This window comes from Mytilus galloprovincialis, chromosome 7 (assembly GCF_965363235.1).
Source record: "Mytilus galloprovincialis chromosome 7, xbMytGall1.hap1.1, whole genome shotgun sequence".
NCBI classification, from domain to species: domain Eukaryota; kingdom Metazoa; phylum Mollusca; class Bivalvia; order Mytilida; family Mytilidae; genus Mytilus; species Mytilus galloprovincialis.
In genome coordinates this window covers 51,880,600-51,986,496 of record NC_134844.1, presented here as the reverse complement: position 1 = coordinate 51,986,496, position 105,897 = coordinate 51,880,600, and the positions used below count along the sequence as shown (strand labels likewise).

Sequence of the window (105,897 nt, the reverse complement as noted above, 5' to 3'; positions counted from 1 at the left end):
GACTACCATTATGGAAGGGGAATGGTGAATAGTGGCAGAGTAATGCCTTTCCATATGCCAAATGGAGTCTCAAAGAATTATTAGAGAAACAGTTATATATAGCGTACAGACGAAATACGACAAAATGGAATTGATGTCTGCATTCTGCTGTTGTTTTTTTTCTTTGGTCGGGTTGTTGTCTCTTTGACACATTCCCCATTTCCATTCTCAATTTTATTCCAACTTGTCAAATCTATGTAAATTCGTCAAAGCCAATCCGACAGCCATATCTAACGGGGTTTTGCTACTGGCCGTCTGGGGTGGGTCCATTTTTGTTGTTGCTTACTGTTGAGATTATCGCGGGAACATAACGTTCCCACTATTGTACGTTTATTGTCGACGTCGTATTGTCAGTGACGTCGCCTTGGGCGGAAATACGAACTTCTAGATAAAATGTAATGGCTGAATAGTTGTTGTTATCGTTGCCTATCATCTATATTTATGGTGCCTTGACCAATGGATCTCGTAAAATTGAAATCAGTCCGATCGGGGAACAGAAGCGCTGTTACCATATTATTCCGAAGATTAGATGAAGCAAAGGAGAATTCGAATTTCGACGAAGAAGAAGTTATTGCAACTCTCGGAAAACTAGTGCAAAAACAAACATTGTTTGAGGACTTAAACGAACAAATTCTAAAGTTAACAGAACCGGAAGATGTGGAAAATGAGATAGTGGATTCAGATGAATATTCAGTGGACATGGAAACAAAGATTCGCCACATACGTAAGTTCATAAAAAATGTCCAAACACCACAGTCCCGTCATATTGATTCACATACAACAACCCACACTTTAAATCCAGAAACTATACCGTTTGTACCAACGCACAACATAGCCAACCCACACAACGCACAGTCGTTTGAGAACCCGTCTGTACAAGCCAGTCATACGTTCAACACACAGCAAAGCACATTTTCGTCAGCTAGTAGTCACCGCCTACCCAAACTTTCGCTTCCAATATTCTCAGGCAACATCTTAGAATGGCAAACTTTCTGGGACTCATATGAGTCGGCCGTACACCTTAACTTGTCACTTACAAATGTACAAAAATTCAATTACTTGAAAGCACAGCTAGAACATGAAGCACTAGATTCTATAGCGGGGTTCGCACTTACAAATGTAAACTACGATGAAGCCGTAAATTTATTAAAAGAGAGGTTCGGTCAACAAGACAAAATCATAAATGCATACATGCAGGCATTATTAGAAATCCCTTCGCCCAGAAATAATCTAACAAGCTTACGAAGTTTTTACGATAAAATGGAAAGTTACGTCAGGGGATTAGAAGCTTAGGTCAGACACAAGAAACATACGGCACTCTACTTGTTCCGATTATTATGAAGAAATTACCCGGGGAAGTCAGACAACATCTCGCGCGAGAACATAGAATACAAACTTGGGTATTACGGGACCTCCGTAAAAGCATTTTAGATGAGATCAATATAATGGACGCAGGACAAGAAATAGAGTCGTCACACCTTTTGCCCACAACATCAGCTTTCTTTGCAGGAGCGAAATCGGCAAAGTCCAAACCTTACAAGAATATTGAGACAAGACCTTGCGTTTTCTGTCATGAAATACACGCACCTACTTATTGCAGTAATATGACCGACACGGAATCCCACATGGACGTAGTAAAACGAGATAAGTTATGCTTTAACTGCCTTGGTAACCACAGACTTAACGAATGTAAATCTGAGAATACATGTAGATATTGTAACAGAAAACACCATACAAGCTTATGTAATGCCCACAAATCAAACGACATAAAACCAGGTAATGAAGAAAGCGATAGAAATGGAGGTAATACTTCATCGCATACGAATTTCCGCGCAAATGATAACCAGAGTAGCAGCCCGCTAAATCCGCCAAACCCACCATCTTTGAATTCGACAAACGTTCACCTGGTAAAAGATAGTCATACAACGGAACACGATACTACCATTTTGTATTCAAAATCGAATGAATCACGATCAAATGTACTGTTGAAAACAGCCGTAGCACAAGTTGGAGCGAACCAACACTTTATGGATACGAACATTCTCCTTGACGAAGGAGCACAAAGATCGTTTTTAACGCAGGAAGTAGCGAATAAACTTCACTTACAGTTAGAGGGAACAGAAATTACACAGTTATCGGCATTTGAAGGTAAAGAGAAAACCGCGAGACACTTAGAAAAGACAACAATCTATCTGAAAACCGATGCCGGACACGTATTGCCAATCAAAGTACTGATAGTACCGATGATCGCCACGCCTCTACAGAATCACATACGTAATATTGATACACAGAACGGTTATTTACGTGGTTTGAAGTTAGCGCACACGATGACACAGCAAGATTCGTTCGATATATCCTTGCTTGTAGGTGCAGATCACTACTGGGACATTGTAGAAGACCATATTGTACGGGGAAACGGTCCGACCGCCGTGAAATCCAAGATCGGATATTTGCTTTCGGGACCTACATACAGTAAGAAAACTAACACATCGAAAACTAACATGTTTAATGTTTTAATATCACACAAAGATGAAGAATACAATTTAGAGAGATTTTGGAATTTAGAATCAATAGGTATAAATAGTAAGGAGTTAGACGAAGACGACGAGACCACCTACATAACAGCATATCAGGACAGATCAATTGAATTCAGAGAAAATAAGTATTTCGCTAGGTTACCATGGACCAAACAGGACCATGATGAATTGCCTACAAATTTAGCAGTCACGAAGAGAAGGACAGAAAACGTCATTAAAAGACTTACCCAAAACCATGATATGTTAAAGAAGTACGGGAACATTATACAAGAACAGGAACGAAGGGGGTTCATAGAGAGAGTGGATGAAACAGCTGAAACTCAAGGAATAATACACTATATTCCTCATCATCCAGTACAGAAGGAATCAAGCACTACGCCTATCCGAATCGTTTATGACTGCAGTTGCCGCCAGTCGCCTAATTGGCCTAGTTTGAATGACTGCCTCTTGGACACACCGCCGAAACTAAACGACCTGACAAAATTTCTGATGAGATTTAGAGCCAACCCTGTCGCCATAACAACGGATATTGAAAAGGCCTTTTTACATGTTGGCTTAAACGAAGATGACCGAGACGCTACACGTTTCTTGTGGCTCAGTAACCCATCAGACCCTACAAGTAATCTACAGACTTACAGGTTCAAATCCGTCCTTTTCGGAGCAACTTGTTCGCCGTTTATGCTTAACGCCACGATACTGAAACATTTACATCGTTACAACAGTACAACAGCTACATTGATGGAAAGAGACTTGTACGTGGACAACATTCTGACAAGTTTACAGAACGAGGATGACGCTAATACGTATTATAAGGAAGCGAGAACAATGATGAAGGAAGCCGGATTCAACCTACGATCGTGGACATCGAACAGTGAAAATATACGCACGCTAGCAAAGACGGAAAATGTACTAGATAAGGACATCAACACAAAAGTACTTGGTATGTTATGGAATAGCAAATCCGATGATCTGATGTACCAGAAATGTGAGATTCAACTACGAGACATTGTAACAAAAAGGGAGATTTTGAAACATTCTTCCAAAATATACGATCCACTTGGAATACTCAGCCCCGTCACAATACGAGCAAAGATGCTCATACAGGATCTATGGAAAAGTAAACTTGATTGGGATGAACCAGTTCCGGAAAACTTTAAGGCTACTTGGATTAATGTAGCAAGCGACTTAAAGAAAGCGACACAAATCGTATTTCCCAGATATTATTTCTCCAGTAATTCTACTTCGACACAATTTGAACTACACGTATTTTGCGATGCGAGTCCAAAAGCGTATGGAGCGACTGCATATCTGAACAACGGTACCGAAACTACGTTAGTGATGGCGAAAAGCAGAGTAGCGCCAGTGAAAAACCTAACATTACCGCAATTAGAACTTATGGCCGCAGTTATTGGAACCAGACTAGCGTCACATGTAAAATCGACTTTTGAATGTAAATACGTGGTTTTCTGGTCGGATAGCTGCATAGTATTACACTGGATAAAATCATCGAAACCGTTAAAACGATTTATTGCAAATCGAGTGCGAGAAATTACAGAGTCTACAAATCAACATGAATGGATATACTGTCCTACAGAATACAATCCAGCAGATCTCTTAACACGAGGAATTGACGCCGATCAATACATCAATAGTGTCATTTGGAAAAAAGGACCAAATTGGTTAACGACTCGAACAAAATGGCCAGAATTAACTCCTACAAGTAAAACAGTATTGACAATTACAGGAGAAAACGACGACGAGGAATTTCAAAACAATGACGTTCATACTGACTACTATGGTATTAGTAACACTATAGACATTTCGAAATATGGGACTTTCAGGAAATTGATTCGAGTAACCGCTTACGTTCAGCGGTTCATATCTAATTGTCGATATACCAAACATCTGAGAAAAAGTGGAGTCTTAACGACAAATGATATTAATATCGCGGTGCGTTCATGGATATTAGATTGCCAAAAATCTTCATATTCCGCCGAAATAAAAAGTCTACAGGACACACGAAATAAAAACACAATGAAATATCCAAGAATAAGACAACTAGGACTCTTCATAGATGACGATGGCCTTGTGAGATGCAACGGTAGGATTCACAATGCACCGATTCCAGAGAATACTAAATTTTCATATCTTATACCTGCAAATCAACCACTTACCAAACTGATAGTGATAGACGGACACGAACGTTCACTCCATTCTGGACTAAATGCTACGCTAACTTATGTACGACAATCGTATTGGGTACCGACACTCCGACAATTTGTTAAGAAGTTATTAAACAAATGTGTAACTTGCCGCAAAGTTATGGGAAAATCTTACAACAAACCGGATCCGCCACCCCTACCGAAAATAAGAGTACAGGAAGCTTCGCCATTTACCGTCACAGGAGTCGATTATACAGGTGCTTTATACGTAAAAGACTCAGAAAAAACTTTAAAGAAAGCGTATATATGTTTATTTACATGCGCATCGACAAGAGCAGTTCACCTAGAAGTAGTTCCAAACTTGAGCGAACATTCATTTATTCAGGCATTTCGGCGCTTTGTTAGCCGTAAATCTTTGCCTAAAATTCTAGTATCTGACAATGCAACTACATTCATTGCAGGATCTGCAGAAATAAAAAGATTATGTGAATCGGATATAGTAAAAAATACTTTATCAACACACGGTGTCGAGTGGAGATTTATACCGAAACGTGCACCTTGGTATGGTGGATTTTGGGAGCGCTTGATTGCTCTGACGAAGACAAGTTTGAAGAAAGTGCTTGGACGATCCAAAGTAAACATGAAAACATTACAAACAGTTGTTACGGAAATAGAAACTATCTTAAATGACAGACCGCTAACATATCCATCATCCGATATCAAAGACTGTGAAGCTTTAACGCCGTCTCATCTATTATACGGAAGGCGGATTTCAACATTACCGTACCCGCAATCAGAAATTGATAATTTCCTAGACCCGACTTACATGGGACATAAAGATCTTAATAAAAGTGTACACAGACAAACGCAATTGATCCAACATTTCTGGAAAAGATGGAAATCCGAATAGCTTACATCTTTACGTGAATTTCATAGGACAATCGGAAAAAATGAACAATTAATAAATACAGGAGACATCGTACAAATTCACAACGAATGTCCGAGGATAAACTGGAAAATTGGGATCGTAACCGAACTTGCGAGAGGTAATGATGGACTTGTAAGATCAGCACGAATAAGGACCAGCACGGGAGAAACTACAAGACCGATCGCCAAATTATATCCGTTGGAAGTAACACAAACGATGACAAACAATTCTAAAAGTAACGTTCATATTGATGAGCAGGAACATATGGAGAACAGACCGAAACGAAAAGCTAGCCTAAAAGCCCGAGAGACGATACAGAAGTGGATTCACCAGTGATGTAATCGATGAACATAAACAATTACACGTTTAGTGCAAAGTTGAATTGATACAGAAGTGGATTCACCAGTGATGTAATCGATGAACATAAACAATTACACGTTTAGTGCAAAGTTGAATTTTATTTTATTTCATGAGAGACTTTAATTGAATTTAATCGCTAAATATAATTTCCGTTTTATATGATTTGCTCAGTATTACAAAGAAAAACACAACGCGAGAGACAATTTCAAAGTGATATTATTTATTGATGGACAGTTATTTATCAGTGAAACGATTTATCAATGGACAATTGAGAATTTTAGAAAATTGTGATAATTTTTACTTTTTCGCGGCCCCAGTATGTTGAGATTATCGCGGGAACATAACGTTCCCACTATTGTACGTTTATTGTCGACGTCGTATTGTCAGTGACGTCGCCTTGGGCGGAAATACGAACTTCTAGATAAAATGTAATGGCTGAATAGTTGTTGTTATCGTTGCCTATCATCTATACTTACAATGAATTATCAGATAAGAGTAAACAACTAACCATTATGACTTTGATCAATGACACACCATGACCTGCAGTAGATTTCAGCTGGATTTCTTAGTAACCCATATCGAAAGTATAAAAATCTGACTTTTAAAACTTGTATAATTTTACTCGAAAGACATAAAATACAAGTTCAGGAGTTAATATTGAGAAACTGTGCGTATTCGGGCCAAAGAGCAGAAAAAAACGCGAATGAACAAATGAAGTAAAATTAAAAGTCATACAGGAATAACAAAGGCAAGAGGCCGCTGAATTTGGACAGACGGCGAGGTTAAACATATTAAGTGAGATATCAACCCTCCCCTTTACCTCTAGCCAATGTTTATACAACCACACGTCACCGCAATATCTAAAGTAAAACTCAGTTAAAAAGAAGTCCGTGTAACTCAGTTTAAAAGGATCCGTGTACCTCAGTTTGAAAAGGAATCTTATTTGGTCGTTTTCACTGTGATATGAAGAGTTCACAAAGTCAAATGAAAGTATGACTATTATTTATATCTGATACGACGATAAATGCACAAGCACAAATCGAGGATGCCACCAACGTTCATCAAGCACTAATAAGTCAATTACAAAACGCAGGCGCCACTGGACATTCAGCAAGCATCTATAAATCAGTCAATCACAAAACACTGGTGCTTCATATACAAATATATCCCATATGAATTGAAAGTCTTTAAAATGTCTAGGAATGTGAAACATATCATGCCATTGTGCATCTTGACATGGCAAACTATCTTTCTAGTGATAATAAATAATAAGAAACTATGAGATGTTGTATGATTGACATTGAGACAAATATCTGGTAAAGACAAAACAAGTAAAAATGATTGGAACAACTGCAAGTCAAAGAAAACAAAATTTTAATGTTAAAGAGATTATCTAGATTTTTATTATCTTTATAATCGTATATATTCTTACGATCTTCAACAATGAGAAACGACAAGATTCCCAACTCACAGTATAGTTATACAAACATTTCTGAAATTATGATATCCGGAACTTAATCGTTCTTTATGAAATTTATGCATGGGAGGAGACCCTGCTAACTCGTTTCAGGACTCCTTTTATTTATAACTTCTATAGCATGAAAACGTATGTAGAGATATCTAAAATTTGCATATAAACATAATTCAGATATTTATTTTTACAATTATCAACCATATGTTAAATATTTTCATTTTCTTGTCCAGTTTCCTCATCTTATGATTTTAAACTATAACTTTATATTATGTAGAATGGTTTTAAAGATGTGGCAATTACAACGGTTTTATTTGTCAATGTATTTTTGCAAAAATGATAGCGTTATTGACTTTTTAATATTTTGTCAAAGTGCATGCTGGGTATGTAATTTGTCTCACTATGTCCCCGGAGTTTTTTTTTTTTAAGAAAGACTGTTTTTGCTTGTCAGAACATTTGTACATTAGGTCATATTTGAGAAACAACCATTAAAAGATTTCCTTCATCATCAATTTTATTAAAAATATTGTTGCTGCACTCAATTTAATTCTGAGGAGGAACATTCTCTTTGTTTCTAAATCACACAGAGTGAAAATTAGAAATGACATAACTACTTATGCATAAACATGAATAGGAACAGACATAATTTTGTTTATATCTACGATGATTTGAAATCCATATGTTCACTTCATACATATTGTTGTCATAATTTCAACAAAAACGTAGGGATGAACACGTCAATTTTTAAGAACTTTACCTTCAATGATTTAGAAATTTTACACGCTTTTTAAAAAATATAAATTTATACCCATCCATACATTATTTTTTTGCTATGCAAGACATTTGACTTAACTCGATCTAGAACTGGTGCTTCAAACGGTATAAATAAATTCAGGGCGCATAATCCCTATAACCACACCTAACAACAGAATTATTACTTTTTAAAATCACTGTTTGCAATTATTGTAACGTCACATTGCAGTTTCAATACGGATTTGTTTTTAGTAATCGTGGTGGACTTTATGTGCATTGAATGAATGAATCAATAATTTATTTGCAAAAAGCATATTAATGTACATGTTATGGCAAACGAAAATATATACAATATATAACAAATAAAAGACAGCAGAGAATAGTAGCTACAGAGTATACAGTATTATCTTACCTCCTAAACATTTCTAGGAACATTCTTGGTAAAAAGCGTTCACAATAAAAATAAATAACGATACAGATAGAAAAAAAATTACAAAAATGTTCGAGTGCATCAAACAAATCCTGAGATTTCTGATTCTCGATATAATAAAAAAAAATAGCACTTCAGATTGCATGAATCATAACAGACATTTCGTTACAAATATTTACTTTACTTAGTAATTTATGATTGGTTTCAGAGCCTCGGAATATATAGAAATGAACCATGAACTTTCACAAAGCATATATGTTTTCATTCGTCCTACCTTATTGATTAATGCTTTTGAAAAACAAAGATCCTTATGAATTTTCTGTACAAAACTTTGGCATTAAATTTATACAGTTATGGTCAATAAACTTTCTAGCCAAATGCAATATTAAAGAAATAAGCTTAGCTCATATAGTATATAACTCAAGATAACGCCCCCATTTAAAGCGGACATGTGTTTTGTGTTTGTTATCGCAATTACTTTAATTATATTTACATATAAGTTCTTTGATAGCATAGGAAATGTATTTCCGAATCAAGGACATATATTATGGGTTAGTTATAGGTCCTTGGTTTAGATAAAATAAAACTAGTAGTTCATTGTTAGTAAAATAGATAGATGTGAAGCAAGTATAAAATATAAACATTAACTAAAAAAAACCATCCAAACCATTGTCATTGAGCTCTGTATAATAAAAATGACTTCAAATGAACTCCTCAGTTCAGTTCAGGAGAGAAAAATAAGTAAATTTAAAACACAGAAAATGGAGCAAATAAATTGAAACTAATGATTCAAAATGCACTAAATGATGTAATTGAAGTAAAACTTAAAATATGGTTTAGACACTTCTAAATTGTGTTGTTAGGTTGCTGACTAATCACGGTCACCTTTTTTTTATCCATACATATGATCTCAACACTTGATATAAGTTTCTTAGTCTATGGTTTTCGGTTTTGGAACTACAGTAACATGACTGTATTCCGACGAAGCGTCAACAAAGCACTGCCTTTCCCTCTCAGTTTCATTTGTATGGCTGTAATCATTTTCCTCTACGATTCCTACTTTGGACATCGTATCGTAATTACTTTCCTCTTTGGGTGGCACCTGATTCAAACAGCGATGATCCATGTGATCATAGGTATCTTCTACTGGAGATTGTCCTGTTGTTTGATTGGTGGTTCTGTCTTGATTGACTGACCGATCAACTTGCGCATAAACTACATTTTTACCATCAACAACGATTTGATTTTGGGAAGAGTTTGATTGTAGTCTTTTCATTCTGCAAGTTAATGACAAATAATTAAAAAAAAAACATAATTTACGTAAAACGGTAAGTTGCGTGAAACGATTTCAAAGTTACGAAATATAAAACTCGTACTTTTAGCTTGTGATATAAGAGAAACATATGAATTGAAATTGAGAAATTATCACATTTTCCCGACAAAAAAATCTAGTATTTTAATTACATATTCATGATATCAATTCGTACAACACGTGTTTTAATGTAATATGTCATTCCACTTTTACTGCCAACATTTGGTATATCACTTCATTTGAACTTTGGTGTATAGTTGTGTCAGTGGCAATCATACCACATCATCTCCTTATCTTTATATTAAAACATTCAAGGGAAATTGATATCTCTATATATATAGCTACTGAATGCATACTAATTGAGTTGCTGACCTGTTTAGTAAAAGAAAGGAGATGTTTACTTCATATTTTAACTGATTTCCAGTGACAACATGCCACCACTCATGAAATTATGATTTTTTTTTCATTCTTTGATGAAGGCTCCTTTTATATTATTTGAAGATAGCAGTTTTTTTCATATATTTATTATTTATTATAAAAAACAAAATAAAGGCACAAAATAACAAACCTGATACAGAAGATAAGTATTACAACTGCTACTATAATGATCAAACTTGTTGCAGCAATCACGGTAATAAGAAGGACCTCTACAAAATAATTTAAGATTAGTTCAAATGATCCTCTCAAGAATAAACATGCGTATGACTGTTTGTCTGTGTGTGTGTTTGTGTTTGTGTGATCGTGAGAGATTAATCAAGTGCAATAATACACGAGTCTGAAATGAATTACATTATGAGTTCATCAATTTCTTGATATTGCATGTACAATGTTTAATGTTTGAACTGTTTACAAAACTATATACCTAAATGTGTGATTTATTGTGTTAATTTCCAAATAGAATATTAAAGTGATGCAAGATAAAAATTAGTAAGTTCGAAGCAATGACTATATTTTTCAAAATTACATATTGACACAGTTTCGCGGATAATGTTTTTGTCGATAAATTGCATTTCATTGTTTTATTACGCTTTTATAAATCATTACACATGATAAGATTTAAAAAATAAATATATTAACTATTAATCGGTGGTTGGTTATCTGATGACGTCATTTTATTTCCATCTGTTTCATGGTCAGGTATTTCAGGACTTGCACACAGACCAAATAGTGTTCTATCACATCTTATTGGAAATCGTTCAAGTTGTCCATCTTCTGTAACTCTAGCAGCGATACAGAATTCAGGATTTTCAACTAATTGAAAACAAAAATTAAAAATGAAATATTGATATTAACATTTCTATTCAAACGAAAGGTACAAAAGGCAAACATGTAATTCGTGGAATATTGCACTTTTAAACTAGCTCTTAACAGATGCACACTGTTGATACAAGTACCCACACCCTATACCAAGTCAGGAATATGACAGCTGTTATCAATTCCTTTGATGTGTTTGAGCTTTCAACAATGAGACAACTATCCACTAAAATTCAAATGAAAATAGAATAAACAGGAAAAGAAATTATATTCATAAAGACAAAAAAAAAAGAACAAAAAAGAATACTATAACAAGTTCTCAAGATGATAAACAACTTCAGTACCCAAAATTCATACTTCAAGACCAACGTGTATTATTGTATAAGTTGATATGGAATAGTTTCATCAAGGTATTGGTACCTTCCCGTGAACTTTTTTCTTCTTTGACATACCCCTGGTTCATCAACTTTCTGCTCAGACACTGGTGACGTTTTTCAGAGTCTGGGTCGAAACTGCAAGTTTCGGAATACCGATTAAATTGGAAAATGTATATCTCATATGTAGGTGAAGTCGGTATATTGCTCCTAAGGTGGTGAAAATTGATAATTCAAAATTCAAAATCGTCTTGTTTGAGGCATAAGTCTAAACACGAGACTGAGAGAGCCGTGTCTATTTGTTCTTTAATTCAAATTTTTGGGGGATATACTAAAATAACCCAATCAGAAAAGATTGGATTGATTATGAAAATAATCATCAATATATCTGAATGTGAAATGATATGAAAATAATCATCAATATATCTGAATGTGAAATGATATGAAAATAATCATCAATATATATGAATGTGAAATGATATGAAAATAATCATCAATATATCTGAATGTGAAATGATATGAAAATAATCATCAATATATCTGAATGTGAAATGATATGAAAATAATCATCAATATATCTGAATGTGAAATGATATGAAAATAATCATCAATATATCTGAATGTGAAATGATATGAAAATGATCATCAATATATCTGAATGTGAAATGATATGAAAATGATCATCAATATATCTGAATGTGAAATGATATGAAAATGATCATCAATATATCTGAATGTGAAATGATATGAAAATGATCATCAATATATCTGAATGTGAAATGATATGAAAATGATCATCAATATATCTGAATGTGAAATGATATGAAAATAATCATCAATATATCTGAATGTGAAATGATATGAAAATAATCATCAATATATCTGAATGTGAAATGATATGAAAATAATCATCAATATATCTGAATGTGAAATGATATGAAAATAATCATCAATATATCTGAATGTGAAATATTATGAAAATAATCATCAATATATCTGAATGTGAAATGATATGAAAATAATCATCAATATATCTGAATGTGAAATGATATGAAAATAATCATCAATATATCTGAATGTGAAATGATATGAAAATAATCATCAAATTGAATATATCTGAATGTGAAATGGTATGAAAATAATCATCAATATATCTGAATGTGAAATGATATGAAAATAATCATCAATATATCTGAATATAAAATGATATGAAAATAATCATCAATATATCTGAATGTGAACTGATATGAAAATGAGAAGAGGTCAGAAAAGAGAGGGCACACATCGTTCCCAGAGGACTGTCGACAATTTGTTTAAAATACTACCTCCAAATTCAACGTTACAAATATTTTAACAAATAAGAAGCTTCAGCATACCGATCACGCCGTATGGTATCCAAAAGTATTAAATGTATAGCGTGTGCTTACAATTTATGTTGAAAAGCATTGTGGGTTTTTTCATTAGACGATTTTTCAATTTTATACAGAGATTGGTGGTATACAGGGAAGAAAAATCAAAAGTTTAGATAGAGCTAGTTGCAGAAAAAACCAACCTCGTACCTTATAGTCGTCTATATATGGCTCCGACAAGAAACATATGATACGGTTCAATTTAGAAAACTAACGGCAAAATTAATAAAAAAACATTTTACGAAAAACAAATATGACTGACATTAAAGTTGTTTTTATTTGGATGGGTAGTCGATATTATGACTTACATGTGCCTTGAATCCATCGTCGAGTATTAGATAACCAGTATGTTCCCATTCTTGGAAAACGGGTTTTATTATATACCAAACTGTAACGTGACAACATGTGAGTTGGTGGTGCGCATATATCAAAAGAATCGATCCATGTTCTCTTCTTGATATTTTGCTGATGTTCAGCATCTGCAAAGAATTATATGTTTGCATTTTCTATAAAGAAATTTATAAAACATATGCATGCATGCAATGTTCGGAATAATGACATCATTCTCTCGTTTGCATGACAACATATTTCAAATTTTAAACGTTCTTATATATTAAGATAAAACGCATATTTTGTTAAAAAAAAATCGAAAAACAACGGTTTACACAACGCTACACGAACCAATAAACATTAAAAACACGATTCCTTCCAAAAATCAATAGATGTACCGAAAGGTAAGTAGGTACGGGAGGGTTTGTACTTGAATTCATATATGAAGACATTATCTTTCAATCAGTTTAAGTGGGGTCTTGAGCTAGTATATCAGTAACTGGTAGTAGTCCTTTGTAAATGTATTGATCATTGTCATATTTAGTTTCTTTTGTAACCTATCCTGACATCGGACTGGGACTTCTTGTTTAAATTGATTTTAATTGTGCGTATTGATATGAGTTTCTTTATTCTACATCCTTTTGCAGCTGTCTCAAGTTAGAAGCTGACCTTTAATGCTTTATAGGTCTTGTATCTTTTTTCAATTTTAGTTTATTGATATGTTTTGGCGTTAAGTGTGACGTCCATTTTCACTGAACTAAGACACAATTTCATGTCGGGGCCAGCCGATGACCACCTATGGTAGCGGGATTTTCTCGCTGCGTTGAAGACCCATTGGTGGCCTTCGGCTGTTGTCTGCTCTTTGATCGGGTTGTTGTCTCTTTAACATATTCCGCATTTCAATTCTAAATTTTATTGCTCTGTTCTTCTGGTACCTGGCATGTACATATCTGGTAATAAGTAGCATTCCTGTTGATGCTAAAATGACATTGAAGATACGATCATTAACACTATATCCACTATCCATTGTGATCTGTGACATACTGTATTCATCCAATCAAAGTAGATGTGATCATTTCACATTTACCAGGAGACAGCAAATCTCGACCGAGGAAATCCCGACAGAAAGCACTAGCCCAGAAATAATAGATACTACATGTAATCGGAAAAAATAAAAAATATTATGTAGGAATAAAATAAAATTATCGCTCCTTCCATACTTGTTTGTGTCAGCATGGTAAGTCTATTACTGCATTATGCCAGCCTATTACTGCATTATGTCAGCCTATAACTGCATTATGTCAGACTATTACTGTATTGTGTCAGCCTATTACTGCATTATGTCAGCCTACAACTGCATTATGTGAGCCTATTACAGCCTATTAAGTCAGCCTATTTCTGCATAATGTCAGCCTAGTACTGCATTATGTCAACCTATTACTGCATTACGTCAGTCTATTACTGCATTAAGTCAGCCTATTATTGCATTATTGACTCTATTACTGCATTATGTCAGCCTATTACTGCATTATGTCAGCCTAGTACTGCATTAAGTCAGTCTATTACTGCATTGTGTCAGCCTATATCTGCATTATGTCAGCATATTACTGCATTATGTCAGCCTATTACTGCATTATGTCAGCCTATTACTGCATTAAGTCAGCCTATTACTGCATTATATCAGCCTTTCACTGCTTAAAGTCTGTTTATTTATACTATAGTTGTTATGGTATTCCAAAGCTTGCACAACCTACTGTGAGTTGCTTGATAAAGGACGGTTGTTAACCAAGAAGATATTAAATCAAAAGATCCATGTGTAAAAGTTCAAATATTACCTTCGAAATATTAACGGGCGCCATCGCTAGTTGTTTGAATATTTGTTTCATATATGACGAAACATATGCTCAAATTGCCGATTTGTACTTACATGAGCAACACAACCTGGTGTATATATTTTACAAATTGGGATTTTTTTATGAAACTAACATGGTTAACAGCGTTTTCCTCAGTTTTGGTTTGTTGCCCCGATTTTGTTTTTTGTCCATGGATTTATGAGTTTTGAACAGCGGTATACTACTGTTGCCTTTATTTATGGACCTTTTTTCCTCACGGTTTATAGTTTTATAATGATTGATTAACCATGTGAACGAGAAAAAAATCAAATGTTTTGTTTGGGTTGTTCGAACTCGACAACTTAGTGTATATTCACTTTCAAATTGAAATTTGTAAGTTTTCCTTACTAAGATCTAATTTATGTGTTTGTCTCTTTGCTTAGCAAGCAATTGCGATGTCAGTTTATTTTCGATTTATGAGTTTGAATGTCCCTCTAGTATCTTTTCCCCCTCTTTTAAAGTATATTAAAAAGGTGTTTTGGACAGACGTCATCATTTTGAGAATTTTTTTTCAGTTTTTTGTTCATAATTTTTGACAACATTGATTGCTATGCCTCTTCTTGTCTATCACAACGGATAAAATTACGTCACTTGAGTTTGGTTTGAAAGCTTGACTTATAAAGGGGTGTATGTATCCGTGAGTTAAATCTACTAAACTAATGATCTTTGCTAGCCAAATGTTACGGTCAACTTTCCTCCTCTCCACCCTTGGCAGATTAAGCCATCATTTGCCTGAACAATATTTGGCAATCTAACGGTTGATTAGAGTCACACCCAATCCGAATACATAATTTTTGACAAATGGTAGCACTTGCAATCTCTTCAGTGTGGTGTTAAACACGGTGGCGACTAGAGTTCATAATCTTGATGAAGCAGGAAACAAAAATACACGTTGAAATTCCAAAATTTATGCAAAAAACTTACACAGGAAATTCCATAAGTACATTGAGAACACTTAAATTGTCACTTAATGTCGTCTCATGTTTAAGGGATAAAAATTATTGCACAATCGTTACGTGGCAATTGTGTACTTACATTTTCTACATTTACACTTGATTATGTTATAGACACATTTTGATTGGATGCAGCCAGCATCGACTTCGACCAAAGAAAATCACTACATTGGTAGTTCCAAAAGTATCTTATTATCCAACAAGGGAGGAGAAGAGGGAAACGGATCGTCACCATTGGCCGGAGAAGATGTATTCTAATGCAATTTGGATGTAACAATTTTTTTCATTGGCTAAAAGTTGCCGTCAAATCCACAGTTGACCAGGCGTAACTAAGGAGGGGTCCGCCATTTTGAATTGATGAATCAAAAAATGTTCGATTTCTACTATTTAATCGAAAATAAAAAAATACCTACCTCGAATTCACCGATTTAATGTAATTTTATCCGAATTTGAAGCGTACAGGTAACGTCATAACCTCCAGTTTGTAAGTTTTCAGTTGTATGACGTCACGTTTAGACATAAAGTCTTTGTGCCAAAATCATTTATGAAGTTTCGCGGATTTTTTTTTATTTGACAAATTTTTTCAAGTTTTATCGGATTTTTTCTTTTTGTAATGCATTAGAATCGGAATAACAGTACTGTAGTTGAAGAGTTGCCACCGTCAATTTTGATTTGACGGTCGCAAATCTCCGTTTTACTGTCTCCGCTACGCGTCGCCAGTAAAACTGCATTTGCGACCGTCAAATCTACAATTGACGGTGGCAACTCTTCAACTACAGTACTGTTATTCCTTAAATATTATCAATGAGCAAAATGATGAGTGTATGTTTTCAACTTACCATTCAAGCAAATCTGAAAATATTCCGTTGAACAGTTGCGGGCTACGTAGGACAAAGAATTATTTTGTCTGTCAACAGCTAAGCAATTTCCATTATCAAGTCTTTCGCTGACATTAACTGTTCCAATAAGAAACATAATATAACAACATGATTGAAAATAGTTGTATTTAAATGCTTTTCTTGAAAATAAAGGAGTAGGGGCATTAAGGCCTAGTTTTAGCCCAAGAAAATAAAATGTTTGATAGCCATTTCAAATTGGCACATAATGTTAAGAAATGCATAGGGTCAGGAAATATAAATGAAAAACATAAAGATTTTTATCTGATGACGTCACAATTACGTCATAGTATGTGCTGTTTTAACAAAAACAATGAAAAATACAGAATTTATGCACTTTCGGTCTTTAATTCCGTTTTGAAAACATCCTGCGCAGCCGAGAAACAACAAAATGATTTAACAGAAGCTTTATTATAACTATTGGCATATTCTGACGAAATACAAAGTTGTTTCTTGGGTGCGCACATACTTTTTCAATCTAAAATATACTTAAAATTTGATGAAAAAACAAGGAAAATCACGAAATTTAACAAAATATGCAAATTAGGTTATGATTTGTTGCCATGGTAACTTGTTCGATGTCAAATTTGTTTTGTTTTTCTTAGTACCTTATACTTAAGTCAAGTTTTTAGTAATTGAAGAGTATGTGTGATAACTTTTAAATTTGCAGTAATTATAAATGTTGGGCCAAATAAGGGCCTTATTGCCCCTACTCCTTTGATATTTGGAACAAGTATCTTTATTATATTATTATTCAAATATTCAAGATACTTACACACTTTATGACAAAATTTCAAACCATTTGTCGTGAATGAATCAGAAGTTTGTAAGACAATTGGTCATGTTGGTTCAAACTCATACAAAATTAACACTAACTGATTTGTTTCCAATTCAAATCATCTTTATTGCAGGAATAAAACAAAACAGTGTGCCAGCTAGGCCGACCCGTTTCAGCTCACCTGGTCCAAAAGGGACAAGTCAGATTTTTCTCCTTTGAAACTACCGAGCCAAAACTAGACAAACTTGTCCACAATTAACTAGAGTATTGTGATAAAAAAATGTGTCAAAACGGTTGTGATGGCTAAAAAAAGATTATAGGGATAAAATCCAGTTTTGGCTGCTTATATCTCTAAATACGCAAAAGTATAACAGTTGCATTATTTCACGCATCAATTGTGACCAAAAATAACAGGTCAGCGACACATGCTCCGTGGATCCTCAAGTAATTGTGACGCACTAGCTGAGCTTATATTACAGTTTTCACTGCGACATACATCTGCTTGAACAATTTGCATAACATCTGTTTAATTCCTACTTTAACTAGGCTCATTAGCTGACCTTGAGTTTTTGTTTTATACCTTTTTGATATAGTGAAAATGCATCCGAAATATAACCACTGTTTCCCGATCCGCAAAAAGCAGTCGTATCTCCTTGGCATTTTGCTGGGTATCCCTTTGTGTTACAGGGTTGTACAACGTAAACACCTGTCAATTCTAAATAGTGCAGGCACACACAGTTTGATTGCTAAAAAATGTTAGAATATTATACATAAAATGATAGTAGATACGATCAAAATGATGCAACAAGTACTAGTACAATATGGTACTATAAAAATATACTGAGGATATTTTATTGATATACTTCTTGATTGATGTTTTAAGATATTTGTTTTTCTGTATAAGTTTGTTATATTATTTTGATGTAACTACATTAGATATTATAAATGCAGCATCTCCAGAATAATTGTTGCATTGGTTGTTTGTGAGGTATGTGTTGCTCATTCTTTTGTTTTCTTTGTTGTGAATTGTTTTCCAAATATTTTCGGTCGTTTTTCGTTTTTTGCCATAACTTTTTCGACTGATGAGTTTAAATGACCATTTGATCTTTCATTCTCTGTTTTACTATACCATGACACTATTAGGAATTTACTTACAAACTTATAAATCGGAAAATCTGTTATTTTCATTATTTTATGATAATTAGTCTTCTTAATAATTGAAGTAATGTCACCAAAGTTGTTTTATTCCGCATATAACTAATAAGTGTCCGGTGCACTATTACAGTGATCTGAGAAAGAAATCTAATCACTGTGTATATGTGAAAGTATTATAATACCATGGGTAGATGATATTAGACCAGCTTTAACTTTAGAGACAATGACAAATAAACATCTTGGGATCTTTGGGTACAGAAACAATGGAACATTCATTAATTGCTAATGTATTTTTAAGCCCCTTCGTCGCTTATCTAACAATCAATGGTATTGGAGGTTTTTCATAATTAATTAGATACATTTACAGTAATATAAGTCATTCGAAATGGTAATCTTCATACTTGCCTGAAGATATTGGTACAAAAAGACGATGATGTCGTAGCAGAATTTAAATCAAATATAAAGGTTTGAAAAATTGAAAAAAAAACCCGATTCATTGTGGTCGTTTCTTCATGTAACAATTTCGGACTCTGGAGTCTGGATTTCAACGACCAGTGCTGTATGTAAAGATGGCAAAGCATACTCTGTCGACTTATTTGGTCTCACTGCGTTTTTCAATTCAATACGAATATGTTTTGTGGTTAAAAGGCAAATCCGAATTATTTGGAAAAGATAGTCAATACTATTACGCTACATATAAGCCTGCGAGACCGTGAAAATTAAGCCAAAAAAATAACTTGCTAGGTGTTAGAAAAGTATGCCAAAATTCAATCCCATGTTGTACCGTACGGTATTTGAATCCCATAGCGAGAAAGATTTTATTTGTACTTTTGTGACATTTAGATGTTTAGTTATTTTAAACATGCTGACTGAAAGCCGAATTTTATTTTGTGTATGCAAAGTTAAAATAATGCAAAGGGTATCTATTTTAGAAATTGACCAATTATTGCCCGTATCACGTTTGTTTATCGATATTCAATCTGGTTGTAATGATTGCTTGATTATTTTGTAAGATTCAGTGTTTTGTTTATGCAAGTAAATAAATGTAGTTTTTTTTTTTAAGAAATCAAAGAATACAAATACAAACAAGATCAGTGTTATGAGCATTATCATTCATGTTAGGTGATGCAATATTTACCTGCAGGCCAATAAAATCGTATTGTTTGCAATGCACCAAACATTCTTTCAGTTGTGTTCCTGGTTTCACATTTCTTTTATCTACTATTAAATCATCACTTTCCAATCCGTAGCATCCTTACGAAGACAAATGTAGTTTTTGTTAAACTTTATGATTTTACTGTTCTTCAATTGCCATAATTAATAAAGGAATTACATTATCGCGTTATACCCAATCCAAGAAGATAAGAGAAAAAGAAAAAAAAAAAACAAACAGATTAGTTAGCACTATAATAATTGTTCAATAATAGGATATATTTAGAAATCAGATTTTATAAACTGGCAGATATTCAGCCGTTGTAAGCTTAACTCAATTGAAAGCTGCTTGTCAACACCACAATGTTGCCACCATGAATTATTGGTATCACAAACAAGAAAGCCGGTAGATGTATACGATATTTTATTTTACATCTACATACAGAAAATGGTATATTAAATGTTTCGGCTCTTTAAATATATATACAATATTAGGTCAATATTAACTTTTTTATACGAGTCTGAGTATATGTGAACAACTCCTTGGGTAAGATTGGGTGATTCCTAACTGTTAGCTAGGCTGTCTTCGTTGATAGTTATAAATTTTCTACCTTTATACTACATTATCCTGATTAAAGAGTGTCCTATTTGACAAAATGTTCTTTGATTAATCTAAGTATAAATCTATATGGTGCAGTCGTTGCAATCATTTTTCATTTACACAACTGTGTAAATTTTGCATGCAAAGAAATGACAACATAATTAGTTTTTTGCCTGCTAATATGTACATGATGTATATTTGTTTTAAAGATAATGTTAACCGGTAACTATTTTATATTAAAATTAAACATTCCCTGTTCTGGATTTTGCAGATTCATTTTGTTAATAATACGAATCTGAATAAGACGTTTTGTATACAGTATTTAAAAAACATCCTTTATTTTAATTTTCAAAATCCGCCTGAACTAAATTTTCTTAAACCAAACATCACGAGTGACAGGTATCCTATTATTAACATAACATGATAACATCCGTTCTTAAATATTTGAAAAAAAGTATTTCCATGTTTTCTAATTGTTAATTTGTCCTTCTTTAGTGGTTTTTCAATTGATCAATCTGTCTTTTTTCATGATTAATATGAAAATGTGCTTTCAAAACACATTTGGAAAGGAGTAACACGACAGTTGTCACAGCATACCCTTCCGGAACACTTGAGTTCCCCAATATGTTTTTTAGGTTCATTTTTTTTTACCAATTTGTTGTCTTCGCCTTAGTTTTTTTTCCTGAGAAACAAAGTAATGCTCACACGCATTTCGTGATAATTTTTTTTTGTACCAAATGTTATTGGTGAAGGTAAAGCACGAATTTAAATATTCCACAAAATACAAATTAAATAGTCCTGTATGCCGACAGGTTTTATGGTTTTAAGGGAAAATAAATCAAATTACAAATTATTACATTTCTTTAATCCTAACAGTGTCCTTTTTTTCTTGCACAATACAATAATTCTATACTTAGCACGAATTTACCTAAATATTCTACCCATGGTAGATATCTGGCATTTTCACCAGTCCACATTAGTTCAGAGTCAAAAGTTTGAAAAGTTAAATGTGTATGTTCAATTCCTATCAGTGAACATTTATTCCTGGCTTGAGACCATGTATGTTTTTTCCTCGTTAAGGAAATTCGAACATTTTCATCTACAATTAAAATCAATAAAACAGTTCATTTATTAAAAAACAGTATAGAAGTAATTTGAAATACGTTAAATGCTCTCGGAAATACTAAAAACTAATATATAAGTCTTTTGTAAAAGTGCATACTAATCTACATTTTATGATGAACATAAAATTCGTAAATGTCTGCTTATGCACTACACCAGATTCGATTTGTCGGACTAGTCCTCTTACAACTGGTTAAAAGACCTCGTAATGTTAAGAACTCGTTTTTTGTACTTGAGTATGTTTTGCCCTTTTTGTCGGCAGTTAATCTCTCTTTAAATTTTAGATTTTGTATTCTGTTTACTACAATTCAAACAATCTTACCAAACAGAAAGATTCCTATTTGATGAAATAATATTCAGATCTTTAAGTAACTATTTATGATGCCAACGGTATTGTTTCTGTTTTCGGTATCAAGATTTATAAACATAAACGAATTTGACATGCCAAGAAATCGTGAGTATTCTTTACTGTTCGTATTTGTGTTTTTGCTATTCATTGTAAAGTTATTTATGATTTTTTCTTATATTACTCTATTTTGATTTGAGTTCTTCTATGCCCGTTTAAAGTCGACTGATCTAGATATAAAACAAGAGCGTGTAGATTTTCTAAAATTTAACATATTCATATTTTTTTCCAAAGCAACTTAGAAAGTGCTTATATTTTATCGATATTGTAATGGTATTTGGTGCAATAAAGTGATCCTTTATTGGAGCCACTGCTGTAGTTTTGAGCTTTTACGTATCAAACATTACTTATTAAGGTTGGTACTCTCTTAAAATGGAAGATTTTGTTTTTCCTCATGAATAGTATATATTGTATCAAAAAGCAAGTGACATGTCTTTAAATCTATTGGGCATTTCAAAGCAATTGCATAGCAAATAATGTAATCGGACAGAAAAGGTTTTGATTGAAAAGAATGAACATAGTTCACCAATGATCAAGTTACAAACAAGAAAAGGAACATTACTGTTTTCGTCTAAAAAAAGATGCCTTAAGTATTGAGCTATACTCAAGGTGTTTTCTGGCATTACTTTTGGAATTGTTTTTATGTCAATCACACACACTAAATGTTTGGCTATATCATCCAATTATTTAGTATCATATCTAGTGGAACGATCGTACAAATACTGTCGAGTCTGACTACTATTTATGTTTAGACATTACATTCAACTTTAAGATTAAACATCTGAAATGATACACTCGCATATGAAGGAAGTGTAAATGTCACAAATTAAATTGTATAAATATTATTTTCCAATATATGCACTTATATGACACTTGTTACATGTCCTTCCAGTTTAATTAAACATAAATGAACCAGATTTCTTTTTGAGAAACGGGAATGCATTTCAAACTGAATATGTTTGTGTTCACCAATTTTAGATATACTATTTCTTAACTCATTAGATATTTTGAAATTAGTCAGGTTTCCCGGGTTCGAGCCCAGCTATATAGTACTAGTTTAAGGAATGTCATGATCTTTAGATCTCTTTGGCCAAGTATTTTTTGGTGCTTAGGCTTAGGAACGTCTAGCATAACATGTAAGTTTGGATTCAACCTTGAACAGTCCAATTTTCCGGAATCAAGATATATGCGTACAGAAGGATGAACAATGTTAAGACTATCGACTTCAATGATTAATAGTTTAATAGAGAAAAATTGTTCATGTAAAACATTGCTAACACTAGCCTAACTGCTAATAACTGTTTGAAGAATAAACCATTTTTCTTTCATTAGTTGCTTAGTGTAATAGTGAACACATTAAGTATAATCTTTTACATGTGGGAATTTTTACAAGTGAATATTGCATGCTGTACCTCCATAAGTAAGAAATGAAAGCAACTCACTTACCTTTGGAATTATTTACTGGATCAAAAATAAAAATTAAGACGAACAAAGGTAAACACAGTAAATTATTCATATCTCCAATTATTTTTTGTATCCACGAATGACTTTTCTGTACTGTTTCAATCACATTCAAACTTAATTTGAACTTGAATGAGGAAGTCGTAGAACGTACATATAAATTACAAGTGATAAAAATATCCAAAAAAATCACGTGTTTCCTTACAATAAATATACAAAGTGGGAAATATACAACATATTATCTATATATGTATAGGAAAACAAATCATACGTACTATTTATTACGAATGTCAAGGTTATTTTAAACGTGTTAATCAAGTAGCTGTTTATTACTCAAGATTTCTTCACATCTGGTTTTCTTTTGCTTCATTGTTTGTTTTTTTTAAATTTCAACCAAATTCCCTTATTTATCATTATGTATGTATTTGGTCGAGTTAATTGAGATAAAGCTACTTTAATTATCACATGACTTTTCATTTAAATCATGTTAGTATTTATTTTATGCAATGAATTACATGTTAAAAAAATGTATCAAAACACTTCTTATCAAAAAGAAAAAATGTGTAGGTTGTCGTGATGCTGGAAAAACGAATACGACAAGGATATTTCATTATAATTGAATTAAGTTATTTGGATAATTTATTTTCTGTTGTAAAGTGTTAATGTAAGAGTCTCTTAAGAATGATAACAATCATGTGTTATTTGTCATTCCGAGAAAAGAACATGTATCATATTTTTATTTGACACACCTAAGAAAAGATTTTTTCTCAATATAAACTTGTCATACTGCTTATATATCATTAATATTGTAATGTGGGCATTTCAGAAATGTAAGTGGTGTTGTTCAATACCATCTATATTTTGAATTTTCTTAGAAAGTTGTCTTATATTGTTTTTTTTTTTGCTAATTGCTAATTTTCAATTCTTACCCCCTCATTTGAAGAAAACAGATGCAGGGTAAACGACAAAGAGGAAGACGAAAATTATACGTCTAACCACCTAAAAATTCCCCAAAAAACGTCTTTCCATATCAATTTTCAAAGTAATTGAAAAATTATTCCAAAAATGGATTGGAAAAAAAATATATGTTTAACATATGACATTTACATAACTTTCTGTTGATGCGAGTTTATATTTCAGATGTTTAATCTTATATATAATGTCTAAACATAAAAAGTAATCAGACACAAAACAATATATGTAAGATATTTCAACTAGATATATCATTCAGTGGCGTAGCCAGGGTTGAAACGATGTGGATGCGAAATTGTCGCCAAGCGAGGCGAAAAAATTTTGGGACCATATTATGCAGAAAATTATATTTTTTTGGACATTTTCCCATTTATGCATGAGTATTCCCCTAGAATCCGACACTAGTTAGATTTTTGTTTAATTTCAAAATACCAACCAATATATATTCATTTTCCAACAGAATTTTATTGTTTTCTCGAAAGTACCTTCATTCAATTCAAAAATATTTAATGTTAAAGTTTCACACTTGACATCACAAAAATATAACAAGTACAGCGGCACCTCTGTTCATGGAACTTTGGAATATAGGAACCGAAGTGATCCCCTTTCTCGGAATATAAGCCTCACAATGGGTTTTTTGATTAATTGTCTTAAAGCGTTGCAGTGGACATGAAAATACTGGGCGGCCTGCGTCCGTCTGGTCTTGTTAGCACTGTCATGTATACAATTCCTGCCAGCTTTTTGTGAAACTTGTATCATCAGCAATGTCTTTGACGATTGCGAAAATAAGTCCTGATCATCTATTTTGAACCCATTGGAAATATAAATTATAACTGAAATCCAATTGCATTTGTTTTGAAGCTGTTATTTCAGATTCTCTCCAGATATTTTGTATCTTCAATAAATAAAATAAGTGTAAAGCTGGGACATAGGTACTCTTTTCTTGAAAATAAAATTAAAATATTTGTAACTAGATGGAGAAGGTATTTATTAGCAAAGAAATGATAACACTCCATTATACAAATACCGTTTTTATCACGTTGTCTTTCGCGTCATAGGAAACGTTATCAGGATATGATGGTTTAATTGTCAACTTGCTCAATTTCAGACTAAACATGCGGACTTGTTATAACCACCCTCTATGCTTGTCGCAGCCGACGTCTTGTTTACATACACTAAATGATCCTATAGGACAGACAACGCATACTGTTTCGTAAATGATTGGACGATATTTTCAAATCCTCACCCTTGTAACATTCGGATACCACCGTTTGTATCTGCTGTAAACACATGCAATCATATATTTTTTTTTTTTTGCCAAAATGATGTGGATGCTTGATCATCTGAGCATACATGCAAGCTACGCCACTGTCATTCGAAAATTTGTTGGTATATGTTCGTTTTTGTTTCCTGAGCTATTGGAATAGCTTGTGTTTTTTTTCTCAATCAAACTGTTTCTGTCCGCTAACATTTTGTGCTATTCACTTGATTTAAAATCCCAAACGGATCTAAAGACCTGCACTGTGCCTCATAATATAAAGAAATTCTATATAAATGTATGTAGAAAATATTACCGTCAAATTTCAAAGAAGACTTTTACCGAACTTCTAAACTGCAATTTTAAAAATGTAAAATCTTAAAGATACAGCAGTTGCGTCAAGATAGACCAGCTTATTGCATTATCAAACATTTGCAAAAACGATAAGCTTGAGTATTAACGGTTAATTGTGGGCACATCGATACAACTTTAATACAATTTCCTTTAGTAGATAAATTATAGAATTTGTCTGATAGAAATGATAAAAAATTGTATCACTTATTACACAAGAAAAAATGGTTACATCAAATTTAAGTTGTAGAGTGTTTCAATTGGTTTTGTACTTGTGCATTACATAACATTATAGAGTGTGGATCCTCCTTATATGTCGGCGCTGTGTATACGGAATAGAAATCAAAAGCCTTACTACTAAATGAAATCTACATCCTTTCTATATAAATGAGGATTGCCCAGACATTTAATATTTTGTTATGATTCCTTGATGTCGTATGATTGGCCAAATCCAAAAAAAAGATAGATGTGTGGTGTCTCACTTTGATCATTCACTATCAAATTTGACAGAAATGTTTTTTCATAGCAGGTTTGGGTTGAGGCTTCGGTGCCAATATGTGGTTGGTCACCATGTGGTTTTCATGTTCACTGACACATAACTAAACATGGTAAACACTGTTACCTAACCAAAATTGGGACATGGAAATGAAATATATATGTTCTGTTTTGGTCTTCTTTCATTCGACAAGTTTACTCTTGCAGAAGTGCACGTTATGAACTCTGACAGAAATATTACAGGGTCTGTAGGTGGTCTATAACAAGAAAATATTTCTACTTTTTTTTCACATATACTCCATTTTTCAGTGAAATAGTGTTTGATAATGGTCACTAAAAAGATAGGCTGCTGAAACAAAAGGACATTAAAATCCAATAAAAATTCAAATACTGAACTATAAATATTCAAGCTAATCGATTCGTTACAAATTATATATTTAGGAGCGGCATTTAAATTCCCAAGTTGTTTTCTTATCACTTGATTATTTACAAACTCATATCAAGATTATATAGAAGAGGGGCGAAAGATACCAGAGGGACAGTCAAACTTACAGATCGGAAACAAACTGACAACGGCGTGGCTAAAAAAGAACAAGACAAACAGACAAACAAAAGTATTTCAGACAAACCATAGAAAAATAAAGACTAACGAACTCCACCAAACACTTGGTCAAAAACAACTCAGCAGTTAATACTTATACACGATCACAAACCTCGTTACAATAATGAAACTAGCTATGTATCACTCTTAACTCCTCTACGCATTTATTCAGATGAAAATCCTCCCATAAACTGTTGTAGTTTTATTCGTTCAGCGTTTCGGCCATGCTCATTATTGATGGGGAGGGTCGGAGTGGTCCTGATTCCGAGATCCCGGGCTTTAAGTTCATCGGAGTAAGTTTTTTTTGTGATTTTACTTTTTATTTTATTTTTTAAATAAATTTTGTACTGTTGAATGATAAATTGTATAAAGAATTATATCACTTACTACACAAGGAAAAATAAGTAATTGAAATTTAGATTTTGAAGTGTTTCAATTGGTTTTGTACTTGTGCATTACATAACATTATAGAGTGGAATTCATCCTTATATTTCCGCGTTCTGTGTAAACGGGATAGAAAACAAAAGCTTAACTATGTAGTTAAACCTTGACTTGACTTAATCCACTTCGTCCCAAGGAGGACATAGTCGCCGGAGACTTCAGTTTCTCTCGATTTCTTCCTGTCTATGGCTGTTCGTTTTGTTTCTTTCCAGGTCATCTCAATTTTACTCAGCTTGGTTGTTAGTTCCCTGTGCCAGATGTTTTTTGGCCTTCCCCTTTTTCGATGTCCTTGGGGGTTCCATTCTAGGGATTGCTTGGTAATGTGTGTGTCATTTTTTTCTTAGGGTATACCCGATCCACTTCCACTTTCTTGCTATTATTGTCTGGGTTGTTGGCTGTTGTTTGGTTCTTCTCAATAACTCATTGCTGGATAATTTGTTTGGCCATCTGATGTTGAGGATGTTTCTCAAACATTTATTGACAAAAGTCTGGTTAGATTTGATGGATGCAACTGTTTATCTCCAAGTTTCTGATCCGTATAAGAGTACAGATTTGACATTGGTGATAAATATCCTTAACTTTGTGCTAGTTCTTGAAGCATTACTCCTCCAAACAGGTTTAAGCATGGTAAATACCTGTTATCTTTTTTCTTGCCGATATGTCTTCGTCTGTGCCTCCTGATGTACTGACAATACTTCCAAGATAGGTGAATTGTTGTACATCTTCAACAATAGAGTCGTCGATCTTAAGACAATCTTACTGGTTTGTATTTAGCTTAATTGATTTCGTTAAACCTTCTTCCTTTCTATATGAAAGAGGATTGCGAAGGCATTCAATATCTTGTTATGATTTCTTAATATCGCTTAATTTTGAACGATTAAAATGTGTTCTATTGTGGTTCTAGAGCAAATCCAAATCTATAATATAAATATGTCTTAGTTTTATCATTCACACTAAAATTCTGTGTCTGTATATGGTTATCATATGGTTTTCATTTTCACTGACATATAAACATACATTGTTAGTACTATAACCTGACCAAACGTGGGACTTTGAATAAAAATATATATGGTAATTTTGATATCCTTCTACCGACAGCTAAAATTTTGCAAAAGTGGGACGTCTGTTTGGTTGTGCGAGAGTGTCAAGCTCTTTGTACGTTAATAACTTTAACAAAAATATTAAGAGGGTGTGTAGGTGGTCTGTTATAAGGTCACATCTATCCCTTTCCGTAAACTCTCATTTCAAAGTGAAAGAGTGTTTGAGGATGGCCATCGAAAAGAAAGGTTAATGAAACAAAAGGACAAATAATCAATAAAAATTCAAATATTCAAATATAAAAATTCTCAACTGAGCAGTTTTGTAGCAGTTTTGTGGCTAAAAAATATTTGTTTAGGAGCTTAACTCGAATTTCTCAATCTTTACTTAAATCATTCGTATTTTGTTACAAACACATATCAAGGTTAACCAGAAAAGAGTCGAAAGATACCAGAAGGACAGTCAAACTAACAGATAAAAAATCAAACTGACAAAGCCATGGCTAAAAGGGAAAAAGACAAACAGACAAATAATAGTACACCAGACACATTATAGAAAACTAAAGAATAAGCAACATTAACCCCATTAAAAACACACGGGGTGATCTCTTATGCTCTGGAAGTGTAAGCAAATCCTGCTCTACATTTGGGTACCGACGTGCTGATCCTGTTATTAAAACCCGGTAGATTGGACATAATTGAAAACAAATTTATATGTTTTAAACTCAAATATTTTATGTTGAGCTTTATACGTATACTTACGCGTATACACACCTCATTTCTAAAAGCTAATCATGCATACATTTTATAAACCCCATATCAAATCTATTTCGATACTGCTGTTGTTTTTTTTATCTTATTTTAAAAATTTCTGCTTGTCTCTAACCCTAACAAAGAAATCATGTCATTGTTTCTGGATCAACAACTCTTCGCCAGTCTTTAAACACAATTAACCACAGTACGACGTCCATCGTTACATCTGACACATAGTTCAAAATAGGAACTATTTCGAATTGTAGATATATAAACGTTACTACAGATATAAACATGGAAATACAGCCGCGCAAATGAAGATGAACAGTAGAATATAACACTTTATTCCACTGAAAATCAATGCAGCGCTAGAGTTAATGAGTTGCTTCACAGGGTAAGATTGAATAATTACTCTTTTTTTTTTAATATCGAAACATCTTCTATTTCTTGATAATCCGCCTCCATTTGTCTTTGTCCTGCAGTTTCATCAATAACACGTTGTGGTTGTATAACACTTGTGCCATCAAATTCAGCTTTGTGCAATATATCGTAATTGCTACCGATTTTATTCCGATTCTGATTTAAACTTTGATAGTGCATATGATCAATTGTGTCGTTAGCTGTTTGATTTCTGCTCAAGGTTTTAGATTCATTCTCGTAAAGCACTTCATTTTGTGAAACAAGTGTCGATTGTCGTTCATCAGTTCTTGTTGAGGTTCGTCTAAATGAGAAAGTATAGAAAGTAATAAGTATATGAACTGATTTATAACAATATATCAATTAACTGTTTTCTAAATACAACAAAAGAACATGCCTGTATAAAATCAGGAATATGATAGTTGATTTTCATTCGTTTGCTTTGGTTTTTTTCCGTTGATAAGAAGCGTTCCATTTTAAAGCCTCCATAGAGTTCGGCATTTTTTAAATTTTATTGTCAATAAATACTCATACTACTGCAATAGCATTATGTTTGTATTTAACATTTAAAGTTTTCTTCAAATGAAATATGATTATGATTCAATCTGTTTAATAAAGGCAACAGTAGTATACCGCTGTTCAAAACTCATAAATCCATGGACGACAAACAAAATCGGGATAACAAACAAAAACCGAGGGAAGCGCATTAAATATAAGACCCAACACTAAAATGTAACACACACAGAAACGGACTAGCATCAGACAAAATACCACGAGAATAACAAAAATAACATCAAAACCAAATACATGAATTTTGGATAGACAAGTACCATGGCACGTCTTATCGCAATGTGAATTTACACTAAAAATTAAGAGAAAACAAACTACGAAACGTTAAGATGTAACACACACAGAAACGAACTATAATATAACAATGGCCATATTCCTGACTAGATACAGGACATTTATAAAGGAAAAAATGGTGGGTTGAACCTGGTTTTGTTGCATGCCGACCCTCCTTTTCTTATGGCCATGTCTAACATTGTCTTAAGAAATAAAGGCAACAGTAGTATACCGCTGTTCAAAACTCGTAAATCTATAGCAAAAAGCAAAATTGGGGTAACAAACCAAAACTGAGAGAAACGCATTAAATATAAGAGGAGAACAACGACACAACATTAAAAGGTAACACACACAGAAACAGACTAAGCATTAGACAAAATCCGATGAGAATAACAAATATAAAATCAAAACCAAATACATGAATTTGGGATAGAAAAGTACCGTGACACGTCTTATAGTAATGTAAATTCACACTCATATATAAGAAAAATCAAACGACACAACGGAAACACAACATAAAAGGCTCACTCCTCTACAGCTTTCGAATATACTTTTATTTTATTGAAAAAGGGGAAATGCCAATGTAAGTTAATAAATATAAAATAACAAACCTTTTACAGAGGATAACTATCACAGTTGCCACTAGAAATATAAAACCTGTTGCAGCAATCACGGATATAAGAAGGACTTCTACAAAACAAAATAAGCTTTATGAAGATACCAAAGCACATGTGTGTGTATATACGTGTGTGTGTATGTGACAATAATATAGTTTATAACTTTATGATATATAATCAAAGAACTCGATAAATTGCATGCTTATATTGGAGATTTTGAATTTGTTCAAAGTTTTGATTTTTCTAACCTATATACAACTTTGCCTCATATTCTTATTTTGAAAAAAATTACACACCTAATTAAATGGGCATGTAAACAGTCAGAATGCGTATACAGATGTTCAAAATCTTTTAGGTCATTTGTATAATAAGAACAAACAAAAGAACTTCGTGAATTGGACATGCTTTGATACTATAACTGCCCTTGAATTTTTATTAGATAAAATTTGTGTTCGCTTTGGAGATTCCATATAATTTATTGCGTCCGAAGCGCTTTTCTGGATTTACCTTCATCAGGAACGCTCAAAGCCAAACATTTGAAATCCGAATAACTGTGCACCACTTGTTGCTGACCTGTTTCTGTATGTTATGTGTTACAATGTACGACTTCAACAGTTCGAAGCAGTGAACATATTTTCAAAAAGTACAAAACCCTGTTATGAAAGTTAATGTGACGATCGAATGCAAATTATATTTAGCATTTTAACTACGCTTTAATGAAATGTTGATTCCTTTAAGACATTGAGTTATAATATATTTACTATTAATTGGTGCATGATCATCTGATGACAAGACATGTTTTGGCGTCCATTCACGACCTTCACACAAACCAGGTAGTTTTCTGTCACATCTAAGTGGAAATCTTTGGAGACTGCCATCTTTATCAAGTCTGGCAGCGATACAGAACTCAGGATTTGTAACTAATTAGGAAATCATTAGAAATGATGTTTATATATTTATAGATATTTCTATTTAATAAAAACAAGTGAATAGGCAGCATTCAACTCAAATTTTGAGCACACTACTTTTAAACTATTTCTGAACAAGTACATACAATTTACATACATGAAAACAAAATTCAAATGAGCAAAAAAAGTAAGTATAGAAATCACACGATAATGATTAAAAAGAGGGAATGAAGTATGTGTACTTGAGTTCCTTAGTAAAAACAATCTTTGCGCCCACGATTAAAATGTTATTAAATCTATTTAAATAAAAGTGGTTGTTTGTTGTAAAAACACAACTCAAATGTTAGGATAATATAAGCCTCTTTGTGTTGCGATTTTTTATGATTTCATTCTGTGTTGGTCAAATGACCAGTTTCCGTTGATCTTTAAAAACATGTTTGAGAAGATTGCTTGTTTTATTTGTCATGGTGTATGTCATATAAACCTTAACTACCACATCATATTTTTATTTGTTAATTTCTTGAAGATTAATGCAGTCGCATTTTTGTCATTATGTGTATTTTGCAACACGACGGGTGCCACATGTGGAGCAGGATCTGCTTACCCTTCCGGAGCACCTGAGATCACCCCTAGTTTTTGGTGGGGTTCGTGTTTTTTATTCTTTAGTTTTCGATGTTGAGTCAAGTGTACTATTGTTTTTCTGTTTGTCAATTTCATTTTTAGCCATGGCGTTGTCAGTTTGTTTTAGATTTATGAGTTTGACTGTCCCTTTGGTATCTTTCGTCCCTCTTTCTTGAACTTGGTCGTGGTAACTACGTGTACATTGAACGCGTTTCTAATCCTTTGTTATGACTTCGGTTCATCTGTTGTGTGCATTATGTCCTGAATCAGTAGTGTGATTACGTCCTTATGTTAAGAAATACTTTTAATTTTTAGTTATGAAAAATTTTGTTTGTTTGAAATAACAAAAAAATATTTATGTTAGTTGTGAGTCTTTTCTTCTTTGCAATTAAACATATTCTAGCTTTGTGTTGCAAATAAGCAAAGATTCTCATAGTATATTACTAAAAACTTCTATGGTAAATGGCTAATTGATCGGGTTTCACACACTCCTCCTGAAGAAACGAATTGCTGTTTCGAATACGTTTTCACAGCTAATAGTAAACGGGTACGTGCTGTATCGTGCCGACTAGCATAACCGTTAATCTATTTATTACTACTTATATGTGAAGAAGTGTACCTTATAGATTACATCATTATATAACTAATGTCATCAGAAGTTGATTTCGGCCGTCGAAGTTAAAAATATAAAGTTTCATGTGAATTGAGATGGATAGTCTCGTGTGGGGCAAGATATGCTTCCTTTTGGGAGCACTTGAGATCAACTCAAGTTTTTAGTGGGGTTCGTGTTGCTTAGTTTTTAGTTTTCTATGTTGTGTTTTGTGTACTATTGTTCGTTTGGTTACCATTAATTCTGATTAATGAATTTGAATGTTCATCTGGTATCTTTCGCCCCTCTTTTTAAAATGATATTCTCATGTGATTTATGCCTGCAGAAGGAATTATACATGCATTGCTATTATAACGGTGGGTTACTTAAATCTGATATATAGTAAATGCCAATGAAAACGCAACACTTTTGTTTTTAAAAAAAATTCTTATAAATTTCATTTTATTTATATTAGAACTTGGTATAGTTGGTTGAAAATTAATTTTAAGACAATTGTCGACAACTTTCCGGTTGAGTGATTTTTTAAACAAATACGAAGTGATGGTCATTTTGAACGGACACAAATTGAGTTCACCGCTTTTCAAGATACGCACCATTATCACGATTCTGTCATTTAAAACTTGGCTAATGTCATGATTTTCCCAACCTTATTGTTCAGAAACTGCCGTCTGGCGTAAACCTCGAAATCTGTAGACCGAAAACCGTCAGTGGTGGTACCATCGAGATTTGGTACCCGCCTTGGGCAAAAGTCATGCTTTTCGCCGGATTTTTTGTCCGATCGAGCAAATTTGGCATCAGATTTGACAAGGTTTAGACGATGAAAACCACCATCAATATCCTTAAGTCAGCCTGAGTTTGCTTTGTGGGACAAGTATATAACCATTCTTCGAGATCACATTAAACGTTCGGGATGACCAATTCCACGCCGCTGTCGAGATTGCGGAGCACCACGGGGTTGTAACATTTTTTGTTAGGACTGTGAGTTGATGATTCGACATTGGATGTTTCGTTTACCTATTGCGTCCCAAAAGATGACAATGAAACATTTTCATGTGATATTGATCTTTGGTTAAAAATATTATCAAGAATAATTTAATTTGAAAGATTATCATTTCTTATATGAATTTTATTTTTGAAAAACCAAGTGTTGCGTTTTCATTGGAACTCAGTGCATATTGGAAGTCAAAATGAAATACCTACATGTTCATTGAATCCATCTACGTGTATTAGATAGCCAGTATGTTCCACCTGAAAACGAAGCATTGTTATACACCAGACTGTAACGGGATAACATGTAAGATGATTCACACAACTTAAAAGACCCAATCCATGTTCCACTCGACATATTCTGCTAGTAAAATGATTTAGATGTTACATGATCTGTGAAATAAACATTCTCATTATTGATTTGAAAGAAGTTAATACATCATATGACTGTTATGTTGTACATTCTTGCATTACATACACATAAAAGCATACCCACAAATCAAATATTGGTAGCTTTTTGCATGCAGTCTATACACAAAAATGTATATGAGTGTGAATTAAGTTCCCTATTGGAGCTTCGTCTTTTAGTCTCTAAGTTATAACATATGTCATAAAACAAATTGCATTTGTCGGTTGATGTTTTTAAAAGATATTTGCTTCTCACGTCATATGTCGTAAATTATTGTAATATAAATTTAAATTCCGAATGAAGACGGTGAACGTGTGAAAGAGTTAACATCTCGACCAAAGAGTCATATTGTTAGATGAAACTCGTTTCATATAACTTTAATAGCCTGCGGCGCATGAATTAAATAAGTCAAATTAAATAACGAAACTGTCTATATAAGGAGCATAAAGAATACATTAATTTCGTTTGATCTGTTTAAACTTTTCATTGTGCCATTTTGGGACAACATCCCTAACGCGCCTCGAAATGAGGAACTCAAAAGTCACGTGTACAGAAGAAATCTCTGTGTAGTGATATTGGACATGTTTCTATTTTTAACAAATGACTGAACTTAATTATTTGTGGTGATTCGGAAAGTAGAGAAACATAGAATAAATGTGTAAAAAATATGGAGCTATTGAATGTGTTGAAAGTATTAAATTTTCAAAGAACTTATTGTGTTAAAAGGAGGGTATTTTAGTATTTTACCACAAGGAGCCGCATCACAAAAGGATGTTCGGGGTTTGCTAATTTACGGGAAAAGTAATCTCACTTCGTATCCCGATAATTCAACCACATATGTGAAAATGTCACAGCCTCGAAACGAGCTATCATACATATCCAAGTTTACGATATGGACTGAGCTACAGGAAAAAACGTTACCATTACCGCCTATGTAAAACCAATTAAAGATTTTGACCCATTTGATTAGGTTTTTTCTATGTTTGACCTTTCGTCGAATGTCATTATTTTTGTTATTACCTTTTTACACACTTTTAAAATGAAATGAAAAACCGGTAAAATAAAAATATTTGTAAAATATCATGGACAAAAAACACGAAAGAAACTAACCGTCGTTAAAATAAAGATTAATAACCTTGCTATAAATCTGCACGAGTACCAGACTACCTTGTAAGGCCAATTGCAATACAGACTTTGGATAAAATGGTAGAGGGATTATTTGCCAATTTTATTTTATGCTCCCAATCATTTTATCTCATTTACATATTAAAATAATCACCTCATGTGGACAAGTTTACTTGAATATATTATTTCGTTAGAACTATGATAAATGATGCTCTTAAGCTGCATATTTTCAGAAATAATAAGATGTAATACCAAATAATAATTAACGGATGCTATTTTAAAAGATCTGTTTTTTTTTGTGGTTATCGAAATTTCAAGTCTTGTCATAAGTAATTAAAGCTTCATACTAGCATTATATGATACATTAAATCAATTCGTAGATTTGTCTATTTTACAACTTGTTTTGGGTGTTAAAATATGTTCATGAACAGTTGTACTTCATTCATATTTCGAAAACCGGAAGTATCTCATAAGACTTGGAAAATGAGTGTCAAATATCCGTGTGACGCAATCACAAATCCTTTTTTGCAAAGCCTACATCATCATAATCAGTGCAAAACCAACCCCCAAAACAATGGTCAATTGTCCGAAACAGAATTATGCCATCCCTTACGGATGAGCAGTTTTATTTTCATCAGAAGGTGTGTTTAAGTGCTACCGTATGCACTTAAAACTGTACTATCCTTACTTTAAAATTTATAAGTACACTCGGTTAAAGAGTCTTAGTTCCTGCTGTCACTTCACAATTGATGAATAAAGTACAGGACAATGGCCTTTGCCATTTAAACACAACCTTTGTCATTTGTGAGATAAATATGTAAAGGTCAACTGGTGAAAGCAATCACCAGGTTTATTTACAGTGAACTGTTGTATATATATATATATATATCCATAGCCCCCCTCCCCCCCCGAAAATCAAATGTTTGCTGCCTTAGGCATGTGTGGATAACTTTTATTCTTTAATAGTTAGTTTAAATAATTGTATACATTTATTTACATAAATCTTTATGAAACCAGTTTTTGACAACTATTATTATAAAAGTTTAAATCGCCATTCAAAAAGTGTTTTCTTTTTAATTATTTTTTAAAAGTCGTTTACGTTTCACTGAATAAATATCTGTTCACGTTGCAATGATCACAAATTAACCAAATATTTGGATTTTTTCGTGAATTATTTGTCGTAAAAGAGGGACGAAAGACACCAAAGGGACATTCAAACTCGTAAATCTAAAACAAACTGACAACGCCATGGCTAAAAATGAAAAAGACAAACAGAAAAACAATAGTACACATGACACAACATAGAAAACTAAAGAATAAACAACACGAACCCCACCAAAAACTAGGGGTGATCTCAGGTGCTCCGGAAGGGTAAGCAGATCCTGCTCCACATCCAGCACCCGTCGTGTTGCTTATGTGATTACAAATCCGGTAAATAGTCTAATTCGGTAGGTCAAATTCATGAAAGGGAAGGGGATTGTAGTTACGACGTAAGGAACATATCCGATATCATTTGTGAAACGGTTATTCCATAACGGTCAACCAACTCGTGATGGCGTCCGTAAAATTTACGAAGGGATGATTTCAACTTCACCATTTGGAACTCTTGGTTTAATAGCTTCCTTGTGAGCAGTAACCCTCTATCAAGAAAATCATGATAGGAAATGCAAGCACGGGAATATCGTATCAATTGGGAGATATATACCCCGTATGCAGGTGCTGCTGGAATGTTGCTACTTAGAAATTGAAAGTTCACAATTGGAAAGCTGAAATCATCTCTTTTGTCGTAAAGTTTTGTCTTCAACCGACCCTCATTGTCAATTTCTAGATGTAAGTCAAGATATGAAGCCGACTTAACTGTATCTGTAGTATCCTTTATCACCAATTCGATGGGATAGATGCGATCCACATAGTCACCAAATTTTGAATTGTTTAGTGAAAAAACGTCATCTATATAGCGGAAAGTAGAGTTAAAGGATATTGCTAACTTCTTATCTTTCTTCCTAAGAAGTTCCTGCATGAAGTCAGCCTCATAATAATAAAGAAACAAGTCAGCAAGTAGAGGGGCACAGTTTGTTCCCATTGGGATGCCGACAGTCTGTTGAAAAACACGTCCTCCGAACGTAACAAATATGTTGTCAATCAAGAAATCAAGCATCTTGATAATATCGGTTTCAGAGAATGTTTTGTTTGAATCAGAATGGTTCTTTACAAAGTATGATTTATCCCTCCCTAAGACAAGATACTTGTATCTACGTTGGCCATTCTTTTTTATGAAGCAAAGTAATACCAACTCTTTAATTTGTCTTTTAGTTTCGAATGTGGAATACTTGTGTAAAGAATAGAAAAGTCAAATGTTTTAATACTGTTACAAGATGAAAGAGAGTTATATTGTATGTACCCTTAAAGATCTTTGGAATTTTTAAGTATCCACATCTGATTCACGCCACCTCTAGAATAGGCAGTTTCACAATAACTTTGAAGCCCGTCTTTGATTGCTGATAAAATGGATGTTAATAATTTAGAAAGGGGTTTCGTGGAGCACTTGGAAGACCCAGCAATATACCGTTGTTTGTAAGGACACTTATGTAGTTTAGGTATCCAATACAGTGATGGAAGATCCAGTTCTTCATCTTTGGTTGAAATACCAAAGGAACAAAGAACAGACCTATGATTATCCAGGATTTCCTCTTTGGTAAGTGTCGTGAGGGTATATGTTGGGTTTCCAAGTGAATTGTCTATACCTAATTCGTTTATCAAGCAATTAATGTAATGACTTTTACAGATAAAAACGATGTTATTTGGGGCTTTGTCTGCGGGGACAACAACATATTCATCATGGAGGTCAGATAGGTGTTTAGCAACATTTGGATCTTTGAAGATTGACGTAGCATGGGCATTGATGGACCCATTCAGTTTCTTAATTCTGATTTGTATTAACGACCTCACTGCCTTAATCCATTCGGATAGAGTGTCTACGTCTTCCTTCTCGCGCTTAGCCCATTGCCTGGCATAATCCTCGACTGAATCCATCAAAATTTCAAAGTTGTGTTTCCAATTGATGGATTTAGGCTCACGATATTTCGGACCTTTCGATAACACGTTTCGTAGAGAAGTGTTATTAACAATGTTAGGGTCACCGGTAATAACGTGGCCAGCAGGATTATATGTGTATTGGGAACTAGCACAAGTGCAATCAGGAGGTTTAGACTTGAAGTCGTCAATATCGAGATCCTGCAAAACGCGTTTGTAAATGAAAATTTTTGTTGCAATAGGTTTGGTATAGGTATAAGAAATTATTGGTACAGACTGGTCTTTGAAATAAGGAGGTATTTTCGATTGAACTAATTTATGATGAAGGATATTGCCTAGGTTGACGCCATCGAGACCTTTGTTGGCAAAGGAAAGATTTAGAAAAGATCTTTTCTCTTTTTCATCTTTTCCAATGCGAACTGGCTTGAAAAGTCTGTGACTAGCAATATCCGAACGTACAGCTTGTAGTTTGTATTGGTTTGAATGAGGGTTTGTTACAGTGGATTCCAAACATAAATTGAACAGAGAATGAAGTTTTGAAAGGGGTAATGAATAAAGTTTCGTGCGAATGTGATGAATACCTAACGGTTTTTGTATGCATGGCAGCAAGTCATTAATAAAGACATCATGCAGAGAGGGTGATGTATAATGACGATGGCCATGACTACGTCTACGTCGAGGAGTTGAGTTAAAAATATTCATCACATTCACCGAGTTACACGAAGGACTAGATAGAATACCTATACCATCAATTTTGTCATTGCAGCCATACGGTGTTGCAGTTCCCAATTGTCTAATCCAGTAGTCTTCTTTTTGTCTACGGAGAGTCGTTGAAAGATTAGGATTGTTCGAGCTATGGTATATTTTTTCAATAATTCGAACTGTCATAGAAACGATGGAATGATCGGGCTGATTGAAATGCTGGTATAGAATGTCGTTAGCATTGAGGTTAATGTCTGATCTATGACCGCATATACGTTTGTTTAGCCTTCCTTTCGTTTCACCGTCGTATACCAAGCCGCAAAGGTTGCACTCTAATCCGTAGACGACATTTATCGATTTACAATTCAGATCATCGTAACTTCTGGTAAAATATGACTTCTTGGTCAAATTGCTAGTGAATTCAGCATCTGTAATTAAAATAGCACAAGTTTTGCAGCCTTTGGTCTCACATTTTGAAATGCGACAGTGTTGTACTGTGTCATCAAAAACCAAAATGTCTTTAAGGAGAACTGAACAAGGCTGTATATGTGTAATATTGCTGTTGTCACTAGGACGATGATCTGAATGAGTCGTGTTTGGGTTATTTGTCATGTCTGGTGATGAGAGGACACCTGCCGTATCAGACGACACCGTGTCCATGGTGACGTCTGTTTCGGACCTTTTTATACTGGGCGACGTCCGAGCCAGTTTCCTGTTAGTTCTTCGTAAGTTCATGCAATTGTAGTTTTGCTACTGGGCGGATGATGTCCTCGGGGACAAAATGTCCACCAGCAGAGACATCGACCCAGTGGTAATAAAAGAGGGACGAAAGACACCAAAGGGACAGTCAAACTCGTAAATCTAAAACAAACTGACAACGCCATGGCTAAAAATGAAAAAGACAAACAGAAAAACAATAGTACACATGACACAACATAGAAAACTAAAGAATAAACAACACGAACCCCACCACAAACTAGGGGTGATCTCAGGTGCTCCGGAAGGGTAAGCAGATCCTGCTCCACATGCGGCACCCGTCGTGTTGCTTATGTGATTACAAATCCGGTAAATAGTCTAATTCGGTAGGTCCCATTCATGAAAGGGAAGGGGATTGTAGTTACGACGTAAGGAACATATCCGATATCATTTGTGAAACGGTTATTCCATAATGGTCAACCAACTCGTGATGGCGTCTGTAAAATTTACGAAGGGATGATTTCAACTTCACCATTTGGAACTCTTGGTTTAATAGCTTCCTTGTGAGCAGTAACCCTCTATCAAGAAAATCATGATAGGTAATGCAAGCACGGGAATATCGTATCAATTGGGAGATATATACCCCGTATGCAGGTGCTGCTGGAATGTTGCTACTTAGAAATGGAAAGTTCACAATTGGAAAGCTGAAATCATCTCTTTTGTCGTAAAGTTTTGTCTTCAACCGACCCTCATTGTCAATTTCTAGATGTAAGTCAAGATATGAAGCCGACTTAACTGTATCTGTAGTATCCTTTATCTCCAATTCGATGGGATAGATGCGATCCACATAGTCACCAAATGTTGAATTGTTTAGTGAAAGAACGTCATCTATATAGCGGAAAGTAGAGTTAAAGGATATTACTAACTTCTTATCTTTCTTCCTAAGAAGTTCCTGCATGAAGTCAGCCTCATAATAATAAAGAAACAAGTCAGCAAGTAGAGGGGCACAGTTTGTTCCCATTGGGATGCCGACAGTCTGTTGAAAAACACGTCCTCCGAACGTAACAAATATGTTGTCAATCAAGAAATCAAGCATCTTGATAATATCGGTTTCAGAGAATTTTTTGTTTGAATCAGAATGGTTCTTTACAAAGTATGATTTATCCCTCCCTAAGACAAGATACTTGTATCTACGTTGGCCATTCTTTTTTATGAAGCAAAGTAATACCAACTCTTTTAATTTGTCTTTTAGTTTGGAATGTGGAAAACTTGTGCAAAGAGTAGAAAAGTCAAATGTTTTAATACTGTTACAAGATGAAAGAGAGTTAGATTGTATGTACTCTAAAAGATCTTTGGAATTTTTAAGTATCCACATCTGATTCTCGCCACCTCTAGAATAGGTAGTTTCACAATAACTTTGAAGCCCGTCTTTGATTGCTGATAAAATGGATGTTAATAATTTAGAAAGGGGTTTCGTGGAGCACTTGGAAGACCCAGCAATATACCGTTGTTTGTAAGGACACTTATGTAGTTTAGGTATCCAATACAGTGATGGAAGATCCAGTTCTTCATCTTTGGTTGAAATACCAAAGGAACAAAGAACAGACCTATGATTATCCAGGATTTCCCCTTTGGTAAGTGTCGTGAGGGTAACGTATTGTAAAAAGTTGTATATGTTTCTGTTTTCTCCTATTTTTCGCACATATACTGTCAGTCGGAATAGAAAGTACAATGATGTATTTTTAGTTTATTCTATTTTTAGATCATGTTATTACTTCGCATATGGGCACTATTGCCACGATTACCTGAGGGCACCAATTACCTCAGGGCATACAGCAGCGGACCTAACTTCCACCTGCATATAACACCGGGGTTTTTCAAAATTAGGTAAAGAGCTAATTTGTGCAAATTACTTTCATGTGAACATGTATTGAAACAACAAATAGAAGTGTGTATAAATCTTCATAAAAAAAATTAAGTTATTTGTCGAATTATTCTATAACAGTCTACATGGTCTACTCACCTTTCAAACAAATCTGAAAAGCTGTCGCTGAGCAATCACGTGCTATATATTTATATGAATCGTTATTTCTGACAGCTAAGCAATTTCCAACACCAACACTCCTAGTCACATTTACTGTCCCATGAAAAAAATCTAAATAAATATAAATGAATGCCAATCGTTTGCGTGTTTCAATGCCATTTTTCACATTCCTGATGCCTATTTTTCGAATTACATGGAAACAGCTTATATTCAAAACACGCTATTACACGTATGATACTTTATATCGTGGTTTCCATATACAAGCATTGTGTCGATACCACTGCTAGTAGAAGGTTCATATCTAACAGATATATCAGCTTAGTAGTCAGTGCTCCGGTATGTAATGATTATAAAAAAACAAATTGAAACTTTTTTCGTTAAACAATTATCAACAAACTAAGAATCCAACAATGCTTAGGAAAAATTGACCTTATGCGTATTCGAATGTTCTTGTTGGTGTGAAGAAATAACTGTTTTTGTTTCTTCATGTAATTGAATTGGGGTTCCAAGCGTTGACAACAGCTGATGGACACATGGACGCATAATCACTACTTTTACAAGCCTTTAAAATTGCAAAAAAAAACCAAACTATTTCTTATAATTACATTAATGAAATAACTATCCTTATTAAACATGATACGCACACTAGATTATTTTGTCGATGTTCGCCACATATTCGATGAGAAACATACATGATAATACCGATTTTGTTACGATAATGTTCCACGTGGACTTAATCAAGATTATTCAGTTCGTGCAAAAGAAAAGATAAACACTTCGCTGTTTGTATATTTTTGTCCTCTTATTGTTGGTAAAATCTGCTTTTAAAAATTGCATAAAATATCCTACATTCCTATTAAACTAGGCACACAAATCGCCTTTGGGTTATGTTTTACGATAGAATACCTGTTTGATATATTGAAAATGCATCCAAATTAGGGTGTGTGTGTCCACAGAATGCATTGTAGTCTCCTCGACATGTTGCTGGATGTGTGTTGCATGGTGTTCTAATGTAAGATGATCTCAACAATAAATAGTGCAGACATACACAATTCAATTGCTAAAAAAAAATAGAATTACATAATTCCTATAGTCCGTAAGATAGAAAATTGACGTGAAAAGTACATCATAAAATGTTTGACATATATTTTGAATGTTATTTCATTATCTTCGAAGATATAGTTATCACTACCGCAGCAGTGTATGTATTAGTTTTAAAATTAATTATTAGTAGATATTTCAGGTTCCCTCGGGTGTCACTTTTCTTAGGTGTTTCATATACGCTTTATTGGCATTGTTTTGTTCTTAATTCTTTTATTTAGCGGGACATATAGAGTCTAAATGATAATTTTGTAGTAATTGACAAAACTTTCAAATATAGATGAACTGGTTATCTTTCTTTGTTCAAATATTTGGTTCTGAAGCTTTCAAGGCCACTTATTCAATTTATATAACCACTTTAATTATAAGGATAATTACCAACTTTGGTTGTAATTTGTTTGTACGAATTTTATAAGTGAAAGCATGGTGATGTAATCTGTATAAGTTGTAACATTAAAATACAATTCACTTTAAACAATCTAAAGACGTGCGTTTAAATGGTTAACATAGTAAACTTTATAAGAAACTCATCGAATATGTCAAACTTATCATGTAGTACGTCAGACACGCATTAATTTACATGGAACTAAAAAGTTATACTCGAATCAAGAGGGAAACCTCATTTAAATAAAACACCTCAATTTCTGTATTTTGGGATCAAGTATTGCAACTTTCAGAATGAAACTTATCATTTATCTTACATTCATTTGTTAAGTCATAAAATGGCTAAAAAGTATTTATAATCATATCAAATATATGTGTTTTAATAGCAGATAATTGTGTAGGTATGATATATTCAATGATATTATTGTTATACTTGTACACATTTGATTGATGCACCAAACTGGTATCATCCCAATTTGATTCCTATTTGCTTCATTTGTCTAGCCTTCACAAATACCTTTGATTTAAAATGTGTTATTTTGAATCGGTATGCTGTTGACTTAAAGTATTGTCTGCTTTAGCAAGCGCTTAATAGCTTCTCCGTACTGACAATTTGTTTTTGCTTGCAAACAGTATTGTATATTCAAACTTGATATTAACGTACATTACTTATAAAATAACTAATCGAAGAATTTGAATAGAGAAAAATATTCAACTCGTGACCGAACAAAAGATTAATTCTCGAATGCACGTAGCGCATGAGTTAATAAACAGTGTTGTTCCGTCACGAGTTGAATATTTGTCCTTATTTGAATTAGTCATTCTTTGTATTACATTGGTAAATTGTCTTTTTGCTGAAATTAAAGTAAATAATGTAAGGAACTATAATATCATTTCTACGCATTCCTAATTTGTTTCGATCCGACGTCATTGATCATTACGTTTTGTCGACTGACAATGCTACTGTTGTATGACGTCAGAAGATGGAAATAACCATGTTTATTTCACATGTGAAATTATTGGTTTTTATTTCACTGGGAAATCTAAGTACTTCATTGCCACCAATGTAATAAAATTTTATAACTTAAGTGGTCAGAAAAGTGAGTAGTATCTTTGTTCGTTTTCATTAACGTCAACTGAATATTTTAAACGTATTTTGTTATTTACGAGGATAAAATCTTTTTTTTTTTTTAGAAAAGCAGTGTATAGTGTACACATTGCTTATATATGGAGCAATAATGAATTGTTAACTCTGAGCCGAGTTTCATTGGCCAACATCAAGATTACATAACTGTAAAGTCTTTACGAACAATTCCCGTTTGTTATTTTGAAATTTGTATTATCTATACATGTGTGTTGTTTTTTATTACGTTGTATTAGTTTTGGGTAGCTAGTATTTCAAATTATATTTGGTTTAGTATTTCAAATTGAAATTGATTTTATTGAAAAATAAAAACAATAAAGTTGTACATTTTTACATAACATTCAACTATTGGATTCAGAAACAAGTTTAAAGATACTTTTATAAATCTCCTGAAATTGTATTTGTTCTTTGTGCGCCTATTTGTTATTAAGTGAAAAGGTCTGTATTTATTTGGAAATGTGTTAGTTATAAGATAACATTCAATATGGATTTCGATGTATCCAAATTTCGTTGTTTGATTCTAATATTAGTATATAAATATATTACAATTAAAAGTCGAGTTGATATTCGTCGATATAAAATTCTCATGCGTTATAAGATCTATTAGTGACATTCAGATGTTCCTATTTTAATAAACGTGCTACAAGAAACTAAAACGTTTATCTCTTATTTACTTGTAAATATATGAATTGGTTAAAGGCATCAGACAACAATTAGTCCAGCAGCTAAGTCCAATATTTTGGGACAACTGATCACTTTATGGTCAAAGCATGAAACTTTGCGCAGTGTTAGTTATGATGCTTACAAACATTTTTGGATATGGAGCCATCCAAAAAAATTCCACAATGGCCGCCAATTTCAAAATGGCCGCCAGCAGTCATGAAACAGAGTCCAAAAATATAGTTTAATTTAACATTTGAAAATAAAAGCACAAAACTTTGCATATTGCTAATTATGATGATTATTAATCTTTTCTGAATATGGAACAATAAAAAAAAATTCAAAAATGGCCGTCAATTTCAAAATGACCACCAACAGTCATGAGTCCAAAAATATGGTATAATTTATCATAGAAAATAAAAACACAACACTTTGCATATTGCTAGTTATGGTGCTTATTAATCTTTAATGAATGTGGACCAATCAAAATAATTCCATAATGGCCGACAAATTCAAAATGGCCGTCAAAAGTCTTATTATCAGAAACTATATCGTGTATATCTAGAAAACTATTAATAATCAACAAATATTTGTGCTTTGCAAAACTTTCAGGATTTCAGGTCGTCAAATATTAAATTACATACTTTTTGTTTGTCTTTTTAACTTTTTCGATTCAAGCGTCACTGATACGTCATTTGTAGACGAAACACGCGTCTGGCATACAGAAGTTATATACAAGGAATATATAAACTAATTTACGATCATATTTCTTACAACATGGCTACTGAAAAGACGTTCAGGGTATCAAGTGTAGAATATGACAAACCAACTAAGTTAAATAATATTGATTGGACAAATTGCATCCTATGCCAAGAAATAATAGATGAAAAACGTATATGCCCATTTGATTCTAAACGTCTCAATGTTGGTGCTGTTTATCAATCTTTAGCTGACAATATTTAGATGTTTCCAGAATTACGATTGATGCCTGCATTGAAAATTCATATTTAGATGAGGGATCTGGAATAGCACAGTATTTCATTGACCAAAAGGCATGTTGGCACAAATCTTGCAACTTGAAACTGAACAGGACAAAGTTGGATAGAGCAGAAAAACCAACCTCACATGAGAGAATAGATGATAAGGCAACCACATCTAAAAGACAACTAGACATAGCTTCTCCGTTCAGTCCACCAGTAACCCGTCTGTGTGCTTTTTCATTAATGAAAATGGCCAAGAAGCCCTTCATGAGTCCTCAACGTTTTGACAGGATACACGTGTGAGAGAATGAGCAGTAAAATTAAATGACACGTTGTTACTTGCAAAGTTAAGTGCTGGTGATCTAATTGCAAAGGAAGCAAAGTATCGTTATGTTTCCTTATATAATCGTGCATCTCAAATTGAAACGAAAAATGATAATGTCGAATCTAAGAAGGAAAGTCAAATCCATGGTATTGCATTTTCAGATTGTCAGATCTATGTAAACTTTTAACTGAAAGAATAACATGTCTAGGTGCAGATGTTTCATCTCGAGTTAATAGTACACGACTTAAACACAGAATTGTAAGTTCCCTAACTTAGATGCTTACAAACAAGGTCTTGAAAACATTCTTGCTTTCAAAGATGACATTGGTCCTGCATTGAAGAGAGTCTGCGTAGAAGACTTTGATAATGAGTTTGTCAACATATCAAAAGCAGCTACGTTTGTTCGAAAAGATATTTTCGCATCAAATTCAGAATTTAAAGGAACCTTCCCAATATCAGGAAGCTTATGTACCCCAGTCATTGCTTATTTTGGTCAGTATGATTCAATTTGGACCCAACATTCAGGATCGTTCATATTCTCAGTCAACATTAACAATAGCACATCTTCTGATGTATAGTTGTACAAAGAAACTATCCAACCGTCACATGAAAGATCATGAACCTCCAGTTTGTGCTTATTTGGGAATCATGATCCATGTAAGACTAGCAAACGTGATCTAGTTATACTTTCTCCAATCTTGGACTGTCTGTCTCCTACGACCGAGTGTTAGAAAATTCTACTTCCATGGCCAAGGATGCTTGTCGTCGTTATGTCAAAGAAGGTATTGTTTGCCCTACAAATCCACTACAAAATGTATTTACTTCATCTGCTGTAGACAACATTGAGCACAATTAAAGCAGTATCTCGTTAAAAGATTCATTCCATGGTGCAGTTATATCTTTATTCCAACATATTTCAGAGGATGTTCAAGGCGTTATTCAAACATTTGACCAATCTGAACCTATGTTGAAATGCCAGTCAAAGAGAATGTCTCGTTTACCAGAGAGTTATTCAAATCTTCCACCAGCTGTACTAATATTCATCGAACCAGATATCCCATTAGTTGACGGAGAACTTTCAATTGATATGTCCTCATTCCCAGCTGCGTTAAAAGAGGAATTCAAATGGCTGAAAAGCTGTGGATAGGTTTTGGCACTGGAAAGAACTTTCTATATATTTCAATTCATGGATTGTGTCTTGCTCTAGGACCATTGATATTGAAAGTCTTTCCACTGTTCCATTCATTTACCGGTTGTGACACAGTCTCAGCTTTTTCTGGGAAAGGTACGAAATCAGCTTGGGATACATGGTTCGTATATGAGGAGTTGTCAGAAGCATTTCTCACTGTGCTTAAACGGCCGTGGGTAACTTAAGTTACCCACAGCCCAAGATGGCGGACTCTAAACTCGTTGAGATGACAGTTGATACGAAATATACTTTTTGCAACGTTTTAAATGATCTATGTAAGTATTGATAGGATTTTTGAATAAAGAAATCACCTACCATCACTTCAAATTCGTTAATTTTGACTTCACTTTAGCGCAAGGCCAACTTTTAAAAAATGATAAGATGTCCGTAACTTATAAGTTAAAAATAATCAGACTGTCCGTAACTTTATTTTCGGATGTGGGTAACTTTTTTTTCAAAATTGTAAGATTAACCATTTTAACAGTTAAAGGACAATAAACACTATCAAACCCCTTACTTATTACATAGATTTATACAATAGCGATATGCTTCAAACTGAACAAGAAAAAAGTAAACCAGAGTGTCACAGATTTTCCGTTAAATTTGAAAAAAATATTCCCGGGATAAAACGGGTTCTGACGGTACGGCGAAATTTATTAACATTCTTCTAGCTTTATAGATTGTTCACTGATGAGTCCTTGGCGGAAAAAAAGGATATTCTTTCCATTAAATAATTTCTGAATTGCTAGCCAAAAAGGTATGGTCTCTACTATATCTAGTGTGATGTGTTGTTGATTGTGAGAGAAAAAATGCCAAAATCTAGGAGTAGATGGTAGGCTATATTAATGAACATGTGTCAGTTTATTATAGCAATAAAGGTAGATTTAAAATCTTCTAACAGTTTCATTGGCCTCAGGGGTGCAATAAGATCGGGTATCAAATCATACATATCTTCTTTTGAGGGTTGGACTGATTCATCTGTATTTCTGCTAAGGATTGACCTCTTTGAAAGTTACTGACATCATGCTAAAGTTACGGACATCCCTATTAGTATACAGAAAAAAGTTACGGACAAGTTGTTTTGAAGTTACGGACATCTTAAGTGTTTTGGCAAATCGTGCTGTAATTGTTCATTTTGTAGTTACTAACCACGTTTTACATTGCAGAGTTTCTCTAAAAGATTTATATAACTGTTTAATTACTGAACATTTCTTTTGTTTTCATGGTATTGTAATTATATAGGAGCAAACTTCCTCACCGAAGCCAGGCGGCTACATCTTGGGCTGTGGGTAACTTAAGTTACCCACGGCCGTTTTAGCACAGTGATTTCTGCAGGTTATTGAAAATCCAAATGAAGTGGAAATTTTAAAAGTGTTAAAAGTAATAGAACGATATGTTGTGCTTTTGTATGATCGGTCTAGTACAGCTAATATGGTGAATGAGTTTAGAAAACAGTTATTCACGCAGAAGACAAGAACAATTGACAATATTCCTCCATCACGAGACGCACTTCTTCATTGAACATACGAAACGTGCAGCTTACCAAGGTAGTGTTATTTGGCGCAAATGTTTTGTTGCAAATTCAAGTATGCCATCACCAGATTTATTTGGTTGGCAAAAATTTGATGGTACTTGGGTACCATTCTGGTCTGTGTTTGCTGAAGCTTCAATGTCATGCCAAGAGTTCATCCACTGTGGGTGTAAGAAAGGATGTATAGAAGCATGTAAATTCTTGAAAGCAGCATTAAAATGCACAGTATTATGCAACTGCTCACCGGACTGTGAAAGAGAAACTGTTCGTGACTGTGCTTTCCTTTGATTTCCCTGCATTTGTATCATATTTTAATTATAATTTTAATCTGTTGTTATGTTAAATAGTTACTTGTGAGGTGGTTTTTTTTTATTTCTTATCTCATTTCTAAAAAAGAAATACTCTTTGCACTGATTCAATACTGCATATGTCGGTTTTTTTTCAATTCAGGAAAATTGTGAAATTTTCTAAGGTCATTACTTGTAACTGTGAAAAATAAGAACTCGTCGAAGACGCCATTTTGAACTGTATCGGCCATTTTTATTTCATAGTTAATGTCACCTGTTACATTAAATAATGATATGTTTGTATATACGTGCTTGTATTGAAATAAATTATCCATTATTTTTCAATCATTTGTATACCATATTTAAAAACTAACGTCAAATTTGTACATGTTAAACGGCGTAATTTTTAATATTGCCGCCATTTTGAAAATATTATCTATGCACCCAGGCATAAATGATACAATGTAGGCCTTTGTCGATATCAAATGATCAGTTTCGCGGATTTGGTAACTTTCTATCACACAATGATGGAGTATACATACGAATACTGTCAAACTTAGACATTTTGACGCGCCATTTTGATGATTTCTGTATTATAAGGTTTAAAAAAAATAATAATTGACATATCTTGATTGTATTTCCTTAAGTTTGTGACATCTTCTGAACACATTAAAATTGGAAGACTTCATCAAGTGAATTATGTTATACTAATGTCGGCCATCTTGAATTTGGTGGCCATATTGGATTTTTTTTCGTGGCACCATATCAGAGTTTTGTCTATACCCCTTAATCTTTCACTATGCCAAGTTTCATGCTTTTACCATAAAGTGATCAATTATTCTGATATCCGCTGGACTAAATCAATGATAAGCAATGATGTAATATCTGCCATTTTCATATTTTTTTTATCGATTATCTTTCTTTTTGCAATATGTGCTCAAATTGTTAAGCATTATGAGTTTTCTCATAACACAAATAGAATGTATATTATTAGAAAATGCTGTAATGAATAAGATAGTCATGTGAATAGATTTACCGTTAAAAAACTTCAAAATTTACCTGCAAGCCAATAAAATTGTACTGTTTGCAATAAAATAAACAGGCTTTTAATTGATTTCCTGGTTCCACATTTGTTTTATTTCCTATTAACTGTCGATCTTCGTTTAATCCGAAACATCCTGATTAAAACAAAGAGAAAACGGAGTCTGGTTATATTATGAACTTTGTGTTTTCCAATTGCTAAAAAGGATATATGATTTGACATTAACTATATATATTTGGTATTTAAAACACCATTCCTTTTTATTTTGTGTTTCTATGGAATATCAAGGAAAAAAATGTGGCTACATGGTTACTTAAGCTTGTACACTGGGTGACTTATACGGGGAAAGCAAATGTGATACTATACCTTATAAGAGCAACACGACGGGTGCCACATGTGGAATAGGTCTACTCATATTTCCGGAGCACCTGAAATCATCTCTAAGGGTTAATGTTGCTCAGCCATTTTTATGTTAGGAGTTGTATAATGTTGTAGGTCTTTTGGTCGTGTTTTTGCCATAACGTTGTCAGTTTAGATTCCTTACGTCGTAACTACAATCCCCTTCCCTTTCATGAATGGGACCTACCGAATTAGACTATTTACTGGATTTGTAATCACATAAGCAACACGACGGGTGCCACATGTGGATCAGGATCTGCTTACCCTTCCGGAGCACATAAGATTACCCCTAGTTTTTTGGTGGGGTTCGTGTTGTTTATTCTTTAGTTTTCTATGTTGTGTTATGTGTACTATTGTTTGTCTTTTTCATTTTTAGCCATGGCGTTGTCAGTTTGTTTTAGATTTATGAGTTTGCCTGTCCCTCTGGTATCTTTCGTTCCTCTTTTAGATTCGACTTTTGTGTTAATATCTTTTGCCTACTTTTTTTTATCACAAAACCCAAATAAAAGAGTTTTCCTATTGAAAAACCCGGTCCGCACTAAACGTACAAAAAACATCAGCTGGACATTGTCAAGACTTTTAAAGTCATTGCTTGCTTGATAATATGTATAATCAGAAGAGAATATAAGAGAAAAACAAATCGCAGCAAATGATTCATTTTAGAATAGGAATATTTTCTGTCCTTATTCCATATTCATTTCTTTACTGGTATGAGACCCGACTGATGGAATTTGATGTATATAAAAAAAAAGTAAAATCACAAAAATACTGAACTCAGAGGAAAATCAATTTGGAAAGTCCATAATCACATGGCAAAATCAAAAAACAAAACGCATCAAAAACGAATGGACAAGAACTGTCATATTCCTGACTTGGTACAGGCATTTTCAAATGTAGAAAATGGTGGATTTAACCTGGTTCTATAGCGCTAACCCTCTCACTTTAATAACAGTCTCATCAAATTCCGTTACATTTACATGATGCGTTAAATAAACAGTCACAATCAATAAAATAGTCAAAATATGGGAACATCAGTCATCATCGTATAACAATTTAACAGGACACAACAACATCTACTATCTACGAACACATGGATTGATTTGAGTGTCTGACGTCAGAAAAATTATATACGTCACATAAATATGTAAATATACATTTAGCAGCACTAACTGATATCTAGAAGATATGTTCTCTGTATACAGTTCATGATGTTTTGACGTATACAATTCTTTCAAGTCCGGTTGAACTCAACTCAATAGAGTAATTCATATCATAACATCCATATCGAATATTTTGGTTATCACAACAAACTTTGTTTTCATATTGGCAATTTTCTCTTCCTTTTGTCATTTTATCAATTATCTTTGTTCATATGCCCGAACATCGAATACGCATGCTGAACGCATTTAAAAGGAGTTATACTACTGGTGTCACTAATGAAACAAAACAGCTAACTCTTCAAGGGACTTTGGTGGTGATCAATATGTATAAATTGTTCATGGTGTTGTCTTTTTTTAGTCGTCTGATAGATGCTCACAGCCAGCTTGGTATCTTCTACTTGCCTTTAATTTGCAAATGGAAGGTTATCTAGAATCTATTGCACAATAAAATGGAAATACATCAAATTTGTGATTATTGTTATATTGCATGCAAAGAGGAAACAAATCATACAAATTGTTTTAAGCTATACACATATTTACCTAGATATTCTACCCATGGCAAATATTTGCCACTATCGCCTGTCCACATAAGGTCAGAGTTCAAAGTTCGAATAGTTATATTTGTATGTACATTTCCTACTAGTGAACATTTGTCTCTGGTTTGGAACCATGTATGTTTTGTCTTCGTTAAGGATATGTGAACATTTTCACCTACGAATTAAAAAAAGAATTCGGATTATTCATTAAAAGATATTAAGAACTTAAAACTAAAAAAACCTGCGGATAAAACTCTTAACTGAAATTGAAAATGTGTGTATATGCATATATATATCTACTACTTCTACTAACGATAAACTATTTTTATTTATTCATCTGGTAAATTTAGAATGAAAATGGGAAATATGTCAAAGAGACAACAACCCACTCTAAGAGCATAAACCAATGGGTCTTAAACGCAGCGAGAAAAATCCCGCACCTGGAGGTGGTCCTCCGCTGGCAAGTAGATAAAATTGTGTATTAGTTCAGAAAAAATTGACGTCACACCCATGCAAGACCTCCCTTTTCTGTTTAGCATAATACCATCATAACATATATGAGAAGAACGAACCCCGTATCATGCCAACAACTTAATGATAGAAGTACTATGTGTTTTTCCTATGCAAAGACTCTATGTCTGAATCAATATTAACAGCATATTGTGCAATCCGAATATGACTGTTTAAAGGTTGTGTCAGCTTATGAGGTGAATGCCCAATTTATTGTGCTTTGTTAATGTTTAACGAATTTAATTATATTCCTCTGACTTGTGCTCTAACAACTGTTAAGGACCTAGTTTTGTTCTTTGGAAGTCTTTGATATGTTTCGCTCTTTTTGGTCAGCAGTTGATCTTTGTTTACAGAAATGAGAGAATATTCACTATACCTCTCTCCACACAAATCTTCACCAAAAATAACTCTTTTTTTTTTTTTAACAAAACAGTCTTTTGATATGTATGCAACTTTTTAAAAATATATCTCAGTACCAAAATAAATACGTGTTCGGATTGCGAAGGTATACAATTATTTGTATAGTATGTTAGCATTCAAGATAAAGTAAAAAGGTCAGTGAGGGATGTACCTATCATGAATGTGTACCTTTTATATTCACTTCTCACAGTTAACAAACGACCTTATAAAGACCAAACAAAACAAAGTTATTTCTTTTTCATGTTCGACAACAAAATGCAGATTTTACTAGAACATACACAAGAAATGTATCCACCTGAAGGCATTGCTTTTAAAATGATTACAAATAATACTGACCGATTCAATTGCTTGTGCTCATATACATTGTATAGTTATTTGTCATGGTAATTGTAACAGAGTAAGGCTACTCAATTATATTTTAACGTAACTCTGGTGCCGTCTAGTAGAGTGTACACGTCTGCTTTATTTCGGTATGCGCGTGTAAACTAGTACCATTAGCTATCGGATTTCAGAAATGTATTGTGGAAATAAAAGTATGTGTATAATGTATTATATGAAATTTGAATGTCGGGTACAGTTTCTTTTCAAAAGGTTAAATTACGAATAAAGCCCGTCATCCATAGTTTGTCTTCCAGATCTTTTTATTTGCTACATGTTAGATAGCTGACTATATTGATTAAATTATTCGTGTTACTATTATACTACTGTTGTGCAGTCGAAGTGTCTGTTCTGCAGATAACCATCTCTTACTATATTGTTCACTTTCAAATAATACTAAAACGCTTTTGTTTTTTTCCCTGTGTTGATACTGTACACATTATTCTGGACATTAAACAAGATATTGTATGCTTCGATATACAATTGATTACAAAACTATGTAAATTACAGCCACCAATATCGCAGTGAAGTACAGCACCATTACATTACAGTAGTTTAAGCTTGGCAGTTCTCTTAGGAACTCCGTATAAACATTTTAATAAGTTTTCATCTAATTATTTTGTCTATCTATTGGTTTTGTATATTATTATGTTCTATATATAATATATCGTTCTTTGATATAATTGTCATTTGAAAAATAGCATATAAATGATTGTTAAAACCATTGAAATAATTTCTTTTTAAATGCTCTTAGTATACTAGCAGGCCAAATCTAGGTTATGTTACCTAAATCAAGCATTCCTATTTGAAGACTTCCCATTTTCCGTAATGCATTGGTGTTTGAACAATATAATATAGTCTATGTGTATGCATTTCATATGTATAATACGAAATAAAGTATCAAACATAACGTTCGGAATATTCACTGAATGAAAATAAAAATTTAGACATCAAAATAACCCGCTAAAATGTAAATTAGTTACAAATCCTATTTCTTTTCTATCCAAAAATGTATTACAATACTGTACTGTAACGTGCAAATGTAAATGAACTTAACCGAGAAAGTCTCTTAAAATTACAACACACAACTTTTTAACTAGTTCAAGTGCTTCCTGATATGCAATAAACAAATATACATACACCACATCTGTCTTTATATAAAATAGTAATACTAATTTCAAGTTTTATAACTTGAAAATGTACATTTGCCTAATAAAAATGTGCTGTTGCCTTAATAAAAACGAAATAAAAGCATCAAACTTCCCGTTCGGATTATTCAATGAATCAAAATTAAAAACTAAAACGTACACATTTATGCTGAAGAAAGTAAATTATTGACAAATTCCATTTTATGTCTATTCAAGTTCGCCTTTTTTCTGTCACATTCATATGCAATTTTAAAAGTACGTAAACGAGGAGCTCTTACACTGCCAACACAAAACTTTGTAAAATGCTCAAGTAATTCCTGACATGTCATACATTCAATGGCTAACATTCAACATATAATATAAAAATGTGTATAGGAAAACAAAATATATCTATTAATACTTATTTCAAGATTTTATAACATGAAAATGTAATAAAAGTACATCTGCCTTAATGTTTGTTATGTTTGGATTTTTCTCTCAAGAACACGTCGCCTGTCTTGTATTAACAATTGTATAATTGCTAACTACATATTTCTCCTCATTATCTTTATAGTTTTGCACTTCGATATGTTTGATACAAATTACGTAGTTACCAAAGGTACCAGGATTATAATTAAATACGCCAGACGCGCGTTTCGTCTACATAATAAAATAGAAAATCTGCTTACGTTCAGTTTGGTGCTAGCCAAGTCTCCATGTTAAAAATCGAAATTAACGGTGTTTATATATCTCAACTTGTACGATTCGCTCGTGTATGTAACAATGTTTTAGATTTTAAGGAGAGAAATTTATGTTTTACTGAAAAATTATTACACCAGGGTTTTCGATATCACAAACTAATTAAAACATTTACTAAATTGTATCATCGGTATAAGGACATCATTCGTAAAGATAGCTCAACATGCAGACTTCTTATATATTTACGTTTAGGTATTTCACATCCATTTTTTTATGGAAATATTCTTTATAAAGCACAAAAATCTCAGTATTCACCGCAGAAACTAAGAAAACCTTTAAATAGACTTATTAAGAAGGGATTTAGTTACGATACTGTTGTCAGGTCATTAAAGATTGCATATTTTGGCGTAAATATTGATTCACTTATAGGGTCTTTGCATCGGAACTAAACACATTTATTAAAAAAACAGTTGTTGGCATGACACGGGTTATGTTCTTCTAATATATGTTATGATGGTATGATACTAAACCCCTAACGGGAAGGATTGTGCCTGATATTCATATGATAAAATCATAATCTTTCAATCAGTTTAATTGAAGTCTGGAGCTGGCATGTCAGTTAACTGCTAGTAGTCTGTTGTTATTTATGTATAATTGTCATTTTGTTTATTTTTTTTGGTTATATCTTCTGACATCAGACTCGGACTTCTCTTGAACTGAATTTTAAATGTACGTATTGTTATGCGTTTACTTTTCTACATTGGCTAGAGGTATAGGGGGAGGGTTGAGATCTCATAAACATGTTTAACCCCGCCGCATTTTTGCGCCTGTCCCAAGTCAGGAGCCTCTGGTCTTTGTTAGTCTTGTATTATTTTAATTTTAGTTTCTTGTGTACAATTTGGAAATTAGTGTGGCGTTCATTATCACTGAACTAGTATTTATTTGTTAAGGGGCCAGCTGAAGGACGCTTCCGGGTGCGGGAATTTCTCGTTACATTGAAGACCTGTTGTTGACCTTCTGTTGTTGTTTTTTCTATGGTCAGGTTGTTGTCTCTTTGATACATTTCCCATTTCCATTCTTAATTTTATTTGACCTTTAATGGTTGACTTTTACAAATTGCGACTCTCATAAGTCATCTACTTATATCTATATAGCTCTTCGCTTATCCTTACGTACACTCCTTAAACATGACCGCCACAAAAAAGCACAAAGTGCCGAAAGTGACGTTATACGCCAATCAATCAATAGATCTTTAATCTTTGTTGTAACAGTTAGTAGTTTTATTTACTTATTTTGTCTAGATAGTGTCACAACGAAACGACTTTTGGTATGAACGAACATGTAAACTTGCTTAAATTGAGTGAGACATATTAAGTGCCATTATTAAAAAACCTTTTTATTTGAACCTACTCTTTCACTATCATATACATGATATACATGAATTAAACGTCGGAAGCAAAACTTTTTGAAAATTGATTATTGACCCGGATTTGTTTCAATTAAATGGGTGTATTACTTTTGAACATTGGTATACTATTGTTACCTTTATCTATAAGTCCGGTAGAGGTAGTTAGGAGGAAAGTCTTTTTTCAAATCGATGAAGCAATGAATTGCTTAAAATTATCATTGCAAGAGATTACGATCATGTGTCATTTTGAAATGTTTGATCGGTACCTGATGTCAAGAAGGATCTTTCCTATTTCACGGTTTCAAATTTGAAAGTTAGGACTCAGATTTTTAAATTTTCACACCTAAACAGATAACATATATTTTCAATGCTATTGTATGCTGAAATTTAAACACCACAAACAGAACTCTCTAATAATACTCAAGGAAAGATTTCAAAAGTTATATGTTTGACGGAAAACCCGCTGGCTACAAACCGTAAACATTGTCAGTGTAATCTTAATCTTACACCATGTACACCGTAGATTAGTAAATTAATTGTACACAGCAAAACAACGAGAAGATTTCAAAGACTATTATGCTGACATTATGACTTGTTGAAGCGATCACTGATGAAGACCGACGTAGTTTTTTTCTTCAAACACGACAGACAAACCGGACATATAAACATTTACGGTCAGGTGTGAGCTCAGATACATCTATTTGCAAACCTCTATTTTTAACTATTAGTAATAGTTACATGTTGAACTCTCTGTTATAATTTGACATGTTCCTTAAAAAATTGGAAATGTCAGAACGTCCCCATCAAGCTATCTTGTTACACTCCTAGTTTAAATGTTTAAATCTTCCACATAACTAGCAACTAGCAATATAACTTACCCCTTAAACTATCAAATAAAAGAATGATGATCACGCCGTACAATGTTAGATCTATGGTTCATATCAACAAGTATGTAATTAAGAGTGTTGTCATCTATATATTATTAATGAAAAATCGGAAGTGAAAGTTTTTTTTAAATTTATTATAATTTCCTGTTTAGGTTAAGTTATAGCACTGCATATTCATTATAATAGTCATGTACATGTAACAACGTCTCGTCAGCCATGTTTTAATGAAAAAGTTAAAATAAGTCGAGCAAAATTTCATAGGTTAACATTTAAATGTGATTATGTTATATGTATTTGCTAGTCAATTCTAAATTGAAGCTTCAATGAGGCCTTAATGCGATTGATGTTTACAATTATCAGTTAGTTTGTAAATTTCGGTGTCTTTTGGTCTCGTGTTCAATCATACCTCATCTTCATTTTTTTTTGTCGGGTCCTTTTAATGCCTCTATAAAATATTGTGTTTTCCTTGTTAAAGGCTGCCTATAATTTTCTAATTGGTAACTTATCACATCATCTTATTTCTTTATATCAACACAAGATATTTTTAGAAATTTCATATTAAACTTCGTAACTATGACTAATTACTCGATAAAACCATAACTGGAAAACGAGAAAAACTTCCTGCATATGTAGGTAAGTTTTTTTGTATAAATATAACAATGGTGTAACTTGGTTAAAAAATGAAAAGTCCCTACTTGATGATTGTCGTTTGTCATTTGTGTGAGATAAGTGATACATACAATTAAGAATGGAAACAAAGAGTGTGTCATAGAGACAACAAATGATCAAAGTGTATAGCTATATATAGAAACCAACCATAGTCAATGAAAGGAGTAGGTTCACGAATTGCCAATTCAGTGCAATTAGCCCTAAATTAACAAGAATAGACAAATTTTAAACATATCAATATAAACAAAGGAAAAATGCAATGTAGACAAGACTGATGTTGGATGAGTACTGATTGGCATTTTAGACTTAGATCAATATTTTGTTTACTGGTTGCTATTCGCTTAAACTAGCTATCAGTAATTGCAAGTACTCTCAGATCTGTACTTAAAGTCTTTTTTGTTGATATAAACGATCGAGGGATGGATAAATAACTTGCTACGTGCGGTCTGTGTTTTTTGCTTTGTGTCGATCTGATGAGTTAAGCCTTTTTAAACGGACTTTACATTTTGTTCTGATATTGTGTTGTTACTGTACTGTCCAATGTTATCGGGTGGGTTGAGTTGGCACAAACATGTCCAACCCCGCCACGTTCTGTATGTGTCTGTCCCAAGTCACGAGCCTGTAGTTCACTGGTTGACTTTGATTCATGTCTCTCATATTTGTTTTTCGTAAATTGATTTATTATGAATTAGGCCATTGGTTTTCGCAACCGAAATGTTTCATATTTTTCACATGGAGCCTTTTATACCGACTCTACAGTATGGATTTTTTCATTGTTGAAGGCTGCCTATAAATGTCTCATTATCAATTATATCCCATCTCCTTATTTATATTTTGACAATAGATATCTTTAGGAATAAGACTTCGTAACTATGTCTAATTACTTGACAATAACAGGTAAACAAGTTAAACTTCCTGCAAATGTAGGTAAGGTTTTGTTGTAGAAATATAAGAATGATTTAACTTGGTTAAAATAAATGAACAGTCCCTACTTGATGATTGTCGTGTGCCATTTGAGTGAGATAAGTGATACATACGATTGAGAATAGAAACGAAGATTGTGTCATAGAGACAACAGACAATCAAAGTGCATAGCTATATATAGAAACAAACCAAAGTCACTGAAAGTAGAAGGTTCACTTCTGTTTTTGGTGATATCCACTTGACGTGACTCTGTACGCATGCATCCCGACATTGCTTTATTGTTCTATTGATTTTGAATTCTTAATTTTCATTTATGATAATGTGTCTTGTCTATATCACTCTTTGTGTTCCTTTGATACATATGACGTGGCTCTGTACTTGTACATCCTGTCATTGTGTTATTGTTCTATGATAATTTTTGTACTCTTGTCCTTCATTTTTGCAATATTCTTTTTCTATATGCCCTTTTGTATTTCTCTGATACATAATGACGTGGCTCTTTTGTCTCAGAGGAAATTCACAATAAACATATTGACAAACATAAGAGGGACAAGGTAAACTTTAAATTTAAATTATGCAGAGGATATGCCTTCACATACTTTATACTATATTCTGTTTATACTTCAGAACGACAATTTTTTTTATATACCCGTGTAACGTTTATATGCTGATCGACGGTTGTACGTCACACGATCGATTCTACATCACATCTAATAGTAACCTAACCATGTGCCTATCATGATAAGGATTTGGTCCCAGTACTTAAAGCCGTTCAATCCTTTATGGGTGGACTTGGCATGGATAGATACAATCGTATTATAAAAAAGCAATGAATCAGGTTGTTAAATTCAATACATGCCTTTGTGTGCTTCTTTGTAACATATTTGTTTGTTTTTATAGTGATTAGATTATAACACAATATGGCAGTTCCAGGATACAGTTTCAAACGAATCTGTGATGTGACTTCCATTACCATGTGACAAACATATGTACATCGTCATTTCCAACACATGTTGAGCAAACGGGTAGAATGTTTGTTTTTATACTGCACAAAATATTTGGGAAGTTAAAATCTATTCTGTTGACCCGATTATAAAAGTGCTTCAAACTTTTAATAGAACAGGGATGCAGGCGCGCCTTCTATCGGGTAAATGACGTCATCAAGGCGTGAGATCTTTTCAGTTGAGAAACATGTTTCAAGAAATTACGTATGTTGATTGCTGTACCCCTACTTTTGACATTTTCACCTATTATTTCTGTTTGTTTTGTTCACGCATCGTTGTCAATATAATGGAATTTTATCAGACTGTCAAACAAGTGAGAGGTTTATCTAGCTAAAAAAAAACAGGTTCAAACAACCATTTTCTACATAAGAAAATGCCTGTACCAAGTCACGAATATGAGAGTTGTTATCCATTCGTTTGATTAATTTGAGTTTTTGATTTTGCCATTTTTTTAGGTACTTTCCGTATTGAATTTTCCTCGGAGTTCAGTATTTTGGTGATTGTGCTTTTTTCAGTGAAAATTTCAATTAAGTAATAATAGACCAATGTTTATTAGAAAGAAATATGTATTCTAAATGATAAAAACGGTTAATCTGGCTGAAATATCTAACTTTTGAAGTTGCGAAAAATGTAAAAAAAAACCAGCAGATATAATTAAGGAGGAACTAGTATATCAAAATTAAGAAAATAAGATGTGGTATGATTGCAAATGAGATACCTCTCAACAAGAGACTAAATTACACAGAAAATAACTCCTATAGATTACCGTAAGGCCATCAACTATGAGTAAAACACATATCGCAAAGTCAGCAATAAAAGGCCCCGAAATCACAAATGGTCCGAGACCACCATTATCGTCCCTTGATTACAAATATAGTCCCTAGTGTTGACAGTGGGTTACTTGCCATTAATTTTTATACCCTTTCAAATTTATTTCTCCATGTTTAATGCCTCAAATTGCAAGTAGGGGGTGAAATTACACTGTAAAAAAATTTGGGTCCAGAATTTTAAAGGAAAGTAGTGATTTGGTCCAGCTAAAAAAGGTTTAAAATTAGCACTTCGGAAGCTGTCAAAAGATTTCAAGACGCCCTAAACATGAAATTGTCCATATTTTGAGTTAGAGACGATGAAGTTTTCTATAATTTTGATATAATTTGTCCAAAAGTAGTACAACACACTGTAAAAGTTCCTGTGAGAAAGCGCATGTTTGATTTTTTAAATTTTCATTTATGTTCTAAAAAAAATGCACTACGAAATAATTGTGGTCTCGGACCAAATGTAAAACAATTCAAACAAGAAACCTAACGGCCTAATAAATGTCCTTCTATCTTGTGATGTTACACTTTTGTTTATAATAAGGGTCAATTCGTACCTTTCAAACGTTGAAACCCGCTGCAAATGTTTGGAACTGTCCTAAGTAAAGAATCTGATGCTCAGTTGTTGTCGTTATGTGGTTCGTAAGTGTTTTTCGTTTCTCGTTTTTTATGTGTATTAGACTGTTCGTTTGCCTGTTTTAATAGTTTAACGACAATTTATTTTGAACCCCTTTATAGCTTACTGTAAGGAGTGAGCCAAGACTCCGTATTGAAGAAATTACTTAAACCTATAATGGTTTACTTTTATAAATTTTGACTTTGATGGAGGGTTGTCTTATTGGTACTCATACAATATCTTCTCTATGTAACACAGCAACAAAGTTTAACCACTGAATTACAAGCTCCCAATTTTGGACAGGCATATTTTACAATATCTTAATGATATGATTTTGCACATTCTGCACATGATATAAAAAAAAATTACGGCAAGGTTTAGACCATTGTGGCTCTTCTTATTTATTGAACTGATACACAGTCAAAGTCTCTATGATTTAAACAACTGATTGATGTAACTTTATAAGATTGATTTATATTAATGTGGGCTCTTTTGGTAAACCATGTACTTAAACCATATCTATGCGGTATGGGCTTTAATCATTGTTGAAGGCTGTACTTTGACCTATAGTTATTAAGTTCTGTGTTATTTGGTTTCTTGTGGAGAGTTGTCAAATTGGCAATTATACCACATCTTCTTATTTACATGTACTTTACCATGTTGACATCTACTGTAATATCTGTAATTGCACTTATATTACTTGTGTATTCGTGTGTATGTGTGTACATATGCATTATGAAATATGTATTTATTGCGTGTGTCTCTTGGCAAATACAATTTGGTGTGTAGTGAAATAAAAGATATATGGTATTGACTCATGTATATAAGATTTAAATAACAAGTAAGCTAACAGTATTTGAAATTAGTTAACAAAGCTGGTCTCACTGTAACCAGTAGCAACGTTCGTGGTTACCTCCCCATTATTTCTATCAAGATGATGATAGTTATCTTCGTCATACTTTTCAATAAGTCGCACAGTGTCATATTCATTCGGCGGTTGATTTTGGAAATGTCCATGCATGTTTTTTTGGGAGATATTCATTTTATCATAACTAGATTTAACTGTTGATGACTTGTCGTAATATCTCGCAGGTACATCAGTTGTGGTGTCATAAATATTTCCGGATGGTTTATTAGTAACCTTTTGGGAATGATTAAGGTGATCATACGTAAACTGTTCATTAGCTCTTTGATGTGGTCGATTCGAACATTCGGCAGCTTCGTTGATTTCAGTATACACGTGGCCATCTTCGGAAGTATTGTGATGTTGGTATAGACTTAACTGTTTCTTTTTCAATCTATGATAAAAGAAAATGAACGACAAAAGTAACAGCATATATTTTGATATCTCAAGGAAAAAACATAAATTAATTTAACAAGAGAAGTTATTCTTATGTGTTCATTGTAAGAGCTGGGATTTTTCCCAAGACAATATAAATAATGAATAGACTGCAATACAAAATGCAGGAATTATTGGCGTACAAAAGTGTAAAGAAGTTTTCGCGCCGTTGCCGCGGATAAAAACGAGGCTGCATAGGAACAGATGTAAACAAATAGTCATCCTTCAATCGGCAATTCTCGTGTGAATCTGTTTCTCTTCTTCTATCAGATGGAGGTACGGAATCGGCCAAATTGTGACGAACGAATGAGTCAATCCTAAAAAACATCCCCAACCAATCCGAAAACCAACTGGTCATCCCCTTATCATTCCACATTTAAAATCAACGGGTGAGTTAATAAGAAGAAAGCCTTAAAAACGAACTATTCTATTTGAGAGGCACTTTACTATTATGATAAACCTGAAATATTGACAACGAGATACGTTAAATCCTTTTATTTTTATCTCATTATTTTCAAATTTCGTCTGAAGTTTTTTTCACCATGAATCATTTATAGTGTCTCAAAGACTATTTTCATTTTATCGAATTTTGACTCCGGAATTAAGAAATATCGACAGTTAACCGTCCCTGTGGTTGGACATCCTGGTTTCTGCTATTTCTACTGTTTTCTGATGATTTTGTTGTATACAGTAAACATCAAATTTCTCCCAAAAATTCTACCGAATGAAAGCTGTATTTTGATTCTTTACGTTGCTCTTACCAGACCGAGTAGCAATATGTTCTTCCACAGAGCCGGTTACCAATCGAAAATTTATAAATTATAAATTCCAGAGTCAAAATTTTGTTCAATGAAAAAAGCAGAATTCCAAAAACAACAAACCCGGAATCTTTTCTATTATCACAAGCATTTTGAATTGGTTGCAATATTCGGTGGAATTCTGGGTGGAGCGAGGGGTATGCGACTGTTATCACTACAGATTTTTTTTATCATATTAATTATATTGTAGCATAACAAGCATACCATCGTTTATAAGGCGAAATCGTCCGTATGTGTGCATAGATTATTGTAAGAAAAAACCTGAAAACAACACGTTTAATAATTTCAATGCGTCCGAAGCGCTTTTCTAAATTTACCCTCACCAGGAACGGCCAAAGCGAAACATTTGAAATCCCAGGATGTATCAGTACCGAAACCGTTGAAGAGCTATATGACAAAAATACCTAAAATTGAGAGTCAAATTCATCTCAAGTCAACTTTGCCTGAGGGAATTGAAACCTTAGTTTCTTAATAATTTCAAAATTTATAAACGAACAATTTTAGAAAAGTTTGTTAAATCATGTTAGTACCGGAGTTCTGACCACTGACGTATGTATACTTGCCTCACACCCCAAACAATTACTTAAAGACTTAAAGTATATTACTATAGACGGTTCTTAAAAGTTATTCATGTATGCATTGACCCAGAGTTCAATTTTCGAAAATGAGGCTAAGCTAGGCACCGGTATTATCAATAATGGCTTCTCCAGCAGCATCAACAAGTAAACAAAGAGATGAATACTGTTGTGTGCCATTTTGTAATGGCAATGCCAGAACTAATAAAGAGTTGAGTTTTCATCATATACCATCAGAAAAGAAAATGCTAACAAGAAAACAGTGGATTGTTGCAATCCGTAGAGATGAAGGTGAATTTTTCAAGGTAAATACTAGAAACACGTGCATTTGTTTACACTTTTCATAGAAGCCGATAATGTTGTTTTATATGCAATACCTGTCCCAATTTTCAATAATTAGTTTCAGACAGACTATAAGATTTTGTTCAACAATATTTTTCTTTAACAATACTTTTATTTTAGCCGTAAAACATCTGTTTAAGTGTTACATGTCAAACTGTTACCACATGTTGATAGCGATTTTTCCTTCATCCCATATCTGTAGATATGTGTAATTAATTTATCCCATGTTGTTTTTATCACTGTGTGTATGAGACTGTTATAAATATAATATGCATTTGGAACTTCAAACACGTCTGTCGTCATGGTCATAGAGAATGAAAATAATGTGATGTATTCGTAAACAACACCAACAATTTCATTCTCAACATTCTGTTAAAATTATAATTTACCTATAAACACATTTGTAAATTGCAAATACTTTTATTTATTAAATAATAAAAAGAATAAACTTCTTATTTTTTTTTATAAATATGTTACTGGTCTACATTATAAATATGATAACTTAAGAACAATGTTATATAAATACAAGAACGAAAACTATTAATTTGTGTTTGTTTTCAGATTGGAGGAAATACAGTGGTTTGTTCCAAACATTTCAAGAAGGAAGATTACCGCTGGACTCCTAACAGAAAATGTCTCAAACCAGAAGCTGTTCCATCTGTCTTTGATTGGAAATTAAATGAAAGCAGCAGAAAGGCCCCCACATCAAGACAGTCCCTTTTCAAAAAGATGAAAGTTGACGATCGTGAAGATGAAGATGAAATGGTTGTAGAGGATAGTGTCTGTGAAGTTCACAATTCACAAAGTGTTGATCATGAAAATGACATGTAAGTTTAGTTATCAGAATGTATTAATTCAAAATAAAAAAATATTAAATGTACAAACCCAAATTTAAATTGAACTTGCATGTTTTTTTTATGTATATAATTATTTTTAAAATAATTGAAAAGAAAACATAAAAATATTTTATAAAATCAAAAGGAAACACAGTGTGCTTTAAAACTACTTCCCCCTTTTTAATGTTAAGGAGATTATACCATTACTTAATACATTTATTTTATATTGACAGGAGTTGTGATTCTAACATTCATGCTGACTGTCTTGAGAAAATTGAGAAACTGGAACATGTGGTACAGCAAAAGGACTCTGAACTTAAAGACAAGACCTATGAGCTGGCAAGTTTAAACCAGAAATTACAAATGGAACGGTTTGGAGTAACAAGATTTTCTTACGACCATGAAATGATAGAGTTTTATACTGGATTTCCAACTTTTGATTTATTTTTAATTTTCTATTCTGCTATCAAGCCTACTGCAACAAGAATGAAAACTGTGTATTATAAGTCTTCTGAGGAACCCAGCAATAGAGGACGTCCAAAGTCAATGGATCCTATTGATGAACTGTTTATGTTTTTATGTAGGTTAAGGTGTGGTTTTCTGACTGAGGACTTGTCAGTAAGATTTAACATTCATGCATCAACAGTAAGCAGAAAAATAATAACTTGGACAAATTATTTATATTTCATATTGGGTGGCATTAATATCTGGCCTAGTAGGGGTAAAATAATGGAGCATATGCCACAGGACTTCAAACTTCTGTACCCTAGCACGCGTGTGATAATAGACTGTACCGAAATTTTTACAGAAAGACCTTCTTCTTTAGCCTTGGCGTCAAAAACCTTTTCATCATACAAAAGTCACAACACCTGGAAAGGACTGGTCGGAATATCGCCACATGGTGCTATCACTTTCATTTCTGCATTAGATTCTGGATGTATGTCTGACATAGAAATTACCAAGCATAGTGGACTTATTGACTTATTAGAACCAGGAGACCAAATAATGGCGGATAAAGGGTTTATTTTAAATAAATTACTTAAAGATACAGGTGTGTCAATAGCTACGCCACACTTCCTTTGCAGTGATGGACAGTTTACACCGTCACAAATTGAGGACAATCAAAAAATTGCATCCTTAAGAATACATGTTGAGCGGCATATAAAGCGGGCTAAAGAATATAGACTTTTACAGTATACAGTCCCACTTTCATTAGCTGGATCTGTGAATCAGTTATGGACTGTTGCTAATCTATTGACTCTGTTCAGAAGACCATTAATTAAGCAAAAAAACTAAATCATCACTAATTAAAAGTTGGCATAGTGTTTCATTTATACATGCATACATTGACATAATTTAGTTCAAAAAATAAGTGTTGAAAAACAAATCAAGTTTGTCTTTTGTAGCTTCCCAAAATTCACTATCAAAATAAACTGTTTCCAAATGTGAATCATTTTCAAGCCAAACAAAAAAGTCACACCAGTCTAATCCTGTCACGGCCATTTGCATTTGTATTTGATAATGATAGTTATCATTTTTTTTCAATTTTAGCTCCCCGTCAATTAAATGAAGACATTTGACGCTTGATAATTGGTCAGTGTTTGGACACTTTATTTCCAACAAACCATGTGGTTGATTTCTATCAGGTGCATATACTTTTCTGTCTGGGGTAGCTGCAAGCCAGTGACACCAGGGATTTACAATCACACCACATGGATATAAGTTGACATTGTCATTCATCACCTTGCTATAGGCTTGGGCTGCAGTAACCTCACATTCTATACCACGTTTCATAGCTGCTGTCTGAACATGTCTAGTTGACTGCAAGCGTTCAGCAAGTTTAGCCCCATCAGCTCTTCTCTTGGCTATTTCTCCTGCATGTGATGCTGTGATACGATCACGTCTAATTTTATGCCATTTAGGATCATTCGATTGAAGACGTGTTCCTTCCTCAATCTCTTTACTTTCCAGCAGTGTAACCTTCAAGGAGTCATACTTTTTTAACTGGTCTTTCATGAGAACAGTTTCAAAATTGTTAATCATGACATTTTTCAATGGTAATTCTGGAAATGAATTATTATCCATTAAGTTGAGGAGGTAGTCACTTGCCATTTTTTGTTGATAACTGAGAATGCTTCCTTTAGGGAATTTACCAAATTCAGTTTGAACTAGTTCTGTCCTGTGTTCTGTCACCACAGTGTCAAACAAAATGTCCATATCGTTAACCTGGACCAATAAGTCATTGACATTAATAGCTTCGTTCCCAGGAATAGGATTATATAGGGTAGACTTTATTCCCTTTGTAGCTCGTTGGGGATCCTCACGGTCATAACCCTGCACAACGATGTTATCAGCCTTTTCACCATGTAATTTCTGGCCTCGTGGAACATGCCACGTCTGTGGTAAAGATGTTTTAGCAATATCTGTTGGAATTAATTTCATTTTCAGGGATTTGTAGTGTGCAAGTTGGTAAAGAAGGGCTGACACATGTCCACAGTAACCACTTTGTCCAATTGTACATGTACAGAATGAATATTCAATCTGCCCTCCATTTAGCATGATCTGTGAAAGAATTTGAGATGTATTAGTTTAATATTTTGTTACTAATTTTATTATATTCATATGCATGTATTGATTAATATGTAAAGTTCTTTATTATTGTATGAAATTGTTTATTTGCAAAATATTTTTTGAGGAGGATATAAAGTTAATATTTATATTCTATGTTTAGTACAACAAGTGAAATAAAATGTATGCCTACCTTGACATCATGTGGAGACTCGTTTTTTCTTTGTGATCTAAAACATTTTCCTTTGACCAAACACCCAGTATCATCAGGATGCACTGTAAAAAAAAATACATTTTTTTATACTAAACACCTATAAAATTTAACATATAAAACTATGTAAACAAGTTTAATTATCTGTTACTAATAATAATATACTTTCTGTCAAAGAGGGTTCATGCATGGTTGCTACCCTTCACTTATTCAGCTGATTTATACGTGATTATCAGGATCAAGATACGGAGTTAATTATCTAAATAAATCAGCAGTCTGCAGACTAAAACAATAAGAATATGAATAATGATTTTTACTGCACAAATAATGGTCAAAAGTTATAATTTCCTGGTAAAATAATGGTTTGTGTAAAGACAATATTTCTCACGTGCACCTCGTAAACAAACATAACAAGTGACCTTACCTGACACAGAATGTACGTATTCCTCGCTGTAGTATTTGAATCCTTTTGTCATTTGTTCTTTTCCTGAACTCTGGCTGTGTTTTCTTATAAATTCTTCCACAAAAGCAAATGATATATCTGGTAAATGTGAAAGATCTTTTGATGAGGTACCGTTTGTTGTTGATGCTGCCATATTGTTTACAAATAATTGCCTAGCTTAGCCTCGATTTCGAATTTATATGAATATTCATTACAATCTTATTAAGAACGGTCTATACAATAACATATAGCTGAACGGGTTTGTACCAATAGCAACAAATTTTCAACTGTAAAAAAACTGAGCTTGCCAATGTTTATATTTTCTTCGAGCAATATTACACTGTTTTTTTTTGCACTTTGTTATTGGATTCATCATGTGTAGTTATCTGTTAAAATGTGTTTTTTTTAAGTTTCTTATTAATTTTGCCAGTCTTACTTTAAAACAAAATGGTCTGTTGTAAAAGTTTTTGAAATTGTTGGTTTTTGTGTTGCAAATTTTTGTAATATATGTTATATTTATTATACCATATAATAATAAAATACCTTTATCAGGATTTAAAACAAATTTAGGTCGAGCCAAACAAAGTGCTGGTAAACGTTTGTCGCATTGTGCCACAGATCTTATCAGTCTACCATTGCTACTGATCCTTGCAGAACCACAATATTTTGATTTTGGTTCAGGGTCTTTGAAACGGAGAAAAAAATAAAAGTAAATTTCATTCTTGAATTATTATTATTTCATACCAGATTGAATTAAGTTTTCCTTCATTTATTATAGTTTCCTGTCTGTCGTCAACATAGCATTGTTATGATTTATTGGCTGACGTCAGCTGTTCCTACACTTTTACTTATTACCAACCTGTGCTTCGTCCTTTTTAACTTTTTGGATTCGAGCGTAACGGATGAGTCTTTTTAGACAAAACGCGCGTCTGGCGTATATACAAAATTTAGCCCTGGTATCTATGGTGCGTTTATTTGCAGAAAAAAACAATTAGTATAAAATTTCTTGGATTTTTTTCTTCAATAAAATAAAATGAGAGTTACTTTTTTTGGCAATAGCATACTACAATAGATCACCGTTAGAATGGGAGCATCTATGACATAAACGAAACTTATATTGCTACATACATGTATGTACCATCATACGTTATTTCAGTATAATGATTTGTTTGAAAAAGTAAATGAGTTTCAGAAAGAGAGAATAAAACTGTACAAATTCCGTGAGTCCGAAGCGCTTTTCATTCATCAGACATGCCAAAAATACATAGATTTGAAAGTCAGGGAATATATAAAAACGTATAAATCCTCAGAAGAGCTGTACCTCCAAAAAGGACCTCAACAGAAAAGTCAAACTCAGTAAAGCTCATACTTTCCCGATTTGGAACACACGTTATTAAGTAAATGGTAGTTGTTGGATGAAATATGTTCTTATCATCGCCCACAAATATAAATTAAAACGTCTTCAATACATTACTGAGTGCTAAATGTAGCTGTTGACTGTACAGTGTATTGACACGCTTTACTGAAGTCGCTCAGTTGGAACTTCTGTAAGCAAGCACTCGGCGTCTGTTGCATATAAAAGCAGTTGTACTTTTTTTGAAAAACGACGAAAAATAAAGCTTTTAAAACCCTAAAGGAAGAATCAAACGTACTTGTTGCATGTAAAACTTTTTCCTAAAGTTGCAATAATTGCATTTTTGTCCGCTACTCAAAAATCCAAAAATAAATGCAAGCAATTATATCTGAATCTACATAGTTGCGTACAACACATTGTCTGGACTGACATCATCTCCCAATAATATACTGATTTCTCTCCACAATTGAGTTATTTATGCATTAAAAATCTTATTTAATGAAACGTATTTTTTTTTAAATCTGGACATACAAGCACCAAAATAATACTCTAACTATTAGCAATCATGAAACTTATATAAGCATATTTACTTACCTGAGTAAACGTGAAAAGTTGGTCTTCTTATATTTGCAAGCCAATAATGTTCACCTGTTCTTAAATGTATTGTCTGGTTTAAAACCATTGAATATTGTGCTCGTGTTCTGCTAGAACAAGAACTTAAGGACTGCGACCATACGTTTTTATCAGTTCCCGCTGTGTCCAAGTTGTGTCCTGTATTAATATTAATTCATTCATTAAGTCAATTACAGCTATAACTAGCCACATTCCTAACCTAAACCTACAATATATCTTTCTTTGTGTGATACACCATGATGAATTAATGCCTAATAAAGCAGGACAGTGTGGCGTTAAACTTGACACATTGGGAAAACATACCCATTTTAATCTAAATCGGCGAATGGATAAAGAAACTTCAACTACCTATTTGACACACTTGATGCAAATGTTGATCACAATGGATTGCCTCGTAAGAGTTTACCCCCTTTCCACCAATATCATTCTTAACCACTGATAAACAATTTCCAGGTCGTATGTCATACCTGAAAAAAACTAAAAGTAAACAAAATCAACTAATTATACTTTGAATTAAAAGTGTAAAGTGTATATGTTTATATTAGTAATATACTTAAAACAAATGTATGATTTTTATTTTAACCATAATTACTCCATGTACTCAAATAGTATTTTACATGTTATCAGTTTCACGTGATGTTTAAAGTTTTTTTTAAAACTAACGTTAACAATATAAAATCACCAAGTATTAAATTATTTTCCTGTTTTAAATGTTAGATGTTTTTGTAGAAGTCAGTTTGATTGTACTTCGGTTATTACACACATACTGTATATTATTCTTGATCTTCACAGGGGATATCGGCTGATTTTTCCTATCAGTGATATATAGTAATGACAGAGAAGATGAGCCAATATCCCATGTAAAGCCCGAAAACAATTATTATACTTAGTCTGCAGAGTAGCCTAATGCATTGGAGGGGATTTCTAAAAAGGTTAGTCGATTCAAACTAAAGAAACGATATCCCTGAAATTATATGCAAATACAAAAATGAAGTTCTAACATTGTAAGGCTACAGTGGCGGATCCAGAAATTTTCATAAGTGGGGGCCCACTGACTGACCAGTCACGCTTCAGCATATATAAGCCACCAAATTTTTTCCCCAAAAGGGGGGGCAGGGCCGCCCCCCCCCTAAATCCGCCTCTGGGCTAAATTCAATTCAATATCGTATATATACAGATATGTTCAAACAATTATCGTTTATTAACTTCAGGGAGTTTTAACTTCTCTATTCATTATTGACAAACCTGGTTTACTGTACACAGCATATATCCCCAAATCATTGGTGTCTACACATAATCCGTTGGCATCCTCCTCACATTCAGTATCAGAGTCACCACTAGTTGGCGGAACACCTTTCAGACAAGCGCATCGTCCTTGCTATATAACATTGAAAAGAATTGGAAATTGAAACGGGGATTTTGTCAAAGAGACAACAACCCGACCGAAGAGCAAAAAACAACACAAATACACTAATGAGTCTTCAGCGAGAACATCCCACACGGAGGGGGGGGGGGGGAGTCATCGTTTCTTCATGAGAATGGAAAGACATAATTATTCAACCTCCTGTTTGAAAAAAGTTAAGACACATGTACCCTAGAAAAATTCAAGTCGAAAGATCCCTACAAAAATTATCCGAATTATCCGAGGTTGGTATATCCGGGGTCTCAATTTACATTATATTTTCACGTTGAAATACCATAACCATTTTTGTCTATATGGTATGTTTAGGATACACATACGTTTTACTCCAATTTATCTGCATCAATAGAAAATGATTTTTATTTTGTTTTAAAAGTTAAATAACACTAAGAATACACCCGCGAAATCGAGACCATTTGGAATATGGTTGAACGTATGTATATGGAACGCCACAGCTGTCTTATGTGGAACTCTGATATTACTTTATGATGTTTTAATATAACTAAATATGGAATAGTCATTACTTAATGATATATCGATATTACACGATATGGTTTCGTATTGATTTGATATAGTTTTGTCATTACTCAATATGGTTTTGTCATTACTAGATGTGGTTTCACCATTATTTAATATGGTTGTGTCATTAGTCAATGTGGTTTTAACATTACTTGATGTGTATGTGACTTTACGTAATGAATTTGTTTCATTACATGATGTGGTTTTGTTATTTCGTAATGGTGATTTGTCTATTCTTTATATGGTTTTGACATTATGTAATGATGTTTCAAAATTTAACGATTTTACACTACTTGATGTGTTTGTTTCATTATTCGATGTGGTCTTGTCATTCTTTGATGTGGTCCTGTCATTCTTTGATGTGGTTATCCCATTACTTGATGAGGTCAAACCACGTGACCAATTCGGAAAAAAACTGTTCTATTTTTAGATAGATTTCCATGTTGTATGTGCCTTGCATGCGTGTGGCCATCCATCTAATTAGTGTTCAAATTAAAGTGTAGGTTACTGTTTGGGTTAAACTTTGAGTTACTTTTCGAATTCAAGTCATACTTAGAATAAAAGTTTAAGTTAGCATTGAGTTTCGAGTTGGACTTCGAGTTTGAGTCACATTTAAAGGCAGAGTTCTAGTTACAACTTTGAACTTGAGTCACTTTTTGAGGTAGCTATATAGAGTTTGAGTAAGATTCAAATTTAATTCTCATTTAGATTGATTAAGATTTCGAGTTGAAATTCGAGCTATTTTATATGTCTTTTTGAGTTCGTAATTAAATTTTCTATCGCGGAACAATGGCTTTTGCTCGGGCTTCCGAAAAGAGGGCTCCGGGATATGCGTACTAAATAAACAATGTTGCAGTATACAAAACGCAACATAGAAGTTTAAATAAAGTTAGATGTGGTGTGATTGCCAATTCGACTATCCACCAGAGTTTAAATGCAGTGGATGTAAGAAATCATATATAGGCAACCGTACAGCCTTCAACACCTCGTATAGTCAGCTACAAAAAGACACCATGCACTATGTGGGAAAAAAATCAAACAAATAAACTAACGGTCTATTTTACAAAAAAAAAAATGACACATAGGTATACAACGACAACAATTGAACGTCATGCTCCTGATTTGGGGCAGGTACATAAAGAAAGTGCACGTGGCAGAATTTAACATGTATGTGAGCGAACATCAGACTGTAAGAGTAGTGTTACAGCACAACACGAGAAAAAAATGTAAACTAGACAAAGTGATGCCCCCGCACTCCACTCATTTAGCAGCTTATACCCCAAAAAGGACAAAGTTCAATTTTTCTCCCAAAAGAGGAAAAATAATAAAAAGGAAAACCCTGACCACATACACACCTTCAATACAAGTACAAACAGCTAGCAGAGTGATAAATAGCTAGCATTCAAACTGTAGGAGAAGTTATCTGGAAAAGCCCTACTTATGCAAGTAAATTTCCCAAAAATGACAAAGTTCAACATTCTCCCAAAAGAGCACATATTAAAAAAATTAAACCCTGACCACATGCAGCAACCTTCAATATATGTACAAACACAGTAAAGAGAAAACTTCCTAGGATTCAAACTGTTGGAGGAGTAATGCGGAATAACTATATACCAATAATGGGACGGAAAGACGGGAAAAAAAAACAAAAAGGCAAAGTTTGTATACAATGATCTTGTTGACAGAAAAGTTTTTACAATGGGAGGAAGCACTAAGTATTGAAATTGCAGATTGGTCAGAATATTATATTATTTTAAGAAAATCATGTAAAGACACTTATTTAAGAACTTTTTAATACAAATTTTTACATAGAATAATTGCAACTAATACTTTCTTGTATAAAGTTAAACTTAAAGATTCAAAGCTTTGTACTTTTTGTAAGGTTTCTGATGAAGCAATGGAGCATTTGTTCTATGAATGTCCAATAACACATTTTATATGGCAATCTTTTTCACAAAAATTGAAAAGATATTTTGTGAACTTTACATTATCTAAGAAGCACATTTTTCTTGGTCTTCAAAATGAGAGTTTACTGTTGAATTTGATCATTATTATTGCAAAGAACTATATATACAAATGTAAATTGTACGAAAAGAAACCAAGTATTATAGGGCTATTAGCAAAAATAAGAAAATATCAGGAAAATGAACATTATATAGCAAAGAAAAATGGTACCACACCTTATTTTCAAAAATTATGGGCCCCAGTAGATTACATTTTTACTGATTAGTCACCACTACTTTTGATTCAAATCATATAAAATAAAAAATGAAACATAAAGAGCAGATCTTTACAAAGATAACATTTTTCTTTGCAATACACAAGTTGATATATGTTATGTTAATGCAAGTGCGAGAGTGTGTGTATGTGTGTGTGATTGTTTCTTTTCCACTTTTTATTATAATGTTGATATTTAAATAACATATATTCACATTAGAAGAAAAAAAATGTAGTAAATTTTTTGTTGTATATATATATAAAACCCTTTAACACTATAGTCAGGTGGTGATGTAAAGGGATCGTAAAAGCCTGACTACTGAAAAAAAAAGAAAACAAAAGAAAAGACGGACGGACGGACAGAGGTTAAACACTATGCCACCAACTTTCAGTTGCGGTTAATTTGCGGTGGCTTACAAAACAGTTTCAATTGGCTGACTCGATAGATCGGTATGACTGGGTAATTTAAATCCATCGGGGTGATATCGGGTTCCCCAGAAAGGTAAGGAGATTCTGCTCAACGTGTGGCACCCGTCGTGTTATTCGCGAAATTAAAAACCGAGTTATTTGGTTTTATTTGGAAGTTCACATTTGAGTAAAAGATGAAGGTATTATGGTTACGATAACTGGAACATGTTCGTCGTCACATGTGAAACAGATATTCCAAAAAGTTTATTTTTCAATTAGTGCGACATTTGTGCGAGGTAGATCAGAGATTTCAATTGATTAAAAGTAAAAGGTTGATATTCGTATATATGTTCAAATGATCATTAACGCTAAAAACAAAAATAGTATTGATGCTTTGTCGCTTAGTCCGAGCCCATTCTCCCGATTTTCCTGTAACTAAAGTGTGAGTTGATTTTAAGTGTCTCTTTTGTTAACAAAAAAGTATTAGTCTTTTGATTTGTGTCGAGCCTTCGACATCAACGTAGCGGCAGTGAGACACAACAACGTCGTCGAAAGTGGCGTCATTGCGGGACCTTTTATAGCTTACTATGGGGTAGGGGTTTTGCTCATTGTTGAAAACCATACAGTTTAGTTTAATTAAATAAAACCGAATTAAACTGTTTTGACATGATAAATTTATTACCTCCATGAAGTGTTTTAAAACTTGTATAGCAGTATTTCCTCAATATCAAGAAAAAGCATCTACAGAAAAACATTTTTTTTTTACCGATGAATGTACAGCAGATCAAAATTACGCTTTTACACTGAAATCAGCAATATCAGGCGAGACACAGCGTGCCGTTGACTATTTTACAAATTTATTATACTAATACTGCTTCTATTTGAGAACTTCGGATCAAATGACAGGACCAAATGGTTTGGGGATATCCCAATTATGTCCGAAATACTGTAAAATATTCAGGATTTTATCTTTTTATTATTTTCTGCCGTTCCCCTTTTTCATACCAAATAACTCTGAACAACCAATCGAACTTTAATTTGAACCTTTAACTTTGGCGATACCCATCCAAAGCACATTAAAAAAACGACATATTGAAATCTGTTGAAAAAAAGATTTGTTTTCCAAATAGTGCATGGTGGCCTTTTTTAGCTGACTATACGGAGTGTTGAAGGCTGTACGGTTGCCTATATATGATTTCTTACATCCACTGCATTTACACTCTGGTGGATAGTTGTATCATTGGCAATCACAGCACATCTTACTTTATTTCAACTCCTATGTTGCGTTTTGTATACTGCAGCATTGTTTATTTAGTACGCATATCCCGGAGCCCTCTTTTCGGAAGCCCAAGCAAAAGCCCTTGTTCCGCGATAGAAAATTAAAATACGAACTCAAAAGACATATAAAATAGCTCGAATTTCAACTCGAAGTCTTAATCAATCTGAATGAGACATTAATTCGAATCTTACTCAAACTATACCTCTAAAAGTGACTCAAATTCAAAGTTGTAACTAGAACTCTGCCTTTAAATGTGACTCAAACGCGAAGTCCAACTCGAAACTCAATGTTAACTAAAACTTAAATTCTAAGTATGACTTGAATTCGAAAACTAACTCAAAGTTTAACTCAAGCAGTAAACCAAACTTTAATTTGAACACTAATTAGATGGATGGCCACACGCATGCAAGGCACATACAACATGGAAATCCAAAAATAGAACAGTTTTTTTCCGAATTGGTCACGTGGTTTGACCTCATCAAGTAATGGGACAACCACATCAAAGAATGACAGGACCACATCAAAGAATGACAAGACCACATCGAATAATGAAACAAACACATCAAGTAGTGTAAAATCGTTAAATTTTGAAACATCATTACGTAATGTTAAAACCATATAAAGAATAGACAAATCATCATTACGAAATAACAAAACCACATCATGTAATGAAACAACTAAATTACGTTAATTCACATACACATCAAGTAATGATAAAACCACATTGACTAATGACACAACCATATTAAAAAATGGTGAAACCACATCGAGTAATGACAAAATCATATTGAGTAATGACAAAACTATATCAAGTCAATACGAAACCATATCGTGTAATATCGAAATATCATTAAGTAATGACTATTCCATATTGAGTTATATTAAAACATCATAACGTAATGTCAAACCCATATTAAGTAAAGACAAAATATCATTAAGTAATAATAAAACAACATAAAGTAATATCAGAGTTCCACATAAGACAGCTGTGGCGTTCCATATATGTAAACTGTTTTACGATGATTGTTTGTGAAACATTTTACGACTTGAAAATTTCAGGAAAAGAATCAAGTCATAGATACTTGGAGCCAGGATAATTTGTTGAGCCCTTTCCCTTTTTTTACAGTTCATTATATTTTGTTTTGTGTTAATTTCTTTCAATGTCGCGTTTTTTGTTGTTGCATTCTATGAACCTCGAGCTATGAACAGTAATAGTTGTATATAATGCATACATTGTATTTGCTATTTACTATCAATTCCAACTTTATTATCCACGGCGGTCACTGATATATTATATAGAGTCTATATATTATAGTTGTATGATAATATAGTATACATGCAGACAAATGCGAAAATAATTGTCCTTTCCCCAAGTACTTGTGTAATTTTATAGGTTACAATAAACCATTAGATTGTATGGGCGCAGCTATTTTATGAGCATAACATGGTATTCAGAATTAAGAGTATGGCTAATCCTGATTGGTTGATAAGTGCGCCCGTAATTTTTTATTATTAAAGACTTCGTGCATTCTGCATGATATGATATTAGGCCAAACAAATTATTTTCCTTAGCCCTAACGGAAATGAGACGTCTTTTCAACGCTAGGACGAGACACGTATTTTAAGGTGCAAAATTGATAGGCATGGGAGAGAAGTACAAAACACGCTAAGAAAAGCAACGCGAACCTATATTTTTTGCACCAAAAAATACTGTCCGAATAACTTTTCTGTAATTCTAGCAAGGTTACGTTAAACAAATCAAATTAATCTAAAGTCTGTATCTCAAAAAAGGCTATCATTGTCGCCAATGGGAAAATTAATTGTTTATTTCAATCTATAACTGGCCCAAGACCACAATTAATGATCCCACTTTTCGTTGTCCACGAATATAGTTCCTTTTAATTATAGTGTATTTTCTCTTTATTTTTTTTCTTTCCCTTTCTCATGCATTTCTTAGCTTTTCTGGGGTGGAAATGAAAGAAGAGAGCTAAAATAAACTTTTGGATGTTTTATTTTAACTGATTTTGATATGGAAAGAGTGATTAGGCCAGGTGCAAAAAGGTGATATTTAATGTTTTCGGAACATCTTTTGACTTGTCCATAGGGGTATGGATGTGTATTGGCTGAATTTGTAAAATACAGAGGAGCAATCTTTCTGAATTTTGGATATAGTTTTGGAATAGAACTGTTCTTTACACACACACAAAATTTGACAAAAAAATTACGTGCAATTTTTTTAATGAAACAAAACGTTATAAAGAACTAATAGAGAATTTAAGTGTGGTCTGTGGCCTAAGAGTCCTAAGCGGAAGTCTTGTTTATGACTTAAAAGTTCGTCCGATGACGGAACACTTATGAACCACAAACGACAATATAAAAGTTTTTTTTAATATATATAAAATTATATACATTGTTGTATATATATATATATATATATATATATATATATATATATATATATATATATATATATATATATATATATATATATATAATATATATATATATATATATATATATATATAATATATATATATATATATATATATATATATATATCAGTGACCGCCTTGGATAGTAAACTTGGAATTGATAGTTCGTCTATATATAACATATCAGTGAATACAGTAACATTGTTAGTCTCCAAAAAATATATCAGTGACCTCCGTGAATAGTAAATTGGAATTGATAGTACAGTACAAAGCAAATACACTTTAGTCTTTGTCTATGCATGATCATAGAAAACAGAAAAAAAACCGCGAAAATAATTGTCCTGTCCCCAAAAACTCCAAGTACTTGTGATAATTATGTATCATTTTGAAACTGTCCGAAACGGAAGACTTGTCTATAACTTAAAAGTCTGTCCGATGACGGAAAACCTATCTGAACGCATTTATTTTCGTTTTTCTCACCAAATAAACAAAACTGAGTTATCAAAGGTGAGGATAACAAAAATAAATGCAACTATACATGGTACCTATAGGATACAGAGACATGATGATTAATTTATTGCGGAAGGAAGAGATGCGACACACAAAATGAGGTCTCCTCATTTAATAGTATAGATACACATACGGTACCTTTGCTTTATAATGAATTTGTTTGCACAAAAGAATGCAATGAGATAAAACATATACCTGAATACCAATGGAATGATAGTCGGTACAAATATGCAAACATTGCTTTATCTGTTGTCCCGATGTAACGTATTTGGGAGTTTCCGCAATTTCATCTGTTACTCGTGAACACCCTGAAATAGAAATGATGTAAAATATTGTGAAGACTTCAAGTTAAAATATAACATGTTTTTGCAAACAAAACCTTCTTTGCTGTCTTTCGTATACTCAATGGCTAATTATTGGGCAGCCCTTTTCTAATTTTATTTGATGTGACTGTTGTTATTCACCACTGAATGCTCCAGCTAAAATACATCTTCTTGAGGTATACTAGTATGATAAAATGTTCATGGTGTGGCTCTTGCATAATCATACACAGTCACAAAAATTAACTCTCAGCCAATGCAATATTAATTCACGGGTTGATACAGGTGCGATATAGAACAACAAAAACTCATGAATTTGCTCCATTTAATGTATAACGCCTGTATATAAGTCTTCTCTCCAGAATTTACCCCAAAAGCTCCCTGTAATATTTTCCGGCATTGAACACGTTGCAATGTCTCTTCCAAATGGCGTATTTAAAGACTGAGATAAAAAAAAAGATTTTATACGAGATGTGGCGAACATGTGTTGTGATATTAAGTATAAAAATTGTCGTGTAGATTTCAATACAAAAATTCCTACATGATAGATTACGTTGTGTTTGAAGATTAAAGATCCACATCACATATTGTTGTATTGTTGTTAAAGAGTGTTTCTTATACAGAATAAAGAATGATAATTATTTTCTAGCAGTAATGAGTATCGAGTAATTTTAAATACAAAAAATATACTTTCAACTACATGTACATGTATACCTAAATATTCTATCCAAGGCGAATAAGTTACTATAGCATCTATCCAAAATTCTCTATCAATGCTGCTTGATATATTCACGTGGTTCTCTCGTCCAATCATAGTGCAGTTGTGTTTTGCCTCTGTCCATGTATAACTGTTTTTAGTAATGATTGTGTTAGCTATTTCTCCTGTAAATAATGACGTAAGATTTTTTAAAATAATTTCCACAAAACTCGTTTACTTTATACAGCCTTTCTTATATTTGTATTTGTTTAAAAGGTAGTGTCTGAATTTCAAAGATTTTAAATTTTTTCCCTAAGGAATCTCAAAATATCTAAATGTGGTTTTATGTTTTTATTATTATTTTTTTTAATGTGGTTTTATTTTAAAGAGCATATATAAAGCAAAACTGCTGATAATACTTTGGAGAGAAAAGTAAAATCACAAAAAAAAAAAAAATTCTGAGTAAAAATTCAAAATGGAAAGTCACCAATTAAATTGGTAAAATCAAGAGCTCAAACACATAAAACGAATGGACAACAACTGTCATGTTCCTGACTTAGTACAGGCATTTTCTAATGTAGAGAATGGTGGATTAAACCTGGGTTTAAAACTAGTTTAACTTCTCACTGGTATGACAGTCGCATTTAATACTATTATTTTGACAACGATGTGTGAACAAAACAGACATAATAGGTAAGAATGTCAAAAAAAGGGATACAAGGGTCACCGTTGTGTTATTATCTTAATCATTTAATTTATAAACAGTCCTGTGATTTGTACACCTTTACGAAACATTAAATTAGTTTATCATATCGTATACAATGACATTCGTACGAACTTAAAAGGGAAAAAAACCAAGAATACATGTATGTCAAGTATACAGTTTTGGTGATCATTTAAGCCTATCAAAAATCGTCACATCATAGATGTCAATGAAATGGTAAGTTTGTGGTAACAAACATTTATGATTGTTTAAAATGATATAACCTGATCGACTTTTTTCTGAGATGAGAGGAGTCTTTAAAATATTTGGACTTACAATGCAATTACTTTCGTTGTCGGAACGAGTGGAGCTTTTAAAACATCGTGACCGGCACTATAATTCATAAGTGTATTTTACATGTTTCAAGTGTTTACCAAATTTCTCCTATTAGTACATTACTTTCGATTATTCATAATACATCGGAACTAAGTCATTCACGTATTTATATTTCTTGTGATAATACGAAATGCTATAATTCTAGCTCGTTATACTTTTCTTCCTTGAACTTAACTTACACTTAATTATATTTATCCTTATCTCTTTTATCTTAATACAGTGTACACAAGATTATCTTGATTTTCTTAAAATTGAAAGAAACAAGAAAGGAAGAATTTTAGTATATCACACACATATATACATTGTAACAAGTGATGTAATTTTAGGATTCATTCTTGTAGTATTTTGTTTTATTTCCAATCCCTAATTTGCCACATTTGGCTTATATAAAATTGAGAATGGAAATGGGGAATGTATCAAAGAGACAACAACCCAACCATCGAAAAAACAACAGCAGAAGGTCACCAACAGGTGTTCAATGTAACGAGAAATTTCCGCACCCGGAGGCTTCCTTCAGCTGGCCCCTAAACAAATATATACTAGTTCAGTGATAATGAACGCCATATTAATTTCCAAATTGTACACAAGAAACTAAAATTAAAATAATACAAGACTAATAAAGACCAGAGGCTCCTGACTTGGGACAGGCGCAAAAATGCGGCGGGGTTAAACATGTTTATGAGATCTCAACCCTCCCCCTATACCTCTAGCCAATGTAGAAATGTAAACGCATAACAATACGTACATTTAAAATTCAATTTAAGAAAAGTATGTCTCTTTTCTTTAAGATAGCTATAACTTCAAATATTTGCAATATATAATCTCCGGGTGCTGGAGTTTCTCGCTGCATTGAAGACCTATTGGTGACCTTCTGCTTTTGTCTGTTCTATGGTCGGGTTTTTGTCTTTTTGACACATTCCCCATTTCCATTCTCAATTTTATATTATATAGGATCAATAAAATTAATTCTTACTATAAATGTCGAGGAAAACGTACCTTGTATATTTTAAAATAATTAAAACAATGTAACTTACCTTTAGAATAATATACATTTATGCTGAAACCAATTATTAAAAGTTTTAATAGGACCATGACCATACTGCAGTTATCCACCAAACTAGCTTATAAATATTACATGTATGTATTTACTTGTTTTATTTGTAAATTGTATAGAAATCTAAGTAAAAAGTTATTGTTTCGACTGCAAATATGGTTTAAACACTCGTATAATATAGAGCACGTTTCCGTTTTTTCCTTTTAAGAGGATTGTACATCATTTCGTATGTATCAACACTAACTAACTAAATGCGTATTTATTCCGTAAGTATAGCAATGTCAATTTACTTTGAGGCCATTGAATTTTGTCTTTATTTCCTTCAAATTCATGCGTCAGTATAAAATACCACCATGTACATGTAGTTAACTACTAAGTTTTTAAATACTAACTAATTCCCAAAGTACGTCATGAAATTACTTTGAAGTTTTCAAATAAGTTGTTAGAAACGATATTCTTATTATTAATTTTTTCAATTATTATTTTACAATTGTAGCACCCCTGCATCCACGTGATGCACATCTTTTTAAACAGAAAGAAGAAACATTCTATTGAATGAAAAACTTATATTATTCGTAATCTCAATATTTAAGCAAATTCTGTTTTACGTTTCATTTGGTTTGAGGGATATAAGCCAAGTTGTAGATCGAAATTTTAATACTGAACTTATTCAAATCACGATTAATTACTAAATTTAAGTCGTAAAAGCTAGATGTTGAGTTGCCCCGTAATGTGTCCTCAGCAAAAAGTCTGATAACTAAACATACATTTTCGCCAATATCATTTATATAGAGCAGACACGAAAGACCACTTAGAACAGAGCCGCGAAGGAGCTCGTGTGGTGTCCTGCAGAAACAATGGACTATTATAAAAACGAATCTATTATAACTACCATTTGACTACCTTCTGAAATATAAGAAACATAAAAAAAATAATAAATGCAATGCAAGTAACATTGAATTTCCCTTTATTCCTTTACGAGTTCTATTTTTTTTGTAAAAGTCCATTATAATCTAAACAATTCACCGAAAACGAAGCATATACACTCTTTCTACAAGATGATTTTATGTTCAATCGGTCGATGATTCAGCTGAATTATACAAATATATAAAAAGCAAAATTACAAAAAAATACCGAACTTCCAGGAAAAATCTAAACGGAAAGTCCCCAATCAATTGGCAAAATCAAAAGCTCCAACACATCAAACGAATGGATATCAAATGTCATATTCCTAATTGTACAGGCACTTTCTTATGTAGAAAATGGTGTATTAAACATAGTTTAATAGCTAGCTAAACCTCTCACCTGTATGTCAGTTGTATAAATTTTTGTTATATTGGCAACGAGGTGTAAACTTATCTTACAGACATGATAGGGAAACATGTCAAAACAAGGGGTACAGCAATTAACATAGTAATCTTACTAGAACAACAAACATATTATGTAACAAAGTAGCACACAGAGGCATATTACGGACACAATACATTAGCAAAAATGAAAGACCAGAATACAATAATTGTACCAATAACAATAATACAATGACGGGATTTATTAGTACAGAGTCACGTTATATGTAACAAAGGAACACAAAAAAGCATAGAGACGAAGCTCAATAGCAAAAATAAAGACAAGACGACAAAAAGTGTACCATAGAACAATAACACAATGACGGGATTTATAAGTACAGAGCCACGTCATATAAAACAAAGTAACACAAAAAGGCATATAGAAAAAACCCAAAGTTAACAATAATGAAAGACAAGATTATGAAAAATGTATAATAGAACAATATATGAGACAGTTCCTATAAATGCTTATAAATATTCTTGTAGAAAATACTCAATATTTCGAGAATCAAAATTGAACTACCTTTTCGTTTCGTCTTTTTTTTTACGTATATAAAGGAGTCAATCAACATAGTATTGTAAATGTTAGCTGTTTGCGGAGCCGGAAAATAGACTCTTAAAATAAATTCGATCATCACCGAGTCAAGTTAAGACAATTATTTCTCCTATATTTGCCTTCTCGATAAATTTGTTACAGAATAATAGATCATACCATAACTGTAAATTTAAACTAAAAGTAATGAATATTTACTATACATAGAAAACGTTTAAACCCCGTTTACATGAAATATAAACTGTTAAGTGTTTCAATTGGTTTTCTATTTCTACTTATACATTACAGGAAATTATAGATTAATGTACTTTAAGTGTAGGTCATCCTTATACTTCCGTGTACGTCATAGGGCATCATAATGCAAGCAATATAGAATTGATTGATTGTTGGTTGCTTAACGTCCAGTGGCAAATATTTCATGCATATTCAGGACGATCTTAGCAGTATAGGAAAAAGCTGATTTAGTAATTAGTGCGGCAGTAGTAATATCATAAATATAGTGGACGAAGATTACTCGTTCATTTAAAGGGGCATTATCTACGAAATATATGATATAAAACAAGAGATTATTTTTTGTTCAATCACTAAAGAAAGTTAAATAGTGAAATAATAATCATTATTTGAGAACATTCATAGACTGAAATATTTTGGCCTTGAATATATACATTCCGAAAATGAATTTTAAAATCTATACAATTATCAAATGGGAATGGTCGATTATAAAACAATTCAACGTCGCAATGAATTTGAGTTAGAGTTTACTGATATAACAGATATATTTTACCAGGAAGTTTTATTTTGTTTAAACTGAAAGATTGTATTTCCTGTCGTACATTTACAAATACTTAAAATTGATTTAATGGAAAAGAAACTTCTGAAATTTTATTTGAACAATAGAACTTCTCGTATTTGTTTAATTTTGTTATCATTGCATTTATCCGTATCAGCGGAAGTCTGCAATCCTACTGTTGTATTGTGTGTTGTTTGTTTTGCAATTCTCAAAGTCACGTCATGCAAGAGAATTGGGTGAAACTATAATTGTATCAAAATCATATAATTGACCTTTTTGGGCTGTCTTCTTTTATTTTCTGTATCACCAGTTGTAAGTTTTAATCAAGGTCATACATAGCGTATAAATAACTTGATATGTTCAATTGATCGATACGAAATCTTTAATCTTATATATAATACTGCAAACAGTATGAACTATTTCTGTAAAACGAACAGAGAAACAGGATATCTTATAATTACAAAAAAAAAAAAACCACACAAAAAGAATAAAAATTATAAAAACCCAGCATAGCACAACATTGGAAAAAAATTGGTATTGCCCGAGATACAGTGATGTTATCTATAATTATCAATAATATAAAGACGATGCATAGAACAGTTCTTGTGAAATGATCTGCTGTCAGATGGATTTTTTTCAATTGAATATTTATGAAACTGGTTACAGTTGCCCTTTTCGTGTCAAAACAATGAAATATAAGTAGCATGAGCACTGTTGGCGCAATAGGAGATTTGTAACACTTATTAATTAAGTTCAATCCAACAAAACATTGATTATTAATCTTCTTAACCACGCGTGTAAATGTTGATATGACCTTTTAACTTTTTTTTTTATTCATTTGAGTGTTTTACAGACATGCATCTAGCGTCTGGCATACAAACTAATAATGCTGGTATAGTTCGTAAATTGTATTTACATTAGCTAAGATTTTGAGAAATAAGAAAACTCTAAATTATAGACATTTCGGTGTTTTTCATGTTATGTAGAGATAAGCGTATATCAAGTAAACAAAAAATTTGACTGACAATTGCATTGAAAAAAAGTAAAATTACAAAAATACTGAACTCCGAGGAAAATTCAAAAACGGAAAGTCCCTAATCAAATGACAAATTAAAAGATGAAACACATCAAACTAATGGACAACAACTGTCATATTCCTGACTTGGTACAGGCATTTTCAAATGTAAAAAAAAATGGATTGAACCTGGTTTTATAGCGATAAACCTCTCAATTGTACGACAGTGGCATCAATTTCCATTATATTGACAATGATGCATGATAAAATTGTCACAAATAGGGGTACAAAAACAACACGGACCACACCAAAATCTAGGGATGATTTCAGGTGGTGCTATGGAAGGGAAAGCAGATCCTCCTACAAATGTGACACCCGTCGTGTTGCTCATGTTGTAAGAAATCCGGTAAAAAGTCTAATTCGGTAGGTCACATTCGTGAAAAGTGAAGTGGATTGTAGTCTCGACATAAGGAACATATCCGATATCATCTGTATAACGAATATTCCATAACGTTCAACCAACTCATGATGGCGTCCGTAATGTTTACGAAGTGATGATTAAAACTTCACCATTTCGATCTCTTGGTTTAAAAATGAAAAGGTAACAATTGGGAAGCTGAATTCATCTCTTTTGTCGCAAAGTGTTGTTTTAACCCGACCCGCATGGTCAACTTCTAGATAAAAGTCCAAATCAACATAATCAAATGGTAAAATCAAAAGCTCAGACACATCAAACATTGACTTTTAGACGATACAGAAGTTTTGAAGCATTCAAGATTCAGAACATAAATCTAATCGCTTTTAAATTTTTTTTTAAATGGTAAGACATATAACAGGTTGTACATAAATAACATTTCTTATCTTTTCTTAATTTTAGAATGAACTGGTATTGCAATATTTAGCAAGGATTTTTCATGTGTAAAACATATATTGTATATAAATTCACATGTAAACGAAAATGGTATGTGTATAATTATGTTAACACGAAGGCCTTTCCATAATGTCTAAATATGTTAAACAATATAGAATTAACTTCATAGTAACATTTTAGGACGTTTGTAAATTCAGATAATTACAACTTTCTTCCGTATGCACTCAAACAAGTTATTCACACCATTCATCAGAAATTGTCTTTTCGTATACACTCAGAACAAGTAGTTTAAATCTTTTATCAGATCTTTGCGATCTTTTTTCCAAACATGAATTGAGAAGGGATGATCATGTTCAAATATCGATTTAAAATTCTTTTTTAATAGGTCTTCTTTACTTGTGATATCAAACCATAAAAAAATATATTGTTATTTGTAGATATCATCATGATAGATACAAAATGTATATGAACTAAAAGCACAGGGCCTAACAAAATCTCAACAAAAGAAAGTTTGGCAATAGAAGGTTGAAGCGGTAGCATAGGTCCCAATTGATACCTGTATAAGATTTCTAGAACCGTAACATTGATATATAGCAAATCAAAGTTGAACATATGAGGAATATCTACCACAATATTTGTTTCGAAATTGCTAAATATCTATATTTAAGTAAACAATCATACATCATTCGAATCTTTTAATTTTGATTTTACGATTATCTTACTTTTCAGATGTGTCATGATGATCAACGATATCAAAATGACATTCGTTAATCGTTCGAAAAAGAGAGGCAAAAGATTTCAAAGAGACTATAAATTCAGTGGTTGTCGTTTGTTTATGTGTTACATATTTGTTTTTCGTTCATTTTTTTACATAAATAAGGCCGTTAGTTTTCTCGTTTTAATTGTTTTACATTGTCTTAACGGGGCCTTTTATAGCTGACTATGCGGTATGGGCTTTGCTCATTGTTGAAGGCCGTACGGTGACCTATAGTTGTTAATGTTTTTGGTCTTTTGTGGATAGTTGTCTCATTGGCAATCATACCACATCTTCTTTTTTAAATACAAATCATAAGTCGAAAATAAACTGACAACACCATGGCTAGAAAGAATAAAGACAAAAAGACAAACAACAGTACACGAAACACAGCATAGAATACTAAAGTCTAAGCAACACGAACAAAATCAGAAAAAAAAAAACAGATTATTGTCAGATGCTCCGGTAGACTGAGCAGATCCTGCTCCATTTGTGGCATCCGTTGAGTTGCTCATGTAAGTAAAACCCGGTAATAAGTTGAATTTTTAAGATCATCTTCGGGGAAAAGCGGATGGGATTGTGGTTAGTGGTTACGCAAATTGGAACCTATCCGTCTACATTTGTGAAACGGATATTCCATAACCGTTAACGGTCAACCAACTCACGATGGCTTCCTTAAAATTATTGTCTGGTTGTCTTATTGATGAATGTATCTTGTTAACTTGATAAAAGAAAAACGCGCATTGGGAAATCACAACATAAAATGCCGAATGAAATGGGAGGATAAACTTATTTGCAAACACAGCTGCAACATTTTAGCTGCGAGGCTAGAACTGGTTTGTGATAATATAAATGCATGAAATGCATGCTTGAAAGTCTAAAATTGTAGAGTGTTTCCTTTTGTTGCACTGCTGTAGGAAAATTATTGTTCTCAAGTTTACATTTTGTAGCTCAAACTGCTAGCAAAATATTGCTCATTATATCGTGTTATATCAGTGAGACGTACTAGAAGTGATGTAGACTAAGTACTTGTTAGCAAATATGTTTTATAAAAACGAACTTTTCACAATTCATTATGGTAATTTTGCGATTGACATATATTAGGATAGGAAAATCTGCACGTCGAAAAATTTTGCTATTGAAAATGACTCATTTGAACAGATGAAGTCCGCCTCCGGTTGAGGGATTATCTTACTTTGTTGAAGACCCATTGCAGCCCTTCTGCTGTTTTCTACTCTTTGATCGAGTTGTTGTCTTTTTGACCCATTCTTCATTTTCATTGCATTTTATATCCACTTTATTTCAAAGTTTTTTTTGAGAAACCAACTGATCCTCATAAATTTTTTACAGCAAATTGCCATTATTGTCTTTCTAAAATATCAGGAGGTTTGAAAGAGACACCAGACGTTGTTTCTCACACGAAGATAAGAATTTTACTTTTATTAAACAAAATTCAAGCATAAATGATTTAAATCTTTGCACCCAATCATCGCCACAAATTAGTAACGTCACAACACCCAAATTGCATGTAGCGTACATAAATTGCACCTATATAGCACAAAAAAAAAGTAGCAGATTTTTTGTTGAGACAAAACATTTTTGCTTTTGTTTGACATTAATATGCTCGTTTTTAAAATAGCTAATTATATGTAGACATGCATAAAACTTTCACAGTATGTATCAACAGATGATGTGTTCTCTGGAATTAAAGTGAAACCTACATACAAATGTACGTCTCAATGCGACCTCTACAAGTCGAATAAAAAAAAGCAAAAAAAATATCTTACCAACATCAACCTCTTAAGAAATGAATTGTTCTAAATATTTTAAGAATTACACAAAACATCGCTAAGTCGATGTTTACGGATGCGGATCAAAGAATGGATGGAATATAGGTAGTCCTCATTACAGAATCAAGGATCGTTCGGAGGTTTGTCCAAACCCGTTTTTATTATGATTCAATATGATTTCATAATCAAATTGGAGAAACTATATAGTAAATAAGGATGCATCTACAAAATAAACACAGAATGCACATGTTTGTGTTGATCATAAATACACGTAAGCGAAACAACTGTCAAAATAGGTGCAATTTGGGTACATTCACGCTATACACAATAGTTTATCGAAATAAAAATGATCAGCTGTAAAAACAAATGACAATTAATCAGATTGATATAAGAAATTAAAAAAAGCCTAGGGACAATGCAACTTTTACATGTATTTTATGTTATTAGCAGATTAATACAATACACAATGCGTTATACTATAATTATTGTCAATAGTGTAACAAGCATATTTAAAACAAAATAATGAGGTTAAACAAATAATGGAGAAATTTGTAATTTATTTAAAATTTATATAAAAAAAAGATGTGGTATTATTGCCGATGAGACAACTCTCCACAAGAGATCAAAATGACACAAAAAATTAACAACTAAAGGTCACCGTTCGGCCTTCAACAATGAGCAAAGTCCATACCGCATAGTCAGCTATAAAAGGTCTAGGCCCCGAAATGACAATGTAAAACAATTCAAACGAGTCTATATAACCAAGAAAACATGGTGTAATCTTGGAAATAAGACAAAAGACAATAACAATCATTAGTGAAGAACCGAAGTTGTCATCATATCTCTGACCAAAGGCAGTTAAAAAAAATCAACCGATGCTTTTGTGATCTCCATTGATTTTGGTTGACCTATAGTTTGGCAACAGTTGAAAGTGAAAAATATAGAAATTTAATGACACCAGTTGATCTAAAATACCAGTTATCAAGTAAAAATTACTTTACACTTACGTTACTTTAAAGAATAAACACAGGTGGTATGATTGTCAAAGACACACCTATCCACAAGAGTCCAAATGACACAGACCCTAATAACTATAGGTCACTGTTCGGTCTGTAACAATGAGTAAAACCCATACAACATAGACAGCTTTAAAAGTCATCGAAATAAGAAAAGATAACAATTTAAACGAGAAAACTAACGGCCTGATTTGTTTAAAATATAATAGCAATATGTTTATCTAATGATTTAAATACATTTTCTTTTTAAGTAAACGAAAATCTCATTCAAGTGCATTTACATTTTCTGATTTGTACGTCATACATTCACGAAATTGATGCGCACAAACTTCATGTATGCAGCTTTGGATCAAATGAAAGCAAACATTGACAAAACTACTTTTAATCAAAAGCATTGAACTAGCAAATATACAATAATATATAAAAGTAAACAATCTGAGCTAAACAAAAATTAGATATTTTAAACGTAGTAAAAGTTTTTTCAAAATGTCAATTTTTCTAACACTTGTTGGCACATAATTTTCATAGAAATGGTAAAATGTCTAAAACATTACTAGTAGGTACGACATGTGCTTGGATTTCCTGCGGTAACTAGTATCAGAATCGTTTAGATTTTTTAATTTTCAGTTCCAATGCAATCTTAGGACATCATATACGATTTTAAAAAGCTTCGACAGAATCTCTTTATTGTAAGTTTTTATTAGATTTATCATGCACATAGTTTTTTGTAAAATAATACTGGAAGAAATGTAATTTTACATTGCTTTAAAAATTGATAAATTGACGTGATAACAAATTTATTCCAATAAAATTAAAAATTGATATAAAATATAAACTTATATCGAGTTTATATTAATGGGCGCACTGCAAGTATATAATAATAAAAAAAAAAAATATATAACCAAAAACACTAAAAAATAAAAATCTCTCCCACATCCTTAAAATAGACTTTCGTTAAGTACCTTCTAAAACAGGTCTAAGTCATAGTATATATATATATATATATATACATAATACATAGAAATAAACACCAAAAAAATAAATAACATATATGAACATAGGCTGTTGTTTGCTCTATGGTCGGGTGGTTGTCGCTTTGACATATTCACCATTTCCTTTCTCAATTTTATAGAAATAGTGAAGAATTTTTAGTCAAATATTCTTTGCTTACATATTAAGTTGAACAAGCCACACAGTTCTTTGTTTTGGGCTAAAATTTGCTTCTCATGGGACATACTCGATACACAAATAATATGTGTTTACTTGCAGTATCACATCGAAATGCTGAGTTGATGGATATAATTTTGAATATATTCTTCACTCTTTCACATCGACCTTTCGATGCAGATACTTCTATTGCTTGTATAAAAAGTGATTCGACTCCGTTAACGTTCTTGTATTAAATAAAATTCTCAAACTCAATTATAGTGAATTATGTGTACACTACGATTCAAGTTAACAGTGGTCACTCTAATGATATAAAATGTTAACACTTTACACGTACAAAAAAATGATGGAGGTTAGAAATGTAAAAATTGGTTACATTTTCACAAAACGTTTGATTTTGTCTGTTTTTATATTTTCAAAATAAATAGGGCTACAATCAACTTGTGACTAAAATATAAAATTCACATAATAGGAATATTATGTGGTTGCATCACTAATTAACCATCTTTATAAGCATCATTTTTGAAGATGTATTCTACTATAGAACTTAATATTGAACGTTCTTTATTGATACCAATATATTTGATTATATCAAGGACTTGTAAAATCTTCACTCTTTCACATCGACCTTTCAATGCAGATACGTCTATTGATTGTATAAAATAGTGAATTCCGTTAACGGTCTTGTATAAATACAATTCTCAAACTCAATAATAGTGACTTGTGTGTAAACTAAGATTCATCTACATGTTGATTATATCAAGGATTTGTATAGCAAGATCTTACTATACAAATCCTTGATTATATATTTTAAGCGTCTTGTCGCATTAAAAAATGCATGCTTGATGTTCTTCTGAAAAAAGTACATATACAACTTAATTTCGATTACTCCAACTATATGTCTTTAACCTCGTGGCATTCCACCTCAACATGACTGTAATTTGAGGCACCATCAACTACAAATCGTTTAGATTCGTTTTTAGTTCCAGTCACGTGGTCATAGTTGTTTTCCTCTTCTCCTGCATTTGCAATACTGCGCATGGTGTCATAGTTACTTTCTGTTGGATTGTGGATCTGACTTAGTCGATGATGATCCATGTGGTCGTATGTATCATCGGATGCAGCTGGCTGTGGTTTTTGGCTTGACGTGCTGTGGTCACGTTTAACGGTCGGCTTGTTTACTTGTGCATACATTACTTCTTTTCCGACCATCGCCAATGATTCGTTTGAAATTGGAACTTGGGTATTTTTCTTTCTGAAAAATAAAACTTAAAGCTAAAGTTAAGATAAGATGACAGTCGTATGCAGGTTTTATGATAAATTGATGACGAAAACACTTTTCTCACGGTTGATTTACCAGTATTTTGTTTATATTTATGTCACTTAATTTATAGGAAAATGAACTGTAAAAGGTAAAAAAATAATGTAAAACAATTCAAAATTTCATTGCGAATTCTATCCATTTGAAGTACAAGAGAAGAATAATTTTTCAAAACTGATTCCAAATAAATAAAAGAACATATTTCCAATGTCCCCAGTTTTAAACATATTCTACATTCCAAGAGGCATAACTCTTTTAAAGAGTCAATCATCTACCATAATATGTATAGAAATTATCCGAGATATTGCTGATATGGACCTATAGTAAAAGTCTTATAAAAATCTGACAAAATTGTACCCGTGAGAACGCTAACGAGGCCATTTTCATAATTTTGATATGTCCAAGAGGCTCAACTCTTTATAAAAAAGGGTCGATTGTTCACCATTATAGAATTTGTCCAAGATAATGTTGATATCAACCTACAGTTTAAGTTTTACAAAAATCTGGCAAGAATTGTATAGGTAAACTCATCATAGATATCAGGACTAAATTTAGTATATACGCCTGACGCACGTTTCGTCTACAAAAGACTCATGAAATTTCATTGGAGTTCGAAGTTGTCGATTGTTGATTGTGTTTATATTAAGAGTTTCTCGGGTTTTTGTTTTGTAAATTCGACCGTTGGTTTTCTTGTTTGAATTGTTTTGCACTAGTAATTTTTGGTCTCTTTATATCTTACCTTTCGGGTTGAGCCAAGGCTCCGTATTGAAGGCCGTACCTTTCATGCATTGAAACTGAAACAGATCTCTATTCGAACTGTGTGTCTAATGTAATAACAAACTATAAGTTATTTGTATGATACTCAATACATATATTGTATATCCGTTTCACTACAACCTCAGAGTAGCAAACACCATAAACGCCGGGTTACGTTATAAGATCGTACATAAACCCTACATACATATATAAGATGCAAAGAGGACGGTTGGTAAACAATTTCATTCAATTAGTATAAACGGAAATGGTTAAATATAATAAGGGGACTATCAAATAAAAAGTAAAACTACGTTACCTTCTGCACAGAACAATCGTTACTAATATAACGATGACTATCAAGATTGTCGCAGCTACTATGGCAATGATAAGTATTGCTGTAAAAAGACATTGTATAGAAGATTATACAAATTAAGTGGTTTCCATTGAAAAACTGGATTTTTGACGGAATGAAATATGTCGAAAAGTAAAAAAGCAAGGTGCAGTTTAACTTTCAGGGCTTACAATACAGATACAGAGGAGATAATGATGTTGCTTAGTTAAGATATATTTTTCATAACATATCTGATTTTGTTAGTTGGAAAAAAGGCTTGTAAAAAACATTATGGGATCAAATCTGTATCGTATGCCCGCAAGTTGATAAAGCAACAAAGCATAATTGTTTTTGTTTTAAACTACGAAGCATAATTGTTAAAACGACATAGCTTTTTCGTTATCAAGACTAAACTAACTCGTCATAAATAATTTGTGATAACGAGTCGTGATTATCAGTCCCAATGTAGTTGTAATGAGTTATCGAAGTCTTTTTAAAGGGTTTATTTCATCGTTATATCAAGTTAGCAAAATGTGTATTTTTATCAGCTTGATCATGATAACTGTTTGACCCCGAGTAAGTTGCCATACAAATTAGCTTAATCATTTGAACGATTTACATTTTGTGGAAACGACCTTAAACTAAACTACACTCTTAAAAAAACCCGGTTTACGTACATACTGTAGGTCAAACCCACCAACCCACGAAGTATAAAATTTAACCCACCGCCGCTCGACCATACTATTAAAAATTAAATAACTTTTATATTTCTATTATTTCAAATGAGTTTGTAATTCATATCTTTGCCTGGTTTTATATTTTTATATTACAAAAGATATGGTAATGTCATGAACATTAATATATATCACATTATATAGTTAGTTTGCAAGTACCTGAAACACTATCTTTACCCGGTAAATCTGACGAGGTAAATTTTTCAAGTACTGTAGATGAAGTTTCCTTCAAGTACGGAGTATATGAGGTAGTTTCTTTAACTTCTTTAGATGTACCAGTTGTTTTCCACAGAACCGCAGTTGTAGACACATATTTAGATGAGAATGTACTATTTCGATCTACTGCCTTAGACATACCAGTTGTTTTCCTCGGAGCCGCAGTTGTAGACACAATTTTAGATGACAATGTACTTCTTAGTGAAATTGAGTACGTAGATATTGGTTGTCCTTGAAGTGTTTTACTTCTTAGATATGGAGAACTTTTTTCAAGTCTAGTAGAAAATGTAGTAACTCGTGAAAGTGTAGAAGATGTTTTTGAAGGTGAGTTTGACGCTTTTCCAACTGAAACACAAAGCGCAGGAAGATTTTCCGTACATCTACGGATATTTCTTTCCACGTCACCATTTGGTTTTATTCTGGCAGCAACACAAAAGTCAGGATATCCGCCTACATCTATAAAGTATAATCAAGTATATTTTTGGAGTTATTAAAGTATACTTTGAATGGTGCTTTACGTTATTAAAATTGTTAATAACATCAACACTACATTTGCATAATATGAAAGTATTCTGGTCGATACAAGTATGGTTGCTATGTATCTGGCTTTGGCTGCCTTTTGTGTAGTACTCCATCCATACCATCATGGAAGGAATCAATACAAAAGATATAAGGTGTAAACCTCAATAAAACAGTAAGAAAAAAAAATAGTAAGAAAGGCAACTACAAACAGATAAAGACTTAAATATACTCTGTATACTTGAACTACATGTATTAAGAACTATGTCGGTGTTCTTATATCCCCAGCAGAGGCAATGGAGGCATTACATGTTATTCTTGACCGTCTTTCGGCCTATCCGTCCAATTTTTGTTTTAGCATTCTAACTTAAGTTTTACTCATCTAAATTGTATGATACTCGTAGACAATGTGATGAACCACATAACCCATACAGTGATCGTTTTCGGGTAGTTAGCCTTTAATCGTTTTAGAGTTATGCCCGTTTTTAACTTGAAAAATTGCAGACCTTGATAGGAGTCATTTATGTTCTTAGACACATTCTTCGTTTATTTTGTTTGATTTGCCTCTAACCTCTTACATAAAAGTTTGTTTTTTTATCATCATACAGTTATCAGTGCAGGTTTAGGTTTTAATTTGAGATTCCATATTTTTTCATGAATTGCATGACCCCGCCGCAAGAAGAGAGAGCTTAAGGTATTTCTTTTGTCCATATGTATGTCCGAACGTTCATTTCAAAATTGGTTTCCGTTTTTATACTTTTGTTTGCTTCAACCAAATGTTTTGAATACCAATACATAGTGTTGATTTATACACATCAACGATCATGTTTGAATTTTGGTGGCGTCCTTTTGCCGTTCTATTGTTATGCCTTTTCACAAATCGAAAACGTTGCAGATTTCTTTTCCGTCAGTTTTCTAACTAAAGTTAGCCTCAACCAAATATTACGAAACTAAAACAAAATGATCATTATGAAATAACCTCAAATCTATTGCAAATTTGGGATGAGTTATGTTATAAAGTTGTACAAGCCTGGGCATCGTCTATGTTCCATGAACACATTAGTTCTTCATTTATTTATTTTCTTTTTTCTATTCATCAAACTGCAGAACACTGCTTTTTTATTAGTAGTGCTAAATCAAAATTAAGATGAAAAAGAATTGTGTTCTTGTTGTTTCATGTTGGCAGCAATTTATAATTCAAAGTATTCTCCAAGGTAAATAAAGTTATTGAGATTACAGATTATTCACAGTACATTAAATTAAACTTTAATCGAAAGTAATATAAAGTCAACAGAAGTATACCGGTATTCAATTGTAATAAATCGACTGACAGAAGATAAATTCGGGTTACAAACCAAAACAAAGGGAAACACATCAACTTTAAGAGGAAAACAAAGGAACACCAGGAACACCGAAGTGCAACTAATACAAACGTCAACACACATCGAAACAAGTTTTTGATAACAACTCCAATATTCCCTACTTGGTACAGAACATACAAACAAAAGACATACTAGTCGAAACAACATGCATATATTTTCTCAATATTCGTCGAAACAATTTTCATGAAAATTATTGTATGAAAAGGTAATTTTATAGTTATTTGGACTACAAACTTTAAAAAATAACAGATTGTCCCACTGAAATCATAACAGAAACATCAAAAGTAAATCCATGAATATTGGATGTACATTACACCGAGACACAATGCACATTAAAACAAAATCACAGTCAGTATTAAAGTCATAAGGGAATATGACAATGATGGTATTGAAATGCAATTTGATAATTTATTGGACAATAAACGATACGACATAACACATTATTTAAACAATAACAAAAGATACAAAATAAATACATGAATGTTGGATGTACAGAATATCGAGACACGTCGTGTAGCAATATGAATTCACGTTCGATATAACAGTCATATCGGCAATATTTCACGTTCGGTACTTAGCAGACAGACGACACAGATATTAAACCACACTCTAAGACGATGTCATTAGTTAGTTTAGACACATACATATCGTATAGATCAACCAATTCATTATGGTGTCCATACAATTGAAGGAATTTGAATTTTAACCATTCCACCTCATAACTCTGTTAGAGCAGTTTCTGCGTAAGAGGCATACTTTTTTATACGGAGTCATTAAAGGGTGAACATACACGAGCATTACCTATCAATTGAAATATATACACGTCTGGAGGTATATATATGAGCGGCTAATATATGCTGTGCGCAAATGTAATGCGCCGAGTTGAAGTACATTCCATAGCTCCTTTCATCCATACAGGGCCCGAGCGTTCTAAGTATTCAAACTGGTATATCACTTGTATGTCAACAGTTAAGTTGCAGATTCGAATCCTGCACAAGAAGGCAGAAAAACTCGAATGTAAACTTTTTAGCTCACCTGGCCCAAAGGGCCAAGTGAGCTTTTCTCATCACTTGGCGTCCGGCGTACGGCGTCGTCCGTTGTCGTCGTCGTCCGTCGTCGTTAGCTTTTACAAAAATCTTCTCCTCTGAAACTACTAGGCCACAATCATCATTGGAGTATCTAGTTTAAAAAATATGTGGCGTGACCCGGCCAACCAACCAAGATGGCCGCCACGGCTAAAAATAGAACATAGGGGTAAAATGCAGTTTTTGGCTTATAACTCAAAAACCAAAGCATTTAGAGCAAATCTTGGGGTAAAATTGTTTATCAGGTCAAGATCTATCTGCACTGAAATTTTCAGATATATCGGACAACCCGTTGTTGGGTTGCTGCCCCTGAATTGGTAATTTTTAGGAAATTTTGCTGTTTTTGGTTATTATCTTGAATATTATTATAGATAGAGATAAACTGTAAACAGCAATAATGTTTAGCAAAGTAAGATTAACAAATAAGTCAACATGACTGAAATGGTCGGTTGACCCCTTTAGGAGTTATTGCCCTTTATAGTCAATTTTTAACCATTTTTCGTAAATCTTAGTAATCTTTTACAAAAATCTTCTCCTCTGAAACTACTGGGCCAAATTAAACCAAACTTGGCCACAATCATCATTGGGGTATCTAGTTTGAAAAATGTGTGGCGTGACCCGGCCAACCAACCAAGATGGCCGCCACGACTAAAAATAGAACATAGAGGTAAAATGCAGTTTTTGGCTTATAACTCAAAAACCAAAGCATTTAGAGCAAATCTGACACGAGGTAAAATTGTTTATCAGGTCAAGATCTATCTGCCTTGCAATTTTCAGATTGATTGGATAACCCGTTGTTAGGTTGCTGCCCCTGAATTGGTAATTTTAAGGAAATTTTGCCGTTTTTTGTTATTATTTTGAATATTATTATAGATAGAGATAAACTATAAACAGCAATAATGTACTGCAAAGTAAGACCTTAAAATAAGTAAACATGACCAAAATGGTCAATTGACCCCCTAAGGAGTTATTGTCCTTTATAGTCAATTTTTAACCATTTTCATAAAATTTGTAAATTTTTACTAATATTTTCCACTGAAACTACTGGGCCAAGTTCATTATAGATAGAGATAATTGTAAGCAGCAAGAATGTTTAGTAAAGTAAGATGTACAAACACATCACCATCACCATGATCACCAAAACACAATTTTTTCATGAATCCATCTGCGTCCTTTGTTTAATATTCACATAGACCAAGGTGAGCGACACAGGCTCTTTAGAGCCTCTAGTTTGATTAATATCAGTTTTCTTACCAATGGTCGGTGTTTCTCTTTGGGTACTAAGGCTTTCGCCACCTATATAAACTGACCGCCACGAAATAGACAGATAGTGCTGAAAGTTGCGTTAAACACCAATATATGCAACCAACTTATCGATCAATCATCCATACCGGTATACTCATGTATGAACAGAATTGTTAAGCTATTGTTATGAAATACTTTTAAAAATAATAGTCATTTGATATATAGAAAATGAATTTAGATAAAGCGGAAATTCACAACGATGGAAAATATATACCGGTGAAGATGTCTTTTGTACGGAAGTGTATTAGTGCCATCCTTTTTTACTTATTTTTTACAAATTGTCGACTTCAATTTTTGAACTATTAAGTTAAACTTTAGTCTTGGAAATTCCAACTTTAATCTTAGAATTATCAACTTTATTCTAGGAATGATTAACTTTAATCTTGAAATTTCCAACTTTTATCTTGGAAATAATTGATATTCTAGCTTATATATGACTGTATTTCAATATATACTTAATCTACCTATAATTTGCGTCTAAATATTTGGTAAAATGTAAAAGAAAAAAAAAGGCACGTATCTTAAGTTATGTATAGCTAGCTGCACTTAACCTAATATTCATACGTCGTGTAACTTCCTAGTAATTGGTTGCAATTGGCGCTGGTCCGATGGTCCGTGATCAGTAAAATTTGCGTCGGACCAGTAGATTTTGTCAGCAGGTGGTCAGCGGACCAATAGAAATTTATCGGTAAAAATCACTGATTACCAAAAAAAAAAAAAATACCTGCGAAATCAATTACACGGTACTGGTGGGTACTAAGTGATAAAATGGACAAAAACAATAAAAAAAAAAAGTCATTCAAAAGGAAGATCGGAATGAAATTCACAAATTCTTAGAAAAAGGTCGCGAATGGTTAAAGTATATAGTCGATCGTAATGTAATTAATTTTATAACATGTGCAAATTTGTAGTGACAGACGTAAATAAGAAATGTATTTTTGTAACGCGATCTTCAAATTTTAAATTAGATTCTGTACTTGCCCATGAACAATCAGAACAGAAAAAAAATCTACGTGAAAAAAAGAGAGGAAAGCACACGAAGAATCAAATTATTCAAACTTTAAATCAAAACATTTTCAAAAGGTAGGTGAACATTAAATGGAGTGATGTTAACCAATGTGGTGCCTCTGTCTTTTTGCACATTCTAGGACTAATGGATTTTGCTCATTCTGCTGATGTAGAAAGGAGGTTTTCTAAGATGAAACTTTTTAACATTGATTGGCGATCAAAATTGCGTCTAACAGTTTTGTCAGATCTGTTATACATGGTTCACACTGCATACATAGCATCATTTGATCCGGTCCAGGCTATTTAAATGTGGAACATTTCTGGACAGCGCTCCAGACAACCCAGTCAGGCACCCTATGGTCGTCGTTAGGATAGTAATGATTTGGAAGACAATATTCACATTTTTTCTGTCCTTGATCCTGAGTTTGATATTAAAAATCAGTGAGATTATCTAAGCCTTTATCAAAATCAGGATCAAGTATATCTCTTATTCTTGTCTAACATATGTAAAAGAACATGAAAATAAAAGTAAACATCTATCATTTATATTAGTGTATGTCAAACAAATGTCATATTTGCACTCGGGACCAGTACATTTGAAACTGGACCAGTAGATTTTTCAATCCACTGGTCCGGTTGGCTAGTACACAAAAAAGGTTAGATTCGACCCATTACGGGTATAGATATGCCAAACATATAAGTCATAATTTTGTGACATTTTATATATATGACACTACTTTTTAATGACATTCTATATTGATATACATTTATCTTTCATAATGTTATATTGATTTGGGGTATGTTCTACATATCGTAAAACTATGTTATTGGAAATCCTATATTAATGGCCAATTGTATTTAAATCATTAAAGGACATTGTATTCTAATAAATATAAAGTCCCTGAATATATGCATCTATTAAAATAATGGTCATTCTTTGTATATATATTTATATATAAATTTAAATACTAAAAATAAATGAATGCTACTGTCAAAACTTGTATATTCATTTGTAATTATGTATGCAGCTCATGCACTTATGGTATTATACTGCAGAATAGGCAGATGTTCATCTAGCTATATTTACAATAGCATACAATTACCAACAAAAAAGAAAGTAAAGCACAACTGAAGAGCACGTATTGGCTGAGGCTAGAGTCCAAAGAGTCAAAAGACATTGTAGAAAACACCAAAATTTTCGGATGTCCCTGATTTCTTATTTCTTCAAGATGGTATACGACTTGGCATTCATACCACATCTATTTATATAAATATAGATATATATCATCAGTTGTCTTATTATAATGCCTTATAATGAACATTTTAGTTTTAAGAAGGTTTTTTTTAAACGATCGTATAAACTATTACACCAAGAAAATCACGTATCAAATGGCATGGTCAAATCTGAAGACCGTAATCTACAAAATTCATATACTTGCACATTACATACGTATATTTGCACATCATATAATTTTATTTGCACATCTATGAGGATATTTGCATTTCATATAATTATATATATTTGCATATAATATAAGTATATGTGAATATCATAAATTGTCATAAAAAGATATTTGCACATCATATAATTATATATTTGAACATCATATAAAAATATTTGTGCATCATAAGTACATTTGCACGTCATACATGTATAAGTATGATTGCCACATTATATAAGTATATTTCCATATCATAGAAGGATGTTTGCACTTCAGTTAAAGCTGTTTTAACTTCATAAAATGACAAGTTCACAGAATATAAAGGTGGATGAATATCATAATGAAAATGGGATTAACAACACAGTTTTAGCGTTCCATAGCTGGGTAAATAAAGGCAACAGTAGTATACCGCTGTTCTAAATTCATAAATAGATAGAGAAAAAACAAAGCCAGGTTACAAACTTAAACTGAAGAAAACGAATCAAATATAAGAGAACTACGACACAACAGAAACACAACATTAAAATGTAACACTCACAGAAACGAACTATAGGTAACCTTTTGCATGATGTGAGTTACTAGTAACAAACAAACGTATATAGAATTCTTGACCATTATAATGCTTTTATAATACTGAATACGATCTGGTACTATGAAACCTTACGAAGTTAAAAAATTTGCTATCAAATTAGATTCGGAAGTAGAATGTATAATTCCTTCATTGACTTACAATTTGTTTGAATCCAACGCCTGGTATTAGAGAGCCAAAACTTTCCAGTAAACGTGAATTTGCTTGCTTTTACCAAACTAAAGCTGGCTAGATTGAGGAGAGAGCAATCGTTAAAGGCGTATGCCCAATTAGTTTTGTTTCCTGCGCTGAAACTTCCGTGTATATCTGGAAATAAATTAAAATTAACAATACTATATGAAATTAATGAAAAGTGTAGGTGAATTGCATAAACGTATAAGATGTAACATAAAATGAATTTGACAAAAAATATCTACGTTCCTCTTTTCTTTTCTATTTGACCAACATGGTAATTAACTTTGCATAAAGTAAATCACGCACATCCACCCACCTATCTCCCACCCAACCAAACAGACACCCCCAAACACACACATTCACATCCAAACCATCCACCTATCTACCCAAACTACGTTCATGTCAGGAAATACACATTTATTTCCTATTCGAACTTTGTTTCTGTGTTGACATGAAATTTATGAACAGTGTAGATAAATTGCATTAACACACAAGTTGTAATTTTTTTTAACACAAAATTAACTTTACTATGAATATCTATGTTCAACGTTTCTTTTTCATTTGACCAAAACCCATCACAAATAAATATCCAACACCCCTACGCCTCTACACATCCCTCACAAAAACACCCATCCCACCAACAACAACACACACACACATATATATATATATATATATATATATATACTTCGACCTGTTAGTCAAATGCGTTTTGTTTAAATATATTTTTTCACTTTTTTGGTCTTTTGGAAAATGTTGTTTGTGCTGTATTTAGACCCTTCTACAACGAAATTTGTTTTACATGCACACGTATAAAAATTGCGGTTTTTATCCAACGCAATCATAGGTTTGAACGTAGTTTTCAATTTAGACTTGTTTATATTTTTTCGTTTGGGCTTGTATCATATTTTCCCTCCGGTTCATATGATCCGTTCATCCTATATTGACTCTTTAAAATTCAAGAGTCTATCTTAAATTGAGGGTAAATTATATGGCTTTCCAAATACCGTTTCGATTCCTAACATCACTGAAGAGACATTTATTGTCGAAATCCTGATCTGGTGTACAAAAAATATATTGACAACTTATGTTTGTGGCATAACATCTTGGCCACAAGTTAATTGTTTTCTGTTTAGTATTAAATCTATATTAAGATCCATTTTGTTACATCTTGTGATAAATTTTATTTGGCAATCGCCAATGGCAGTCAGCAGTTGTTCGACCTGTTAGTCAAATGCGTTTTGTTTAAATATTTTTTTTTTCACTTTTTTTGTCTTTTAGAAAATGTTGTTTGTGCTGTATTTAGACCCTTCTACAACGAAATTTGTTTTACATGCACACGTATAAAAATTGCGGTTTTTATCCAACTCAATCATAAGTTTGAACGTAGTTTTCAATTTAGACTTGTTTATATATAAAATGACTGAATAAATAGTCAACGATCAATCTAACAGGGCGATGAATCATGTAATATGATGCTGTACACTACAAAATATAAAATATAACAAGTCAAAAAGGGTACAACATCACCATTAAATAACTTTGTCCATTATCATTATTTGCGCCATGTTTGGAAATTTTAAAATTGTATCAGCGTCTGTGGTGTTCGCTTAAATTGTATAAATTTCAAGATTTACAAAAAGTTTCTCAGTTTGAATATATTTACATGATTCATTTGACATCGTGCTTTTATTGAAGAAGGATATCTGTTATCCGAAGTATCTAATATTTGTTCATTTTATAGTTATCTAATGGTGATGTTGTACCCTT

The 105,897-nt window shown here is 32.8% G+C and overlaps 5 protein-coding genes and 2 long non-coding RNA genes across 7 annotated transcripts; 1 reads left to right on the top strand and 6 right to left on the bottom strand.

The window, feature by feature from the left end:
- Positions 1-8,531: 8,531 nt before the first annotated feature.
- Positions 8,532-23,896, bottom strand: LOC143081757 (uncharacterized). Its single transcript, XM_076257473.1, has 9 exons — positions 23,761-23,896; positions 21,715-21,885; positions 20,172-20,287; positions 18,459-18,624; positions 17,044-17,160; positions 13,338-13,508; positions 11,070-11,243; positions 10,561-10,639; positions 8,532-9,957 (listed from the first exon to the last, which is right to left on the bottom strand). The coding sequence occupies exons 1-9, from the start codon at positions 23,828-23,830 to the stop codon at positions 9,612-9,614; spliced, it is 1,410 nt and encodes a 469-aa protein (XP_076113588.1). The 5' UTR covers positions 23,831-23,896; the 3' UTR covers positions 8,532-9,611.
- Positions 23,897-29,662: 5,766 nt separating this feature from the next.
- On the bottom strand, positions 29,663-35,044 carry LOC143081756 (uncharacterized). The gene is made up of 4 exons (XR_012980071.1): positions 34,900-35,044; positions 32,322-32,480; positions 31,555-31,633; positions 29,663-30,404 (listed from the first exon to the last, which is right to left on the bottom strand). It is a non-coding gene; the product is annotated as an uncharacterized LOC143081756 (long non-coding RNA).
- Positions 35,045-43,601: 8,557 nt separating this feature from the next.
- LOC143081755 (uncharacterized) lies at positions 43,602-53,608 on the bottom strand. Its single transcript, XR_012980070.1, has 3 exons — positions 53,438-53,608; positions 51,356-51,474; positions 43,602-43,755 (listed from the first exon to the last, which is right to left on the bottom strand). It is a non-coding gene; the product is annotated as an uncharacterized LOC143081755 (long non-coding RNA).
- Positions 53,609-63,693: 10,085 nt separating this feature from the next.
- On the bottom strand, positions 63,694-84,038 carry LOC143083238 (uncharacterized). Its single transcript, XM_076259485.1, has 8 exons — positions 83,944-84,038; positions 81,828-81,995; positions 80,989-81,101; positions 73,254-73,386; positions 72,357-72,485; positions 71,970-72,146; positions 70,565-70,705; positions 63,694-64,188 (listed from the first exon to the last, which is right to left on the bottom strand). Exons 1-8 carry the CDS (start codon positions 84,005-84,007, stop codon positions 64,184-64,186), a joined length of 930 nt encoding a protein of 309 aa, XP_076115600.1. The 5' UTR covers positions 84,008-84,038; the 3' UTR covers positions 63,694-64,183.
- LOC143083236 (uncharacterized) lies at positions 65,650-68,108 on the top strand. The gene is made up of 3 exons (XM_076259483.1): positions 65,650-65,927; positions 66,526-66,791; positions 67,034-68,108. The coding sequence occupies exons 1-3, from the start codon at positions 65,745-65,747 to the stop codon at positions 68,094-68,096; spliced, it is 1,512 nt and encodes a 503-aa protein (XP_076115598.1). The 5' UTR covers positions 65,650-65,744; the 3' UTR covers positions 68,097-68,108.
- On the bottom strand, positions 68,157-70,175 carry LOC143083237 (uncharacterized). The gene is made up of 3 exons (XM_076259484.1): positions 70,004-70,175; positions 69,562-69,644; positions 68,157-69,362 (listed from the first exon to the last, which is right to left on the bottom strand). The coding sequence occupies exons 1-3, from the start codon at positions 70,173-70,175 to the stop codon at positions 68,157-68,159; spliced, it is 1,461 nt and encodes a 486-aa protein (XP_076115599.1).
- Positions 84,039-93,246: 9,208 nt separating the features above from the next.
- Positions 93,247-97,073, bottom strand: LOC143081753 (uncharacterized). The gene is made up of 3 exons (XM_076257472.1): positions 96,567-97,073; positions 95,659-95,737; positions 93,247-94,520 (listed from the first exon to the last, which is right to left on the bottom strand). The coding sequence occupies exons 1-3, from the start codon at positions 96,760-96,762 to the stop codon at positions 94,160-94,162; spliced, it is 636 nt and encodes a 211-aa protein (XP_076113587.1). The 5' UTR covers positions 96,763-97,073; the 3' UTR covers positions 93,247-94,159.
- Between the last annotated feature and the right edge of the window lie 8,824 nt (positions 97,074-105,897).

Bases quoted from the DNA above. Each gene is read 5' to 3' on its own strand.
- LOC143081757 (XM_076257473.1), bottom strand. From the start codon at position 23,830: ATGAATAATTTACTGTGTTTACCTTTGTTCGTCTTAATTTTTATTTTT. The intron at 17,161-18,458 runs GTATAAAACAAA...TTATTGGAACAG, and splicing joins ATTTTCACTATATCAAAAAG to TTAATGTCAGCGAAAGACTT. The intron at 10,640-11,069 runs GTTAATATATTT...ATTATTTTGTAG, and splicing joins TAACCAACCACCGATTAATA to AGGTCCTTCTTATTACCGTG.
- LOC143083236 (XM_076259483.1), top strand. From the start codon at position 65,745: ATGGCTTCTCCAGCAGCATCAACAAGTAAACAAAGAGATGAATACTGT. The intron at 65,928-66,525 runs GTAAATACTAGA...GTTTGTTTTCAG, and splicing joins ATGAAGGTGAATTTTTCAAG to ATTGGAGGAAATACAGTGGT. The intron at 66,792-67,033 runs GTAAGTTTAGTT...TTATATTGACAG, and splicing joins GTTGATCATGAAAATGACAT to GAGTTGTGATTCTAACATTC.
- LOC143083237 (XM_076259484.1), bottom strand. From the start codon at position 70,175: ATGGCAGCATCAACAACAAACGGTACCTCATCAAAAGATCTTTCACAT. The intron at 69,645-70,003 runs GTAAGGTCACTT...TTTTTTTTACAG, and splicing joins ATACGTACATTCTGTGTCAG to TGCATCCTGATGATACTGGG. The intron at 69,363-69,561 runs GTAGGCATACAT...ATTCTTTCACAG, and splicing joins AGTCTCCACATGATGTCAAG to ATCATGCTAAATGGAGGGCA.
- LOC143083238 (XM_076259485.1), bottom strand. From the start codon at position 84,007: ATGGTCATGGTCCTATTAAAACTTTTAATAATTGGTTTCAGCATAAAT. The intron at 81,102-81,827 runs GTATACATGTAC...TTTCTATTTCAG, and splicing joins GCCTTGGATAGAATATTTAG to GGTGTTCACGAGTAACAGAT. The intron at 72,147-72,356 runs GTAGTTGAAGTT...ATATTAATACAG, and splicing joins GCATCAAGTGTGTCAAATAG to GACACAACTTGGACACAGCG.
- LOC143081753 (XM_076257472.1), bottom strand. From the start codon at position 96,762: ATGTCTAAGGCAGTAGATCGAAATAGTACATTCTCATCTAAATATGTG. The intron at 95,738-96,566 runs GTACTTGCAAAC...GTCTTTTTACAG, and splicing joins GGGTAAAGATAGTGTTTCAG to CAATACTTATCATTGCCATA. The intron at 94,521-95,658 runs GTAACGTAGTTT...TTTATTTTTCAG, and splicing joins ACGATTGTTCTGTGCAGAAG to AAAGAAAAATACCCAAGTTC.